The sequence below is a fragment of the Megalops cyprinoides genome, chromosome 7 (assembly GCF_013368585.1).
Source record: "Megalops cyprinoides isolate fMegCyp1 chromosome 7, fMegCyp1.pri, whole genome shotgun sequence".
In the NCBI taxonomy this organism is placed as follows: Eukaryota; Metazoa; Chordata; class Actinopteri; order Elopiformes; family Megalopidae; genus Megalops; species Megalops cyprinoides.
This window is the reverse complement of record NC_050589.1, coordinates 33896864-34016722: the sequence shown is the minus strand read 5'-3', so window position 1 is coordinate 34016722 and position 119859 is coordinate 33896864. Positions and strand designations below refer to the sequence as shown.

At 43.6% G+C, this 119859-nt stretch overlaps 4 protein-coding genes across 4 annotated transcripts; 1 reads left to right on the top strand and 3 right to left on the bottom strand.

Moving 5' to 3' along the window:
* Positions 1-5462: 5462 nt before the first annotated feature.
* On the bottom strand, positions 5463-10965 carry rprd1b (regulation of nuclear pre-mRNA domain containing 1B). Its single transcript, XM_036533884.1, has 7 exons — positions 9993-10965; positions 9649-9778; positions 9253-9392; positions 8684-8808; positions 7829-7955; positions 6582-6757; positions 5463-5653 (listed from the first exon to the last, which is right to left on the bottom strand). Exons 1-7 carry the CDS (start codon positions 10141-10143, stop codon positions 5504-5506), a joined length of 999 nt encoding a protein of 332 aa, XP_036389777.1. The 5' UTR covers positions 10144-10965; the 3' UTR covers positions 5463-5503.
* Positions 10966-12256: 1291 nt separating this feature from the next.
* tti1 (TELO2 interacting protein 1) lies at positions 12257-20352 on the top strand. Its single transcript, XM_036533412.1, has 7 exons — positions 12257-14557; positions 15053-15214; positions 15670-15818; positions 16349-16489; positions 16788-16992; positions 18605-18692; positions 20118-20352. Exons 1-7 carry the CDS (start codon positions 12274-12276, stop codon positions 20299-20301), a joined length of 3213 nt encoding a protein of 1070 aa, XP_036389305.1. The 5' UTR covers positions 12257-12273; the 3' UTR covers positions 20302-20352.
* Positions 20353-24994: 4642 nt separating this feature from the next.
* On the bottom strand, positions 24995-60367 carry LOC118781122 (V-set and transmembrane domain-containing protein 2-like protein). The gene is made up of 4 exons (XM_036534016.1): positions 60067-60367; positions 30680-30849; positions 29055-29099; positions 24995-25350 (listed from the first exon to the last, which is right to left on the bottom strand). The coding sequence occupies exons 1-4, from the start codon at positions 60182-60184 to the stop codon at positions 25015-25017; spliced, it is 669 nt and encodes a 222-aa protein (XP_036389909.1). The 5' UTR covers positions 60185-60367; the 3' UTR covers positions 24995-25014.
* Positions 60368-69045: 8678 nt separating this feature from the next.
* On the bottom strand, positions 69046-114331 carry ctnnbl1 (catenin, beta like 1). Its single transcript, XM_036533733.1, has 16 exons — positions 114204-114331; positions 112949-113131; positions 112088-112194; positions 111578-111717; positions 110907-111004; positions 106552-106645; positions 104604-104695; positions 103646-103718; positions 102729-102787; positions 99985-100133; positions 94601-94782; positions 84225-84322; positions 82879-82959; positions 76241-76378; positions 75138-75210; positions 69046-69385 (listed from the first exon to the last, which is right to left on the bottom strand). The coding sequence occupies exons 1-16, from the start codon at positions 114231-114233 to the stop codon at positions 69297-69299; spliced, it is 1686 nt and encodes a 561-aa protein (XP_036389626.1). The 5' UTR covers positions 114234-114331; the 3' UTR covers positions 69046-69296.
* Positions 114332-119859: the final 5528 nt, after the last annotated feature.

Sequence of the window (119859 nt, the reverse complement as noted above, 5' to 3'; positions counted from 1 at the left end):
TGGCAGGGTGTTCAGTGAATGCTGAGGTGGGTTATGTACAGCTATGGAGACCAATCAAATGAGAAATGGCAGGAGCAGTCAAACCAGGAACCTGAAGAAACAGACAGACAGAGGCAGGGGCAGGGACAGAACAAACATCGGAGCACACCCGTCAATACAATACTTACATGGAATGTAACAAGGTTAAGTCCTGAGTGAAAATGACACTGCAAATCTGTAAAACATGAATCTTAAAACCATTTATAAAAAGAGAGGAGAAAAAACACACACTTGTACACAATGTGTATGAGGTGCTGATAGTGGCAAGTGATAAATTTAAGGCAATTGAATTGGAAGTTGCACACTTTCTGAACAAAAAATTGGAAAAACCTTACTGGATGAGTAGACCTTCATTTTATTTGAAAAGAGACCAATAAAGCTGCAAACAATGCGTTTTGCATTGGGATAGTTAGACTCCATTAGGTCCTAATATTATTGATGTAGTTATTATTTGCCTCTTAGGAGCAAGGCAGCTGAAGTCACTCCATAATACATCCTGACAGTTATGTCAGTTGTACAATCTCTTGTGCGATCAGTACAAGTCATTATGACTCAGTGCAAACTTTCTACCCCTACTCTCACCGACACTACACAGCCCCAGGCTTCTGTTTTCTGTGCAGCCTGTAGGACAACAGCTGTGCCTGTGTCATCTTCTTTATCTGTGTTTGATAACAGAGATGGTCAGTCTTCCTCATGCAGAATCGAGCAAATTCACTTGTTTTCCTTCTTATTTCTGTGATGCTTGTCTGAGAGGTTAAGCTGTATCAGATAGCTGTATCTTTAAAAATGACTGAAAAGAACTGACCTGGAGTGATTCCACCAGTGTGACCTTACTCCTCAAAGGGTTAAAAAATAACTGAAACTAAAGTCTGCATTTAAATGTTTCAGTCAGTCAATGTTTCAGTCAATGGACTCCAGCAAAATAGTTTCTATTGTCTGAATTATGTATATATATATATATATATATATATATATATATATATATATATATATATATATATATATATATATATATATATATATATATTGGCCATTAATATACTCTTCTTAATATTATACTGATTTTGTTCCAAATGAAAGATCTCTCATCAAAAATTTCTGAATCTTTCATGCCCTTGAGTTGATCCTCAACCGCAAATCCTGTTTTTACCAATTTACCAGCACCTTCTTCAAGCTCAGAGACAATTACTTTAGTCCATTTTAGGCTGTCCATGTTTTCTATTCAGTCTAAGCCTTACTTTTCATTGTATTGCAGCCATGCTTAAGTGCTTACCAAGTGTTTAAAAATAGTGGCCACACTTCAGATCTCTCAAAACCTGCTTCACTCCAGCAAGCTGTTGATGCAGTCCAGGCTACAGCCCCTTAGTCTGAAGCATATGAGGTACAAATGCACTGTTATTTTCAATGGGATGCAACAAAACAATGATAAACCCCCTTTGCTTCTAACCTACTGTATGATGTGGACACTGGGTGACATTCAATCGATTTTCATTTGAATGTCAGCTTGGTTATTGCTTATGTTGGATTTTTGAACACCACTGCAACATAAAAAGAAATGACTTGTCATAAGCTACACTTGACAAGGGCGGCACACTTTAATCCAGAATATGAAAGCCCATTGATGATCTATGTAGATAAAGTGTGACAGATGTGACAAGCACTGACAGTGTTTTTGAGTGGGCAGTGAGTGTTTTTGGTGGGCAGGATGGAAAAACTTGCAGTGGGAGAGAAGGTCACCTTAAATTCTGGTCACCTTAAATTCTGCACCCAAAATAATTGTGTTGTGCGTACTTACCACATTTACCCAATATATTGGTCTTTTTTGACTAAATGATCAAAATGATACATTCTGTTGAAGCGGTAAAAATGGTCACTCTTTCCCCAAAACTATTGTTCATTGTTAGGGTCAAACTCCTCAGTGTGAAATTATACCCTTAATTTTGACTGGCTTTCTCCATTTGTGCTATTTTCACAGCATGGAGTGAACTAGCCAGAAGCCATTGCTTCATTGCAGCTTCTGTAAAGTCATATTTTCCATTTTGAAAGTCATTTCCACAAGAAATTGTACTGTTCTCCAAGAGAGAAAAGGGCATCTTTATACTCTTACAACACTTTATACTGCCATACTGTTTTGCGACATAAAGCATCAGGCATGACATGGCATGACTTCATGTTTTTTTTTTCAGGATACTGATGCATGTTTTGCAAATTTATAACTGGACCAAACTGAACTCTCATACGAATATATCTTTGAAGGTGACACAGTGTTTAAGGATATTCCAACATCTTCCTGGCCTTTTCACTACCTTCGATCTGTTCTTTTTTCCATATATTACTAAATGTCTTAACCATATCGTTTAAAAGAGGGGGAGAGATCTTCAAATGAAGGAGCATTGTTATGTAAGCTGGTCTTGGCAAGAGCTGATCAGAACATACATGAAGAGAGTTCAATTCCCAGTATAAAGTCTCTCAAAGTTTACAGTGTCTTACGCCAGTGAATTTCTTCTGGGGGACCACATCAGATCATCATCAAAATGCCATGGTAAATCACCACCCTGAGCTAAATTCCAACTCAGAAGTAAATGCAAAATGGTTTGAGAGAAGTGGATGTGCATTTTTGAAAATTCAGTACGTAGATGATGTTTAACCATTATAACCTGCCTATATGGGTGTCCCAAATCAGCATTTAAAAACATTTTATCATGGGGTAATCCTCACAAACAACAGCTGGTGAAATCTGACACTCAAAAAATAACTAGACAAGGGGAGAAAGAGGGAACCACACCAAGTACTGGTCATTTTATGATATGATGAGAATGACATGCGAACAACTGCCTTTCATTCTCTCTGCCCTCCCCAAATGCTTAAAAGGCATTCTGGGGTGTCAAATACCCACTGGATCTCAGCAAGGCCACAGCTTTGACACTGGGATGATTCATTGGATGCTATCCCCAGGTATGTCTGTGCCCCAAAAAAAGCCCCCCCAGTTATTCCTGCACACATAATAACTAGCTACCAATTTGGCAAATTATGGTCTTAAAAACAAGAATGCTGCACACGTTACAGCCCACTGTGTACAGCATTGCTGAAGGTGGGACATTACAGTGAGATGAGGTGGATTATTCCACTGGCAATGTGATTTGTAATATTACAGTTCATTTCTGAACTAATCAACACTGACCTCATAGTCAAAGATGTATCAGCCAATAAGTCGTGCAGCCAGGTCAGAGCTGATGTTCTTTCAGTACTACGTGAATTTATTGAATTGAAAAGCATACCAAATGCAATCCCAAACAGACTATTCAGATGCTTGACTGGCATGGCTTTTCAACCTCTAGGTTGTACAGGGTAGTGCTTCGATCCACGGAGGGAAAGACTTGGTGAAATGCATTATATTCAAGTAAAACTATGTAAACTCGTTTGAGACTATCTGTTTAATGTCTTAACTGTGACATAAACTCTAAACTCCCTTCTTTGGCACACAGGCAAAAGTTGAATGATGCTCACTGTGAGATGCTGACTAGTGTGCTTTCTTTCATAGAACATTAAAGCACTTCAGACAACTGCTGTGACTACAAAATAAAATGTAAACTCAGCAAAAAGGAAAGCCAGCAAATGATTTCAGATTTCAAACTCAGATTTCTCATGAGACTGCACTGTTTAAACAGGTTTTGAACTTGCCATTTGTCAAAATATTGTCAACCAATTTTTGCCATGGTCACTAAATAGGTTCAGGTTAATTACCCTCCCCAAGAATGCCACTGCAGTGGCCCACTGAAGACTCAAACTTTTTAGTTATCTGTGTAGTGTGCCTGGTTTTGTGCTACATCGTGCTACAACAATGAACTACAAAAACAAAAATTAAAAAGTATATTTCTTAGAGGCACTGACAGGAAAACATTTATATTTTGTAGTCTGTAGTCCCTGAATGAAGATGTTTTAATTACATAAGAAACAAGCTATAAATGCATGGAATAGGTTGAAAGTCAATGAACTTAAGGTAGAGATCCTGGTCAAACCACTGAAACTCCCATTTAAATATCCAAAAAGACAAAGAGAGAGAGAGAAGAAAAAAGTGAGAGATAATCTTTAGAAAAACAATGTGCCCCGTTCAAACAGACAGTGGTGCACTGTACACTCCCACCTGAACAATCAGAACAAGGAGAGGACTCCTGCTTTTCACCTGACAGCCAGTTACTTGATTTGACCCATGGCAGGCAGATATTTTTTATTAAAACTATATGTCATCTTTTTTTCTCCATTTCCAATAAAAAGTCACTTCAACCAAAGCAAACAGCTTTGCTTATACAGAATACTCCAAGGTAACAGGGCTTTTACAGTTTCCAAGAAATCCCAGAATATCAGCAATGTTCAATGCAGAATGGTTCTTCCTTTTTGCTCTGGCTTTATGCAAAGCTGATCTTTGTTCAACACTGCCTGTGGTGAGAGATGAAAACACGCAACTTTTTTCTGCAAACCTCAAAAGCTTAGCTTAAAGGTTGCCGGGTGAGAGGAGAAAGAGCTTTGTTAAGATAATCTTGACTTGGGGACATGTGACCCGCTATCAGAGCTCTGTGTGTGGGTGAGCGTAAGTACAACAGCGTGCCAGAATCAGTCATGACTCACATTTATCCCACCCTCCCACCCCTGACCCCTAAAAACACAGCAAATCTAATAATGCCTTCAAAATCAGTCTCTGGTGGTGGTGGTGTTTTTTTTTTTTTTTTTTAGTTTCCAGAGGAAGTACAGAAGGATATGTCTGAGTCGGATATCAACCTTGGGACATTGCCATATCGGTCAGGCATGTGGATTTCCCCTCTCCAGGAGCAAAGCAAAAGACATAAAACCATGACATGAAGACACAAGATATGATTTGAAGCTCCTATCAGTTATTGATCCTAACTTTCAGGGGTATTTTAAAGCCTACATAAATGACCACCTCAAACCTTTTTATTAAAACTAAGTGGCTGACAGAAAGGGCTGCTGGGATAATTTCTCTTTATCTTGAGCCACTACAGACACCCTAGACAAAAAAAGAGCACACCAGATGTTGAAATCATTCACAAACGTTGCACTTAAAGCTGCAGCATAAGTGCATCAATTGCAATCCTAGTCTGCCTACTGTAACAAATCAATGTCACCTTTTCAGGTCTTAGCTTATGCGCAGTAACAGTCATTGTAAGCAACCCATCAGGCCCCACTGAGAGTGTGCTATGCAGACAGATGTGACTCAGAGGATGTCTTCACTGTGAGCAAGACTCTTCTGTGAAAGGGTACCTGCTGGTGTCCTTAGTTAAAAAAAAGATAAAAAGGATAAAATTGCCCTTGTGGTAGAAAGGTAGACACAGTTCAGTGGTTCCGGAGGGGCCAGAGCGGGAGCCAGGGAGGGGAGGCGGGCCATGGCTGGAGCAAGGGGGTGCGGGGGGAGGGGGGGGGGGGGGTGGCTTGCGCAGCCACAGAGGTCTCAGTCAGTGGAGAAGAGGTCCCCAGCAGAGGGGAGGGGGGCCAAACCCCCCGTGACGTTGGGCAGCAGGGACAGGTCCGGCAGGCTCTGGATGTGGGACTTGAGCTCCTTGCGGACCTGTGTCACCCGGGCCAGCTTCTGCTTGTACTCCTGCGAGACAAAAACAAATCCCGTCTAAATCACATTTAAAATCCCTAGGCTTTTCTGTCACTTTAAAAGGACAATTCCAAGACAAGTGTAAAAAAAAAAAAAATCAATGAAATTTGGCAACCTTGAAGATGGAATTAAGGAGGATGGAATTTTGAGAAATTACTTTCATCTATGCATATACTCCTGCTGATGCTCTTGGTAGTGAATGCCTGTCAATTACTTTTTTGTGATGAGCTAACTGTACTAGCCAACAAACTAGCCAATTTTTTAGCATTATCGGTATACTAAAATTACACTTGTTAGAGCCATGCATTCCCTGCTACTAGATTTTGTAACAAGCAATTACGATCCACGCCAAATCCAGGTCAGAGATCAATTAACAGCTCAACCTAAATAACTGAGCACACCTGGAATAAAAACCAGCATACTAGAAATGTCCATGGGGCACCATTTGTAAGTTTAGTGTGCACCTCCATTGTGCACCTCTCATCAGTCCAGCAATTTACACAGCAATATAGGGGATTCCTTGCAAACTACCATTGATATGTTTATCTAATTGATTATTGCCTAAAGAAAGCCAGTGATGTTTTAATGAGTGATGCTGCATGGATTCACTGATCTTCACATCATCAGGATGGAAGGCCTTTCAGGTCACAACAGGGAACACATCCATTTTTTCCTTCAGTGTTTTTGTACCTACAGCAATGAAACTGTGTGTGTTTGTGTTTTATGTGACACACCTCCAAGCGAAAACAGATGTATAGGAAGACACATCTGCCCTCCTTTTGTTATTTAGCATGGAACATAGCGATCGATGACAGAAAATATGTTATATGTAAGAGGAAAGAGGATATATGCTTGAGCTACGGTGCCTGATTTGAAAGGGCACAGAAATGGGTGGTGCCTGCAGCAGGATGAAAGCGCTTGCCTCCAGTTTCTTCTCCCTCTCTGAAAGCGCCTCCTTCTGGCTGTGGATGTACTCTGTCAGCATGCGGGCGAGGTGCCTCCTGTCCTCCAGCTCAGCGGCCAGGCGGCCATTATACTCGGCCAGCAGCAGGCAGGCCTCGTCCACCGTCTTCGAGAGCTTGTCTGCAGCCTCCTTGTCTATGGTACAGACAGAGAAGTCCAAGGGTACAAGGTTAATGCCCCCACATCCGCTCAAAGCACAAGGTTACAACTTAGCGCTACATTCATAATGGCGCTAGAAGGTACAGGGCTCCAGACTGCGACCATTTAGTTGCATTTTGAGACCATTTTTGGAGACAGTGCGACTAAATTTTATAACTAGGCGCACCAGTGCGACTTGAAAATATGCCCGCATATGCGACCATTTTTTGAGAGTGCGCGAGTTAAAATTTCACGTGCTCGTATTCATGCGAATGATGATCATTAGGCTGTTTTGGTGCCCCTCCGGCATGGGTACTGCGTTAGCCATTGTGGTTGAAAGTACTACTTTTTCTTCTTCACTGGCTCAGTTGGTCTCTCCCTGCCTGTATACGCGTACTGATGATGAAACGCGCGAACAATCCATTTAGCTGTTACCGTCTTCCAAAGATGAAGCGGTCTATAGGTGATTATTTTAACCCTTTCGCACGCAACTTATTTTATGAAGCGCGTGTTACGTTACATGGTTCTTTTCATTAGCATTATTAAACTTCTCACAACGGGGGAAACAATGTTCAGATTTAAAATATTTTGCAAATATCAAGTCTTGAGTCACTGTCAATCTTTACATCAATGCAAAACTAGGGTATGCAAATTAAGACAACTATTCATCAGCATGCAAGGTCACTGATTAATACCATGCTGTACCAAAAAAAAAAGGGACGACCAAATCATGTGCTGGTGCGACCAACTAAGAAAGTTGGTAGCACCAGTGCTACCAGTGGAAAGGTTAGTCTGGAACCCTGAGGTAGACAGACAACCTGCCCCTCTATCCCCAGTGAGGTCACATTTTATCACTTACTTGCTTGGCAGACACAAGCCTCTAGTGCAACTTTAATATCTTACAGGGTGCATATGATTTATTTGTTAAGATACATGTTTACTGAAAGGACATCCAGTTCATTATTCTTGTTAAGGTATCACAGCATCTCCTTAGCCAGGATTCAAGTCTATAACTTTCCTGGTTTACATCCCCTGGCCTAACAATTCCCCAGCACCCCCCGGCCTCACCTGTGATTTTCTCCAGCAGGGACACGTCCTGCACTTCCTGTGGCAGTGAGGCAATCTTCTGACGGACCGCAGCGTCTCCTGAGGCCGCGTTCTCCAGGTCCTGGAGAGCTTTGACCAGCTCCTCTGTCTGCATGAGAGCAAGAGAGAGAGAAGTATGTTTGGGGTCTATTATGCAAGCATCAGGCAGATGGTGGTCAAAATGCTAAATAAATAAATGTAAATGTAAATGTAAATGTTATGTCCACCACACTCGTTACCTTGTCCTGCCTGGATTCTAGTAAACATTCACTTTATACTTGAAGAACTAATGTTACACACTTGTCTCCCTTTCAGCAGGCTACCTACAGATGCCTATATCTAACCAGGTGAGGCCAAATTTTAGTGTCTTATTGCACTGTTTCTGGCTGCAGTGAACATCAAAACAAAAGGGTGGTCCCCCCTTATCCGCGGTTTCAGTTACCCGCGGTCAACCGCGGTCCGAAAATATTGAAATGGAAAATATTAAAATGGAAAATAAATTTCCAGAAATAAATAATTCATAAGTTTTAAATTGCGCGCCATTCTGAGTAGTGTGATGAAATCTCGCGCCATCCCGCCCGGGGACGTGAATCATCCCTTTGTCCAGCGTATCCTCGCTGTATATGCTACCCGCCCATTAGTCACTCATGTATAGGAAAAAAACATAGTATATACAGGGTTCGGGGGTGTTGGAACATATCCCTCGCGGATAAGGGGGGACTACTGTATATACTGTGGACATTGCAATGGTTACATTATGCTGCAATCTAGTGGTGAAAGAATGAAAGTACACCCTGCTGTGAGCTTATGGGAGAGGTGGAGTAAACCTGGACATACCAGCTGTGGACCCGTGGAGTCAGTTTCCCGTGGGGAAAAGTGCCCCCTGTAGTCATCATCATCCTCCTCTTCTTCCTCTTCCTCCTGGACCTTCTGGTATGAACGCTTGATGCCTTTCCTCTCCTCTGCAAATGAAATGCAGGCTTCATAAAAATGCTTCACATACAGATAGTCTAGAGTGGAACAGTAGGTTGTGACAGAGTAGTAGTGCACACTTCTCCCACACAGCCTACCTCTACTCAAGTCCTCATTCCAAAAACCTCTGATTATAATTCAGACCATACAATAGCAATTGACAACACTAAACTGAGTGGTGTACTACACATAAACATAAATGAATGTTCATTTTCAATAAAATCAAGGAAACATCATTCAACAAACATAACATTATCATTCAAAATTCATTAAAACCTTAAATAGATCCATTGACATAGGATGTTGACTGTGCAAGATAACCAACCGGATGAGTTTAGAAGCCACGCAACCAATGCATTCCATATGACTGGCATGGCTGTGAGTATCTCTTGCCAGTTGTTTTTGCACCCCTTAACTGGCCACCTCCTGCTTACCTGAGCGTTTGTGTCTGGGACTGTTGGAATCCTCAATGGCAAGTTTGAGCTGCTGGATGAAGTCAGGCCGGTACAGGTTTCGCTCATGCCAGATGTTGAGTAGCCTCTCCATGTGTTTCTTTGACCCATCATCCACCTCTCTATATGAGAAGGCAAAAGGCTAGGTTAATACCCACACATCCACTCTCTAAGTCCAAAACTCTCTAATGCTGTAGACCGTACCAAGAGGGGCACAAATAATTTGTTTGTTAACAATGGTGTTTCCATTGGAAAGGAGAAACTGGAGTGTTACACTGGCATCTGAAAATAATGACTACTTTACATGCATGTGACTGAAACAAAATGTGTATGCGCCCTGAAACCCGGCACAAATCTCAACAAGGCTACATCAAGTACCTTGCCACATGGGAGCAAGCGTCAACAAGGACAGCCTCAAAATCCCGGGTGAACTCGGGCCCCTTCTTCTTGCTGTTTTGAATCACGTCATTGGCAAGATACAGGAATGTCAACTTCCTGCTGCTTTTTGCTGAAAGAGACACGGCAACACGTGACTCAATTTTAATTACCATTTTACAGGCGCTGACGTACACTGACAGTATCATAAACAAACAACTTGAGGCAGAGAGAACAACATTTCTGGGAGTCTGTCTGTATTAACATGAACTGCAAAACCAATACAACAGCATAAATACAGCACAATTTAAACATGGTTAAATGATTTTCGGTTCCATTTTACATACCTTTCTTCAGTTCTCTATGCCAAACACGCACAATGAGCGATGAATGCTTGCGGTGATGAATAATCCATAGTGACAAAGTCTGCACACTCTGCTGAGAGTTGCTAAGTTCTGCCAATTTCTTCTCCAGCGCAGATTCAGAAAAAGACGACATACTGGCCCTTAGACACACTCTTTTCTTTTCTGCGTTGCCAGTACCACACTAGTATGACATCAGCAGTATGATGCAGCAAGTGTAGCGTAAGCTATCTTGCTAGAAAGGTAATCACAAGTCTGTCACTGGTGAGCAGCGAGCAAGATTGCAGTGGGTCCAGTTTATCACACTAATAGAGCAAGCATCTATGATCCAAGAAGGCTTGTCCTAACTCGAAGTGACTGAGCGTCTGCTGCACTACCATTCAACTAACCAAAGTCAGGAAACACAAAAAGTTGTTTGTTAGGTGTAATATCGCATTAGCTTCACATTAAAGCTAACTAGCTAGGAAGTCAAGCTGCTCGCTCCGTATGGAATCGGCTAACGTGAGATATACCAAGCTAACCAAATGCACAATATTGGCTAGATCACTAGTATACTAAGCAATTTATTTCATGTGCATTTACTTTACCCAACGAACTCGTCAGATAATTTTATATAAAGCTACTTACAAAACGCAGACCAGACACCTAGCTAACTTCTTTTGAAAGTAGTCAGCAAGCTAGCTCTGCAAGATTTTAGCTAGCTAGCTACTTGCATGAAGACTCAAAACTCGCAGTTCTTTAAATGAAGTCCCATGTGCTCCTGGCCGTTATCGTTGAAAATCTATTTATTTTGCCTTGTTTGCGATGCCGTTATAAATAGTGAAAAATGATGATGCCAATTTAGTCAGCTACAATTTCAATCCTCAAACTACCTCGGTAGTTAGTTACATGCTACCTAGCTAATGTTAGCCAACGATACCAAATGAAACGCTAAATACAACAGATCTGTTGCCAACAAGATGGCCGGTGACCTTTTGCTTGGAGTTCAAAGGGCAACAAACACAACACATGTGATTACCCACAGTGCAGCAGCAAGGCACTGGCTTGCTTTTGTTGAGTGAACTCGAGTCTGTTAAGATTATAGTTACTGCATCTTGCATGCTTTTCAATATTGGCGGAGAGATGATTAATTACAACTTAATTTGCTAACCGAGTAACGAGCTAAAGTTAGCTATCTAGTCTAGCTGTAGAGCTTGTTGATGTTTTAACGTATTGCTAGCTTAGTAATACAGTACGCCATCCGTAGACGGAGGTGACTGACCATAGAAGCTGCAAGTTGATAAATGCCAGACAATCCGCCGGGAAACGAAGAAATACTTAAATGCATAAAATGGTCTTTCTTTACCTACTATCGTTGATATTAAAAGTGCGATCAGCACATGTCGCCGAAAGTGACGTCATTAGTTAGCGACGGCCGCAGTTTTGTCCATGCTGTGTTGTTACCCTCTCAACTTCGGCATGCCATAAAAACGTAGGTAAGTTGGGTAGTCCGCTACCTGGTTTTTATCTGGATAATGAGGTTTCATTAATGCATGCAATAGACACATTTTAATATATGTTAACTGTTTTCAGTGAGCAAGCTGACATATACCAACGGCCGTCGTAGATAGCGAGCTATCGAAATCATAGCGATTATAAAATGTCACTTAGTAGCTAGTAACGTTAGTTTAATAACTTGTTACTTTAGCTAAAACGATAGTTACTTATAGTTACAGTAACTGAATTAGTTGGAGGCCAAACGATAGGCAGTTAGCGTTGCTTAGCGTAGGTGGTTACTTGACTCGATTTTTATACCCTACGGAGGCCAAAGTGCTCACCAAAGCGGAGGTTCTCTAGCTGGTTATCAGAATATAATAAAACATCCAATTCGCTGTTGGTTTGCGAGCTAGCTGCTCTGCTTGTACAAGCTTATTTGCATGTGCTTTTAAATGGCCAAAATAGAAGTTGTGTAATGAAGGGTGCTAGTCACTTGTGAGTAGCCCGGTGGATGGCTAGGCGGATTCGGGGCATCCACCCCTTAAGGCTGTTATTAGCTGTTATTTCAATTAAAACTTTGTATCAACATACTTGAGATCCTAATGTTCACACCCAAAATAGTGCAACTGTTATACAGTCTGTTTCAACTAAATTAAAATACAGGGTTGGGTATTTGAAATCCTACATCTTGCAGTCCTTGATTAGCTTATAGTAACCTGAAACGTAGCACCGTTGTAATTACGAGTGATTTTGCCCACAGTGCAACACCAGTGGTCTGCTCTGCCAGAGGATGGAGCAGATCAGTGACCCCAAAGTGGCTTTCGCCCTCCTGCGTCCGGCCTGCGTGCTGCTGACCAAGGAGCAGACGGTGGCGAACGTGGAGCAGCTTAGCGCGCAGCTGCGGTGCGTGGACGACTGCGCCCTGCAGCAGCTGCAGGAGTACATCATCTTCCCGCTGCGCTTCGTGCTCAGGACGCCCGGGCCCAAGAGGGAGAACCTGATCCAGGCGGCACTGGAGGGCATCGGGTACGTCCTGGCCCGCACCTGCGTGCGGAGCTGGGACGTCCTGCGGGAGCTGTTCTCCGAGCTGTGCCTCTGCCTCTGCTTGCCGGGCGACCCTGGGAAGCCCGCGCCCAGGTCGGACGAGCTGAAGGTCTCGGCCCTGCGGGGCCTGGACACCCTGCTGCACGCAGCCTACGGGGACATCCTGTTCCAGCTGTACGCGCCCGCCATGCTGCCCGGCCTGGGCGCCGCCGTCTCCCTGCTGCTGGCCCTGGGGGAGCAGGAGGGGTCCAGGGAGGTGCGGACGGCCGCGCTGAAGTGCCTCCAGGCCCTGCTCCTGCGCTGCGACTGCCCCGAGGATCACGTGACCGCCAGCCGGGACGAGGTGCGGCTCCTGGGCGGCACCTTCGCGTCTTTCCTGCCCGGGATCACCCTCGCCCTGTCGCGGGTGGCCGCTGCCGACGTCAGGCAGGGCCACGCCGTGACGGTGAGGGCCATAAGGGTGTGGTACCAGACCGTGGGCCTGGTCATGGCCGACGAGCAGCTGTCGGACCCGGAGGTCGGGGAGGAGCCCACAGGGGAGGAGCTGGGGAGGGTGGGGGAGCTGGTGGTGCGGAGGAGCCCGGCCTGGGCCAAGGACACCTCCGGGAAGCTGGGGGTCCTCCTGCGGAAGATCGTATCCTGCGCTTCGGCTCACCAGCACTGGAAGGTGAGGCTGGAGGTGGCGAGCCTGGCCGACCACCTCCTCTCCACCTGCTGCAAGTCCCTCGGGGACTGCCTTGGCCCCCTGCTGGAGGCCCTGGTCGCCATGGTGAGCGACGAGAGCCCCGCCGTCCGGGACAGGTGCGAGGCGGCCCTGGAGAGCGCGGCCCGGAGGAACCGGGACGATGGCGGCCACGCCTTCGAGGACGTCCTCTCGGAGAACCTGCACTCCCTCGCCACGTCCCTGCCCCGCCTCATGAGGACGTCGGATGACCGGCATAAGCTGTCCGTCCTCTGCGCCTTCTCGGGGTACCTCAGGATACTGGGCCCGGGGGTGACGGCAGTGCTGAGTTCGGCCGCTCACCTGCAACGCATCTCCAAGGCACTGATGCAGGTGCTGGAGCTGGACGTGACCGATGTGCGCATCGTCGAAGAGAGGGGCTCCTCGAACCCGGTGGGAGACGGGACGGGTCCTCAGGAGACGCGTACCCAGAAGAAGCACTTCCTCTACTTCACAGACGAAAAGATCTTCTCCGCCCTTCAGCAGATCTGCAGGCTCCTGGGATACTATGGAGACCTCTATCTCCTGGTGGACCATTTCATGGATCTCTACAGGGAGTCTTCGGTTTATAGGAAGCAAGCGGCCTTGGTGCTTAATGAGATCGTCACAGGGGCAGCCGGGCTGGGCGTGACGGTCACCCAGGAGCGTAGCCCAAGGAGTCAAGACGATCTGAATGCAGCTGCAACGTCGATCATTGAGGAATACATCAGCCATAGCAACTGGCACTTGACGACCGTTTGTGAGCAATCCGAAAAGGTGGAGGAGGGACATTTCAGCAGGTCTAGGGTGCTATCTATCACCAACAGAGCGGAAAGAGACTGTTTGCAGCTCCCCACAGAGGCAAAAGGCTCCACCATCCACCAGCTGAACAGCAACATCTGGCAGCTCTGCATCCAGCTGGAGGGGATAGGAGCCATGGCCCTGGCCCTGGGGGCGGACTTCCAGCTGCTCCTGATGACGGCGCTCTACCCCGTGCTGGAGAAGGCCGGAGACGAGACGCTGCTGGTCAGCCAGGCGGCCCTCTCCGCCATGTGGGACTTCTGCCGGGCCTGCGGCTACGGCGCGCTCAGGGAGCTCATCGCCTGCAACTCGGACTACCTGCTTAACGACGTGTCGCTCAACCTGCGGAGGCTGGCCCTGCACCCACACGCGCCCCGCGTCCTCGCCGTCATGTTCTGCCACTCGGACGCCGGCTTGCTGCCGCTGGTGCACGACGTCGTCCAGGACGTGCTGGCGGCCCTGGACCAGAGCTACGACGAGCGGGCGCCCGTGTTCTGCGCCGTGCTCCACTCACTCATGAACGCCATCGGTGAGCTCTGAAGCCTCTCTCCATTCACCGGGCATTGCCTCGTGGGTCTTATGTGAACATTGTCCTTCTGTCAAAAAAAAAAAAACTGAAGACGCATGGCCCTTTGTCCTTATATATTGCTCTAAGAGTACTGTTAGAAAACACACTGACAGAAACTTTTGCTGCTTTGCACCTCTTTAATAGTGCACTAGAGCACTTACTGCACAATGTCCAAATATTCAATAAGCATTTTCTACATATCTACAGCTGAGGCCTGTTTGGGGAGATTGCCTTTAAGGATAATCGTGCAGGTTTTTTCTTCTGCATTGATTTTAAGAAAATTAACAGTTCTAGAACCATAATTATTGTACATTGAGCTCTCAATTCAGAAGGCTGCATTGAATTTTAAAAGGGCTAAAGCTGTGGCTGTGGTTCAGCAATGCCAATGAGTTTTAATATGTGACAGAGGAGACTGCTTCTGATGGTGAAAGTGTCTGTGGGTTTGTTATACTGCAGTGAGGTGGTTCCCTGGGGAGCCCCCAGGATCAGCTGGGGCCAAAAGGGTGGGGTCCAACCATGAGGATCCACTGGATGTGAGGCAGTTTCTCCTGGATTACCGCAGGCAGAAGGAGCTGGCAGAGGGCATTATAGGGGATGAACAGGATGAAGACGAAACAGGTTGGAGCTGTTTTACTTTACTTTCAGTATACACCCTTTCACCATCTGATGGCAGTTTGGTGTGTTGGTAAGGAGAGGGATCTGCATGAGTAATGTAACTAAATATAACTAAATAATGATGTCAGCTTTGTGGGGACGCTGGGATGTGCTACAGCATGTGTTATATATATTTAGTTTATCCTTGCATACTTTCGTAAGGTATAAGTGTGATTTCTAAAGAATAAAGGTGATTTATTTGCAGGCCATACTGGGAGACTGTGTGGCATAGTCACATTTTTCAAATGCCATGTGGAGGACCTATTCCATCGTTGAGCTATGATACTTCACCTGCATTTTTCTAGGAGTCATCCAGCGGTGTGAATGCCCACAGAGGACAGATTCACACGTGGCCTGAGCAAAGGCATCTGCAGAGCAAAGGAGTTTAATTACTGTTCACCGCTGTTTTCCAAACCTAGACGCCCCGCCGCCAGCCCCCGAGAGCGACGTGGACGTGACCAGCCCTGACGTGAAGGCCGAGCTCCCCTCACACATCGTCATATCCAAGGAGGTGATGGAGAGATGCATCCACCTGCTGGCCCACCCCAGCGTGCGGCTCAGGCTCAAGGTAACGCAGCGCTCTCACAGTGTGTGCAGAAAGGAGGCGGAGTGATCTGCTTCCGCAGCTCTCTGTGATGCCACACCAGCTGGTCATTTCTTATAGGTGCCTGAACAAGTGAATCTTATGCCACTGGAGAAATGCGTAAACTTTGCTTTCACCATTAGAGTAATGCCTAAACTTAACTCCTTTGTTTTAATTTGGATGGTCTCACTTTGTTCTTACAATCAACATCCGAAACATATTGGAGAAATACGCATTATGGGAAATTTGTCCTTTTGTCTTGTCTGTTTGGAATATGAATTTGAAGGTTTGTTAACCTTTCCTCATTTTGTCCATATTCTTGGTATAAGTGTAAGGTCCTAAAAATTGCTGTGTAATCTTAAACCAATACAATACTCAGAACCTGTCTCTGCCATCCTGGACAGACCTGAGAAATATTTCTGCTTCTGAGCTCAGATATTAGGCACCATGTCATTAGCGGTTGTCCTGTACTGTAAGGATCAGGGACTGGTGTAAAGGTGGTCCCTGTGTTGCAGGTTCTGGACGTGCTGGAGCTGTGCGTGCTGGTCCTGCGGGCTCAGGAGAACGAGCTGCTGCCGATGGCGCACCGCTGCTGGCCCGCCCTCCTGCAGCGGCTCACCAACGATGACCCGCTGGTGGTGCTGCGGGCCTTTAGGGTACGCCCGCCCTCTCACCCCCATTCCCGTGCGAAAAGGACACACGTCAATGGGAGAGGCCTTAATAAGTCTGGGATTGTATTATTCAGTTGTGGCAGAGGGTGACTCTCAATCACACACAGTAAAGGACCCTTTGTATCATGTGATGAATCCTTTAGGCACATCATTTGTTGTATTTATTGTGTTATGTTTGATTGCATTTCCCGTCCATTTTTACAGCTGGATAGTTCTGTATTTTACATGTCTCTATTTTAATTGCTGAGCTTTGTTATGGATGTCGGCCTCTGTGTTCCTGAAGGTGCTGTGCACTCTGGGAGAAACCTGTGGGGACTTCCTCAGGAGGAGGGTGTCCAAGGACGTGCTGCCGAAGCTCGCCAGCTCCTTGCTGAAGCAGGCCCCGATCAGTGCCAAGGCTGGGCCCATCTACACCCACACCCTGGCCTATAAGCTGCAGCTGGCTGTGCTGGAGGGCCTGGGAGCCCTGTGTCTTCGGCTGGACCTGGGTAGGCCTCAGCTTTCAGAGCTGGTCATCAAGGGTGGCTTTAACAACACACAATTTCAACTGTGTCAAAGCATGACTGCACCCCCACATCATCAGATTTCCAGTATTGGTTCCCCCTGATGATTTTCTTCACTGCACTACACACGCAGTAGCTACTGAAAATCTCATCAGTTTGGCTGGGAATTGGGAGCATTCTTAATCGGACAGAACTGCATGCACCAGACATTATTGCCTTGAAAGGACAATGCTTAATGAACACGAGGAGTCGGGCTCACAAGTATGGATTGAATTTCTTTTTGATCTCCATATATTTACATTTCTGAGTCATTGGGTAAATGGTTTCTATATGCAAATCAAAAAAAATGTTAAGTAATTCTCCTGTCAAAAAGGGCCTTGTCTAGGCTGTCCCCTATGCACATTTGCCCTCTCTTCTTTTGTATGTTAATTTGTCTCAGTAACCTTTAATTCACGGTAAGAGATTCAACATTCAACCCCAGCATACCTGTCTTGATTATAAATAGATTTTGGCATTATTAATCGCCAGAGTGTTGTGTAGAATGTGGACACTAGATGTCAGTATTGAGACATAAACGGCTCTGAATGTTAAAAGCCTCTCGTCAGACTGCATCAAGCAGTGTTTGTGCATTCAAATTCACATCCCTGCTTTCTCCCCGAATAGACACATCACTGTTGTGTTTGTCAAGGGTGATCAAGTCACCAAGCAGGGACCATTATAAAGCCCATTTTTCACACGCAGGTACATTTAGAGCAGCAGAGTGTGTGCAGCGTGCTTTTCGGCGCGAGGAGGTGAAGGCATTAGCCGCGGCCGCTGTGCACGACCCCATTGGGAAGCAACAGAAGAGGCTTAAGTTAAGAAAAACGCTGTGGCTTTTAAAGGGGCGCAGTTCTAATACAGCCAGCTTCTAACTGGTTCTGATGTAATTTTAGCACCTGCCTCCTGATGTGCCCATTACAAATAGCACTGCAAATCAGTCTATCATAAGTCAGTCAATTATAATCAGTCTCGCAATGGACTTCCTCTACTAAAAGCTGGGTGGGGTCTTTCTCTCCTTGTTTCATTGGGTCTTTTCTAGGGTCTTCAGAGATACACAAGGACACAAGTAGCCCCTTTACCTTTGAAGGACATGCCGAGATATTCCGATTTTTTTGGAAATAAACTGAAGCACTTTAACCGTGCCAGGTTAAATTTCAAGGCATGTACCAGATTGTTTTTAAATGCAGGGGCTTATGGCAGAATGAGGTTTGAATTGGGCTCCCATCTAGGACTGAGGAAATACTTATCTCTCTCTCTCTCTCTCTCTGCATGAAAACAGAATTGGGAAGGAGCTGCCATGCAATTTCCCCAGCCTTTAGCAATTTGAATCTCTTTCCCTGGGTCAGTCTCGGGCCATTCCATCACCTAAACATTAGGGAGGATGTGGGCCACACATCCCGCCCCCTTCGTGCTAACATGTAGGCCCCTTTCTATTTGAATGGGTTGTGCCTTGGATCCAATCTTTGATCAGTGTGCTTGTGCCTGAACTGGGCATTGGCTCCCCCTGCCCCCTCTCTTCAGTCCTGACCTTTTGCTCTCTTTCTTGCTCTGTCCACAGCTGACACTGATCTTGAGTCAGTATCTGAGGCCTGCCTGCCCTACCTGAGCTGCAGACAACCATACAAACTGCAAGAGGCCTGTCTCTGGTATGTATGGGTGTTTCAACATATAGCTCTTTTTAAACGAACCAAACTCAGTCCTCTTAAAGTGGACCAAAAACTGGACCAACAGAAAAGGGACTCAGTTCTTTTTGCATTCACATTGTGAGTTCATTTGAAAGAGGACTCAGTTCTCTTTCTGGTCCACTTCAGCTCTGATGGGGCCTCAGTCCTCTTGCTGTTCACACTATAGTTCCTCTGGAGCTCTCATACCTTTACTGCTTTGCATTATGGGTAGCTTTCACTTGGAACAAGATGGCTGTTGCTATACTTGTGTTATCCACATTCCTGTGGTGTTTTGGTTAAATTGTCGTCTTGCTAGCGGCCGTGGTTCCGTCTAGGGCTGGGCAATTAATCTAATTTTATTTTCAATTACCATTTTGGCTTCCAACGATTATGAAAACAAGATAATTGAGATAAAACGGTTATTGTGCCGCATTATTTATTGAAATGTGTGCGTGTTTCGTATGTAACTTAACATGCCCGCTACATAGCATAAAATTATGTGACATGGTTCGTTATGTTTTCATTAGCGTTATTAAGCTTCACATAGTTTTCAGTTAGCATCTGCTATGCATCATACTTTTTAACGTTAAATCGCTGTTTCCTCAAAGCTAAAATTAGCTAGAAATTTTCCAATCTAGTGTTCTTATTGCACCTGTTTTAGCATACACGCTAAATGGCAAATCACACCGGTGTGACCGTATGCGCGAAAGAGTTAAAGTTCAAGAAAATCCACTGTTAAAAACACAAGTTGGATAAATATATGATTTTTCCAAAGTCAATGAGTAATCGTGTTGAATAATTGTGATCTCAATATTGACTAAAATAATCTTTGATTGTGATTTTTGCCATAATCGCGCAGCCCTAGTTCCGTCTATTTGTTTTTACGAGCGTCCCAGTGCAATAGCATGTGATCTGTCTACGGCAAGCCTAGAGGGCTAAAGTACAATGGCAAAAGGCGACGCGAACCTGGAGCACTTTGTTTTCACAATGCACAGGTTAAGCAAACCGCAACACGGACTTGAAGCGAACCGAACTGAGACCACCCCCTGAGGTGGTCTCAGTTTGGTTTGTTTCAGAGGGGTCTGAGTTCATTTGGAGTGTTCACATATGCGAAAAAATGCTGACTAATCGCTCTGAGTTCATTTTGAGGGCTGAAAGAGACCAAGTGTGAAAACACCCTATGTCTCCACCCTAGGTTGGTCTATTCTTCTCTTTGTCATTTGCCACACATCCCATTTTTGGGGGATTTCCGCTCCCCTGAGCAATTCTTGCCTTACCATTGTGTGCCATATGATGGCTTAGAGAGACCAGATTTAACCTGGTGAACTTAGATGTGCATTTAGCATCCCTTCTTTCTGCTATGTTCACTGGGACAACCCTGTCTTTATTTCCTTCTCTGTGTTGCAGTGTTTTCCAGTATATGACTCAGATGGACCCTGACGCCATGTGGTTTACCCTGAATGAACTATACTGCCCGTGCTCGTACGAGCCCCCACACCCAGACCTGAGTACCGTGCACCTGGCGGGAATGGGTCGAAGCAGGAATGAGTACACAGACAATATTCTCAAGCTCCTGGAGGAGATCCGCTGACAGGAAGGTGGCCAATAACCATGGGAACCGTCAATAAGGTGGCTGGGGGGGGGGCAGGCCAGGTCTGCAAGGTCAGGAGTACTCAGCTTATGCGTTGAAAGAACAGACCAAATGATCGGTTCAGGCTTATGACCAACATGTGTTGGCCTACCTTTCAGCATGAGGTGTACACAGACTAAACCCTTTCAAGCAGATGTCCCATTCTACACCTATGGCTGGGATAAGGCTCCACTTAATGAAAGCATAGGAGGACCCCTAACAGAACAGACTGAAGTATAAAATAGATTTTTCATTTAACGACAGATGATTTCAAATGGCCAGCACTTCAGTTCATACTAGGGGGACCTGCTAGGTCGACATCTAGGAGACATCTACTGGCCTCAATGGATGGATTTAAAAACTTTGGTTTGAAAAGGCAACTAAACTGCTAAGAAGGAAGACTGCTAAGAATAACTGCATGACCATTCAGTTTAAGGTGCACAGAGTGGTCTAAAACCATAACCATTGTTATTTGCTGAACAGACATCCTTACCCAGGGAGAATCACATATGTTACAGTCGGCTGATTAACTCTGCACGCAGTTAGATGTTTACTGAAGCAGTTCAGGTTATATACCTGACACCAGGATTTGAACCTGCAACCACAAGTGAGTGCAAGTTAGAAATTTCACATTCAGCAATTGCTGTGTTTTGCAGGTTCAGGCAGAGGTGAATTTTTGTTTAAACAGTGGGTATGGCTTGGATCACAGTAGTCATTCTGAACTGTTTGTTTTAGGGTATAGGAGGGCACATCATCATATTACTGTGCAGTGACTTACGCATGATTGGTAAAACTACTCATGGCAAAGTGATGTTCAGTATAAACACTTAAACTAATACATTTGTTTCCTAACCATTAACGTATTTTTTGGTGCCGTAAGTCATATTGTCTGATTGTTTGCCTATGTTGTGTACAAACTTGAAGTCTTTTGTTTCGCTGATGATTGAATTGCTGTAGTGCATCTGTGCAAACTGGGAAGTCATGTGATTCTTAGAGGTTTATTCACCAGTCCAGGATGTTCACATTGTATTAACAAAAAAAAAAACGAATGTTTGAATGAACAGCTGGGTAAACAGGGTAAGTTCTTATCCACTCTGACTCAAATCCTTCCCTTGATATAAAGTCTTATTGCAATGAATAAATCACAATTAAATTATGCATTAAGATGAAATGAAAATCAGCAAACGAGAGCGATTAAACACATTACATTGTGGGTAGTCATGTATTTGATCGCCAGCCTCAGGATGCTAGAAGAAAATAGGCAAGAGAAATGCATGCCCTTAGAAATGATCAAATCTGTTTTTTAGATTCATTCTCAGATGGGTTGAATCATTACTCGGCTAAGCAAATCATTTGGCCTGTCTGACCTCCAGTCTAATTTTTTATTCAATTGTGGAGATTTCTTGAGCACACTGACCCTCCGGTCCTTTGAAGGATGACCTCCAATTGAAATGGCATATTCTCAATTTAGAAACCAAATATACCTCTTCAGATCTAATCAGGATGGTTGCAGAACATTTCTATAGCAATGTCCTTTTCGGCAGAAGACATTCTGCAAAATTAAAGCTGTCTTGCTAACTTGAGATGTGGTCTAAATCCTTAAAAGCAAAAACTGAACACAGTTGTGTATGTTTTAAATGGTTTCTTATATGCTATTTTGTATGAAATGATGGTTCAAGAGCTTTCCTGTGCAGTTTTGAACAATCTTTTTGTTGGGTCTACAAGAAGAAACCCTACATCCGTTACGGGTCCCTTGCTCATTCTCACTCGTTTTATTTGAGTGGCTTTTGCAGTAAAGTCATTGCACTTGCAGGGGCACTGTGGTGTTAGAAGGCTATCGACATAGTCGCAGCCAGTGCGCTCAATGTTTGGTTTGCGTCTGCCTGAGGCTATGGGAGCTTGTCAGTTCAAAAAGGTCAGAAGCGCTTGCTGCCACGGTAATGAATGCATGTGTCCGGGTAGACAGGAATAAGGTTGCCACACGCATTTCGCGCTAGCACGCTGCGCGTTATCGCATCCATACTTTATTTATCCCGCTGCCAGGTCTGACAGCGGCACCATTACTCATCCGACATGGAGTCCTCAGCAGCCGGCGCGGCGGGCTAATGCGATTTCCTCCCGAACCGCACTCGATAAGCACGCTCTTTATTATGTTAAATTTAGAGTAATTTGACAAAACAGTTGTTTGGCAGATTAAACACCACTTAACACCCAGACCCCAAAAAAATAAATAAAATGAAGACAAAGAGCGTGTCGACTTGTTGAGGCTCCGAGAACAGGAGGGATATAGCGACCCATTTGAATGTGTGACCATGCAATTACCGTGACGACACCGGCACCGTGTAGAAATGACTACGTCTGACAAGGCTGTTTACACCATTCGTCCCTTTTAAGGATTCGGTTTGGAAGGTGTTCATTCTTGGGTTCCCATAAAATGAGTTTATAATATCCATACATAGGTTTTTACGTTAAACACAAAGATACAAAGACAAAGAGTCGCGCAATCGCACAACTGTAAGTCGCTGTGTAGCATCAGGCCCAGAAGGCTATTAAAACACAGCTTTTACATTACTGGTAACTCTTTATTATGTGGTGGTGTGTTCACCTTTATTTTCTCAAAGTGTTAAATGTCACTACTCATATATATTGCATCGATATAAATATATATGTAGGTATATACATGTATAGCTGAAAAACATGATAAAGCTTACATTAAGGTCCCATTACATCAGTGTGACAGAGTGCTACGGTTGAGTATGCATTCTGACTGCCATACCAGTGAGCCAGGTTCTTTGGCATTGCGATCAAAGCTGCAGTTTGGTACCCCATAGACCTGGGTTCAAGGCCGGGTGGGGTGACTGCTCACGCCGCTTCACTACATGTGGTGTTAGCAGTGTTCGCAGTGAGATGGTTTGCCGTGAGGCTATTGGAGGCGTGCCTAGTGTGTGAGCAGTATGAGGGACCCCCAGGTTAGGTTGACCCTGGTGTGAGGGACCCCAGAAATGGGTGAAGCACCAGTGAGTGGGGCACCCTGGGATGGGAGAAGTATGGTGGGGGAATGCGCAAGGGACCCCTTGGTGTGTGAAGTGCATGTGCGCGCTTCCAGAAGGGGAGGGCAGTGTGACAGAGTGCTGTCACTACAGTTGAGTATGTGCTCTGACTACCATACCAACAAGCCTGGCTCTTTGGCATTGCAGTCAAGCTGCAGGTTTGGCACCCCGGGTTCAAGGCCAGGTGGGGTGGTTGCTCTCGCCCCTTCACTACAATCAGTATCAGTAAAACATTATTCACATTTATCAATCCTAGCATTAATTGTTTTGCAGTACTTGTTATTGGCATTAATTGTTGTGCAGTGCCTGTGACACTGCTACGTCTTATAAATGATTCATCTGAAAAATCTTGCAGAATGACTGTTAAATCTATAAACTGTTAAATCTATAAACCATGTTTTGCAGTGGCTGAGCTAAAATCGTTTGTAAGGGGTGAGTGATGTTTATTTGAGGTCAGGTATTGCAATAAATGTTGATAATGTTTTAATAATCAATGGTTTATTCATGGTCACTATTCACCTTATTCACTATTCAAGGTCATATTCACCTTAATGCAAAGGATAGCAGAGGAAAAATGTCCACAAATGCAAGACTAATTGGTAACCCAATAAGATTAATATTGTAATTACAGAAATGAATAATTCCCTCATTTTTGCCTTTACAAACAATTAGAGGTGGTGTTGGGAGTTTGCCATAGATACCAGGACCATGAAAACAACTAAAATTAGTCTGTCTTCGTGTACAATTCATTTAATGTGATAAAAGCATACATGTAGGGTGAGACCAACATCCTAGAAGTTTAAAAATGTACAGCTTTTTTTTTTTAAACGTTGATCTTTTACAAAACATCAAAGCAAAATTTATGAACAGAAACAAATCCTTCGAACATACCTTACACAAAGCTTAATAAATGTTCTGTCCATAAGAAAGCATAAAACATTAATATACAGTTGCTTTTTTAATCACATACATTTTTCAGGGTCCAGGACCAATGAAAAAAAGTGGCACTTCAAAGCACAACTTCTCCACAGATATTGGACAGCCTTTTTTTAGAGTACTGTACAGAATACATTACCTTCTCCCTTCCCATTGGCGTCACAGTCAAGAACATACACACAGAAGAGGCTAACTTCCTTCAGAGCTGTGAGGAATACCGAGGGACTCATTCCATCCTGTGCACCTTCTACAAACCATACAGATTTTCAAATAAGATGGAATACGAGACAACTCAAAGTTAATGAACAAAACAAAAAATAAAGTATTCACTTTGGCCTGTCTCTCCAAGAATAAATTTCATTCTAATAAACGTATTTAACATGCAAACCTGGTTTTTCTCCTTATTTTATACAATTTTATACACAGGGCGGTAACTCTCTTGTAGTGATGGAAAAGTTAGGCTTCATGTGCCCCATAATGGGTGGAGCTACCACGTGTTGCCAATCACTGACTTGTCTAAACCAATCAAAATACTTTGTCTTCAACAGAATAACATTATGGTTGGTTCATGTAAGAGAATCACTGATACCACTGATGGGTTCACCCATTCTGTGGTTTACAAAGCCTAACTCTTCTGCTATTACCCTCTAGGTTTGTGGGGAGGGGGGGGGTGTTCTGGGTGGGGGATCTACAGCACACAGCTGTCAGTGCAGTCAGTAGGTGTGTCAGTGGACCGTTTCTTCAGTTCCCTCCCCCCTTTGTGGTGGCTGTGCGCTTGGGAGTGCCTGGAGTGTTCCATCTGGCGGTCGCCCGGCTGGGTGCCCTGGGCGTGGGAGGCGGGGCCTGGGTGGTGGAGGGCGGAGTTTTGCTCTGGCTCCACCCGCAAGAAGGCGTGGACCCTGTGGTGCCGGGCCTTGCTGTCGCTGAAGTCGATGACACGACACTCGTAGGTGCCCTCGTCCGAAGGCTTCACATTGGACAGCCGCAGCTTGTGAGAGATGTTACTTCCAGCCACCTTCACCACCTGCGATCAAAGATAAGCCATAGATCATAAACCAGGGATAAAGAGCATTTAATACACCATAGATGAGTCTAGAGCTATACTCTATTGGAACAGATACTAGATGACCATATAGTATATGATTCACTTGTCATCAGTTTTGCATCTGAGTGGAATGTAACAGTTATCCAAATAAACAAGCATTTGATGGTTTAGTTTCACTCTGCTGCTAAAATTAGGTGTTTTAATAATTTATGGGCCAGTAATATTTCTTTCAACTAAAATAAAAGTGATGTACACTAACTAGCTCTATTCACATTCTATGCAGGACACTTGTATGCAGCAGGACACTAATCTCGGTACAGTAATGAATAAAATGCAACAATCTGTTCCTAATTCTTATTGAGGAGCTGTGCCATTGTCTGCTCTGTCCCATCTACCCTGCCACATTTGAGGGGGGGCGGGGGGGCGCAACCAGGGAGAGGCTTATAGGCTTATTCCTAGCAGGATGACTCAGACAGTACATGGAGGAAATGCTGTTCTGGGCTGGAAATAGAGACTGCTTTGATCAGCCTCAAGTTAAAACAGTGTGTGTGCAGGCTCTTGGAAAACAGTACGAAGTAGAGAACCTCAGTCCATGGCCTCTCCACTTCTGTTCCTCAACCCGTCCCTTCCTCCCTCCCCCAAAACGCATGCACCTTCTGCTCTCAGACATGAGTTTGGCATTTTTCATTTGCTTTGAGAGTAAAGAGGGCCCTTGAAAAAGGAACAACGCGGCGAGGCCTTCAGATTTCAGCCTTCAGCGCAGCTGGCCTATCTGTAACGTGATGGCAGCTCCCACTGAAATGAGGCACTGGCCCTGAAGCCGGTAGTGCTGCTTTTGTGCCGCGGAGGCTGCGAACGACCCCATCACAAAGACCTGGTCAATAGAGCTGTCCACACGAGAACTTGACTGAGGCAACAGACCGGCTGAAGTGCAGTCAAGTCACTGTTCTCTCACGGTCAACAAATCTTCTGGTTCATCATGTGGAAACACGGGGCCTTCACAGTCTCCCCACAGGAAGACATCTGTCATTAAGTGCTGCAGACTGCAGAAAACCAAATGTGCCACCTCCCTTTACAGATATCGCAGACACATTTCACCATGACAAAGTCGCAAGAACAAAGGTGGCCTTTTGGCCTCCCTGTTCGAATCTGTGAGAGAGAAGAGTGTATATGTGAACACTTTCACATAATTTTCTGTGCTCACATTGAAAAACTCATTTACATTTGCAAATTGAGGCCTGACCACTGCGCTAGAAGAGAGGAGATAGGCATAGGTGTGAAAGCAAAACTAATTAGGATGTGGCTAGTCCATATCTCTTGCGGCTTCTACCAGGATGGCCAGAACAGACCACTTCCTGCTAATGGGTGTCACCCACAAAAGAGTGCTTTCTCGGTCAAGTCAGAATTTGTTCACTTCCTTGTAGCGGACCAACACAGCGAGACACTGCTAAGGACATGACCTGGTTTGGTCAAGAAACCCAAGAAACCCTCTTCTTCATATCTTGGCTGAGGACCAGATCCAGAGACAATTGAGAGGCCACATAATTAATCATCTGTGTTTTCAGTTATTTCCAAGCAACTGTGTGCTCATGGCAGCAAGAACACAAAAGCAACGCCAAGGTCAGATTAAAAGACGGATGATGAGGTCAAATGACCTTATTCTAATGTTTCTTTCTGTGTCACAACGACTTTTAAAAACATGTCGTACTTTTGTCACCATAATGGTGACAAAAGGGTGGCTTCAGTCCCTTGTCCTTAAGGGACTGCCGGTGACCTCTCAGCTGGACCGACCGTGCATTCCTCAGAGCCCGCTTGAGCCGGAATGAACGTGAAAGCAGCTTTAGGGAGACTCAGCTCAAGATTTGGCAGGCTGCTGCCTCGGCATAAGCCAGGAAGTGCAGACTGTTTATTTTCATCTGAAACAGCATAAACAGAGTAACCACATGGGGACGTCACACTTGCAATGTGCCAGCGTGTAAATGCCAGTCCCTTAATCACTCTCCACCCACGCAGGTGTACTGGTACAGCGCCCGCTGCAGCTGGGTCTCCCATCGCTGTACAGCTCCAGCGTACAGACCGAATGTAACGGGCATGTGGCCAAACCTAGCCCCGAAACAAATAACCGTGCTGAATTCCACTAATAAACGCTTTGCCTCACTTTGTCTTCCCTCATAATATAGATCGCCGGTTGACAGGCACCTTGGTGTCATTCTGTGAGTGAATAAAGCCTTATTGATGTGTGTGGTTGCATGTGTCAAACATTCCTGCTTATTCCTTGACTGAGACTTGGTGTGTGCTCGATGCACCTAACTAAATTTCTCCCCGTCCCCTGACTTGGTTTTCAAACGCTCGCTCCAACATTTTTCCAGATTCAGCTTCCAATTTGACTGAAATGCTAAGTGGCGATTCTTCAAGAGTAAGGTTGGGTCAGGAGCTTAGTGTGGACGCTGTTGAGATCAATGAGAGTTGCTGGACGCAACAGGGTATGCCATTTTCTATGTATTTTCTCCACCTTCAACATGAGGTGCACCGCATTGTGATAGTATCTCCTGCAGTCAACATAAGAGGCACACCATTATATCACCCCCTGCAGGTGGGAGGCTTTTGTGGGCACTTCTGTGATAAATCTGTGTCCAGTTCTCATGCCATAATGATGGGGAAAAGGAGCTGCATTGGATTGATCTGTCCCCTAAGCTCAAACTCCTACACAAACAGGATGCCCAAACAGTTAGGCCAAAGGCTCCACAACAAGACAATGGGGAGAGGGATACCTGACTGGCTTGTAGCCTCATGGTGTCACCAGCCCATCCTACAGCCTCCCTTTCTGAGTGACGGCCACCGTGACTCCCCTTCAACAGACAACGCCGGCTGCTAATAACGTAGCAGCTGGCAGAGGGGAATGAATAAGGGCTGTAGTGGCCCTCCATCTTCCGCAGGGAGAGCAGCAATGCTCCATGCATGCTTAAAGAGAGCTGCTTTAACGAGGGTTTCGCTGCTAACAAATCATCACCTGTAGCCTGCCTGCTGGCAAACAAAATGCTACAAAACACCCAACGAGCTACAGTGCTACTGGTGCTGCTGACAGCTGCTTCATGCTAGAGCCAGGAAGAATGCCTTTCATAATTTATAGTGTACTTAGTGCAATCACACAATTGAGTGCCAAGTAAGGGTGATTTAAGCCTGTCAAATTATGGGTATGTTGCCTCATTCACTGATTTGTGATTTCATCATGGTGGATTTCAGGATTCAGGAAGGGGTAAGGTCAGTAAAATTCATTTGGACATCCAAACAGAACACTGAGCACTATGCTGTGAGGGTAGACCTTAAATTGGATTGGGACTTCAATTGGATAATTGGTGGCATGTGTGCACTGGGCAGTATGACAAGTGTGCTCTTCGATCTATAGCTAAAACAGCATTTGCACATTTCATTAAGAGTAGGGCAATGCTGTAATGTTTTGTGGACTCTGGATTTATGCTAGGATCTAGGACAAGAATAGCTGTATAAGCAATGCTGGTCCCTCTCAATCTGCACTGTACATTAAGCTACATGCCTTAAACATGGGGTCAAATTGGTTCTTAAGAATTCCCCAGTCTTGGGCAAAGAAAGGGACTCTAAAACAGACAGCTATTGATGGGATAGAATTAGTCTCTTCCAGTATGTAAGAAAGTAAAGACACTCACACTTATTTTGGTAGCATCCTTTGATATCTCCTCCTGGGGCACAACCTGTATCAAAGAAGAGATTTTGGTCAAAAAACGGGAAAAGTTAAAGACATCAGTGACACACTACCAAGAAGTGATAAAAGAATGGGATGTCTAGAGCGTAAATCTTGAACACAAACAGAGAAAGCTTCACGTTTCATGGTTTTTCCCACACCAACTTCACTACGGTTCGCATCAAGACCTTAGTGCTAGTCTACCAGGCACTCAAGCGTTTCTTCTTGAGTCCAGCTTCAGACCTTTCAGCCCTGCATGAACTCGTGTGCACGTCAGAATGGCGTTGACGTTGTGCTTGAACATGCTTGTTAAATATTTGATGTATTGTTGAATGCTGAAGACTGAGCTATTTTTCAGCTTGATACTCAATCACTGTGTGGATGGTTGTTCTGTACCTCTTTATGCCTGCTGTTCTTGATGCCTTTGATGTATCTTACCATGATGGCCTACTAAGCTACTCTGGAGAAGAGCATCTGCTAAATAAATAACTACACCAGAATAAAAGTTTTCTGCCGTTAGTGTTTTCCAAAGAAACATGATGAGAATGGGCCATTAATGTATAAGTGCTTCCCCTTGTGGAAGACATTTGCAAGAACCAAAGAGGTTAATGGATATCACCCTAGTGAAATTAATGCAGTTTAATGCAGCTGCTGCTCTTTGTGATGGGCCAGCAGACAGATACCAGCCACATCCCCTTTGGGTCACAACAGTCATGTTTCAAGCTGGTTATTTCCAGAGAGGAGTGGAAAATCATCGAGGGAGACAGCACTTCTAGGGCTAGGTATGAATTATGCAGGAGGGGAAGTGAGCGGAAGTCTCTTTGCATCTTTTCCCTCCTCCAATTAAATCTTCTGACGGCACAGCAGGGGGTCGGAAACATTCCACCTCGCAGAAAAAAAAGAAAATGCTCTGGTTTTTCCAGCAGCGAGATTTTTAATCTACCTTTTTTCAATGCCTTCTGGCGCCAAGGGACCAGTGCTATTTCTGCCACCATGATGAATGCGCGGAGAGCTACCTGCTGTATACCTCACTCAATTTATACCTGTGTGTTTCCCCCTACTCACTCCCTCTGTCTGTTTCATGCTTTCAGTTTCTTCTTCTGTTGCATTCTGGGGGCTAACAACTAGAAGCATTTAGCAGATAAACACTGGCCTGGCCCACTAATGATGTTGATCCTTTACTACCTTTGACAGCAATGCGCTGCTCTCTTTGAACATATCGCAAACGAAGCCCAGAGATTCTATTTGTAATTTGTCTTGGACAAGCAGGATGCTGTAACGGAGCTTTGAACTTGTGATGGCTGTTAAATCGAACTGCCTCCCGTTGTTGGAGCCAGTGTTTTTTTCTTGCCCTGATTCGTCACTGTAATTCCTCAGGAAAAAGGGAGAGCAAGTCGGACCGGGGAGGAGGGGGACTGGCGCAGGATCCTGCTAAATGAGCCCCGAGAGTCATCTGCGACAGCACTGTTGCACAAACACCTGCAGAGCACTCAGAGCAGGCTTCTCTTTAGGCTGAGAGTCACCTCAGCTTCCTTCAGTCACGTGACCTTGCCCTGCCCCACCATCTTCACACACAAGATTCCACCTCACCTGATTGGTCATCCAAGCCTGTTTGTCTGTCCAGTCTTTATGGTTCCTGCTGTACCACCACTGGATTTCCAGGGAGTAGGAAGGGGACCCCGCCCCGCGGAAAGAGCAGGCCATCTCCACATCCTGCCCGCTCTGTGCCGTGATGTCATGGGGGACCTCCGTGAAGAGAGCTGCGAGGAGAGCAGGAGAGGGTACAGGGGTTAAATGCAGGAAAAACAGGCACTCTCTGCACTCCAGGGTCATGCTACCAGACAGGTAGGTCCTCAACCTTGCAGAAATGCTTTGTCCACCTGTGCAGTTTAATGTGTAGCTTCAGAGCTTCTGTACTTATAGGAGAATGAATTCACCTCTCAGGTGAACTGAAATTCTTGCATTGGCAAGTCTGTGACTGCCTATGAAAACAACACTATGGTAGGATGTGTGGATATATATATAATGATATGGATATGTGATTATATGATGAAAATTGCATAAATCACAATGGTATACATCTATATTTTGTTCATCTTTTTAATTGCATATCCTTTTCATTACAATATAATTCATGTTAATGGATTACGTGATACATTTTACATTTTGACCTGTAAAGGTAACAGTACAAAACAAACAATGTTGTACATTGCTTCCTCCTCTTCCTACTATACACCAGACCACTGGGGGTGTACACATTGACCCTGATTGCATCACCATCAGTTGCCTGAATTTGGCTGAGGTCCAGCTGGGGAGTTAGAGCCACCTCGCAGCAAAAGATTGCAAGCATTTTGTAGTAACTGTAGTAAACAACGTCTCAGAAAACAGACTGTGACCAGAGACTCCCTTTAACACCCAATGTTCCATCAGGCAGAACTCAACACCCCAACTCCTCATATCCTCAAGAATTGAACCAGCAAACAGAAGTCCTTTAGCGAACCACTACATACGAAGCCTCCCTGATGATTAACAGTCTCTGACCATGTTTCTGGAATCTATCTCATAAATAAGCAGCACATTTACCATAAATGACAGATAGTATTATAGATTGATATCCTAAGATGCACTGGCAAATGAAATTTTTGAACACAGCGTTCAATTTGGCAGCTTCTATAACTTTAACAGAAGAGAAGAAAATGCTTTTGCGAGTGGGTTTGGGCAGTTCCTCCTTGTTGCCATGGTAACATATATTCTGATTGATAGGGAAATTTATAATGTGTAAATTATTATTATTGGACTCCACAAGGGCCATGATTCAATTCACAGGCATGCATCATTCAGCAGAATGGTTTCATTTTCTCATCTGTTTATCCTGAGAGTTGTGTTCGCATACCATACAGAAGGAAGTAAATGCAGCCTTCATTTAAATATGAACATTAGTTGTCAGGTTTATCTGTAAGCTTCCTGACAGGCCATAAAGTGTACGCAAACACATCATCAACACAGAAGCAAGCAGATTGAGACAACGTGTACTCGCATTCCTTGAAAATATCTTTGAAATTGCATGAGCGTGTTCCGCAAATCCGCGCCTCAAATGTGAATCAGAAGAGTGGGTAACACTCAGCAGTACGTGACAAACTCCATTAAAAACAGGAGCCGCCTTTGAGAGAGATGACTAACATGTAGGAGGAATATTATTAAAGCTCAGGTTTCCTACATCAATTTGCACAGGAAACCTCTGCATGAATACAATACTATCTCCATTGGTATGTTGATTAGGAGTCCCATCAAGTACTTGGGGGAGAAGGTGAGAGGGGGAGGCCAAAGGAGACATGAGAAGCTACCAATGAAAATGTTAGGGGACAAATTGGATCCCGCTGATTTCTCTCCATTCATCTCTTAAGTGGTGGAGGTTGGAATGGAGGTCTCCCGATGCCATCGCAGATAAAAAAAATCAATAGAACAGACAAAATTACTGAGCACGCACACACGTACATACACGTGTGCTTGCGTGCACACGCACATGCCCACATATGTAGAATGCTAATGGATTAAATACATTATGATCATCTAATATGAAGTAGTGCCATCTGTGCTGTACCAAAGGCACATGCTACCTAGAAAATTACCCGAGACCACCATCAACTGCCTGCAGAAACAGATACATCACACAATGACAAAAAAACAGCAAACAAAGGAATAACTACTATATAGTATTGCTGAAAACACCATCTGCATTGGGCCTCACCAGTTGTGACAGTGAGCATATCCAGCTGTAGAGCAAACAGAGCTCTGACTCCAGTTCCGCTGGCTCCGCTCCAGTCACAACATGGACCCTAATCCCGCAAAGTATAGTAAATAGTAAACTAGCCCGCGCAAATGAAGACATCGACTCCTCTGATCCCCCTGCACGTGCAGCCATTAGCTGTACCCAAATCCTCTTTACTGCTCCCTCAAACAGATTTTTAATTTGCTGCTAATCCCCTTTATGAAGAAGCAACCACAGAGGGAGCTACTGCACACCCCCGTGGGTGCTCTCTCAGGGCCGCCGCAAAGTATTGTGGGAAACTCCCACTGCCCAGGGCAGTGACATGATAGAGGGGTTGTGACAGTTTTTTGTTGTTGCTGTTATTTTTGTTTTTATTTTAGCAGCTGGCAAATGAAAATTCAACACTCTTTGTTAATTAGTCACGTACTACGCTGCTGATTCTTTTAAAAGACCTTACAAAAGTATCGATGAACCCAGTTAATATCAAATTGCATTATCTCTCAGCTGTCTTTTTTGGGTACTGTTTTCAGTGTTCAACAGACTCTTTTAATGTCACAAGGAAACCACCTTGGCCAGTTATACTCTGGTGTTAGAGAATACAACTGGGTTGTTGGGAAAAATATTCAGCATTAGTAGTTGTCCACTTCTACAGTACTTAAATGGTAGTCATTTAGTAATTTATTATTAATACAGTAGCACTTGCCTCAGTATAAAGCCCATAGCAGTGCTGCTAAATATTTTTTTGTTGTTGTTTTTGTTGTGGTAAATAATTGTTCCTTGTATATATGTGCTCATATCAAATGCATGTTTAGGTTGTCCCTGAGATCTCATCAGATCATATAGTATCACATGATTCTTGATGTGTAGAAGTGGCTTTGTTCTAACATCAGTTCTACAGAACATATCTCGTTCAGATCTTTGAATGCCGAAATTAGACAATGAGACAGCAAAATCTAATCTGTAAACTGCAGACATCAGAAAGACACTGAATATATGGGATCTGGCCACATACAGAAACTGTCTTACTCTATGATCTTCTTGTTTCAGGTTTCTATTGACACATTGTTCTCTTCAAATTGTTGAATGGCAGCATTTAAGTTGGCCTTTCCTTCCAAATGGCATGCAATGCTAACGTTCACTGCTGAATTATGGCTTTGTTTTCCCGCACTTTCAGTGTGCGCAACAAAGGAATTCCAAATTAATTACAGAAGGTAAAATCCATACACATTTTCTTGGATGCATTCCAAATAATTTCCATGCACATAATTAAAATTAAGGCTTCATTTGTGATGAATTAATGAACAATTAAGAGCAAGGGCTACTTCACGGAATTAAAAATTTTAAAAATGCCTTTAGGGGGCAGGAGAAATGATGCATCTGAGGTGGGTGACAAAGTGCTTACTGGATTCTAGTTTGAACCAGATATTCATTCATGGTGACAGAAATGATTTGTGCTTGTTTCTAAAAACAGTAGTGATATTTTCCTTGAGCAATTAGGCTTTCTCATAATAGAAAAGTTCTCCTTTGCCCTACAACAACTGCCCTTAGTCAAATTCAGCGTCGGCTAAGAAGCAATTAACTGCAGGGCTACCAGAACCGAACACTGTCATTACCACCATGAAAGAGTTTTTATTAATCTATGATACTTGAAAGTCATATACTGTCAGCTTATTAATAACCCCCATTTTTCAAAATAAACCTCTCCCACCATGCCAAAGAACAGGGTATTTCACAGCCATAACATACTTTCTTTTTCATGTCCAACTTTTTCCTCCCCTTTTTATTTCATGGTCTTCTTTGTCTTAATTGCCATTGTAAATCTATGGTCCAGCTGGTCTAACTCCTCCCACGTCCACGGAATACAAAATGTACTCTGCAAGACAGCAGTAAGCCCCAAGCCATATCTTGTCATGAATTGATCGCATCCCATTGTATTTTTCATTTGCAAGAGGTGCAACACATTTTGTATTGATTTGACATTACATGGTGGTAACCGGCAATGAAGAGCATAACTCTGCCAAGGGTAATATTTCATTGTAACTCAGCCTAATGTGTTTAAATTAAACTCTTTTGTTTTCATGGATTAAAATGTGAATTAGCTCTTCCTTTGCTGGTTCTTTCACAATGGTACACAAGCTTGCACAGTATGGCACTTTCAAAAATATCCATTCTGACTGACAGCCCCTCACAACACAAGTGGTCGCATTTGGAAAGTGGAGTGCTAGACAAGACCGAAGCAGCGCTGACTGGAAGCACGCATTTTTTGCTCCACAGTTCCCCTTTAGAAGACTGTGGAAACCCTTGGGTCTGCATATACATGTGAGTAATACTAATACAAAAACCAAGTGTGTAATTATTAGTGCTGCATCTGCATATCATAATTGGGGTCCTGAAGATGAAGGAGCCTGGGGCCATCGTTATCTTCCTGACAATTAGAAAAGACGATCAGATCGCACACAGCACTTTGCAAATTGCAGAGACTGAATTCAGAAACAGGGAATTTAAACAAAGGCACGCCATAACCCGCTTCTCACCGAGCAAAGGACGGCTAAAACGAGACCGCATTGTAGCGCACAATGCACGCCTGTCCTTATTCAGTTTTATTACTGTTGTACAAATGAGATTAAAATCTCAGAAAGGCCCACATTAAGGCCACTTTTACATGCCACGGTGCTCTGGGGTTCACTCATTTACAACACCAGGGGTGTGAAACAGCTCAAGAGGATACCATAATTAGATTCCGCACACACACACACACACACACAGAGAAACAAAATAATTCTGAGACTGCGGGACACAAATGATGCACAGCGGCTTCTCTCGGGCCTTTGAAATGTGAAGAGCGCAAATCGAATGGTGATCAAAGCAATGCGGCCGCCCTCAGGAGCATCCCCAGACCCCGCTGGTGCGATTTTTAGGCTGGAAGAAGGAGAGGCAGAAAAGTGTAAATGATATTCCATCTCTGCGCCAGATCAGGGGCGCGGCGAGCATGGTGCACGCGGAGCACACGTTTGCCTTGCAGTCCCCCACGGGGCTCATCCTGTTCTCAACCTTGCAGGGGTCCTGTGTGGGGGGGAGTGGGGGCACACAAAAACTGACTCTGCCCGTAGTCCCTCCCAGCACTCGACTCAGCCTCCCCCTGAAATGGACCCCTCTCCTTCTCCCCCTTTCTGTCTGACTGCACAGTGCGGACTTAAGGTGGGGGGAGGGGGGTGATAAATTGCCCATCTCACTCAACCCTCAGACAGCCAGGCATGGGCTAGAGGGATCTGAATGGGAATGCCATCTTATCCGAGTGCCACAAAGATTTGACTCTGCGTGTTCTTAGCATTAACAATCTCCTGTATTTCAGTGCAGCATCGTTCTTTTTTATAATCATAATAATAACTGCAGTAGGTCCCAGTGCTAAAAATGGAACCCTTGCTTAGGAACACAGAGCAGCCCTGTGATTAACATGCAGCAGTATGCCAAAATTGTGTCTCAGTGCCCCCTTAGAGAAGCTATTTTTTTACCATCCTCACCCATTTCCCCCATTCTCTACATAACAATTGAAAGGACAATAGACAATGTGGTTGAGATTACAGAGAAACAGACAGAGTCAAGGTTGGACCACTGTAAAATATTGCGTATTATTCAGAAAAATACTATATACAATTTTTTTTTCCAAAGTGCTTTTATGTTAGCATTTCTCAGCTAACTGTTCTTGTTTCTCCGCCAGATAAAAAAAAAAACTTGCAAGATTTATGGAGTTTGAACTGATTGAAGAGAACACATATATTGTAGCTTGGCTTCTCTAAAACTTGGTGAAAAGGACTCGCTCCAACATTTTCCAAGTTTCTCAAAGCATTTCCATAATATTGTATATTTATTAATTCCATATACAGTGGGGTCCAAAAGTCTGAGACCACTAGTCAAAATGCTTCTATTTTGTTTTGAATGTAATACTAATTTTTTCGTTACAAATGATAATATCAGCGTAGCAATTTGAGTGAAAAGTTAAATCTTTGAAAAATGTACGTGAATTTCAGAATATTTTAGTATTTGGTATGTCCCCCTTTTGCTTTAATGACAGCATGCACTCGAGCTGGCATGGATTCCACAACTTTGTGCAAAGCCTGATGACCCATGTTATCCCAGTATGATTTGACAATGTTCCAAAGAGCTTCTGGTGATGTCACAGAATACTTGGCTTTCTCAGTCTTCTAATGCCCCCATAAATGTTCAATGGGGTTGAGGTCAGGTGACTGTGGAGGAAAGTCCATGACAGTCAGGACTCCTTGGTCTTCTTTGGTCTTCAAATAGTTCTTACAAAGCTTTGAGGTGTGTTTGGCGCCATCATCCTGCTGCAGTATGAATCCTTCTCCACAAAGATGCAAACCAGAGGGTGTAGCATGTCTCTGAAGAATGGAGTGGTGCTTCTCCTTGATCAGGGTATAGTCAATTCGGTGCAGGTGTCCAACTCCAGAGTAGGCAAAACACCCCCAGACTTGGATATTCCCACCGCCATGTTTCACTGTCGGTTTGATACACTGCAGTATCATTCTCTGTCCTGTTCGTCTCCTTACATACACCCTTCTGTTACTGCCATAAATCTCAAATTTGGATTCATCAGTAAATAGGACTTTTTCCAGTCATCCACTGTGCAATGCTGGTATTTCTTAGCCCACCCCAAGCGTTTGGCCTTGTTTCCCCTTCTGAGAAGTAGTCTAGAAACTGCTACTCGTCCTCTGAGACCAGTACAAGACTCTATTACAGTACTTTTGCTGATTGAAGTCTCGAGATCTTTATTTAGCAAATTCTGTATCTGTGATGAAGTTGCTTTTCTATTTCTCAGGGAACTAAGCTTGATGTATTGATCTTCTGATGGTGTGGTCACTTTTGGCCTGCCTGATCATGCTTTGGATACGACTGATGCAGTTTCTGCAAAGCCTTTCAGAGTTCCATGCGCTGCCCCCTTAGAAACCTTTAGTCTAGCCATGATTTGACACTGAGAAAGCCCCTCTTTGCTTAGAATAATAATTTGACTTCTGACACTTTTCACTTAGTTCTGATGCCATTTTTCTCACTATCACAATACTAGTTAGTAAGCAATGATCTGCTGGAAACTTGAGGCACAGCCATATTTATAACAGGTGAACACTGGCTGCAAGCTGAGTTACTTGAACGAGCCTCTGATGAGTAGATCAAATCCACTTGAGTGTCATCTGAATGCATGCTTCAATGGAAAGGATACAGCTCAAGGAAATCTGACCTTTTGTACAAAGGAGTTAAATTGGTCAATGCCCCAAATTTGCTTAAATTTGATTGCTGACCTAGAAATAGTGCAGAATCTTAAATATTTCTTCTTCATGTTACATGACATATCTTCTTGTGTTTTTAAATGTTTCTGAATCCTCAAACTTTTTGATTATTTCCAGGTTTATGTGAAAATATAAATTTTCAATGTGGTCTCAGACTTTTGGACCTCACTGTATATGCTACATATTAATTTAGTTTGATATAACCATGACCAACAGACACTCGAAACACTCAAACAATGAAGTGCTATGAAAAGTTGCAAACACTCACGTATCTTGAAACTTATTGGATAAGAAACCCGTCACTCACTTTAAATGTTTGTATTAGTGAATTGGGGATAGATGCACATGAATGGTACTGTACTGTACAGTGTGGCCTTACTTTTGGTTGTTGAGGAAATCCAGAAGTAACTGAGACCAGTGTGAGACTTTGATTTCATGACTACAATGGTATGAAAGAAGGAGTAAAGCTTAGGACAGGCAGATAAAGGAAATTAGCACAATAAGTTAAGATGTGGTGTAAGAACGTAATCCCACCAGTAGGACAGCTGGTATTAGAGATGTCAAAGTGATAATTCCACTCACCTGTTTCCAACTGTCCAGCTTTAAAAATGGCAAAATCGGTCAAAGCAATCGCATGGTAGCTGTTGTGCTTATAGACCATCACTCGGCTGCTAGAGGCACGGGCTGATGTAGCCTGTGCCAGGGGGAGCCATGCCAATCAGGGAGAACGGAGAGCCAAACACACTTGCAGGGGGAGAGAGAGAGCCATGCATCGACACACGCGATTACCTGAAAAACAAAGGCCTAGCGCAATTAGGCCCAGCTGGTAGGGAACGGCCCTGCTGACAAGGGAATCAGGCCAGTTTCAGAGCTGTCTAGTTTCTCAAAAACCCCACACCATCCTCAGCCTGATGGTGCTGTGAATTGATTTAAGCCATGCTAGCTCAGCTGCCCCCCACCACCCCCCACCAATTCAGCCTCCTCTGTGAAAGTACTTTTGGCACAGACACCCAGGGATGATGCTGTTGAGCTCAAAAGTGGAGGACATCCCGCATACAGTGGGCAGATGTTAAGCGTGTCTTTCTTTATCGTTCCCCTCGGAAAGGCGCGTCAGAGAAAGCCTTCAGTGCAGCGAAAATGAAATTGGACACCTTGAGGACGGCTGTCTTGGTGCGCCTTTGATGTCGGGGATTGCCCTGGTGAGATACAGGCGAACACAAACAACAAGGTACTCCAGTTGTGAGCCCCTGCTGGGAAGTGGAGAGGCTTCATAGATAATTAAGTCACGTGCGTCCACAATATGGCAAATGTGCAAACGCAAATTCAAACCCTCTGCTGGAGCTCAAAGGAACTGGAGAGTCTACGGGGAGAACAAGGGTTGAAACGCAAGGAGAGTGAACATTTGTTTGGTGTCCAGTTCACAGAAAAAGCTAATTTAATCCAATGGCAAAAGCAAACCCCTCATCAATCATAGACTTAATATTTGCAGGCAAAGCAGGATCAAAGATTTACAGAAATTTCTCATGGTTTCCTATTCTGTCACCTACTGTTATTTTGATACTAAAATTTAAGGTTAAACATCTGTGACATTGTGACAGGAAAAAAATCAATAAAAATCAAATCATAAAAAAGTAATCAATATATGATTAAGGCAACATTTTGCATATCTTGCCAATAAACTAAAAGGCCAAGTGGTGCAAAAAAATCTACAGTGGCTACTTACTTAACAAGCGAAGTGAATTATGGTTATTGCCTGAGACTAAGACAATAATCAGTTGTGTTCCGGGTGCTGCATTTTGGGAGGATAGACACCAGGCAGGGGATGATGTATGGGGTTTTGCACCTTGTTACCATGTTACTATGGCTCCTATCTGTGACTTATCTGCCGATAAGAATCACGCTGGTGTCTGCAGCTTCATAGGTGTCAGAATTAATGGGGTGCAGGGGCATCTCTGATAAACAAGAGCAGTGGCAAATAAACAGCTGATTTCAATAGATCTTGAGGTGTACTTTCTGAAATGACACAGGCGCTTTCCAGAAAGAGGCCAGGGAAGCAGGAAATAAGAGATTTGTGCAGGGGGGAGGAGAGATCTGGGAGGACAAAAAAATCATAGAAGGAGGATTGAGAGAGGTGAGGAGAGGAGGACATGAAAGGAAATGGAGATCAAGGCAAGACATGGCGACGAAAGCGAAGAAAGGGAGAGGGAAAGGGAGAGGTAAAAGAGGAAAAGATGAAAAGGGAGGGATGGCAAAAGAGCGGTAAAACGAAAAGGAAAAAAAAAGAGGCAAAAAGAACATCGACTTGAAAGATTCGAAGACAAAAAAGGATCTCGATCACTGCCAGGCCCAGAGGCTCCTCATTTGGTTATAAGGAAAATGACTTTTTAAGAGAGAGGAGGGGAAAAAAAAGAAAGACAAAAATGATCACACGCTGGGTCCTCTAGGTCGGCTGTGGGCTTGAATTTATGAGATATAGATTTAATTCAAATGGTCTGCGCTCATGACAGCAAAGTGAGACCACTGCGCCAAAGCCATCTTTCAACCCATCTAAACCCGCAGAAGAAATGACTGGGATGGAGAATGAACTTTGAAAGTTACTACATAAGTGACTGCCTGGCTGACAGACAAGAAAATGCTTAACCCCGGAGTCTCTTTTCCTCCATTGACCTTAGCATACGCATTTCCCATGGGCCTCTATCATCGAAGGGTGATATGGCTCCACTGAATGCAATAACGGGCTCTTTTGCATGAGAATGCAGGAAATAAAAAGAAATATATACAATAAATGTACCCGAGGTTTCTCTTTAAGAAAGCACCTATCAACTATGCAAGACCAACCTATTTGGTTTTAGCTTAGAATTGCATGCATACTCATGCACTTTCAATGAGTGAACATTTATAGTCTAGAAGCATTTATCTGTTTAGATTGTGTTCCTTCTGATGGCATAACTAGATGTCAACCTGTGGAGTTTTCAGATCACAATTGCAGAACAAAGGCAAAAAACCTTGAAATATTAAATTTTAGCCAGAAACATGAAATGTAGTCAGCCTGAAAAAAAGGATCAAGACTTCTTAACTGACACTTTTCTTATAGATGTCAATGGACTGTTGCAAATGCATTCATACAATGAACATATGAACACAGCCAGTATGGTAAGACATGTTTTTGCATTCACTGAAGAATCGATGCATTCGACTCTGACTGGTTTTCACAGAGGGTCAGAGGTCAACTCATTAGACACATTGATTGCATCCTATACCAGTGAACCTATAGCTACAGTTAACCTGAAGGATTTCTTTTCACACAAAATGGACACTTTGTACTTGTTAGGGATGGCATTATTTCTTTGTGTTCTCATCTATCCCACAAAAACATTTGGTGGGGGCTATTTTGAAGCTGAGAACACGAAGTACTCATTCCTCCAACCCCATTTTCAAGGTGCAGCTTTAAGTGCTGAAACTTCAAATAGCATTTTCACATACCCTTTTAGCATGGGCAAAATGAACTAAGAAACACATCCTCGTATTTAACTATCTATTCATCTGCTGCCTAATTAGCACAGGATATGCAAAATTATACCTTTGACTGCACAAGGACTTTAAAAGTGTAATTGTAAAACAATCCACTGAAAACACAACGACATATAATTAGCCTTCACCATTATCAACGCTGATAATTAGCGCTCTTTGTGCTATGTTGGCTTGATTTGGCACACAATTCATTTTAATGGGCATCGAGCCTCACGGTGCACTGTCAGACCAGAGATCATTTCCTGTTTCATGCAGAAAGATTTGTAAAACAATCATCATCCTCAAAGACCATTTATTTGATAATTACAGGTTAAGAGACAGTTTTCATTAAACGGAAGGTTCATATGGTAAAATGGAGCAGTAACAGCGATTTTAATTAACTGCATTTATATAGTGCCTTTCAGGGATCTCAAAGCGCTTAAACAGTGACTAGAAGAAACAGCGATGGAAGCGGTAACTTGCCTCAGTCACCACCAATGTGCACTTAAGTGATAGAACATGGGCAGGCAACATTATGTGAAGAGTATTAATAAACATAAAACAAATAAAACAAATTTGCACTGACGGCAATAGCTGGAATCCTATGAAGTGATTATTTCATGAGGGTGAATATGATAGGATAACAGTGATCAATGTGTGACTGTGTGACCACTCTTCACATGAAGGGTCTTTTTAAATTTTTCTTAACTGATGGGTGAGTAGTATGGTTTCTTTCATTCCCTTGATGGTGTTGGCTGGGATCTGCGATGAACATGCTGTTGGTTCCTGGAGATTACACATCATTTTCTTTGCAGACACTCCTATCCAAGGTGAGACATGTAATTTGCGTGTAACCCCTCAACATAGCTGGAAGTCCAATCACTTCAGGTCACATGACAAAGATGTCTCTCTTAGGACCGACAAGCACCTGGTTCTAAGTCCAGTTCTTTAACCACTGCATTTCACTACCACTCGAGTTTACAACTTAAGTGAATAAGAGGCAGTTAGAATTTAAGCTACTGAAAAAGAAAGATGGAGGCCCAGAAGCCTTAACTGTGAAAGTAGACTCTGATCGTGAATACTTCATTAGATTAAAGGTGTCACAAAGCCCTAGGTTAACATGAGACAAGGTCTCTCTACAGAAATTACACAGGACATTTATTCATACAATGAAACAAGTGATTTGTAATAAAGACATCTATAACACTGGTCTATGGTAGCATTCAGTTAATATAACAGGCAATAAAACTACTAAATGGTTTTAATACCGTTGTAGATCACCTTTGACGGTTTAAAAGGCCTTGTAAAATTTCCAAGTGCAGAGCACCCATTCTTCTGCACTCAGTGAGTATCTGAGCTCTAGAAAGCAATTGTTCTTTCTCTGTAGAACAATGTAATGAATAATCTACTCCTGGAAATGGTATTTTATAATTATGATATACATGTTATTATATTCTAAGGGAAAAAAGAGTGTTTAACTCCCACAAAACTGGGCAAGCTTCATTTACCACTGCTACATTTACCAAAAAAGAAAGGGTAAAAGGGTACATTCTAATATGCCACTATCTTCGTTTTAATGGTAACCATGGCACTGAGTATAAGTGTTGCTGTCATGTCCCAATTTCTTTCCTTAACAGTTGGACAGTTACCTGGCACCTCATTGACTTTTTGAATGTTCACCCTCCGTCTTGCTCCTTTGTAATAAACAGTAAGAAAAGTTCTGGCATTAGTCTCCTATGAGAGATCCCCACTGCGGCCCCTGTCATCTAATTATTCTATTACTGGAGGATGATTTCTCTCCTTCTCCTTCCAGCCAGGAGAAGAGAGCCTGACTAGCTTGATGGACAGCTGACAAAAAAACTTTAGTTATTCATTGGAAGTGTCTGCATCTCCTCGCATGGCTCCATTTATTTCTTCATGTAATTCTTCTGGAACTTTGAACATCTTACAGCCATGATGCCAGGGCAGCAACTGTGTTAGCCTGGGAGTTGGCTGCTGATCTGGTGAAATGTATTGAGTGCTATTTCACTCGGTGAGTAACTACTTTCCTGCAAGTAGTGCCCACTGCCTCTGGAAGGGTGCAGTGCAGGGGGGTGGCAAAGGTGGGCAGGGCAACTGTGAGAACTGTGTGCCCACTGGGATGGGTGAGTGTATTTTACCATGGTGACAGAAAAGAGACTAGCTGTGAGCAGCATCTTGAATGTTTTCGTTTCCTTTGCAATTGGAACAGCATGTCTTCCATCAGAACCCACGCATGCAAGCTTGTGAACCATCATGCTCTTAGATTAAATAAATAAACAATCACTGCTAAATGAAAACTGCTAAAAGCCTGACAGAGCTAAAACTAAATAGAAGCAATGAAAATAAAAGGACAATAAAACTGATTTTCTTTTGTGCTGAAACTTGGCTTCACTACACGCTGAAGGACAAGCGTCCAAAAACAGTGACCCCCACAGCTGCCACATCCTGATCAACATGCTCACAAATTCTCTCATCTCGAGACGTGAGCTCTCAGTGAGAATCAAAAACAGGTTGAAAAAAAGACAGTCAATAACAGCTGCCTGATGCAGGTGGATGTGAATTCCTGGTGTTTCATCCCCAGATTGCCACAAGTCGATGGCAATTAAAATTACTCCCGAAATGGTCAATGTGACTGCTGCAAAGCAAAACACCCGCCCCCAGAGAAACATAATCAATACGCATGGCCATGCAGGTGAGACAGGACATAGCCACTTTTTAGTGCTTGGCACAGCAAAAGATACTACCTTAAACTGAAGACACCTACTGTTACCTCTCCCTGTGGGATGTAATCTTCAACAGCACACACTGAGTAAACCTGTTGTACTGACCGAAGTAAACAACCAATGAAAACAAAATGAGGATCCTCCATTTTTACCTCACCATTTTTACCCTCCCCTCAGGCTGCGCTGAGATAGGAATACAGTAACTGCACCTGTTCAGGAGGTATCTGTGCTTGACATCTACTCTGCTTGTAGACATGGAGAGAAGCTGAGGCTCTGGGTGCAGAGACCCAAAGGATTCTGGGGGATGAAGGCAGGCGAGGACAGCGGGCTGAAGTGGGAGAGTGTCAATCGCCTCCACCTTCCCGCGTCTCACACGAGCTCCCGCTGGGTCCCGCCAGCACTGCAGAGCACACGAGCGCCCCACTACTCTCCTCCCACATGCAGTAGCGTTCAGATGGTCTCTGCTTAAAAAATGTCTTCTATTCATCCCGACTTTGACGAACAGTCACTCCTGGCTGTTCGTCTTTCTTGCCCTTTTACGATGAGCGGAGCTGGAGCAGGGAAAGCTGGTCTGGGTTGGATTAAGATTGCAGGTTTTCTCCTTTGGGGGGATGCAACAAGGGACAAGCCGAGACATCCTACCTGCGTTCTGCCTCTGTCTCGTCGCATTAAGCCATGTAACCTGAACTCCAAGGAATTAGTCTCCAGACACGGTCACGGAAGATCAATTCTTATCGCTCAATGCCTCAATAGGAACCAACTGTAAATCGATTAAAACACTAATACGCACAGCCTGTCTGATTGCTGCAGTATTGCAGTATCTCGCAATCAACAGCTGAAGCTGTCCGTTAATCTGTAACACACCACTGTATTCTAGGTGGAAAAAGAAATCAGGTTTTGTTTCTTGAATGTAAACATAAAGAGAAATTCCGCAATATGTACTTATGCTATACAGGTCCTGTACAGCAGTGTGCTGTAGTGTTAAGGAGCAGAGCCTGAAACCCAAAGGTGGCTGGTTTGATTCCCAGACAGGGGTAGTTCACCTGAATTGCTTCAGTAAAAATCCAACTGTAAATGGATGACATATTATAGGATATATATAGTGTAAGATATGGTGTAGGATATGTAAGTTCCTCTGTAAGTCTCTCTGGATAAGGGCATCTGCTAAGCAATTGTAATAATGTATTGTGTAGCACTTCATCACATAAAAAGATACTGACTTATGGACAGTTCACAATTGACTCACACTTCACTCTTGGCAAACTTCCCCCCATATTTGGCTCTCCTGCTTTGGTGTGTTTCAGACTCGCGCATCAAATAGGAAGGAAAATATGTTCCTTTGACAGCTTGGTAATGGAGAAGGGCCATGGTGACTTTGGCGTGCCATATAAAAAAGAATAACAGCGATGAAAAGTGTCACATTTAATCAGTCGCGGCATATCAGGAGTCTGCAGGACTGTCTCGGAGTTGACCTTGTCGATTATCACTGGAGCCAAATTGCCGTCACCAAGACTGCAAGAGTGTTGGGGCGGGCGGGTGTGGGGGTGGGATGCAGGGTGCTAAAATCATGCACAAAGCCCGTGCTCTGTCACATCCAGAGTCGGTGATTACAACCACTGTGCCAAATCTAATATTCAACAGAAACACATTCGATGTTAAATTCATGAACATGGAACTCTGGAGGTAAGATGGCTCAGTCCTCGTAACAAAAAATACTTCTACCCGGGGTTGCAGAATTCAGTACAAGCACGTAATCTGAACATTTCTAGGAAAATCCTTACTTTTGCAAGATGTGTTCTTGTAGGTCTCTGAAATCTCTGAGGCGTCTCCAGGTGGCCTATTGTAAATCTTTCCTGTAGCCTCACACACAGAAACCGTGCTGGCTCTGAATCATTTACCTCAGATGGCTGCACAAATGATCATATGCCACAGTCCCAGGGCATAATTCGCTCGGCACTCGCACGGCCAATGGTCACCTTCACCCCATCATCCTCACTAAGTCTATAAGGTGGCACCTCCCTTTCAGCTTAGCTTAGTCTCATCGATCGGAGAGCCATCTGATTCCTTTTGGGCCCGACAGTTCAGGGGAGACAGACTCGGACCTGTCCTTTGAACGAGAACCGGCGCTGACATCGGGGCAGGCGCCAGTGGAACCACTCTGCAAGGCATGTTATAAATAAACTGTAGCCCCTCTGGGTGCCGCAGCGTTAGCATGCGCGGCGCAGGCCTGGTGCTCACAAAAATAAAAGGTTACCACCTCTGCCTTCAGTCACAAAAGAGCGCAATCAACGCGGCAAGTGACCAAATCAGCCTCTCATCTGCCGCGCTCAGAATTAAAGGCTGAAACAAATGAAGATAAAAGGCCATCATCCTGCAACAACATTTATTTCTCTCTCTGTCTCTCTGTATATATATATATATATATATATATATATATATTCTGTATATATATATATATATATATATATATATATATATATATATATATATATATATATATATATATATGTATATATACATGTATATATATATATTTAGAGAAAGAGAGAGAGAGAGAGAGAGAGAGAGATGGACAGGCAGACAGAAAGATATAGGTTTCTCACTATGATGTAACTTCCTAATAGGACACTGAGAGCACAGGTTAAGGATCTTGCTCAAGGATATACCAGCAGTGGCATTCAGCCCTGCCACCCTGCAGTTATAAGCCCCAGTCTCTTCCCTTTTTCCTTGCCACTGCTCCATGCTGCTGCTTCAGCTGTGAAAAGATGCAGACTCTACCCTGAAGCACATACAGGAATGCGGCTTAATGATCAGGTTCAGGTTCAGACCACATTTCAGCACTCTATCCAAAATCAGTCTGAAACAAGTAAAGAGAGGGAGTCAGAAGGCAAAAAAAAAGCTGGCTGCTGGTGCAGGACAACATCTGCGGCAACAGCTAATGCGGGAGGGAGGCCTGGCAGACAGCAAATCAATGGAAGGAACTGCGAACGCGGGACGTGGAGTCAATTAATTGTAAATGGGCAGCATGCTTTCTGGAGCTGACGCGCTCAATGACGGTTAACCCTTCAATAAAGCTGATCCGCTGAGCCAGCCCGTGTGCTCCGGCTCCGTGCGATATCTGAAGGCTGGTTGGCTCCAGTCAGACAGCACCTCTCCCGCCTCGCCTCGGGCCAGCGCTCATTACAGATCCTAAAAACAGCCAGACTACAGAGGAGTGTCAGAGTCTGGCGTCGGAGTGACGTACCAGGGCCAGTGAGGGGCTCTCAAAACACCAGGTAGGGAGGGTAGCAAGGAGGAAAAGATGTACTAAATATCACAGCATCCAATCTTGTTTTTAATTCCAGAATTTGCTAGTTAATTTTATTCTTGTCTGTCAGGACACACACACATTATATAGTTTAAAAGAATCTCAAATCTGTGTATGTCCTCATTGCAGGGTATACAATACATACTGACAGACCTGTTAAGCAGTTCCCTACCCATTTCAAAGCCCTTGGGCACAGGCCAATCTATCTATATGAAAAAAGCATGTTACAGTAAGATTACATATAATGAGATCATATAACTATAAGATTCTACAAGATAAAAAACCACAGCATTAAGTATAATTTGATGACAGCAAACCACGTCTCCTCTTGTAGAACTCAGGGCATACACGCATAACAAAGCCAAATTAAAACACTGATATCCTCCCATTCACTTCATATTGCTAATAGATACAGCCTTAGGATATGCCACAGAGTCCCAGCACATATCAGAGGACAGCAGAGAGACATTAGAGGAAAGCAGAGAGACAAAACGGGCATCAGTTTACAGCCGACACTTTCTGCAATGAAATAAAGGCCGACTATTGACCATACCACAGCAATGCCTGAAACAATGGCTTTCTGTGGCACTGCTGTAAAAATCCTGAAAGACCTAACCTCCATGTTCCTGGGTCACCTGGGCCGGTTGGTGCGGAGGTGCAAAGCGTCGAGGAATTGCCGCATGTTGGTTTTTGGGAGCGTGGCGGGTACGTGGCGTTCCTGAACCTTTGCTGCAGGCGACGGGCTGATAGAGACAGCTCCGCGCCTTTGCCGCCCGCTCACAACAGAGACCTCATTAAGAGGGAAAGCGGCAAGAAAACGACAGAATGAAATCAGCAAATGAGCAAATAAATAAATAAAGGGTGGTATCCGGAGAGTGCCTGCCCCCCCCCCCCCCTCCTCTCAGCGAGTCCGGCTCGAAATGAGATGGATAAATACCACCGCCGGGTGCTCTGCACGGCCGCCGAATCAGCAGCACGAGCAGGGCACCGGTGCAGCGGCATAATTAGCACGGTTCGGAATGCTATTATTAAAATGTATGTCACCCCCTGGAGCCGGGACCCAGATCAGGAGATGTGGACTAAGTAGGAGGAAAAAACACGTGCAAATTCACGCCGTCACTCCCTGCGGACATCTGCGGCATGACCTGTCTCATAGCAGGAAGTTTGTTTCTGGTCACTTTTGGCTCTGCCTTGTTCCCATCATGCTGTAAGGTTTCCACTGTCCTATGGCACACCCTATTAGCAAGGTGAGGATGCACCGCAATGATGGTAAATGCTGAAATGACTGGGAGCCAAACACTCTAAGCATTTTAAAATGGTTTGAAATGTCAAGAGTCATTTCAAAAGGCATTGCGATGGGTATTGCATCCGAATGCAATAAAGTGATGTTTTGGCAGATAAGAGGCCTGAGATTTTAGGCTAATTATATTCTCTCCTTTTCACTCTAAGGGGTAATATATTCGTTAAAATGGATAAATAAACTGGAATTTGGAATAAGCTCAAAATTTCTCTTTCAGCCACAATTGCAAAAATAAGTAAGAATCAAGATGGAGCATTTTGCTTATGGCTCTTCACTGCAGTACAGTTCTGCTCTGTCTTTGTGAATTTATCCCTGCCTTTCATGTTATGCGTATTCAAGATTTCATCAGATGTGCCAATCCAACACAATTGGTCACACCACAGTACACAACACACCCCCCCGCACAACACTACACATTACAACACCAGACAATCAAACAAGGTGCAAGGAGCTTCTCAACATTATGCAACGCAACCCACTTCAGAGCACAAAACAACAGAGGAAGAGATTACACAACACAGCTCATTACAAGACCAAACCACAAGGCAAAACAGCACAACACAGCCCACACACTTTGGATGAGGACACCGCAGAGGACTTCAGTAAATCCCGAGGAAGAAGCTGACAGGCCACCAGGGACAGGCTCTCCTACAGTGCTGATGAACGTTACTGATTATGGCTGCCCTGACACAAAGGAGCACATCAGGTGTTAATCAGCTCAGACTAAAATTGATTAAACACTCAACTATTGTCTGTTAAAAATGGCTCTTCTCTCCATGGGACAAAAAATTATAAAGCATTCATTTTAAACTTTTCAAGTTTAAAATGTCAACACATCAATCAATCAGTAAGGCACCTCAGACTTTATCGTCTTTTCTACTGGTAAGAAGGTCCAGGGCAGGCCACGCACCTGCCTGCATAGCCTCTGACAGCGTTATCCAGACTCCATCCCTCATATGCATTTTTCATGTGACAGACAACATAAAAAATTGATCTGCTTGATTATTGTTGTCACAATGGTCACGGCACTAATCAGGGGTTTTGAGCTGATCTTGGGCCAAAAAATTTGCTCATTTCTCACCTCAGAGCTGTCAAAAAGAGGTAAGACTTTTCATTCAGTTTCAGGGGTGCTGTGTATCACTTATGCTGAAAATAGCAACACCAACCTTTACCATATCATCTTCTCAGAAAAATACATATGTAGGAAAGGAATTTCATTGTCTCCTTTCCAAAATAATGTGCACCCCAGAGTTACAGGATAACATGTGTCGTCTATGGTTGTCATAACAACCACAGGACACTGAAGGAAATTTAAAATGGGGTTTTGAAAATTGAGAAGAAAGGAGCGGCCATGTGCCGGGCCTCTCCCTTTCAATACTGAGATGGCGAGGGGAAAAATAGCTTAAGGCCTTGAATTTGGATCACACCCTGGAAGGTCCTCCCTGCGCCATTAAAAAAAAAAATAAACCCAGAGTTCTGGCTAGGCTGTGAGAGAGGAGGAACAACAGTCAGAGAAAGGACAACTCTCAGGGAGTCAAGGAACAGAAGGAAATGGCAGAAAAATGGACAGAGCCTATAACCAAGTTTAAGAAACTGTTATGCTTTTTTGTTTTAGCTGGGTATGTAAATGCCAGAAAGCACCTCACCACAATGTTTTTATTTCCATTTCACAGGTTAACCAGGCAGTTACCCTGGACTATCCATGCCTTAAGAAGAACTCATATATAGATCTCATTTTCTCTCCATCTGTGCTCACAGAGGTGACTTCTGCCTTAATCTTCCCACACAGTATGTTCTGACAGATGAGGAACAGTCACAATTTTTACCATCCTGCTTTTTTTCCAGCCTTCAGGACAACGTACCAATTGAAACATTACACCCATTTGTTTCTATGTCTTGACAAATAGACAGCTCTCACTGTGCAGAGTGGGATGTAAACAATACATACAAGACCTTCAATGGAAGTCATGGAATTTGCTGATAGATGCGGGAGAGAGTGAATTACTATGACAAGGATGCAAATATTGTAATTTATTGTGAAATCTGACATGTGTTGTTATTTACATTTCAGGCAGCATTTGTGCCTGCATTTGTGCCAGCTGTAAACCATACATTGTAACATTGTATCTGCTTGACTTCAAATATTGATTGTTGAAAAAAGCATCTGTGAGCAGCTTTAAATTCCATTCATTCCATTTCTATTTGTCTGCATTAGTTAAATGAAGGCAAGTTTGTTATAACAGATTATGATTTTAGGCCAGAATCATTTTTTGCCAAATTTCCCCCTTGCCCTCTGTACAAGGCCCTGTCTTCAGACGTTGAAGCAATGCAATTTCAATTAACAAAAGAAAGGTGTGTTCACACAGGCGAGGGCTCCGATATATTGTTCTGTATTGTCAGCGCCAATTCAATTTAATTCTCAGAGTGCCTGCAGGAAACTGTTACAAGCTGAACTGACCCCCTATTCTTAGTACATTTCCTGTCTATTCTTGCAAATATCCTCAAGAGGTGCTTCAGATAAATCCTGCTCCTTCTTAATTACATTAGGAAAAAAGGAAAAAAAGAGATCACTTATTATTGACTTATAATCAGGCAATTAACTACAGTTTAATTACATGGGCTAAGTAATTACCGTGTTACTACAAGATGGTAATATCTAAGTGCTGTGCAAGCCCAACCTTTACACAACTTGTGTAATTAAGCATTGTGATCAATTCAGGGTGAGAGTTAGAAGATGGCTGTGGTTATGTTTGAGCTAACACTGAGAAGAGGGTTATGGATAGGCATACAGCCATGATCATTCTCTTAATCTGTGTAATTAATTGAACTGCAAATACAAATGAGTTACTTTGCATCAGGATTTAGATGCACCATACATGCACAGCAGTTGCCAAGTAGAAATGTTATGATATGGCTAAAACTGCATGCAATGCATTCCAAAACCCCATATCTTCTGCATAGCTGTATATAGTGATATTGTTATTGACAGTAAGCACAAGTAACACAGAAAAAACAGGTGTCATCCTACAGACTCAGAAAGAACCTAGAGCAATGAGTGAAAATGAAAAGCGTCAGATTCCCAATGCCTTCAGCGTGAGTCGAAGTGCTTTTACAGTCACAGAGGAGAAAGAGGGAAGAGGAGTCTGGAATCACCTTAGGGAATAGAACTCGACTTCAGGCTTTATTCAGAACGGCGCCTAAAATAATGAAAGGAGAATCACGCGCTGCAAAACCTCGGGCGGCGGGTGGCTTCGAGACCCCGTCCCTGCCTCCCTCTGCGGCGCGCTGCTCCGCTCCGGCTTCGCACTCGCGGCTGCATGCTCACATGTCCACCCGCACCCGCCGAGCAACGGACCGGGGGGCCGAGCGGCTGCAGCACTGAACCTCACACACACGCTGGAGGACAGGTATAACCACGGCCTTCCCGGTTCTAAAAATGCAGACACCAGCACCCTTATTTCCACAAGGGGCCGAGCCGTCGCTACCTGGCATGAGCTACTGCATCAGCTATGTGTACATACTGGATGATTCTGCTTAAAAAATATTATACTTTAATTTTACTAGCATTGCAGAGAGCGTAGTCATTACTATTCGGAAAAATTAACATTATTCCATAGATGTCTGTATTCACATTTATTCACAGCTAAGTTCATTTGCATATGCTCCTCAGGCATTGGATTACCCTGACAGTACTTTTCCTTTAGTGTTTCATGAGGTCCTGGCATTTTTGACCATTCTCCCAGACAGAACGGCTCTAGGTCATTCAGATCTTCTGGCTTTTCTTTGCGAACTGCTTTTTTAAGTTTGATTCACAAATATTGAATTAATATGAGGTCTGGAGATGTCAGAACATTTATTTTGTGCTTAGAGTCATGACATTTAATCATATCTCTTCTTGACAGAGGGAGTCAGGTTTTTTGGCCAAAATATCCTGATATATACCAAGTCCATGTCAGTTCCTACAAGGACTTCAGGATCTATAGGTACAAAATAACTCCAGAACATAACTGACTTCCATAGCTGTCTCTCAGCTGTGAAGGTTGATGACCAAGATGTGCAGCCTTTGAAGAGTTCTCTGACCTTTACAATGATACATCCAATTGAATTTCTTCTGTTACCTCCTTTCACAGACCAGGCAAAAAGTAAGTCTTCCAAAACTTCCAAAAAGCAAAGAATTTCTGTGGATCTTTCTTGTTGGATTTATGTAAAAGACTACTTAAGGGTGTGACTAAATGTAACCCTTATATTTCGAGAGTAAAATCCATTATTTTCGAACAATATGAATTTTCACTCTGCAATGCTATTGAGACTTCTTTCTTGTGAGCAGAAGAAATGAGCCAATATGCAGATTCTTCCTGATAGCTTGTTTTTTTATTCCTGTTTGATCAGGGGTGTGGATAAATTCTCAGAGCACTGTACACATATATATTTATAGAAACAGGGCACATGTTGGAAAGTGTCACCGTTCCTATCTCCTCATCTTGAGTCGACCCCCCTCCCCTCCTCCTCCTCCTCCTCCTCCCTTGTACACTGACATGATAACTAAATCTCATTCTTCTCACTGCATTGACACCCACTGGGACTGTTTGGAGAAGCAAATCTCCAGTAAACAACGTATCACCGAGACATCTCGACTAAAGCCGACTGCCAACAGACGCACCCCGCAAAGCACGCTATGGCATCTGTTGCTGTAAACGTGTCTAACGGGAGATAAGCTTGGGCAGACTCGGCCCTGCTCACCACACGTGTTCGGAGGGAGCCATCGGCAGCCGCTCTTGTGCTCAAGGCTACAGAGAAAGCGGGCGATTCCACGTCGGAGCGGTACCCACCATGCCGACATAATCGGCAACAGAAGGAGAGGTTTTTCACATCGTTCATTATGTACTCGCCTCTCCTCTGAAGTGACTGAAGGATTCATTTGGCCAAAAGACGACAACCAAATCCACAGTGTAGACTTATTTCCTCTGAAGTGCCTAAACTCAAAACGGCCAGAAGACCGATTAAAAAAAAAAGCCCTCTTGCGTGACTGGCCTGCTGGCTGGTGCTGGCTGACCCAACAGTTTGAAATGTGCCTCTTTTGAAGTGGTAAGCACTTTGGAGAGACAGTGGAAGAGAACCTCGGCCTAGATGTGCACAGACCGGGGAGCAGTTTGATCGAAGCCCATTGGCTAAATTAATGTGCTTGAGCCGTCCATCCCCAGAGAAGTTTGCCTCGGTGCAGTTCCCTTCCTCAGTATCCGTACATCTATGCCATAAGTCTTCTTCTGCTCACAGAAAGCTGTCACAGCCCGCTACTGAGAATGGGTGAGCATCCAGGCTGTTGGCTCCTCTCTCACAGTGTGAGGCATAGTTAATGAAAGCTCGCCTCAGACTGTCGAGGTTGATTCTCTTTATGAGGAGTCAGGCAAGGGATGTGAGAAAACTGTGCTTTTGGTTTGTTTCTATGGTATTTAACCACAATATGGTACCATAACAGTCAGGGGTTGTTAATGACAGGGGTTTGATCTGCAGAAACTCCTTTATTCTTCCTTTACAGCACAAATAGTGTATCAGAATGTTGCAGGTTCAATTGCCATAAGGTCAGTACTTCCCAAACCCAATCAGTAAGTAAAGTATATACAGCTATTTAAATGGATGAACTGTAACCAACAAAAAGGAAATAACAAGTTGAGCACATATTTTAGAGATCTGTTTGCCCATTTTCCTCAGACTGAGGAAGACTGCAGCAAGAGACTGCAGTTTTCTGCACACCTTCGACTTCTGCACTGGGACAAACAAGACATGCACAAACTGGAGTGATGCAGAATGAAATGTTGGAGAAACATGGTCCCACATCATATTTAGAGATGTAAATGCTGGAGGAAACACCTTGAGACCCGGTTCACATACATCTATGTTGTATATTCATTTTGCTATCAGTTATATAATGCTACAGTATCACACTGTATTATATCATTATAAATATTTTCATTTTGTATCTTGTCATTTTTATTCTTTATCTTCTTCTTTATTCCTCTTTATTTCTTATGATCAGAGCATCATCTGTGCAAAACCACTGTAGTTAAAATGCAGCCACCCATGTGTGCTTGACTCTGATACCCAGTGAACTCCCAGGTCTGTCCCCGTTGTTCCCCCCCTGTGGGCCTGCCAGCCCCCGGAGACCAGATGCTGTGAGTTGCGGGCAGGCCAGAGGTGGGTGCGGCGACCAGGTGTTGCGGGTATGACCTTCCCTGCGCACCCGCTGGTGCGGTTCCAGCCTGCTGCCCAAGACCAGACCTCGGTGCCAGCACGACAAGGAGGGGGGACACCGGCGGACAGCCCTCGCGCGAGGAGGTAGGCACAGATGGGTGCATGCCAAATCTTATGGCGCGGGTGGAGGTGACCACCCCTGCAATGCTGGCTTCCACACCTGTTCTATATGAGGGCAACTGAACACTAGTGCCCAGGGCCTCACAACATGGTGTGGGAGCCAGCCCAACGAGGCACTCCCCCAAGGTTGGCTTCAACATCACAGGACGAGACCTCGACCGAAAGGAGAGGGAACAGCGCTCCCTGGCCAAAAGCAAGTGCACCCAAAGACAGATGTGGCCTGCAAAATATTTCTGCCTTCCTGCAGATAATTACATTATTATTCATTTTCTGAGCAGATGCCCTTTGCAGGGTGACCTACGCAGCTTACAATTTGCACGTTAACCATTTGTATGGCTGGATATTTCACCCAGCCAATTCCAGATAGTAGCATCATCACCTACGATGTGAAGCTGCATCCTTTTGGACACAAGTCCAGTTTTATAACCAATGCTTCACATAGTCATGTTCAATTAACGAGAAAACAAGGCACCATGTCAGGATTTCACCAAGCTCCTCATTAATGCAGTCTTCTCCTTACTCTCCTCACTCCTTTGTCATAACAGGACCTACAAAGACTTCATAAGAAAAAAACTTACAGCCTTAAAGACCATTTAAATTCACTTTTTCTTCCTCCCTGGACTCTATCTGCATTATCAGTCCAGTTTGTTTTCACTGTATTAATTTGGATAGAAGAGGAAGCAAAATTTAGTTTGATGAGGTGGTCTTTGTTGCCTAATATCCAAACGAGACAGGCCTCTCTCATGGGTATTTTATAAATAAAAATTTCCTTTTGGAAAACTGCAAGCCCTGAAAATGCTACAAGAGCTCACCCCTGTCCTACAGTGTGTTTTGGTAAAGTATTTTGAAATATGCCCTTCAGAAAGCTCATAAAAGACTTTCATTACTTGTGTCCTTTGTGACAAAAAAACCTTTCCCTTTGTCAAATCAAGAATGATTGTATTGATTATAGTCCTGCACGAGAGGACTGACCAATTTTCCCCCTCACTTCTGCACTGTGGAGACTACTAATTGGCCCATGCACCTCAATAATGCTACACAAACTGATTAGACCAATCGAACCTGTGACAGCATCAGTAACAAACATCATGTGATAGATTTACAAACAGTCCATGCTTTGACTGAACAGAATTACCACAGACTAATCCATTTCAGGATAAACTACTGACTACTGCCAATCAGTACAACTGACTAATGATTGGCTGATGACTTCTCTTACATCTTTAGCTGGATGAGGCAGTACACGGTCAGGTTGACAGCACTGCTCTAGCAGAATGCTTACATTATATAATATTTGTGGTAAACTAAACACATGTAAAACACTCCTGTCATTTTAATTTAATTTAAATTAATTTAATTTAATGTAATTTAATCCATCACAGACTGTCAAGGTGACACAATTTTAAGTGCAATCTTGATTTTTTTCCCACGAAAATATTCAACAGTAGCTTTACATTTCAAGCATTCTACCAGCACGTGAGCCTGTTTCGAAGGGCAGTATGAGATAAATGGGCTTGCTAGGCATTAATCCTAACACATCAACATACCTCGACAGTTTGAACATAAAAATCATAACAATGTACAAGCTGTACTCATGACTGTATGCTTCAGACAGTATACATATATACTGGTCATTGTCCTCTGTTCTGACATACAGGTGTGTTCCCTTTAACATCATCTCCTCAGTCCTCCTCCTCACTTACCTTTACTTTCTGCTGATGACTTTACCTCCCTGCTCACCATGAAAGTGACTAATCTTCACAATAACTTCAATGATTCTCCACAACCCCCACAACTTTTCCTGAATCTGCCACTGAGTCATGCCTCTTCCTGCCCTCACTGCTGCTCTTCTTGACTCTTGGGTCAGAGCCTTGAATATATCACTTGTCTTCTGGACTCTGTGTCCATTGTTCTTCTCCAAGCCATTTTCCCTGGACTCGTCCCCTTTATGTCCTCTGTCAATAATACATCCCTTATTTCACATATTCTTCTCCGCCTACCTTTAAAGTGTATTGGATTATGCCCTCTAAAACATAATCTTGATCATTCAAGACACAAAACAACGGTCTCTGTACTTTCCATCAGGCTACACCACACACATCTGCATTTCTTTTCCACATTACTCTTCTCTGTCCCTTCCTCTCAGGTCTGGATTTCTCTTCTTTCATTAAACAGATACTTCTTCTCTATCTATGGCAGACTCTCTACGCCTTCTTAATACTTCCTGTTCTCTTTCTGCTGCTTTTGATACGGTTGATCACTTCATTATTTTTTTCTCATGTAAGTGAGATTGTTCTAGTCTTACATGACTGATTGCTCTTATTAAGTTGCCAGCAGAGGTCCTTGGCCTGCTTATTACCTTACTGCTGCTGGAGTACCCCAAGGCTCTGTTTAGGGTCTGATTGGGCTTTCTCTGTGTATCCCATGTCTAGGTCCTATAACTGCTTCTTCACATTTCTCAAATAGCTTTTTTTGTAGATGATGCAGATTTTTCTCATTCCCCTCAGGTTTCCTCTTATTTTTAGTGTCTTTCTCAAAGATCATTGTAGGTCTACTGTAATCCTTCCATATTTCACCTCTTATTTCTCCATAATCCTTCATCCCGTTTTCATTCACTTCTTTTTGTTTTCATTTCTCAGAGTCTCAGGAGTCTAATGCTCTCAACCACTCTCTTCTGCTAAACAAAACACTTGGGAAACACCCTCAGTTCCTATCTGTATCTTGCACAATCATTTTTGTAAACTTTTCCTCTCTTCTCTCACTTTACAAGTGTGAATGAGCTGAATTTCCTCTGCACTGTAGTTTTGATTCTGCCATAATTTTTATGCCCCAGGTAATTTGATCACGTATCTTTCTCAATGCTATGTTTTTTCCTCACTCAGATATTGTCCCTTAACTTCTTTTAGTCTGACCATTATATCTCTCCCCTTTTTATTACACATTTACTGTGTGTAATATGTGCAGGGTTTATTCAAATGTATTTCCTTTGTAAAACATTTATTTGATATTCTTTTTAGTGTGATTACATCATACACTGCAAGCCACCTGACAAAAGGATGTGTTAAATGAGATGATGATGATGATGATGATGATGATGATGATGATGGTGATGATGGTGATTACGATTGAGATGGTAATGGTGACAATGACGATGATGATTACGACAACGATGATGATGATGACGACAACGACAAATAGTTATTAGTATTACTCCAAAGAAAGAATTGTGCCAAATATTGCTGGGCTTCCATATACATTCTTTTTGAGGGAAATGAGCAAATTCTCTGTTAAAATCCATTTTAGATGTATTGACTGGCTGTGAAAAACACCACCAGCATTTGGAGCACACTATAAATTAAAAAGAGCATAGGACATGGCTACTGCCACAGGCATATATGTGCATATGGGTGTGTGTGTGTGTGTGTGTGTGTGTATTTGTAGGGACTGTATTGCATTTCTATCCAACTGGAAGTCAGTGATGCAGATGCAGGCTATTAATGGAATAAGTGCTATCTATATACAATATATTTATGTATTCCTGACTGCAAAGATTAGGAATGCATAAATGCCTACCCTTTCAGTCCTACCAAATTTGCATTTTGCATGCATATCATCATGGGTAATGTCCTATTAGGTCATTTCGTGCTCTGGGAACAGCTTTCTTCAAAAGGTATGCTGATTCTACCTTTGACTCTCACTTCAACCTACAGGGATGTGGGCTGATTTGTGAAGGCGTTTCTATGTTTATTGAATATGTCCATCCCAATTTTGTTTTTATTTAGGGCAGTCTATTCCGAGGCAAGAACAGACTGTCAATAAAAATTCGCGTGATTGCATACATATATTTGTATTAGCATGTTAAGAGCAGGTGTATTATTGGAAACACTTTGAAACACAGTTTTCCGGTCGTTTTATGGTTCACAGCTTTGAGGGGACCTGTTCACATTAACAAAGAGAAATAGTTTTAATTTGTTAGTGAAAGCGAAATATCAAGCCCTCCGCTAAAATCGCCGAGCCGCACACCGTCATACCAATCACCCCCAAATACAGGAAGCATTCAATGTTTCAATTCGGTGACCGATTTTATGGTCTCTAATCAATGGATATGACAATACAGTAACAGACATTTCAAACTTGAGAGACTAACTACAACGATCGAAAAGATAAGCATAAAACAGTGACGTTATAATGATCCGACGCGATCTCCAACCTGATAGCGCCAAAATGCAGTTTATTTAGCGCGAAGAAATTAGAAATTAGCTATCTAATTTTATTACATTTTGTAAGAAAGTAAAAAATGTCCACCATATGTAGCAACATAACCACACTGAAAATAAGACTACAGTAGAAGCAGTCTAAAGACAATATCGCTTTACTGATATCTGACACATTTCGACTGAAATGAGGAAAATGGCAATATTCAGACTGGATTTCGATATATAAAGACTTGAGCCATTGTTGTTCCCTGCGCTGTCAAATCGTTACCCGCGGAACAATGCAACGACAAAATTCAACACCTTGGCAACATCAAAAATAAAAGAGCCCCCGCCCTATCTCTATCTTCGTTCTTATCAATCAAAATCTGGATGGGACCCACGGCCAAGGTCCCTGTGCTCAATTACTTGTATCGTTCTTTTACATGGGAATAACAGCCAGCGTTCGGTTGTACTAAACGTACCGTTTCCAGAGATATGGTTCTCTACCTCGGCGTGTCCACCTTGTCTGGAAGAGGCACTAAGTTGGATGTAGAGTCCCGTGTAATGTAAAATCCCTATTATCACTCCAAAAGCTCCCATCGCTTTTGTTTGAGATTCCAGTATTCTTTGCCACTCTTTCACATTAGGCGGAAAGAAATCTTGAAAACCCAGTTCACGTCCTAGGGGACTATCCTCCCGGCTTCAAAATTGCTCCCTATGCAGGTCAATGATACGAGCTGCCTCAGTTGGTCTGTGTACTGCAGCCGCTTGTTACTGCCTATCGTCGCCTTCCCGAGCTTCAGCCTGCTTGCATCTGAGGGCCTGCCAACTGCGGCGGAAGGAGATCTCTTCCGAAAAGGGAAAGGGGAGTACCCAGGCTGGCAATAGGGAATATCAATTAGGCGGAGGGATCTGAGCCAGTGATTTATTCATTAAACTTTTACAAGGCTCTAATTCTTAAAGCTATAGGGGCATATCAAACAACCGACCTACAGGAATAACTGATAGATAATCCTTAAAGGCTTTGGGAAATCAAGTAAAGTATACGGTATCGATTCAGCGCATATAGCAGATGTGTAAAAACCATCAATTACGTTAACCCAACAGCACCCAAGTTCATAACTAAGACGACATTAAACAGAATTATATTGCAATACATAAAAGCAATAGTCAACGTTATTACAACGTTTATCTGGGTGAGATTGGTGCTTCAAGAATGCTGCAATACCTATTTGTAATAGCCTATTTTACAAATTTTAGTTGAGCTCTTTTTAGAACCTTATTTAACAGATATACTGCTATGAAACGTGTCTTTTATTTTATTAAATTGTATTGAATTGTGACCGGATGGAGCCGGAACACAATAGCTTAGAAATGCACAGCAATGGTTTGAAACTTGTGGGAAAAAAAGAAAAAGAAAAAGTTACTGTATGACAGCCGGTGACTGTGTCTGACACATAATGGAAAACAAATTTTGATGTCAGGCCTTTTTGAATGTATGAACGTGTCTTACCCGTTGTTATCTATCGTTCTGCAATTGCATTTGTGGATCCGGAAGATTTATCCGCGGTAGCAGAGGTGAACACATCACCGCGCTGAACAGAAGACTCATTGAGGATTCCGAAGGAAGAAGAAATGTTCTAACCGCGCCTGGCAGCTAGCTATTAGCCATGCCAAAGCGCGCACGGCAACATCATGCATAGTTAATGTTTACAGTTCAAACAGACGGCTGTGATGGGATCACAGGGAGATATGATTAAGGAAAAAGGCAAGGATGGAGCGACACATTCCTTTCTTCCTCACAAAAGAATAAACACCTAATACATCAGGCGTTGCTTTATTATCCAGTAATTATTTTACAGTATAATACTAAAAATCATTTAAAAACAAAAGGAACTATCGCTTTGAAAACAAGACTTTGTGGATGCAAAATAGATTGAAGGGCGTACTGAAGACTGTTGGCGTTGTTTCAGCACCACGAGTGTGGATAGCTCCCAGTGAACAGCCGCACTCGTGATGTTTAACGCTGCCTGAATGCAGTGCTAATGCAACCGAAAGAGACTTGTCAGAGCGTTACTGTAACATGATATCACCACGATTAGTTTCCCAGTTTGCATTACGATACTATCCGAACACAGCACTGTTGTACTGATAATTGTTGTATTGCCTCCAACTGCTTTCTGATTCCATACTGGTCGAATAGTGGATAAAATCAGTACGTGAGTGCCGTGAGAATAGAAACCTGATGTACATTATCAAAGAAGGTGATAGATCACTAAATGTTGAACCAACAACGAAAGGAGTAGGTAATAGTGACATTAAAATTGGTTTCAAGTCATTGGTAAGGATTCACTAAATGTTTCGATACCACTGATAAGCTGATTATACTTAAGGTGACCATACGCCCTCTTTTTCCCGGACACGTCCTTGTTTTGGGACCTAAAACATGCGTCTCTAAACGAGGACGTGTCCGGGAAAAAGAGGACGTATGGTCACCCTAGTTATACTGGTTGTACACGTACCGCATTAGTAAGAGGGACAGACGTCTTCAGCCGATAAATAAACAAACATTACGTTAATTCTCAAACCATGGGAGCACAAGTCTTTCAAGGCCACCATTACACGTGCAACTTTATTTCAAAGTACCTTCGAAATACCGAAATATGCATATATGGTGCTATCATTATTTATATTCTGGTGGCTAAAACATCCTTGAGTGAAATATTAAACTGTCCAAGTTGCTTTGTGGAGCAATGAGGTTGGCAGCCAAACAGATATCAGCCGAGAAAGTGTCTTGATTATTACGAGGCACTTAAATAACGGTGCTATAAAATTTTACTGCAGAATTAAGGTTTTCAGAGACATTTTGTTTCCGAAAGGTCACATCTTCAATGGAATTAATCAAGGGAAAGTATTGACTGAATTCTGAATGTTTCCCTTCTCTCATTCTGGAATGCGGTTCTACAATCTGCTAAAAAGTTGCTATTGTGTAAATGTAATTTCATTTTGAAAAGGGATATAACAGGAGATATTCAGTTGGAGAGGTAAGGAGCGCGTACCAAACATCCTATTAATAAAGGACTGTACTTGGCGCATGCATTACTCAAAATGGGGTCAATGTAAGGAGTGCAAGGCGCAAATCATTTCTTCAAAGAAATCAATCATAGGGATAACAATGAGAATGCCAACCGACTCCTCATTAATTCTGATCAGCCAATTTTGCTATTTGACACTGCACCACTTTCTCTTTAACTCATTTAATGTTATCTCGCGTATTTCCATAGTTAATCTTAACTATCAACATCGCTATGTCGCTTTCTACAGCAGGGAAATAGTTCACAAATGATTAATTCAACGCACGGAGTTAAGTTTTGTCACGATTCAAACCATCAGAGTGTAATGAAAGAGAGAAAGAAAAAAAAACTTCATACTGTGTTCGATTCAATCATTTGGAAAGACAATTATTCCGCAACCTCTCAGCTGTGAAATTGCTGTACAACCACTGTTAACATGCTGGTGTCATAATCAGTGATTACAGTTTCGTGCGGCACGTACCCGACGAAACAGTGCCAATGAAGTCTGCAAGCGGGGCTTCTTGTTATTAGCGTTATGAGAGCAGAGAACAGGGATTTCATAGAGCAGATGTTCGGCTGCACGTGAATTGCCTCCTCCTGACTGCTAAAGCGCCAAGCCAACCGATGAGTATGACTGCCACTCGGATACATCGCGCTCTTGACATGCATCACTATGGAGATGATGTCCTTGAATCTCCATATTCACCCGGCCGGCAGCTATTTCTCATTTGCATGTTAAGTTTTTTGACATTGGCGGCTAAGCATCAACAACACAGCATAGAGCGTATTTCATCCAAATACGGACTTCTGAAACAGATGGATGAAAAGTATGCAACCCACCCCCCTTTTATTCAAATTGCAGTCAAGTTTGTTACCTAAATAATTCATCTCCATCCTGTTCTGCTATTCATTATGCCACTGACAATCCACCGGATGACTAGATCCTGAGCGTGACTTCATCCCCACAAGGATCTCGGAAAACCTTGACCTATTGCACGGGCTGCAACTGAAATATGAAAACTCAATAACAATAAGCAGTCAACATCTGCACGGTGCAAAGTAGCAACGGAAGCCCATGGAGAATAACGCTGACTGACACTACAAAGCATGCACTGACGCTGGCGCACTGTCTACTACCCACTATGCATTGCAACAACCTAGCAATATCAAGGTTTCCCTGGTGAAAAGAACAGAATCTTTCTACAATTGGGTACAAGCGTGGGGAAATTCAAAGATGCCTCAGCCCTATCAAGTCTGACTTCTATACCTTTATTCCCACATGCAGACAGACCGTACAGCTCAGCCTTCATTCTGTCTTGTCACCAAGCTCAATGAAACTGCCCAAACAACTTGCAAAAAGTCCAGCACAGGAAAAAAAATAACCAAGGAAGAATCATGCTACAGCTAACTTCAAAAGCTAAAAATACAGTGTTAATGATTTGGGACACATCTGTATCCCAGAGAACAAATCACACAGATTAAATCTCTACCCTGTCCTAACACAGCCGTTGGCTCAAACAAACATCTTTATCGTCAAAAATGTTATTGTGAAATTGATACCATCACTGGCTAGGCCTTGCTGGCAACATCTGGGTCCATTTTGGTGTGGGTTTGTTGAACTCAGTACCTGGAGGGCAGTGGTAAGGTTCAGGCTCAGAACAACCTATTTCGCCCAAGGGAATTATAAATTACATCATAAATTTATGCTCGTGCCCTACACTCAAAATTACTGCACTGCTTTTTTGGAAAAGCACAGGTGTACATGAATACAGCTCATTAACTAATCAGAGAGGGAATTGTTTGGAACAAAAACAACTCCACAGCACAGCCCTGAAGGAATTGAGTTTGGTACTGCTGTATCAGAGAATCTGTAAAGTAGGTTGCAATCCAGCATCCCGCTGTGATAACAATAGCTAAATTGTGACAATATTTGGCACTTGCTGAATGTCTTCCCCAGAATAAATAGTTGAGAAGTGCTTAAAATCCCTTGCTGTGGTGAATGTTTATTTTGGAACAATTTGATAGCTAGTTTCTATATTTTCTATAATTTCTATAGTTTCAATTCCAGTTTCCAGTTGTAGATATAAATATATGATTGCTATATATGATATATGTGAAATCACATATATCAATCACATATGCAAATATGTGATTGCTTTGTTGAAGACATTGCATGTGAACACCAAAGCTTTTGCCTGGTAAAATATTAAGAATAAAAATTAGTTGATGACTTTATCCTATACGGACTGGCAACCATAATTCTGGTAGTAGGGGTTTTTGTGCATATTTATTTGGTTGTTTCAAGTTAATCTGCAAACAAAATAAAGCCTACTGTGTTTTCTGAGGCCTGCATTAGGTATACTAGAAAATACACTGTCATATCTGGAACAGCCCTTGTGACTGTCAAACTTGAGTTTTTGCATTAAAGAAACCAGGTTATGCTGTAGCAGAGACATTTTTCCCCCAAGAGCTCGCATACTCCAACTTAATTAGATGAACAGTTTTGCAGGCCACCATTAATGGCTATGAGCAAACAATAAGATATTATGGGTTTTATTAAACATTTTCTGACACTCATTGCTGGGAACTCAACCACAGAACTCTACTCCTTAGAAAACCGAGTTTGTCAGTGGAACGACTGCAGGAATCCAGAGTACAAGATTTAGAAAAAATGACATGACTCCTCTTATTATACAGACAGGGGGAATCGCACCGAAGCTAGAAGTGCGCCGCTAACAGTATTGTCATTTGTCCTTGTGAATTTGTCGAGGCAGCAGCTAATTCTCCGCTGCCCCAGGAGAACAGAGTTTTCCTTCACTGCGCATTTCTTACAATCTCGCCACAACAGAAGACATTAGTGTGGGAGCTGAACCCTCCGACTCATTTGCTTTGTATCAGCACTTAATTAACGGTCATTAAAAGTGTAGGAGCCATTCCTCCGCCTGACGAGATCCAGCTGGAGAGGCCGTGCGGCCTGTGCCAGGTCTGCAGAAACGAGGCACGGCTCGCTGGCAGTCAGCACCGTGGCCCGCTGCTTGAATAAGGACTTTCATCTTTGTCTTCTGCCCTAGTGCATCAATGTCAGAGAACAATGACTGAATAGAGCAAGGCGTTCGCTTTGAATGTAGGTTAAACCCTACAGCCCAAGTTCAAAACTGGCTGTGGCGTTTGACAATGACCGTGGACAGCGGTGGAATACACTGGCTTCATTCTGCCATAGACAGGGCTATGTGGGTAAGGCAGGGCTTCTTCATCCCCCCACTCTAGGGGGTTCGCCAGGCATGTGAAAGTTGCAGGGATGAAATATGAGGAGTAACCCCTATCCTCCAATGAGTGTCCACTCCACTGTGGTGCGCTGTGTGACTTATAGTGCGAAAAACAGCTGTTGGCTGCTGGCGAGTGTGTCGAAGGAATGCATTTGTCTCGCCTCGGCACTCCTGTAGAGAGGTTGAGAGGTTGTGTCAGTGAGATAAGCCTTATGTTTAATTGCCGATTCCAAAACATGGCTGCATAAAGGGAGGGAAAAAAACATTCCAAAAAAAGGAACAGACACTGCTAAGGGCCTGCGACTACTCTGCTGGGCTTTTGGCTCCCTAGTGATAAAAGGAGGTAATGCTATTACATAGCTGGGGCCAATCAGTAAGGAAGGCACTGTCATATCAAGGGCTGCTTTCTGCAGTGGTAATCAAAAAGAGCAGAACACCACCTGCCTACCCCATGGAGACAGGAGTAAAATGACTGCGGGGAAGTTTTCTTCTTTGGCCGAGGCCATCTGGACTATCTGTAAACCATCGCACACCTCGTCTCTCCTGCAGGAGCTCAGTATAAAGAGAAACAAAATGTGTCTTTGACCCATCATGTACAGAGACCCCCCCCCTCCCTGTGCCCGCTTTCCCATGGCCTCTGAGCCTACCCGCACCCTGTGGAGTCCGAAAAGTTAAACTGAGGCTGATGTGTGGAGACGTTTGCCCCCAAGGCAGGATGGGAAACCTGCCCGGCTACTGGCCTCCGAGTGCCAGGTGGCCTGGACAGACAGCTCAGGGTGAACCCGGTGCTGAGCTCAGTAAGGCAGACACTGCCTGCCAGGGCTTTAATATTGAGAAGCAAACCTGGGAGAAGCCTTCACAGCAAGCCAGTGCTTCAAGCCACTGATTTTGGATGAATTACATTTGAATTAAATTTGCCCTACGTCTGTTAAGAGGGAGGTGATTCTGATGTAGCACAAAGTAATGCTAACACCATTGTCTCAGTTGAAGCGTGCACAGCAAACAGATTCCTGTTACAAGAGAGCCAGGCAGCACATTCTCTGATGTTTCCATGTGAATTGTCAGCCATTGAGATGTAAGACAATGCATGATCCAGTTCAAAATCTGTGTACTGAGCATATGACAGATTGTCACTAAGACATGAAATTAAAGAAATTATAGCTGATCATTTACCACTGTGCCAGGCAAGATACAATTAACTGCAGCTGAATTTCACAACCCAAAAAATTCACCTGGAGTTGTTTTTATCACTAGATACATAGAAATCCCTGCTCTAGATTTCCAAGGGAATCCTTTCTCTGTAATCTTTATCGGCCTGATTCAGACTCGAGATACATGTAAATAAACTCCCTTAGGTGACTCCCAGAAGAGTTGCCTACCTCTGTTATCACTATGTGAATTCAGACATGGACTGCTCAAGTTCTAACATGGGAGCTGCACGTCTGGGGCGGAGTCTTCCTAAAATGAGGGCACTCTGCTTGAAATGAGGGTGTGGTTTATTATTTGCCAAGTTAAGTGCATTCTGACTTGCTACCTAAATGTATTTTCTCTCCACAACCCTTATGCACATTGAATGGTGGAATGAACAGTGTGTCATGGTGGCGATCATGTGCAAAATGTAATTATACAGGCTACGCAGGGTAAAAGTTAAACATAGAAAATGGAGCTTCCATTTCACAAATATTGAACTTTGCATATGAACTCACCCCATTTTATAACTTCACAACTGTCAATGACATGTTGAATGATATAATGAACGTTTACTTTGACCCGGGCCTCGCTAAGACGTTTGACAGGCAGGACATATCTAGCCTTTTGGGCCGGACAAGAGGGTGATTTATGAAATATGATTTATGTCAGCTGTTATCCAAAGATGTGGAATTTGTGTAAATCTGCACTGTAATGGGTTGTGTGGGATGTCCCTCAGTGCTCTTGGTCCAGGCCATGTGGTCATCCCACCTAGTGCTAAGGCATGTTTTGGCATCTCACAACCAAACGCCCTCGTCCCTAAAAGTGATGGCAAGGTTTTTAGTAGCTAACCAATAAACCGTCTACTGGTTCAGCAACACTTTGCTGCTGATGTGTCAGTTCACACCAGTTTCTGCTACAACACACATAGATGTTTCCACAAAATACTTCCAAGTTTACAATCAACCTTTTCACATAAAGAAAACAATATGGTGAAACAATTCATATTTCTGCAATGTATATACAAACTTCCATATTATTTACTGCATTTACTGTGTGAGTTATCGACCAGATAACTAATGGGAAGGAACATTTTTCGTGGGAAATGGGAGGGAAAGTTGTTGTGTTTTTACTTTCTAAAATACAAATATTTGATACTGACTTTAGCTTGTACCACTTTGTGCAGAAGTACTGAAAAGCTCACCTTGGCTCCAGAACTGCCTCATTTTCTCAGAGGTATCTGCTCGGCTGTTTTATTAACAAGGCTGTGTGTGTCTTGCGGCTTACTTACAAAATGAGGAGAGACAGCTGTAGTGCAGCTCCATGAGAAATGCTAAAAGGCACCATAGTCTTTGAAAGGAGGTGAGGTCTTCCAGGCCAATAATTCACAGCATGCAACTTTGAACTTCCCATTTTAGAGATACACTGATGCACAAGATAATTCTGAATCCTTAAGACTGAAAAACATGTAAGCAAGGTGTGCAAAAAAAAAAAAAGCTCAGTGCTGAGTCAGAATCGGCCCCTGTGTTAACATTAGGTATATTGGGCATCTCAGTTTCTCAACATATTTTCCAGCCCACAAAATGCATGTGCAATCATATTCTATCACATTTTAAATAATTTGCTGAGGCCTTAGGTACATGAATCATGGTACATGACTAACCTGCACAAGACTGTTTATTGTATATCTGTGAAAATTCTTGTCTCTCAATGTCACTGTGTTATGTCTAACTGTTGTATTGTTACCGTGGGCCTGAGAGAAACACAATTTCAATCCTCTGTATGTCCTGTGCATATTGGAGAATTGACAATAAAGTTGACTTTGACTCACAAGTGACAACATAACCATATGAAGCTTTACATTTAATTAATAAATTTACTTGCTTGATGTTTCTACCATCATTAACAAACATTTATTTTAAAAAAGGCTGCTTACACCAAGGAAACCAAAATAACTGCAGAAGTATACTGCAAGAAAAGTCCTAAAAACAAAAAGCACAAAAAGGTCTTTTTTTTTTTTTTTTTTACACCAACCGCCAACCCCTAGTTTCTTTTTTTAACCACCTCCAGTTCCTGAGGCGTTCAATAAGTTCATGTGCCTCCCCTCTCTCAGGGCTCCTGGTGTGGGGGGGGGGCGCTGCCAAAACTTGTCCCAGAATCCCCAGCTGTCCACCTTGTCGGGGGCTAGAAGTTCTCGAGCAGCTCCATGATCCTCTTCTGCTCACTTTCTCTGAACTCCTCGCTCTTTCCGTCACCAAGGTTTTCCATGTACTCTGCAAGAGAGGAACAACCCAGGGTGTGAAGCTGAGTGGTCTGGTAACTCCTGCTTAACGACGGACTTTAGTCAACCATTTCTGGGGGGGCTGCCACTTTACAAATCCACAAATCAAAGGATTAGTGAATACACCACAAGCCCCTTTCTGACCTGTAATCATGCGTCTTGCGCCACACGTCTCATTCTGGGTTAACAGTTTGTGCCTGGGTAAATTATCACCCAGCTTTGCTGTGAGACTTTGCAAGGATTGAGTAAGGTATTAAAAGGGATGCTGTCTGTACACTAAAACTGATGGACCATTGGTTGTACAATATTTCTTCACAATGAATCACTCTGTACCCTACAAGTGTAATACCTAATAGCCACACTAAATTTGTAGATTTTACTTCTGCAAACCTACAGGAATTTGTCCAGGATTTTGGAACAAGACCATATTCACACTGATCAATTACATACATTGGGATTACAAAAAAAACTTTTTAATGAACAGAAAAGAACAAAGTCGTAAAAAACAATTTTTTTTGGTGTAATCAATACCCATGTGGGAGAGCGTTAAGAACCCTGCATATATTAAACCACTTTTCAGTTATATTATTCATTTCTCTGCCCGCAGGACTGAATGCAAATCTCTCTGCAGTGAGTCATTATTTACACAGAAAGAACTTTATAATACATAGTTGGGGAAAAGGGCAGTGTGGGGGGGGGGGGGGGGGTGGGGAGGGGGAGGAGGGAGAAAGCGAGAGCCACTTCCTTGGCTACCAAGACCGAGCTGTTCAATTATTCAACCTCCGCAGCCACAGAACAACATTAGTAATCATAGCAGAGAGGCTGCAAAATCGACGAGATCTGACTGTTCTGAACGTGCCTGCCTGCTCCACGTGTGCTCTCCCGCGGGTCTGGCGCACTCCTTGCGGTACCGCAGCATGAAGCGTCCTCTGAGCTGTGTCTCGCAGAAACGCGACTTAGCGTTCCTGAGGAAGGTATTCCTGAGGAACGTAGCAGCCCTGCATTGAGCTTCCCGCCACTGTGTATTCAGATTCCTCGGCTGTGGGGAACCCTCCTGCCTGCTCGACATGGCTGGGTTGGAGGGGATTAGTTCCGTGGGCCTTCCTCTGAAGGTGGCGTGTGCTAGCGTGTCAACGGCGCCGGCATTAACGGTCAAAGCGGCTCATTTGTGAGTCAAATGGATGGGCACGTCGCAGCTATGCACAGGTAACAATCACCCCGGGATTATACCCTAAACCGATAAAGGATGACGGGGGGGGGGAAGAAAGAGAGAAAAGGAGTAGAAAGGACAGGCCTGCGGAAGCTGGGAACCTTGGAGGGAATTTGTTTGCATAGGCCTGGATAATCCCCGCGAGCGGCCCTGTCGCACGTTCAGCTGTGTGAAACGTCACTCAAAGCCCGCCAGCGCTTGCCTGGGGTCACCGTCTCTAAGTCGCAGGGATGCCACATGCCAAACAACCTCATTGGCAGTACCTCCCAAGACAAATAATGCAGGAACCAAGAGGCCGCCTGAACTGTAAGATGGTGGATGTTCATCTAAAAGTAGACTAAAGCAGGCGCTTAGTACAGAGGAGCATAAAGAAGCTATGCGTGCTTGGTGAAGTTCAAGTACACTGAAAGTGCAAGGGCCTATGATAGATTGGAAAGTGCATGATGGTGGCAGTGTTGTCGGGTGACCAGGGGAACAGACTTTTGACTACACAGCTGTGCAAGTTGGCCTTAACCAGTGCCATCACTAAGCAAATAGCAGAATGATGCTGGCACAATGTTCTGCTCCACCACCTGGCTAGGAGGATTCTGGATGTGCGTGTTACCATTTTGTACACAGCAAAGCAAACAAATCAAAGCACGGATAAAACTAAATGAACCAGGGAAATTCATACTCTTAGGTAGTGACAGCAATATGTACATGAACAGTGACAGCTCAGTTAACTCAAAAATGACCACTGAAATGTAGCCTAAACATATCCATACACACCAGCAGCACAAATAACATGCTGATTTCACGCATCATGACACCATGGTTTATCTCCCCTGACATGAAATACATCCGGCATCACTGGCTAGCCACAGGCTAGGGTCCAATGCAATATATCTGTATCCTCCTAGTACGACTGCACTCTCACACAGCGCTTGAGCGTTATTGCATTTTGCGAGATCTCTCCGTGATTCAGGCGCCGAGGACAGACATTAGGGCTAAGCGTGATCTTCGGCGATCCACAACGCGCCTGCTGTCATCTGCCTCGCCGAAAAGTGGCTTGAAATGGAAATAAATAAATAAATGAAACCTAGCCTGCGTTTGCCGGTTCACCGGCCGCGGCTTCCCTCTCTGTCGAAGAATCTGGCACTTCATTTCCCCTGCCGTCTCGGTTGCCGCGCGCGGGGTTAATGAACCCCCAGAGCTCAGCATGGGTGTCACAAGACGAAGCCCTCGCGAGCAAATCGGTTCCGACACTTTGACTGTCCTCCCCGCGCGCGTGCGGCCTGGCTACCCATAAACCACAGATAATGCAGTAACAGAGTGCCAAGCCTGCTTTAGTTAGGTGTGCCACATGACTTTGGGGGAGGTCGTTGAGGTCTGTCTGCACAAACTCCTCACTGAAATGTTTTTCATGAGTGCTGGTGTCTTTAAGTCATCACAATCCTGCTGTATAGGAGATCTTTTTTTAACAGGGTTTATAATTCTCCATTCACTGTAATGAAAAGCTCTTGTTGGTGTTGAAGCTGGCTTGAGTAAGAAATCCTAGGAGGGGGTCGAACGCCAGGCTTATGCCACTCAACAGTGCCTGAAAGCTCTACGTAACATGAAATCGAATACAACGTTCATCCAGAGTTCTCCTTTAATGCCATATTCATATATTTTTTTCCACTAATAATCAAGGACATCCATGTGGGTGCTAACTGTTCTCTTCAGGCAGGAATGCAATGCCAGTCTTGATGATTCATATTGCAGTTTGGGATTAAAGATTTACAGGGTGCTTATAAAGAGCCTCATCACACCTGCATTTGGAGACTTGGGTGAAAGGAAGTTATGGCACATCATGCACCACTGCCACATATGTGCTGGACTAACAGCTGCCGAGTGCATGACCAATTGCTACTGTAAGGGATGTTAGAGCTCATCCTACTGTTCACTGCACTAAGACCAACTGACAAGGAGTCAGACTCCATTTAGCAGGCATAATTTGCCCACTAGATTAAAATGCCTGCACCAGAACTAGCTACTCCCTCCGCTCCATTAGGCCTGGGACAGGCAGAAACCGATGGAATCGCAGGGAAGGAGGGAGTGGTTCACAATGTAGTTCTCTGAGGAATGCACTCCGTTTTTCAGTGGGTACACCGGGGGTAAGAAAGGGGATAAAATGCGCTGCTCGATTCCCTCACAAGGCTTAACAACTCCACCCGCTAAGTTACGCCTACGTTTCCATCCTGGCGGAACGGGCGAGAAGCGCCTGTGCCGGGCTGCTGGTGGCGAGCCATGCGCGGCGGGGGGCGGCGTTCGACGGGAGCCGTGTGAGCTCGTTAGAGCCCGCGAGGGCGCGGCGGAGATCTCGCCTCGGCACGTCGCCGGCGGCAGCACGCGGGCGGGGCGCGGCCACCGCCGCAGCTGGTGCCGGCTGGCGCAAACAGCTTTTTAATTTGCCGCCGATTTCTATTAATGTCCTCCTCTGTTGTGCTGGAGCTCCCGCACCCAGCTGCTCCGGGCCGCGCCGCACAGGCAGACGGGTATCCGCCATCTGCTGGGAGAGGCTGGACAGGAGCGAGTCTGCGCCCTCCCAGGCCGCTAATCCTGAACTGTAACGCTCCCTAAATGCTGCCTGCGCATTTCGCTGCCAGCCCATCTCAGCAGGGTGACATTCGCTGCATTACTGCTGAGATTACATACTATGGATTTCATAAACTTATCCTGAGAGGCATATGAATCCACATTTTCTTTTTAATTTACTCTCTCTCTCTGGCTCCAAGGTCAAGGGTTGGTCAATTATTAACTGAATAGGGGGAAAAAGGGATCATTAAAGCAATCCAAATGGTATGTTACGCAAATATGCAAATGTTTCCATAGAGCTTTTACTGCCTTCATGTCAAAGGACTTGTTTATATATATAAACATATATATATATATATATATATATATATATATATATATGGCTGCTCTCAAAAACAAGTACAGACTGTCACTTTAAGAAGAGACATCAATCTGTATCTGTCAGAAAGTATATCTGACCTTTTCTGACGACCTTTTGTGGCGTGTGAAAGACAGCTTTACCCGACACCCTTTCGAGAGCGAAGCGTACTTCAATTCGTCCAGTCAGTCAGATTCCCTGGGTTTCATTTTCAAATGCTGCTCATCCTTTTTACAGAGACCTGAACGCAAATGCCAAGCTCTACTTGCCTAAACAGAGAAAATGATAACATTAAGACTGGGTATTTCGGAGAAAGACAGAGGGTGACGGGGACTGCATTTCTCAAAAAACGAATTTGACTGCCTGACGACGAGCAGAAGCGCGCCGCAGACAGGAGCCTCCGACGGGCCACGCATTAGGCAGGACAGCGGAGGGAGAGGGAAGAATAATCCTGCCCGGTATTCGCTCTGTCACCTGATGAAGACGTTGTCAAGGCTGAAGGATGAAGGAGTGCGATTCAGAGCGTCGCCGAATTAGGCGTTTCTCTCCTGAAGGATGGGACTGACAGCGTACAGTCGGCACGCCACTTGCTTCCACAATGGGAGCGATCCGCTACATTGTTCCCGCCGTTGCGAGTGACAAATCGCTCTATTTGCATTGCGCCGCGCCGCTGCCCTCAGCTGCGAGGGAAGGAGTTCGCGCCTCCTGGAGGAAAAAAGGAAAAAGGAAGAACGAACCCCGGCCGCCTCTATTCATCGGAAACGATAAAAATTGAAATAATAGTACGGGAAAAAAATAGGACGGGGGGGTGGGGGTGCGAGAAGGAGGATGGAAAAAAAAAAACAAAAACGGGTGCTGCTTGTCAGCCAAAAAAACCCAAGCAATGGCCCTGCTGGCTGTGCTTCAGTCTTTCGGCAGATGGGCTTTTATTACACTGTTTCATGTTCAACAGTGCCAGCTTCGCAGAATGGGCTGGCAGAGACTCCCTCTCCCACCATTCCCCTGTGCTAGAGTGTGCTTTCTGAAAAACAAGTGCCTGGGTGAGATGCCAAGCTGTAAAACATTATCACAGAACAGGAGTGGGAGGGTGGGTATGGCCCAGCTTTGCAAAAGCCACTACCAGGACAATAAAAAAAAAGAACACTTGTGCCAGCTTCTAAGTTGCAATATAAGAGGCGTGAATACTCTGTTTGAACGGATTCAAAACAGGGTTTCTTAAATCCCTTGGTATAATTTGCGGGTTGCAATGAGATCTTTATTTCTGCTTGCAGGGGATGATCGTTTTAAAAGGATCAAGCTGACTGAGGGGATTTTAAATTATCCCCACGTTTTAAGGCAAGCCCCGTGAGCTAGACCCAACTTTGAGTTCTCTCCTGTTTCTAAAGTGTTTGTTTTTTTTTTTTTCTTTCACACTTAAAGTCCATTCTCTACCCACCTGTACCGTGAAAAGACACAAAGCCACACACGTTTTTGCTGTCGGGTTTGTGGTCCTCGCTAGTATTTTGTCTTCCTGAACAAGCCCCCTTTCTCCAGAGACAGAATCTTCCGCTTTGCGCGGACCGAGCCGAGCGCCTTTCCAGTAAGCAGAGTGTCCGTGTCAACGCTGGCCGGGGGACTCACCTCTCATAATGTGACGGACCACTTTGACCGAGCCGCCGCGCAGGTTCAGGATCTGATGCACCCGCTGCTGTAGCTGCAGGAGAGAGACAGAGGCAGTCTGACATGTGGCTTGAGCACCGCCCCCTTTGACACTTTAGGACTTTGCATTACACACTTGTGCACCTTATTATGGAGGTTCCACCACAGAGCCCACATATAATATGTATAAAAAAGCAAATAAATAAAAAAACTGACAAAAAGAAAAACCATCTAAAGGGCGTCAGACATCAAACGGCTGATGAGCTTTTGCATCTTCTGGCTTGCGCGAGCAGCCCGCTTCAAACCGACATCCACCAGCGAGCCCATCATTACTGTCATCCATCAACACACGAGCGCGAGCGCTGCCACTCAAGCGGGATTAAAGGAGGACCGCGCCGCGGAAAAACCGGGGGAGTGTCATTTCATTTTAAGCATTAGTTCCCGACAGTCCCGAAAGAGGCAGAGAACCTGTAGGCTTAATTTTGTATGTAAAGCCACTCCCGCGCGCGGCGTTGAGAGTCGCATTTTAATAATCGCGGTTTAAGGCGATCCCCCTCGGAGACACGAGGCCGTCTCAGAGCAAAAGGCGGGCCTGCCAGTTCATCACGTAGAGCGCAGCGTATGCGCCGTCCGCCTTTGCTCCCACCGATAGGGGCCTCCTGCGTTCCTCTCCTTTCAACAGCATGCTTCAGTCAGCGCGCACTGCAATCAGTGTGCATCATGGGGGAAAAACACAAAGCAAAGGTAATCCTGTTCCTCGCACTAGGGATCATATCAATAAACTAAGATTTAAAAAACAAAAATCTTAATCTACTCTTGGAGGAGGGAACACCCTGAAGTGTGAGAGAGACTGTAGTTTTATTTAAATCAACCCCCCCCCCCCACCCCCATTCATTTTGTAAGAAGTGTTCCACGTCACTACAGTGTGTTCATCACTACAGCTTGGGTGCGGGGGTGTGACACACCAGGATGGAAACCGGCCTCTTGTGCCCCTTGACCCATAGCGCCAACCCCTCCTCTGCCCCCATCCCACCTCTCCCAGGACCCCTCGTCCTCATTTTTGCGTGGCTGGCCCTTATAATTACCTGAGGAATACCCGCGTTGCTAATCTCCACCATGATGTAGCACACCAGCTGTAGCACAAACAGCCCGGCGTCCAGGCGACGCAAATAAAATTCGTCTTCCATGGCGTCGTCGATAATCTCGCCCCGACGCACCATGTCCTGAGAGAACGAGAGAGAGAGAGAGAAAGAAAATGATTACAAAAACACACCGACAGGCAACACAGGGAAAGCACACAGAGCGGTTAATGCTGTTCGGTTTGAGTTCAAGTAGTTGGCCCTGTGCAAATCCAATCTTTTAACTGATCAATCTGCAAATCTATCGGTTAGTGGATGGAGCGCAGAGCGCTGGGACTGTCATTTCTGCCTGCAGGCAAGCCTCATTGGCTATCAATCTTAACATCTGGGCCCATCTACCTTTATTGTGCTGCTGTCAATGTGTGTACCAACCTGTCATTAATCATCGTTATTCGAAGAAATGCATAACCTGACAGGGTGAAACGTGTGGTTATTATGCCTAACATTCAAGCTAAGAGGTCTATATTCAGTTTCTCTTTCTAAACAGACATACACATATTGGCCTATTACATCACCTGAAATATTTCTCAGAATATGCCTGTGACCAATCAACACTGAAATATTAATACTAGAGGTATTCATAAGATCATAAGCCCAAAAATATTAATAAGAGAGATGATTTTTCTCCAAGTTAGTGAACCTACACCACAAATAACAACAGCGTTAACATTCATTGAGAAGAACAGCTCAGAACTGATCAGATTCTTCCAGATGTCACCCTTGTCATCCTGACGCACTGAAATACCTGAGAGTCCCTCATTCTGGGGCTCAGCGTGAGCCAGGAAGGGGCAATGGTGCCATGTCAGTACCAAGCAACAGCATCGGCTAGCCTGCTGCCAGCTGGACAGTGCCCTCTCCACACGCCACAGACCCAGAAGGGAGCATGACAGTTGGCATTTTCTGCGAAACATAATTGCCCTGATTGACGTGGCACGTTTCCCTTCGTTGTGGGGGGGCTTTTCTGGTACACATGTTGCCAGGTACATCAGGAGATGGGTTCTGCCAAATGCATATATGAATAGGTACACACAACCAGAGCCTACATAGAAATAAACTATTCTCAGGTAGTAGTAATGCTATTACCGGCCATATATGATGCAAACATACTATACTGCAGGAGTACTCTTATAGCTACTGGACATAATTACAGCACAGTATAGGAATGATAGTACTGAATATTTGATAAAACTATATTGTATTACAGGAAGTGTTTTTACTACAGGTGCAAATACACTACGTTGACAACATTGTTGCTAGCACTATCTGATACAAAAAATTATTCCACAGTAAGTGTTAACATTCTCTATATCTGATACAACAATTTAATAATACCAGAATAGCACTATTGCCAACTACCATATGTATGATATAAACAGTCTATGCTGCTACTACGAAAGTAGTATGTACTACTAAAAACTTTTAATGAAAAGGAGAACTGGCTTGCAAATGAGATTAAAAAAAAATTAAAAAACAGTGAGGTCCGTTAAAAAGAAAAAGAGAAATCCATTTCCTTCTCTTGAGAACACAGATAGGTGCACAAGAGAACTAAAAGAGACCTAAAAAAAAAAACCCCACCATAATTCTTACCGGCTACAAGAAAAAATGAGTACGTACTGTAGGCTTAAAAACTTCTCTAGCACAGCAAGGCAGGACCATTACCCAAGAGGGTTGGATAAATCTTTCTTTTTTTGCCTCAGAGGGAAAGAGGGATGGAACAAGCTTCAAGAGGGAAAAATCCAATCTGTTTTCAGAGCACGGCTTCTTTCATTAGCCACTGTATCTGACCAGCTAAATGGGTAAAAAACTGGGTCCATACTCTTAATTGGATAAAACCGCAGGGACCAGAGAACCGCAAACGTACCAGATACTCTATCCTCATTAACGTGAAAAGAGGGCTGGGGAAACAAACATTTTCAAAGGAAGCGTAATGCAGAGCAGGGTCGATTAAAGGCTCACGGCTCGGCGATCTGCGGCACCGGGGAGAGGAGCAGGCACCGATTTTACGTCTCTCTCCGCTCTCTGATCCCAAAAGCCACGCCAACGCTAAAACGACGAAGACAAAAATAGCATGTGCTCTCCCCTCGGTGGGGGTCGCACAGACGCTGCATCTGGGTTCATCTATCAGCACTTTCCTTGTGCTTATCGCACTGCATTTGCGCGCCTCGACACATCTGTTTACTTGTGTGCTTCCTGTATTTCCTGGAAAAAAAACAAAAATACAAAAGACAGTTGGAAGTTTAATCCTCTCCAGCTGAGGTAAAATTTCTGAGAAAGATGGAGGTGTGGTTATTAACCAATGTGAGGAGGCAAAAAATCTTAGAGTGGTATTGCTGATCCCGGAGACGCACGTCAATGCCAATTATGATCCGAGACATATTACCCAATCCAATCCAACTGAACATAATGCTTCATATTCAACTTGTCCCGTCAAAAAGGAGGCCCTGGAGCCAATTATCCAACTGAAACGTTCGGAAACATTTTGAATCTAGTAAACGGCTCTTATCTGAATGGGTTCAACATCAGACAACCAAATGAGCCAACATTGACAAAAGACGTCATTACTGCCAGCAGTCACATCAACCATCTCCCTCCATATTACAGCAAAAATCCATACATAAAACACCCCCCCCCACCCCCAGCATGCGATCAGAAGGACTGAGACACGGGGATGAGCCTCAGCAAGGTGAGTCGCTCAGGCCTGATCCTTACACCTCTCCCATCAATCCTTCAGCATACAGAGGAAAATCCCCAAGTACACAGGGACTGGAATAATGGAGGTCTGAGCAGGTCTGAGCAGCAAGCCCACACTGTTATTAGTGCTGGGGCCAGGTTTAAAAAAAGAATGTCCAGCAGGAGAAAAGGCAGGATAACAGGGACTGCTACAGTCACTCGCATCTGAATGGGGGAGGTGAGAGCATCTGATTATCGTAAAAAATAATAATAATAAAAAAAAAAAAAAAACAAACGAAAGTCGCTGCCTTACGAGCAGATTTAGACAAACGTCTGTTGTGGATGACGGCGACCTAGATGGGTAAACAATCCAGCAGATTTCCTAGAGCGAAGAGAGCATCGCTCTGCAGACTGGCTCACCTCAGCGCAAATGGTAATGAGGGCCTCCGAAAGGCCCGTGCTCTCTGCTTAAATAAGAGCTGCGTTACAACAACGTGAAGGTTTTCATATTCTAAAATATAATTTACACCTCATCTGTACCATTAAACCTCCCACGAGAGTTACGGATTGCTCCTGCTCACGGTTTGCATTCAGAGAGTGCCAGCGCCTGTAAAAGTGCCATGCCTATGACAACATTATTAGGGGGTTACAGATGTTGGGACTGTTGGCGGCAGTTACTCTGTAGCGGCGGCGGCGGTCCCTCGGACCCCGTGACCGGACAGGGCCGCATCGGTAATTGCTCGCCTTGGGTGCTAATAAATTCCCACTGTCTCGGCGCTCCCTCCTTCCAGACGCTGTCACTGCGACAGTACTAAGTCCGGGGGTGAGAGACATCGCCGGCTTTCTGCACTTTGTACATGTGATGGCGGGCGGCCTCGGGCTCACAGATATCAGACAGTTTACGGTCATTTATATGAATAACTAAGGCCTTTTCTCCAGTCTAATCATGTCACACGCTGTCCTTAATTTTGAGTACGCTTGCAATGCTTCTGAACATTAAACCTTTATACAGCAATTTGTTTGTTTGCCTTATCGGTTTAACACTGCCTTATCACACTTGTGTCTGGCTATTGCACTGATGCAGCCCTGCTCTTTAAGGGTTAAGGGCACCTGCCAAAGAAAGCCATTCACAGAGTAGCGAATTTAACATGGTAACATTGCAGCTGAATTGGCTATATAATCTCCTCTGTCTCCTCAACCGTCAGCGGTGGTGACTATTCTGGTTATGCTGTGCACCAGCTAAGGGGGCGCTACACATTGGTGCTGGTTAAGGTGACCCACACTCCCCTCTGTACTGTAATGAGCTTTAAGATGCATGGAAGGCAGTATATACCAGTAAATGTGGTCCATTCTGCCAAAATAGATTCTCCCTTTTTAACCTACATTAGATTACTGCTTTTATGCAAGGCAAAAACACTTTCTGACTCACATTTAAAAACCATGAGCGAGTCTTGATATGGCATGAATCCAGACATGACATGAAAAACTACCCTCACAAAACCAGAACAAAAGCAAATCACAGAAACGTGTTAAATGCTATAATTACCTGCGCATAGCAATGCACAATTCATATTCATACTGATTATAGGTATATTTCATCGTTATTCAATTTTCCACTCAGACAGACTGCATCTCAGATTTCACCCATTATTTATTTCCTATTTTTATTTTGCTATAATTGCATTTGTTCAAACTGAGTCGCTGAAGACATTTACTATTTCAGGCGCAAGTACTGAACAAACATTCCCAGAACAATGGTTCAAAAACAGAACGTGCTAATTGAAATTTCATGTCTTGCAGTACAAGGGAAAGGGTGTTAAAAAATAAGCTCATGTGACTTGGGGGGGTGGGGGGAGGTTGGTGAAGGGGCCACATCCTAAAGTTAACCTAGTTTCTTGTGTCATGCTAAATTCTCTTGTTTTTGGCTGTGCACATGCTGACTATTAGCACTCTAATTTCAAATGTTGAAAAATGCATTCCCTCTTCCCTGCATTCATTACCTCTTTATTTTGACCAGTTTTTTTTTCCTTAAACTGTCAACAGAGTGTGAGCTTTGTCGAGAATTACACAAAAGAACATTGGTTAGGAAATGCAAAGCAACACAAGGCTTTGTTTGCAGAAATAAAATAACATAATGGATAAAAAAGTCATCATATACTAACTGCTGTAGAGCTTCATCTAAGTAACCTTTTGACAAAAATAGGGGTCTTTCTTTAGGCAAACACCTGCGGTAGGGGCCAGGTAATCTGACATATACCAATAAAGAAATCCAATGCCTAATTTACTACTTACTGCTGCACATGTGGTATAAAGGGTTAAGAGAAGATGTAAAAAGTAAAACTGGAATCACTACTAGTCACTGAATTTGGACCTGGGTAGACAGAGATTACCGAGCAGCACTTTATTCCATGGCTTTGTCCTTTATTGTCTTCTTCCACTCCCTGCATTGACCGCAGAGTCAACTTTCAATAAGACGACTGGCTTGGCAACCTAGCTTTTCAATCGCAACCTGGTGGGATTCTTTCAGAAATTAATCTCCCATCGGATATGAATCTTTTCAGCCGCTTCTACTCCCGAACTCTATTACCGTGGCGACCCTTATCTCCGTCCTTCCATCTGCCTGACTATGCACTATCTGCTAACCTACATTCAGGGCTTAAGACATCCTCTGTGGCCAAGGGGCAACAATAGGCACTTGTATCCCTGCCTGCTGGCCGGGAAACAATTTAATTATGTGATCATTCTCTCTCTCTTTCTCTCTCTCTCTCTCTCTCTCTCTCTCTCTCTCTCTCTCTCTCTCTCTCTTTGGGGGTCCTTCTGGTCCAATGCGACAACCATCCAGCGACAAGTGTGGGACAACAGACAGCTGTGAGGGGCTGATCCAACAATCTGACAGAAAGAACCGCGGGGCTCCGTGCCCCGACGTAACTCTGGGAGTAATGAAATCGTTGTCACGTTTTCGACACGTTTTCGACACGTTTTCCCCCATCCCCAGACAAAGGAGCATTCCTCACGTGGGCTGTAATAACCTCACACGAGTGCACCCCGCCTGAGGCGCACCCCTTGATCCTGAGGCTGGGATAATGACTTGGCTGGTGACCGGCTGAACCCCTCTTCCCCATTACGTGAGTGGCTCTCTGGGTCTGAGGATGGAGGGGAGGGTCAGCCCTTGATCAGCGGCGGTGAGAGACGCCAGCGGCCTCTCTGGCCCGGCGCTGTCATTAACAAAAAAACAAAACAAAAAAAAAAAAAAGGTGCCTCTCATCTTTTATAATGAGCGCCGCTCCCGAGTGCGCTCGACGCCTGCCGGTTTCCATGCAAACACTGACGACGGCGTTCCTTTAAAACTGCATGGACCTAATTAACCAGCCCTGAGAGGCACCTTCTCCCCAAGGCTACAACCAAGCGCTGCATTCACCTTACCGCAACAAACCAAGCACCCCCCAGCCCTTCCTGGGCCGCGGCCACTTCTTATATTAAAGAATGTGGTCCTGAAAGGAAAAGACCTGGCATTCAAGATCATTACAGTTCACTCCGGATCACTCAAAACAGTTTCTGCACCACAGGGTTGTATTGCTCGTTATCCTTGATGGCTAACAATCAAAATCACAACTGTAACAGTAACCCTTAATTAAGTCATGTAGTTATTTGATTTCAAGGGGCGCTGAAGCCGCGGTTGAAACGCGGACCGCGTCTTTAGCGCAGAGGGAGCGGCGTGGACTTGGCAAAGGTGCGCTGCTCCAAACTCCGAGAGATGAGGCTGTGAGATTAGCCTCCCTTGTAGGACCCTAATTATCTTGTCACTCAGATCTGCCCTCGTCAGAGAGATATTGACAGTCAAGGTTAGAGTACAGTCTGTCCTAAAGGAGGAGGGGTGGAGGGGTGGCGGCGGGGGGGTTTGGCAGGTCTCTTACATGCTTCTCCCCTTCGATCCTCTTGTCAGCCAACTGCACTGCCTCGAGGTACTTAAAATGCAGCTCCATCAGTCTGTCGACCTGTGAGGAAGACCGAGAAGACATCAGTCACACACGCGCGTGTACACACACACACACACACGCACGTGCACGCACGAACACACCTGGAGGCAAATTTACAAAACCTACAACTGCCACAGGAACAGCAAAGGGAACTAATCTTGCTATATTAAAATGAAGCAGCTGTTTAAGACAAGCACAGGACTGAGCACAGGTGGAACAATCCCTTCCAGTTGGGACACAACAGTCTTTTCCCGGCTCTACAATGAAGCTATTAGCGATGGAAGAGAAATGTTACTTTTTTACACCCTACAGCTGACTTGCAAACAGTTATAATGTTCCACGACCCTTTTCCTAGGACTGAAATCACGCCTGGGTGAAGACACGTTCGGCAACAGCTAAAGGCCCCGACATGCGCAGTGGGAGCAGGCTTTGCCCCTGGTAGATTATATTACAAACTGTCGCTTGAAATTACCAGCCAGAGGAGGGAAGGGGGCAAGTCTCTGCGAACATCCTTCAGGCGGTGGCGGAATTCCGCCCTGGCGTTGTAAATGAGACTTTCTCGCAGGATCGATAGGAAAGCCATTACTCCTAACCGATCGCAGGCTGATCGATGCGCTCTGCGATTCGCACGCCACCCTGCTGTATAGAGATTTCAACGCGGGGCTCTCCATGGTAACGCGGGTTACCAAAGGCAGTGGGACGGGGCGGGCTGGTGCGGCGCTCCGCCCCGCCCACATTCCCAAAAACCCGGGCATCACGCCAAATGCGCTGTGCCTCGAAGAGGCCGGGACGTGCTGGGAAAAGGTGTCGCCAGTTAGCAAAGAAAATGAGAAACGCGGGAAATTAGTTGCACACTCTTCTTGCCCCACCCTCCTCTGGCGCTGTTTTCTTTAGAAAAGAAATTTTAACCACTACACACAAATCACAAATCACAAATCACAAATCGCTTACCATCCCAGGGTGGAGGAGTGTAACATGAATTACTATGTAATATATGTATTCTGCCAATCAGAGACACATAACTTCAGTTCGAAACATTTACTTCAATATTGCACCCTAAAATATTCATAAGGCATGTTGCAGTGTACCATTTCCACAGGAAACAAAAACAACATACAGGGGATTTAATGGGAAACGTCTACCCTCATCAGCGCATGAGCCTACATTAATTCAAACAAAGGCATCCGGCATGACACGTCTCCTGCTGGTGTAAATGAAAACTTGCAGACTGTGCCACAATGGCAGCGAGGCACGGCCAAAGAGCCTGGGCTGTGAATTCTTACCTTCTCACTGTCGTTTTCTGTGAACTTGTTGAGGAGCCTTGATCTCTGTTGGGCTTTTAGGTTCCTCAGCATCGAGGCTATAATGGAACACACGTGTTCTGCAAAAAAAGAAAAATAGAAAAGAAGGAAAAAGGTGATAAATGCTATTGCTTTAACTCACATGGGTCTGCTTCTAATGTAATGGCATACAGCTTTCTGTCAAAGCTTTTAGAGTCTTGACTCAGAAAGGCTATGTCTTTAGCAGACGCAGTAATGGGAAACTCACTCTACTCACTACCCAGACCTGCAATGGTCTTGCCCTTGTGTTCCCTCTAAGCTTTTAGAGAGCTTTCAGTCTTAACTCAGCAAGGATACAGTACATTTCCCCTAAGAAAGGGTGCACATAGAATGCCAGGTGCACATAGAATGAAATCCACTCACTGAATTGCAGGGGTACTCTTTCGCTGTATACCAGTATATTAAATAAACTCAGAAAGCTAAAAATGAAATGACACTGTCATTGCACATTAAGTACTTGTTTCCAGCATATGATGCTTAGATTCCACAGCTGAATACGAGACAATGAGCGATCATAACCAGACAGGTAAGGTTGACAATCTGCCATTCATTTTCTGAAATAGATAAAAGCATCTCCCTAGGGTTATACTGGATTTTTAGAGGTGGAGTTTTGATTGAGATGTGTGTGTGTGTGTGTGTGTGTGTATTCATGTGCATATATATTTTTAAATGAAATGCCTGAGAGGAACCCTGGAGGGGAAAGCAATGTTCAGAGAAGCCTGCAGCAGAGATCATTTAAGGTACATCATTTCATGTCATTTGCTTTCCTGACATTGAGTTCCTCTAGATTTTTTTCATCGGCAAGATGGGTTAAGAAATAAGGCTGTATTTCAGTAATCCCCAAACGCACGTCATGCAGTATTTCCATCAGGGTTTTCCAAAGGTAATAATCTCCGTGTTCAATTCAATAGACAGACAGACCTTGGTCTTGAGGAAGTGCAACTTTTTTGCAGTATATTCTTACACAGTATTATTTGTTAAATTCGGGCAATGCCAAACTCACAATGATTAAAAATAAAAAAACAACAAATTTATATTCCCTGCATGAGAATGAATGAATTTTCTTGTGTGGTTCCAAACCGCATTCAGATGGATATACACATTGCACAGACTGCATGACCTAGTACTTCACTGAATTGGCACAGTTTCTCTTGATAATCTGAGTGAACACATTTCTTCTATCTTTGGTCAAATACGCACTAAGCTTGGCTGTGATCATGGAATATTCTCCCAGTGACAGATTCATTCGTCTTACAGTTTTTGAGCAGGTAATTCACACAGAAACTATTGCTTGTGCCTGTGGGTACTAGTCTGTTTATCGCTGTGAAATGATACTGCTGGCCGTACAGGGAACATTGCACTTGCATCATTTTTTAATTGAAACAACGTTTTATGCCAAAGAAATAGAGCAGACACACATTCAGTAATGTGAATTATGTGCTGTTTAACAGAAACCTGAATCTGAGGAAACACTATTCAGATGTAATGATGTGATTATTTGCATAAATAGGGATGTGTTGTCAGTCTCTCCTGTTTGGTTCCACCGGACCTTGAGTTCAGTGGTCCTGAACCATCCAGGAAAACAGACCATAATGATAGTCCACAGTATGAATCTGCATTTCAAATTGTTTAGTATTCAAATATCCTATGGTTCTAAAGACTGGACATTGTATATATCAAATCCTGGTCTTTCTCTGTAAATGACAACTCCCCACAAAGAGATCAGCATAAACTCACAAAGAAAAAATAATGAAAATTAATAATGTCTTTTAGTGTGGGTTATTAAGTCTATGAGGGAGAGCCTATTAGACTAAAACTTTTTTGATAATTAACAAGCAGTCAAACATGGATCCCGATAGTGGATTACTAATTTCAAGGACAAAAAGAGTAACTGATAGAGCCTTTCACATTTAGATGTACCTTTATCAGAATGTCATCATTCTGCTGCCATTTCTGGAAACAACCTTAACCGTGACATGGTAGGTAGCCCAAGATGTCACATCATGGTATCGGTGCTGCTGTGGCTGAATATGCCTGATTTTTCACTAAAAATGGTGCTCGCTGTCTTACGGCCGTTTATTCATTCAGTACATGTCCTGATGATTGATATGGGAGGTCCCTAGATATCCAGACCTCTGCTCTAACAGGCACATAGAATAATGCTAATTACACCATTCGACTTCAACAGGTTTTGGCGGTTGCTAGGCAACAAGTGCAAGAGTCAATCCTGTTTTCCCCCCCCCCAAAAATGACAAAAAAGGTACGCAGCCAAGTCCCTCATGTTGCTCTTCAAAAAATGATATTTGATCGTACAGAGAGTGATATAAATTGAAAAACCTGTCACTCGCCTTTGTCTGTGGTACAGAACGTTAAACAGAATGATCACTGCCACTGTGATGCATTGAAGATCCCAGTCTCACAACATGAGTGAGAGCCTAATCTTTAAAATGTGAAAGGCAGATGAAGCACTGAAAATGCAGAATGCGCTTTCCTTGTGACTAATCGTGACAATATCACTGCAACGTGTACCAGGTCTGAGAGGGGATTCGGACTCCACAGGGACCCTCTAATGTAAGAGTGACCCTTTTTTAGTTAGAAAGCGACTGACAGCTTAATTCACGTTATCAGACGTGTGGAACCAAAGCCGTATCCTAGAGTGGCAAGCCCTGGAGCGATTGGCTGAGGTGTTTCAGAGTCTCGGTTAAGCTGGCAGGTATAATTTGATCCTGGGAGGAAGTGCTCTCACTCCAATGAATTGGATGCTTAAAGGGCTGTGGCCCTGTTGGTGTTTGCAATGAGTGATTGATTTGTTTGTGCAGGTGAATGATATACCGTATTTTCGCTCCTATAATGTTTCTCTTCTTGTATAAGTTCTCATAACAGACCCTGTTTAACACTGCACACTAGTGGTAATGTTAAATCTGAGATTGTATTCAACAAACTGAAAATGTATTCAATGTTCTCCAAAAAGCAATATTAATTGTAATAAATACCAAGAATAGAATACAGATTTGACAGAAATTCAGTTTTCCATCCACTAATTCAGACAATTTGTTTTGACCAACACCGAGGGAAAACATTATATATATATATATATATATATATATATATATATATATATATATATATATATATATATATATATATATATATAGTTATACATGACATATGTAATAACTGTACAATATCCTTGTATCCTATTCACAGGTAGAGGAGGAAGAATTGTTTGTGTAGAGAAATAAGAACTAATCGAAGAAGAGAAAGAAGAATCGTCAATAGGGGAGCAGCACTAAACAACAATGCATTTCTGCTATCTGGAGACAAAAAGAGTGTTGAAGGGAAAATGGCAGCAATGCAGAAGTTTTTGAAAGGACAAGTGAACAATGTCAGATAAATGGGCTCATACAGTTGCCAACTTTGGTCAGATGGCTGGAGTGAGATTTTTAATTTGACTGTACCTTGCACACGCATGCACACACTTTTTGTGGATACTCCCACAAGTTAGTTTTCATTCTGAGCCAGTTGGCTTGTCAGGTGGTTCACTAGAAAGCATTGTAAGTTGGTACATAGCAAAGTGCCAACTCTCAGGCCATCTACATCATTACCTTGCTACCCAGCTATAGCTAATTAGCTAGTTTTTTTGGCTAGTTATCTCACTAGAAAAAGTCACGAGCTAGTTATGAAGTCACACTATAGCCAGTTTACACTATAGCCAGCTAAAGCTCTAGCCAGCAAATTCTGTTTTCAGCCAGTTATCTTGTTTTGCTAGTCCAGTCGTACTTTACACAAAAGATCCGTGAAGAGATCTGGAGTGAGACTCTGGAAGGAAGTGTGAAATTGAAGCGTGAAAGTGATTTCACAATAAGAACAAAAGTAGCTTAAAATACTATAGTCACAGTGCATGAATGTGGGGGGGGGGGTTGAGTTATGAGGAATTAATATTAGGCATCAAAAGGCCTGCACGCAGTTTGCGGCACGGTTGGGTTTTCACACCGAAAGCAAGCTGTTCCAATTTGTCACCTCTGGAATTGAAAATGTACTGTAATGAGAGAAAATACACAACAGTTATTCTCTAAAGTATAGTTGTTGCTGTCCTGCCATTTTTAATGAGATACACCTTTATATTCATGATATAATCTCATTAGCAAATCCAAGCTGCTTGCTAAAAATAGTGGACAGTACTGTAGGCAGCTGCTCTTTTAAGTAAAGCTGCAACAGTGAAGCATTTTCTAGTTTCTCATGTTAGTTTTTTCCCCCATCAGCAATATTCCCTCCTTTGTTTCTTTCAGAGTTCAATCCAAACAGTGAGAAAACTTCACAACTCTTCAAAACTTAAATCAATACACCTGGGGAAAGTGAGCGGTATAAAAGTGAAGATTGATTTCAATTGATGTAGAAATGCTCATTCAACACAGAAAACATATTTGTGATGGACGGCGAAAATTCATACGGCCCAGTAAGACAACACTAATCCTTTGAAGGATGTAGCAGCCGGCATTTGAGGAGCCTTTAAAGTTTTTCAACACAGAGGAAAACCAAAGTAAACAAAGCTAAAACGAAACAACAGCTGTTTATCTAGGTCTTGTAAACCATAAGCACGGCAACAAAAATAAGTCTGTGCTGTCTTTAAATGCAGCACTTGAGTTTTGTTAAGATGACAAGCTGCTCAACAGGACTGGCTATGAGAAAGTTACTTGGAACATGGCAACCGGATCTCAATGGAAACTTCAAACACAATGCGCACATGTAATTCCAAATACGTCTTAGTTAAACAGCTAACACTCTGACGATAGTATATTTATTTGTAGTTGATCTACGTTATGCACAAGAAATGGCAAGATTTCACCAGACTTTCATAAAAATGCAGCTTAACTGTGTCACCTGTTCAGACGTTAACATCATAATAGACCGGTGATACTAGTCCCCCTGCAACTGCATTTTCCTCACGGTAAATAAACGGGGCGGCTGACGGACACACTAAGCTGCTTCCGCGCGGTAAGTAAGCGGGAAGGGGCCCGATGCATCAAAGGGGCCGAGCAGGAGAGCAGTCTCAGCACTCCGCCTCCCACGCCGGTGTCATCGCTACGCTATCTGTGGGATGAATTAGAACTTCATTAGACTCTGAATAAATACTGTCTTTGATGAGGGATCGGGGCGGTGAGCTCTATCTCCGCTGCGAGGAGCGCGTAGCGGCGGTGCGCAGATAAGTGCATTATCTGTTGGCCTCGCCCGGGGCCGTGGCTCCGTCATACAGACAGGGGGGGGAGAGAGGCTGGCAAAAAGCGCTAACTGATGCGGTCGCCGCACGGCCTCACTCCGGCGTAATAATGGGAAAGCCATTAGCGAAAAGGGAGGGGGCTGGGACGCGTGCATCGTGACAACCTGACCTTCAGAAGCAATGATTTCCACAACTGTGCTAAAAGCTTTTAGGGCCTTGAATTAACAGAGCATTTCCAACCATACTGTATTTTAAAGGGCATTTTTTGTGATCATTGTACTATATGTCTTATGTCAGCTGAGTGTGGGTGGGTGTGTGTGTGCGCATGTGTGTGTGTGTGGGTGGGTGTGTGTGTGTGTGTGTGTGTGTGTGTGTGTGTGTGTGTGTGTGTGTGTGTGTGTGTGTGTGTGTGTGTGTGTGTGAGAGAGAGAGAGAGAGAGAGAGAGAGAGAGAGAGAGAGAGAGAGAGAGCGAGAGAGATTTCTTTCCATAATCAACACCTCAGCCAGTTGGCATTAGTTGATTTCACATGTTAATTTGGTATTAAAAGGGTTAATTTAAGATTTTACCATTCACTCTCTAAAAACAGTACAAAATACACTATTTTTGTACAATATGTTCTTTTAAAATGGCACAGCTGCGCACATTGCTTTCTCTTACACATTCTCTTACATCTTTGCTTTCTCTTACACATTTCCACATAGTGAAACAGTCATGGTTCACAGCTATTTAAGTCCACCTGGTTTGAATATTTATCAATAGAATGATTCTGCAAACGTTTTTCAACATAATTTTTTTCCCCTACTTTTTCAAACCTCAACACAAAACAAATCATTATGAGCTGAATTACCCAGTATTAGCTCTCTGTCAAGCATTTGCTAACAAGTCATTAGTCTGGCAAAACAGTTGACGATTCCTTTAAATAATGATTAATAGGAATTCATTTGCTCAAGAGTATACCGCTTTAACATGGAGAGGTCCAGCAGAGATGACCTACCCAAAGGCCTACAAGAACAAAATCGGGAGTAAATCACTCCCTTGCATCTGGATTAGGTATTATTCCAGCCTCAGAAAGGATTGATCGCCCAAAATCAGAAGTGTTGCATGTAAGCCTACAATGGGCACAATGAAAACGAAAGAAAATTCTCCCGCGTGAAACCGAAGGGAGTGAAAATAATTAAGGAGCTGTTCGGCGTGCAGCGGAACAGGTGACGCTCAGCTTGAAGAATTGCCCAATGAGACCTAGGTGCGACAAGGGATTACAGAGCTCATTATTTCCCCGTGAAGGGATATTAAACAGAAGAACCAACAGTTAAAAAAAAAAAAGAAAAAAAAACACCTGTCTCAAACGGCTCTTTGTTCAGCGTCCTGGCAGTAACCACTCAGGGGGGTCTCGTCGCGGGGAAGCCAGCGGGCACATTTTGACGCAGCTACAGCCAGTGTTTGACAAACTCTAATTACATTCCGCCCCGCTTCGCCCGTAATGGGAGGGAATGCAGATGAGGTGAGGGTGTGTGTGTGTGTGTGTGTGTGTGTGTGTGTGTGTGTGTGTGTGTGTGTGTGTGTGTGTGTGTGTGTGTGTGTGTGTGTGTGTGTGTGTGTGTGTGTGTGCGCATCTGTGCAGAAACGCGGCGGGGAGCCTGGCGCTGCCCGCTCCTGATCCGCCGCTAACGCGCGCCCTGTCAGCGGCGACAACTGACAGCTGTAAACATTCTCCTCGTCACGGCTCCCTGCCACCGAGAGGGGCTAATTAGAAATGTTAATGGGGGGACAAACGGCCGAGTCCCCGGGAAAAAGGCAGTGACAACGCAGAGCGTTCTGCTGGCATAATGACTGGAATAATGGCGGCATTAGCCGGACTGGGTGCGAATGTTTGGGTTTAAAAATACATGCAAATGAGCCAAGTAATGCACACTGCTCCATTATCACATTGCTACTGTCGTTTTTTTCTTATTAGTCAGACCTTTTTGTAGGGGTTAGGCAGTATCTGCATAGTGTGGGGACTGCATTCAGATAACTCTGTGAAAATGAACAGGGTCAAGTCAGCTTGGGTGTGGTGAGGGGAGGTGAAGATAACGGAGCATTAAAAAAAACTGCAGAAAAAAGTAGCACACCTCTCAAGGTGCTTGTCCGAGGTTCCTCCGGAGCTGGGCATCATTAAAGTCCGCATGCAAATTATATTCAGGGCCGGAAAGCAATTATCTGTCAGCAAGAGGTGAGGTGCGGCGTGGCAGGTCCTGACAGCTCTTCTTGTGCGAAGAAATCGAACTTGTGCCACCGTGCCCCAAGGAGAGCAATCAACACCCGCCCCGAGACGCCCCGCCGGGCTGCGGCGCGCTGTCAGACAGACCATCGGCTCCTCGCTCCCAGAATAACCCCTGTGCTGCTCAGACATTATTGCAAGGCTGGGTTTTGCAGCCTTTTGACCACTCCGTCACCCTTCACACCCCTCCCTCCCAGAAACACTACGCAGGCACTCGTGGTATCCCAAGGAAATTCCTCCAGTGGGCAGACCTGATTGTTAGCCTCAAAATCAAAAAGGTTCTGAGTCACTATGACATGCACTATGACAACACTGCTCAGGAGCCATGGACCTGTGCAGCATTTTTGGCCAAAGTAGCCCTCCAAACAGACTTTTTAGACCATTCCACACCTTATAGTAGCAGGTTAGTGTACCGTCCACAGACAGTTGCAACTGAGTACAGTAACACACATTCTGCTAATAAAACCAGGAATGGCAGAACACTGCTATGTTCTTCCATTTATAAAACGGATTCCACTATCCCACTAACAAGTTGGGCACTGTAACTTCTACATATACTCTAACAATTCAGAGTTCCATTCAGCAGTTTCCTCAAATTTCTCTACATAAAACTCAAAATTCCTCTTCCTGGTCTGGTCACTCCCACATACCAGTTGTTTGAGACCATAAAATCGACAATACCGAATTCTACACTTCCCATTACTATTTGTCCCTTAACCGTGGAAACAGTCTAGATTTTGATTCAGCCTGCAATTACTGTACGGTTGAAAGTCGTTGCAACAACGTCTGAATCATGTCTGGTAATGTAAACAAATGCAGAAATTTATCAGTACAAGCACATGTCCCTCAGCACACAATTCAGCCATCCAATCACAGAAGAAATTACTGCTTATATGAAACAAGCCTTGGCAGATAAATTAAATACTCATTATTCTACTACCATATGCAGTTCAGCTATTAAACATGAAGAAGGAATGGGAAAACGGTTCTCCACTCATTTGTGTAGGGTTTTGACCAGTGTAAGAGTCCTTGCTTTCTGTGGAATGTCCCATCAACATCTGCTCACTGTAAATGCAGCTGATACTTTCAAACAGCAACTAAATTATGTATGACAATGTCACACAGACATAGGTTCTTATGACCACCTTCGGTGACAATCGATAGATTTAAATTTCAAAGGCCTATCTATTACCTGCTTATCACACATCCTGAGCTTTGCAGCACTGGAGAGAAATGCAAATCAAAACCTCATGGGACAACAGCATGGAAGAAGGAAAAGTTACACACCAGATTTAAAAGCGTGTAAGTGTTTCTTTTCTTAATCTAGTAATTAAGCTTAAATCTGCAATCAAATGTAAAAAGATGTGAGAGGATTATGGTAGAATTAGCTAAGCTTTGACATATCTGTTGAATTCAAACAGAAAACCTTCAAAAGCACACAGAAGGAATGTGCTTGTGCATTGTGGCTTTTTCTCAAAGAGTTTTCTTTTTGGGTGACACTGAAAAGCACAATGGATTTTAGTGAGAAACCCAGGTGAAAAACACACAGAAACTCAGAGGCACTGAGCAAAGGCAACCAGGTACCTGCTTTCCACAGAAACACAGCCCATAGGACCAGGGCAGTTCTATTCACTCTACGCCGGTGAAGGTTGCCTCATTTTGTGTTCCGTTTTCGGGGGGGAGACGAGACACGTTCAACGAAAGCCATCTCAACTGAATCATTATGTATGCAAATAGCATCCAACTATCCCCACTCATTAGGTTGCCGGTGTTTCTGAGGGGGGATTTTCAGGGGATAAAACTCACTGTTCATGATAGCACGAGAGTGGTTTGTTTCCTAATTACTTGGAGTCTCATTTGTAGCTGCTGATAATTAATTAATCTGTACGAGAGCATTGTGTTCTCTTGAGCACCACTTTTGCCTCCATTGTGAGCCGCCCCTTTTTTAAAAGTCAAATCGCCTGGAATGAAAGCGGGGGATTAACAGTCGTGGATTTCGCCGCTATCAGTTTTATCGTGCCGCAAATCAAATGCCTTAGAGTAATCAGAATTCGACGGCAGAGACTTGGTATTGTTTCTAAAACAAAGGGTACACCACTACTGAGGGGAGGGAGCCACGAGCTGGCCCCCTGATATACGTGTGCGTGTATGTGTGTGTTAAATCTCTGTTAAAAGCCACATCCGCATGCACCGCCAGCCATCTGTTGCTGTGCGACTTGAAAGGCCCGGGAAGCCAGGGGAGCACCACTTCAGGACCCTTATCTACCAGGCCTTTTCTGCTCTTTCTTTCCCAGGTCTGAGGTTAATTAATTTCGCTCCACGGGCCAGAGAAGAGACAACAGAAGCCAATCTGTTCACCTTGGGTGGGCAGGAGCATATGAAAATAATTAGGCGGGGGGAGAGGCGTCCCGCCGGATTTACTCCGCCGGGGTGGAAATCTCCGGCGACCGCTGTCGTCTCCGCGTCTTTGTTTCGGGAAATCTCAGCACAAATGAGCAGACTACAGCTACCTATGCGAAAACAAAACTGACGACTGCCCTGGAAAATGCTGACTGCGTTGCCTTCATTGGGCGAGGAAGACCCCCTATATGAGACCTTTGGAAATGCTAGAGAAGCACATCAAAGACGCCTTTTGTGACATGCCTGTTTTATGAATTTAATTAAAAAAAAAAAAAACACTGTAAAACAGACTACTTTAAGCATACAGGGTGGGAGAGACACTTATCAATTTCAAAACAACAACTGGGTGTACAGTTAAGATTCTGGTTTGCACACGTGAGGGGAGGTGGCCAGAATTATCAAACTGTTGACTCAGCAAACTCTGCAAAGTGGCACCTACCTTCGTGCTCCTTGTCCGATACCCCCACCTTTCTCATTTTCTTGGGTGTCTTCATGAACAGAGGGAAGATGGTCCTCAGGCCCAGGATGTCCACGAACTTGTGGCAGTTGTCTGAGCCCTCTGGGCCAATCATGCCGTGGTCCAGGACCTTCAGGGCGCTCGTGCGGGACATCTTCTTCTCCCTGTAGGGCAGCAGACAGGTCACTGTCACAGAATGCATCTCTCAGTCAGCCAATCAGCTCTAACCATCAACCAATCAACTCTAACAATCAAATCAAATCTTGTGATCGATCTTTATTTTGTATAAAGCCTCAAAAATCAGATCATCATACAATGCTTAACAGCTGGAATTTTCTAGACGGATTGCAAAGAAAAGAAACCACCATTTAAAGCAAAGGGGGAAAATGAATTCTCTTGACCTATTTAAAGGTGATCGAGTTAAACTCCTTGAAAATAGAGGTCAGCAGACTGCAGACCCTTGGGTAGACCCCTGGCAGAACAGTAATGAATGGGTCCCCAACACTCAGAAGGGCATTACAGGACTTCACACAAGCAGCAAAATACATTAAATATCTAGGTATGGTTCTGCCTTTATTCCTTATTTCTCTAAGAATGACATATTACACAGAGAAACTTTATGTAATGCAAACAATTCATTTTAATTCCATTGTGAAGCTGAACAAACTCATTATCTGATAAGATGATGGCACTTGACAAACAGAATGATAAATGCTGGACACAGCCATGCGAACACACTTTCCCCCCCCGTAGGTGCCCTTGAAGCGAAAACCAGCCTTTCCTGACCAAATGACAAAAAAGTCTCAATTTCTCTACAATCTGCCTCTGACCTTTAAATGCTTGGAGCAGCCATGGCTTAAATTAATTTGGTCTCTCATTACATAAAACCGAAAAACCTCATACAGCCTATCGGGGCATCTGACAGAGAGGTCAGCGCAACAGAGGGCCTCCACCGCTTATGGCAGTTACAGTACTGCCAACCCTGTGATCCAAAAAAAAAAAAAAAAAGGATGTTGGTGTGTAAAAGTAATCAGCTCTTTTTGTTTGATGTACTGCCACATTTCTGGAAAATAATACAGACAGCTTGAAAGATGATTACAAAGCTCGACACAATCACACATTAACAATGAGCTCACCCAGAAAACTTGGGCTTTTAGAGAAAAACATTTACAAACTCCAGACTCCCCCGCCTGAAAGACTGGCATGTTAATGAATGCTATTAATAGGCATGAGCCGGCAGAGCAATCAGGCTGCACACCGGATCAGTGCTCTGCTAATGCAAAGGTGAGACCTGCTGATGTTCAGCAGCAAAGCACAGCTGTAAAATCTTTCAATCTACACAGTCACAAAAAGGAGCTGTAACAATGCTGTACAAAAAAACTACTATTGGTAATTTCCCAGTCCAGTCAATTAGCAATTAGCTTGGTGGTCCATGATTGATGTTACTAGCATGGATATCGTTTGCATGGGAATATAGTCGTGTGCAAAAACTGAGTCTTACTCATATGATCTAATAAAGTATATCTCTGACTGTTTGTAAGAATATGAATGATTCACAAGAGACTGATTCTGCAGGCTGTCTGGATCCAAACTAACATTTTGGTTTTTGAGGCCCAGTCACTTTACACATTACCAGAAATCATGTTTTTAATGTAAGCACCATGTATTTGTTCTGAAGAGTGTTACTACTGTTCCTCTGGTATTTACCACCTCCTTCTTAGACACAACCAATTATGATGAAGCTTCATTAGCCTTCCAACTTTTGCTTCAGGTCAAGATGCAGAGGTGGTTTCTTTTCAAATTTTGAGTACACAGTTTTCCTAAACAGTTTTTACTAAATAGCTACACTCATGTAAAGCAGTTCCACATTACTAAACATGACAGTCAGCAGAATGAATGCACTGTTAGGTGACATTATATTTATGAATATTTATATCTAATGTTACTATGATTATGTCAAGGCTTTGCAGTTCCCCTTAGAGTTTGTCATAAAGTTATAACATGAAGTTATAGCCATATACAATGATTCCACTGGAACACAAAAAGAAATCATGGGAAGTAAAATGTCAGATATGGAGCAGATGAGGCAATGCCTCCTGCTTCTTTGGTGAGCCCTTGTTGGGGGCCAAAGCCTATGCCCCCAAGCAAAAAATGTTTGTCCTGAGGGCATCTCAAGATAACGGCTCAGGGTTTGGTTTTTTATGACGATGTAAGAGCCGCACAGAGGAATCGACCACAAATGACTTCCAGACACTTGAGGGCGGCACTGCCATTTAAATCCCTCTCTGTGCCTATATTTGACAAATGTCACACTGTTGGAGACAGAAGAGAAGATGAGGCGATTCTCTGCTGTTCACAAGCTACTCATCTCTTGTATGCCCCTTGCGTGTTCAATCCTATTCATTCACATTGACTCAAAAAACAATTCAGCCTCACAAGCAAAACAAAAATTCATATACAGCATTTCACTGTTAAATGACCATGCATTCTTTGGCTGCAAGATACTGTAGGATAAGACACACACAATCTAAAATCACTCCGTTTCTAAAGCTAATGGGCAGCAGTATGTATAAAAATGTGTTTTGTTCATGTCTTTTTTGCCATTCAATGCTGAGGAGGAGCGAAGAAAAAAAAAAAAAAAAAACACACACGCCTGATAAAAAGAAATGAGAAAATAAAAGAAGACAATAAACTCAGATGCGGGGGCCATTGTGATGAAATGTGTCTTTAGAGTGCATGCTATCTTGGTTTTCCATATAGCCGCCTGACAGTTGGGAAATGTAGCTGTCGGTCACGGTGACATGTTTTCGTCCCGCTGATGAAAAATTACATGCTTTAACGCCGCTGCCGGAAAAATATTTCAGATGTAGCGCGAATAGAACAAGTGCTGTGGTGTCTGATGTGAAACAATATTGCTCCTGTAACCTGCCTGCAGTAACCCCCGCCAGGAAATCTAGGCTGTGGGGACAAGAAGTCACCTGCATGTCAAGTCAAAGCATCCGCTGTCAACCACAAAGTCAATGTCTAGACTATGGACACAGTGCTACCAACGCCAGTCTTTTTACCTGACAATAACACGAGAGAAACACCGCGAGAAAAATAAATAAAAAATTGAGAACATTTTAAAATCAAATCCATTAATATGCAAGGCCTACAATTTGCTCGGGATTGAGAGACAGGTCACACAGCAACTACCCCAGAAAAATCCTCTCCGGCAGGCGGTCATTCAGGCATATGACTGAGGCAGCATTTTGCATTCCTATAATTGGGTATTGATTTTAAGATCACACTGTCGGCAAGTGCGATTACCAGGATGTTAAGACAGAGATCTGGTATAATGAGAAGGTGTTTGATTGTGAAGTCAGTTTTCACACTTCACTTTAAGGTTGACCGGCTGTGTTCAGGTGATCGACCGGTCTGGCAGTTCCCCCAAAAATCCCGCCGATTTGGGGGAAAATCGAGTCTCTTCCTTGAAAGGAGAGCTGATCTGCCATTTCCAGAGAAGTGGCTGGAAGTGCAGTCCCTATGCAAGCTCCTTTCTGTCCCAGATTTCTCGCTGGGTGCACTTTGCAAACATCAGTCCGGCCTAGTTACAGCTAGGTGGTCAAAGTGCATTCTGCGTAAATACCATATAATACCTGTCAATGCTCTGCCACTGAATTTCACAATGAAACTGGCTTACAAAATGACCTTTCTCATACAATGTATTCCTTTAATGAGCAGAGTTAGCCTAGCCGCTGACAATCCTGAAATGAGCAACGCATTGTTACCCTGACAAACCCAACAGCCTCAACCAAAGAATGCAATTAACCCGTCTGCTTAAGTGTGGTTGTCTCATCACTTACGACATTTCTAAATAATTACCGCAGAAGTGAGTGTGTTTTGCAGGCAGGTAATCTGTGCGATATTAAGTGCTACTTCTACTGAAATGTAAGGCTTAAGTTACACAAATTTATGTAAACACTAAAGCTATCTGTTGCTGTTGTTATTACAGTGTGACAAGCTCATGCAACAGCACACATTTCCCATTCCAAATGGAAACTGGCGGGTGTGCAGCATTTGAGAACGTCCTTACTGACTGTCGCTTCTTTTTGAGTACATAATGACACACTGCAAAGTGATCTGTACTCAGTCACACTTTCAGGGAGAAAAATTAATAACCAATTATGCTATATTACACAATGTCATTTAAAGCAGGGCTCTCTAATGAATATTCATAAACACAGTATTTTTCTTTTTAGACAAACATATTCAATAACGTTCCAAGTAATCGATTTGTTACCACCTAGTCGAATATGTGAATAACCAAATATGCAGACCTACCCCAACTAGAAAGAGAGCGAACACAAATGTGATGTAGTAAGAAGAAAAGGCATCAAGTACAAAACTAAGCTAGAAGTAGTTTATCACAGTATAAAGCTCTGCTTTTTGTCATTCAACTCATGCTTGTACCAGTCCAGGCTTAAATTTTCTGTAAATGATGGGAAATTGCCAGTTAACAGAATCACTATCCTTGGGGCCTGCAAAATGTTACCTTCAGATCATAAAACGATTACATATCCTACACGTTAAGTGCAACTGACTTTCCCTGAAATGGAATATTTACAAAAGTATGTTTTGCAAAACCCTTGGACTCAGATATAGAATGATATGAGTAACACAACTGCAAAGTCCTCCAGTTTTAAGTCCTATGAATCAAAGAATCCCTGTACATGCCAACACAGCCTCCAAGAGCTGTTTCTTATAAAACAGAGAAAGTAGGAATGGTATCTGAGCATTTGGTTAACCAATTATTGCCTTTTAACTTAACAAAACATAACATATAACATTTTATTATTTCAGCCTGCTCAAGACAAAATCCAAGGATCAGTCCCTGGAAACACTTACCAAGTTTCTCCATTATGATTGACAGTAAGTAGGAGGTTTGGGCTCTGAAGTGGTGTTGTCAGAGGTTTTAGCCCTGATAAAGCAGGAGCTACTAGAAGGGGTACAGTACGGTCTTCTGTAGAATCATGCACCAGTGCCAATCAGCAGGTAAACCAACAGAATGGGGTAACCAAACACTTATTATCATTTGAAGATGGTTAACCAAGAATATAACTGTAATTTACATATTTCATAATTAAATCTTGGAATAAAAATTTCTATAAATACTTAAATGTACAAATGTCGGGTCTCCCTAACAAGGTTGATTTATGAATGATTGGCATGTCCAACCAGTCCATTATTGGGTATTATCATCTCATAGACTAACACCTGGAGCTTTTTACATGAATAAGACTGCCACTTCAAGTTGCCCAGCCAATTTGGTGTTGTGTGGGAGGCACCTATTTGTCCTCCAGCCCCCAAAAGCAGCCCATGCCTACCTGAGCATGAGATTCATGAGCTGGAGCCCCTCCCCCTTCAAGAAGCGATCCCGATTGGCTCCCAGCATCAGGCAGGAACACAGAGAATCAAACAGGTTCTCCATCATCTCCTGCTCTTCTGCTGTGGCGGGGTTGTGTCGCTTGAACACCTACAGTGAGCCGCAAAGATCAAAATTAACTACTGTTTGACCAGACAACTTCAAAAAAGAAAAAGTGACAAAAATCTATAATGTAAACAATACTGCATGTAATACTGCATGATTTGCATGCAGACACAAACACACATATGCGCAAGTAACCAATTTTAATTATGACTGTCCATGCTTCTGCCAAATGTTACAAAATAATAGCTCTAAATGAGTTTGGCCATGAAAAGATCCCATGAATTATACTTCTCCCTGAACACCACTTCATTGTGATATTTCATAAAGGTGACTGGAGCAAGGAATATAAAACTAAAAGAGGAATCTACTACCAAAAACTGGGTAAATTATGGTAAAGTAGCTTGAGGCAAAAAGAATAAAACAAGAAAATAAAGGCCTTTAAAATGCTAGATTTTGAAATGCATATTAATTCTGCAGAATGATATTACTGCTACATCTAGCATCTAGGTCTTCCTTGCTAAAATCAATTCTAATGAAGCCTCATTAGCTGCTGATTTTGCTTTCGGACAAGATTGAGTGGTTTATATTCAAATCTGAATTACATAGCTCTAAGCTCTACTGGAGAAATACATTGCAATATCTTTCTGTTCCACTGAAGTGGTTCTCAGAAATATGTGGGACTCTTTTGCAAAAACTACCATTTTCATGGTAGCACTTAACAGCTACAGCTGTGAGGACACCATTTGCTTTCAGTAGAATCCTGCCCTTTGTTTCCATGTAATGAGCCACAAGCTTGCAGTTTTAGTACTTTCAATTCAACACTGCAAAGTTATCTCATTTTTACTACATCGCTAGCCTCAGCCACGAAGTTAAGTGAAACCAGCTGCTCTGTGGCTACCAAAGCAGTTTTCCTACGGCGGCTTTCCTACGTAAGACTAACAGGAATGATGCGAGCTTGAAACTTCAATGATCAAAGACATGGGGAACTTCTCAAGGCTTGCTGAGATAAAATGGAGAGTTCAACAAAAACACAAGACAACAGACCCTTCAAAGGTGCAGAGCAAAACCATGGAAACAGCATGACAGAAGAAACTCATCTATAAACACTTTGAAAAGCTTTTAGGGGTTTCCAGCCTGCTCTTGCGCCTGCTGTTGAGAGGGGGCACACGCTGAGAGATTGTTTAAATGCAGTATTCTTGATTTCATTGAAATACACTTTACTTAATTCAGTTCCTAAGAATGAAAAAAATTCTAGTCATTGTTATGGAACGTGCTGATTTACACTGTACCAAAAACAGATGAAATTTTACGTTATGCCTTTTAACTGTTCTTCAGAGAATTGTCTTCCTTTTTGTCTACCTTACAGGAACTGTGATATTTTAATTTAAATCTTACTGGATGACCTAAACCTATGCAGAGTAACTGAGCTTACCCGCATTAGTGTACCCCAAACTGGACCTAATTGGACTTAATCTGAACCCATCAGTTCAAAGGCATGTTGTAATTGCTTTTGCTACAATTTTAATCATTTTTGCTGTAATATTAATTTTGCGACTCATGGTATCTATTTATATCAGCTGATAATTGGTTTCTTTGCAACTACTTTTGTAGTACTGAATTTTTACACGTCTTCAATGTTACAGGATTTGAAAATATAAAAAGATATGACACTAGCAACACAAGTCCCTTAAAACGGTGCTAAACACGATTCCCCCCCCCCCCCCCCCCAAACTCATTTCCATTCAAACATTACACAGCTCACAATCAAATTCAAGAACAAGCCCCTTCAAAAATGGCATTTGCTCACAAATGTTAGCTTAACATTCTGAAGACTTGCAGAAGCCTCTATAAGCCTTATGCTGCTATAATACAGGCCACATAAGCTCAACAAGCAAGCGAGCCCTGCTAAGACGACGAAAATCAGTTGAGGTGAGATTATTTGAACTAATGAGCTATTTAAAGCTGCCATCAGTATTGTTTGTGACTTAAAATCCTTTTTACGTATTATGAATACAAGAATACAAATACAGAAACAAATCAACAAAAACAGGTAGAATGAGGAGAAAAGAAATTAAACCACCAAACAAATTTGATAAGCAATCCAGATATATATACACGTTTAAAAAAAAAAAAAAAACCCATCAAATGAGTGCATGTGCGACTATTGTGAGAACTGTGGACCACCCTGAGTAGCTCAGACGGGTATTCAGAGCATCATGGAGCGTCCTCCCTTGTCAGTGAAAGCCTGTGGAGCGACTGGGATGAAACACTGCGACCTCTGCATAATGAGCGCTCCCCCATCGACAGCGCTGGGCGACAGGGCCGAGCACGCTCTCCAAAGCCCCCGTGCTCCTTATCGCAGCTTTCCACACCACCGATCCCAGTTCAGCTGAAGGATTGCGTGCCACGCTACTGATCCCAGCACAGCTTTGAGTTTTCATGGTGTAACATCAACCTTGCCATAGCAGTGAGCTTTTATACCCCTCTACAGACCCCAGCAGAGCTATGATATGTTTTATATACATTACAGACTGAGAGATATATAGATAGAGCGAGGGTGTGTGTGAGTGAGAGAGAGAGAGAGAGAGAGAGAGAGAGAAAGCACAAAGACAGCATAGGAGAAAATGTCCAGTTCCTTACAGAGAGCTGCTGCAGTAACACATCAATGCCATCCAGTTCCCCCAAGAGCTCCCTGGTGCCTGCGAGGAGAGAGGGAGAGAAGGAGAGAGAGAGAAAGTGAGGGCAGCTATTGGAATAGGGAGTGTAAACATTGACAAACCCTGAGAAAAAGAGGAGGGATCGATGGAAGCGTGAGAAGGGTGTTGCACGGCAACCGGGCTCCCTCGGGGTGGGGAGTGGAGGACTGTGACAGGGAAAAAAGTTAGATATATTTGTATGTATATATACAAATATACATGCACACACCCATATAGATATGCACACACACACATGTGTATATAGATATACACTGTATATGTATCTTTTGTCTGTCTGTCCATGTATATTAAACACAACCCCAACCAGACAAGTGTCAATGTTGCTACCTGCGTTAACGTGTCTAGAAAACAAAAAAAAAATAAACAAAATAAAACACAGTAACAGGAGTCGCTCCCCTTATACGAACTACTGGCTCAGAAGCGAGCAGCGGCAGATATAAGCACGAATTCGCGCTTCGATCGCGCCCGTCGGCCCGGAAGTCGCTCCCTCTGTGGCCACAATTGCGGGGTGAAAAATGAACTGCGGCCGTCGCCCCGGCAATATTTATACTTCAAGGGCGTGCTTAATGGGTCGCTATTGAAATGTGTGGCATGCGAAATGCATTAGCTTTGCCAATTAGGGGCCGGTGGTGGCTGGGGAGAAGGGGATGCTTAACAGGCTGGCAAGCGGCACCATCTATACAGCAGTCACCTTGGGCGGCTCTCGCTCGGCGAGGACGGCCCGCTACACAACGCCGCCGCCACTGCCGCTGGCGCGGGCTACCCGCAATGCACGTACGATTTCGAGCAGACATATTTATTTTTTCATGACGTAATAAAATGAGACTCGTGTTTGCTTACCGTCATTGTTTTGCAGCAGGATGGCCAGGATTTCACTGCAGTAGAGCTTGTTGGCATCGAATGGCATTTTCGCCTGTGTTAGGAAATAAAGAACAAAACTGGATTAACAGGTAATGAATTCAAGACTTCTGTTTTTATGTTGGAGTTATACTTAATGACATCTCAGTAGAGCTAAAACAATGATGACACACAGTCTGCTACTGTTCCTGTTATTCATATCAACCTCACCTTTTACCAGTAGAACTCACATGATAAATTATTTATAAAATTGTCATAGTATGATCATCTCATTTATTTTTTCAGGATTACCCCCAACTATGTGCCGAAAAGGTAAGGATAAATGTTTGTTACACTAACAGTTTGTCAATTGGCTACGTAAATTGAGACTGGAAGAAAAAAGACCAAAACACCTAACAAGAATCTTTGCAGGTCCACAGATGGTCCCAAGCACACTCCACTTAAAATCTGTCATTTTCCATGGCTTTTCAGAGACTTTCAATTATCATTAGAACTGTTGCAATATTCCAAATACTGCAACACTGGGTCTGAAGATGGAACTGCCGTGGCAACTCCTTTTTGAGGCACATCATTTTCAAAATAAATATTTTATGCAAGCAAACACTTGCGAATGCTCTCTGCAGCAGATACAAGCCAGTAATGACTTTTGGCAGTGGGCATACTATACAAGCCAACAGCCAAGCCAATTTGTTATCAGCACACAGACATTGCTTGACTCGATAGCATATCACATCCGGCTAGCAAGTCAGCAAACAGACTTCGAGACATATTTCGGCATCTGAAAAATAAAACTGACCAGCTTTATTTTTTCAGATTCAGTCTATGTTTTATGGCTGTTGAAGTAATGGGCAGGTAGGGTATTCGACCTTTTACCACAACTCTCAAGCTGGGAAGAGCTTTCAAGGATTTCAAAGGACAGTGGTTACCATGGAAGTCTCACCTTGATTCTCTTCAGCAGCCACTGCATTAGGCCCTGCTGGGCGGCCTCAGTGCACAGGTCAGGTCGAAACTCTGCCATGTTCTCGATGATGGCTGCGAAGGGGGGGAGAAGGCAATGACTCACACAATCCTTGCATAAACTGCTAATGGAGACCGTGAGGTTGGGGTGGGGTGGGGCGAAACAGCTACGTAGTTAAAGATAACAATCTCCAAGACTTGTGGAGGATGAGGGTAAAGGGCCATCTCAATGAGAACGCTCAGAGGGCGCTTTTCATTCGATGTCAACCAACGGACGCATAAATCTGTCAAGGGGACCCTCGGAGCCTCCATGCAGGGGAATCGCACGGGGTCAGGAGGGAGAGGAGGTGAAAAGGGAGGCAATACTGCCGCCATTAAATACAGTTTCATAAAACCCTGAGAGAGGCCTGTCTCACCCGGCGGAAAAGGCAGTAAAGTGGGACAAAAGAAACGAAGCCGGCACCTTTATAACCTCTCGGAAGCACACGTCCGCAGCAGAGCCGAAAGCACAGAAATGTCCTCTGTGCCACTTCTAAGGTGACAAGTACCCGCCCTGTCCATGTGCCAGTCTTAGGACCCGCATTGCGGGGCCGTAAAAAGGGGTAGCGTACACGCTCTTACAGCCCAGGGGAAGGGGTGGTCACATTCTGTACTCCGTAAGAGCTCGAATAAAAAGAAGAACAAAGTGAAAGGGAAAAAAAAAGAAGGAGAGAGAAAGAAGGCGGCATGAAAGAGAGCTTCTGATGGCACGATGCAGGAAGCTCAGGTGTCAGGTTTCCGTGGATTAACATTACAAAGCTGTCCCAGACACTTGATATCTCCATCAGACAGCAGACAAGAGGGAGAGGCCCAGAGGAGATAGGATTGCCAGCTGCCAGGCTGAGGAGGCCTTTATCGCCGATTATAGTCGAGCAGACACACTCCTGGAGGACGTGGGCTTTCAGAGCAGGCAGAATGGTCCGGATGCACGAAGACACAAGAGCCGTTCTGGGAAGGGCTGTCACCGTGGACACCATCACTACAATATCTGAGCGAATTAAAATTCGGTAACGCGGAGAAATATTAAAATGAATAAACGACAACGTAGCCGACGAGCAAGAAATTTTCTCAGTGGTTTCATAGACACACGAGTAGTTGGCAGGGAGCATACAGCCCCTGCTCAGATGTACCATCTCTGTAAAACTTCAGAGCACGTTTCTGAATTTACATTTTTTAGACATGAAATTTTGAAACGAGGTGTGACAAAAAACTCTGCCTCAACTAAACTTCAGTCCTGAGTGGTCGCAACCAAGCATGACTCATTCTAGACAACGATGAGTTGGGTGTCTAGTGTTCAGCTTTTATAATCACTACACTAATGTGCAGATACTACCCATAATAATTCATTTGTCTGAGGAACACTGTGTGAAAATGTGGGAGAAACCTTTGCCTTGCTTTGCTTTTTTCTGTAAGGAGAAACATACATAAACCAACAAATTTTCACAAAAGATTACCTTCCTTGTAGGAGATCTCCATCGAGATGTAAACATGGGCCAAATGCACATCAGTATTCTGCGAAGAGCTCGATCGAGCCTAATTAATAAAGTCAATTAACAATTGATAAACTCCGTGTACATCGGGTCCCTAGGAGCAAGTAAGAGAACACTGAGGCCCAGATTCAACCGTACTGCAATGCGGCCTGTCTGAATAAGTTTGAATAAGCAATTTATCCAAGTGTGATATGGGAAATGAACAGCAGCTATGCCAGCTGAAGGTCCTTCCTCAAACAATGCGCTCTGTGCTCAGAATATGGGCCTGCTGCAGGGGAACTACAGAGCTGTCGCTGCCCGACACAAGGAGGGCTGCTGGGAGCAAGCGGATACAGTGGGTCGCGGTGCTGGGGGGGGGGGGGCGTATAGATGCGTGTGGCCGCGGCGCTGTTAGGCTCTCACCCAGCGTGTTGTAGACGCCGTCTGCCTCCTCCTTCACCTGCTCGTCCAGCCGCTCCATGTTCTGCACCAGCAGGGCCACCACTTGTCCTTCCAGCTACGGGGAAAACAGAGAGGACACTGCGCGTCACGGCTCTGTGCTTAATCTACCACCGCCCCCCCGGTGTGCACCCACAAAGGAATGCTGGGAGATTTGCAAGCATATGCCATATGCTGCTGAGACTAACCGAAACTCCATCTCCTACTGATGCCGAAGAGAGAAATCTCAGGGAGCATACTCCCAAATGAAAACGATATACTGTATATTGTAATATATTAAATATGTTGTTGAGAATATATTGCAAGTACATTTCAAATTCATTAATGCACAGCAGCAGTATATTACAATATACCAAAACAGCAATGTTACCCATTTGTCAATATATTATTTTTTTGTGTGTGCTCCTCAACCCAAACCTTGTTGAGGGAGAGTGCCAGCATTTGCCCTGCTTCCTCCATTGCTGCAAAGGAGTGCCTGCTTACATTTTCTGAGAGACCCATTCCTTGAACTTGAAATGACAGTAAAGATGTTTATTATGCTGCAGCGACTGCTCATTGCATTTGCTATTAGGATGAGAACTTATTGCTCAGAGCCAGACTTACTTCATAGCTTTGTGCTGCCAGTCATCACCATAATGAGTGAAAAACACAGAGGCCAGGTTACGGACTTCAACTGCCATATATCTGGATTTACCATCTATATTCCATTGATCATTTATGTGCATGGCGAAAGCTGTTTTATAGGCAGTTATCGCCCCGGCAGTTGAAGCAGACAACAGCGGTGCCAGAAACACTTGCTGGCGGGCCATGTGCGTGCTAGTTTTCGTCCCGCCGATTCAAACGCCACATTTGATCCGGTCAGTCACACACAGCACATTGACGCCCGTCTGTTTCCCAAAAGACACTGGGGTACAATGCTCTGTGCATGCAGGACACGAGTAGAAACTTCACCTGTGATGTATTGCTAGCGTGACACAGCCTGGACAATGGCTGTTAAAATTGTGGGCAGTGCCACATATTGATTACAGGTGCCTTAAAACTTCACTGACCGCTCAGCGCAGGAATGGCTCTGACTGCCTGCCATCACAGCATGCAGTGCTCTTCAAATGCTTTCGGCATTCCTCAGATCACTGCCTGAGTCATTATGTAATTAAGAGCAGAGGTTGGAGGGCTAAAAAAACGGGGTGTACACGGGCCACACGGAATTGACTGCGACACGCCTGACTTAAAGTCATTAACAATTTTTCGCCTCCAACAGCCAAGCTGAGGTACAGACCAGCCCGTGCTCAAACGCCCGCTGCATGAAATAAGTTGAAGAAATTAACGCCCTGACATCTGTATGTGTTCGGCAGTGAACGCATTATTACAACAGACACATTTCCAATCTTAGTTTCTTCAACACGTTTTTTTGGTCACACTCTCTATTACCACTTCACATGGTTTTCATGTAGCACATAAAGACCTATATCTTCATGAGCATGACACTGCTACTTTACGAAGCATTTTAACTTTAGCTTTAACAGAGCTGGCACAAAGTGATATACAGTAGCTGGAACATATCATGTACCAGATGAAACGATGCACTTGGTAAAATGCAGCAGGGATTGTCGGGACCAAGATAAGATTATGCTGAAAAATTGACCACAGCGAATGCAACACAGCACAGAATGTCAGTTTCCTGGTACATCACTCAGGGTTTTTGCCCTAATGAACAAGCTTTAGTGCTCTACTCATGTGTGAGCATGACCACTCACAACCACACCCCATTTCCCAGACCTTTGGCACTGCGTGTGATATTGCACCCCCCCCCAAAAAAGTGAGCCAAGTCATGAAACACCTTATTGCCTGTTTACTTCTCAACTTAACTTTCCTGCTGCAAATATGTACATACTTGGTGGAAGATTGCTAGAACATGTCACAGATGCCCTTGGTTATGTTTTAAAACATGCTTAAAATATTGTTTCCTTTTTAAGGTACGTGAGGCTTGGGTCATCAGGTATTCAAGAGAAACTGCAGCAGGATTTGCTCTTCTGAGGTAAAAGGAGGACATCAGAATTACAAAGCACTTCTGCTTATCAGCCTGTAATAACACAGGACTGATAATCGAAAAGCTAAAGTTTGACTGACTCTACATCATAAGAGCATATTTTACAGGACTAATTTCCCACTCCTCTTAGGGAGCACTTTGTTGAGGATCAGGCAGGTCCTGTTACATCACAGATCAAATTATGGAGGGAAATGTCATTTGAAGCTTCACTCATATTCTGCAGGGCGAACTCTGATTTGGCACGGGAAAAGTGCTCGTTGGGAAAAACTACAGCCGCCTCTTATTGGAAACTGTGACCTTGGCTTTTAGCTGCTAGGGCCAGGTAATTCAACGCAAAGCAAGGAGGAGCTGCTTCATCCTTATGCACGTAGACATGTTCACTGCTGTCATTTCAGTTCTTGTAGCTTTAAGCTTCCCGTCTGAAGCCTTTCAGCTCGATATCAGCTTGAATGCCCAATTATAAACTTAAAGTCTTAACAAAAAGAAAAAAAACAAATAAAAAAAGAAATCAACAAAAATAAAGGCCTAACAACAAGGTAGAGGACAAAAAGCACACAAGGGTTCTGGAATATAAAGAAATATGTGGGGGAGATGGTGTTGACGGCACCGCAGCTGTTGACTGGAGATGGTGTCCAGCTCGCCCAAATTAAACCGTTGGCACCGGTGAAAAAGAAAAGAGTCACCGGACACCTGTGCCAAACAAAGAGCGGAGGCTCCAACGGGCTCAGTCAGGTCGCGGACAGGCCAAAAAGCAAGCACATGCTGGAGCAAGCAAACTCATTCTGTCGCCACATTAACCAGGTGTTCCGTTCACCCTCCACACAGCTACACACTGGGGTCAATTCAATTTCACACTGGAAATGAACTGATATTTATTCACTGTCTGAAAATCAAAGAATGGATTTATTCATTTAAATTCATTTATTAATTATCAATTAATAATTAGACAATTCATTAAATATTTGATGAAAGTATTATTGACAAATCCTCACAGAAAATGATTTTCACCTCATCAGCTGAACCTGAGTTGATTCCCTGAACTGAACTGAAATGGAATCGAACTTTAATATCTAACAGAATGGAATCTGGCAAGATGTTTAATCTGGCTTGCTTCAGATTATGTTCAGTGCTAGAGGTGGATGATGTGCAAAGAACTACAAGATGCAAGTCATCGTTAATACGGGTGCCTGCTGCACAAATAAACATGACTAACCTACTTGGAGACGGCACCTGACACGCACGATTGAAAAGCGGAAAAGGCCCCGAGCCTTGCAGCAATTAAAATTCAAGCCCAGAGAAGGGCTGCGCCACGGAGCGTGGCACCGCATGTAATGCGGGGCCCAAGGCGGCCGGATTTAAGATGAGGAGACACACTTCTGCCACACCGCGAATGCGTTGCAATTCGAAATCAGGATTTCAGACCACGCGGAGAGGCATCAGTCGGACAGCGCCGCTCCGATCTGAATACTAACCATTCTTGTCTTTAATGCGTTGGGAGCAGATAAGATTGATTGTCTTCGCCGGAACAGCTTGCAACACTCTGTTTATGAATGTGATTTATATGATAATGGTACATATTTTTGGATGGGTCTGGGGTATCTCTAGGCGCCCGGGTGTTGCGGGAATTAATTAAGAGTGGAAAGGAAGGAAATGTCTGGCTCTTTCATTCTCTTGACAAGAGAAATCAAAAGTTAATTACCCTCTAACGCGAAGTTGCTGATGGATCAATTGCAAAAGTGACCGATGGCCATCTAAAACGCCTTCTGTGGAAATTTAGCATAACAATATAACACAACAACAAAGGACAGAATGCTTAATCCCTCTTTGAGAGCTTGTGTGCCTCCAAAAGCAGCACACCCCACATATCATTCCCAACTGTCCTCACGCCATATACTGGCCATCCTACTGAAAATGCACTGCCAATTTAAAACAGGTTTTAAAGGTTTTAATATTTAAAACCACATCATTACACAGTCAAAACCCAGGGAAAGCATCTGCTTGGCACATATCAGCCTTTTAAGGGCCTGGCTTGACATGTGCTTGGTACAGCTGACCAAGAACTGTCCCAGGGGTACGTTTTCACTCACTTACTGATGTTTGAGTTCAAGCTCTGATTACATATGTGTGTTAATTCATAATAATAAAGTAACACGCTTGTACGCGGCAAACAGGGCTGCTTCGGGTTCATTTTGGCACGCAGATGGAGAGGGCTCCCCCCTGATAATTGATCCGGGGCAGTCTGAGGTGCGTGTTAGCCGACGCCAGAACTCACCAGGGCGTCGATGAGAACTTCTGCGCCTTCCTCGCTCTCGTGAAGCGTGTCAATATCTGTCAGCTCCTGCAGCAGGTCCACCACTGCGATGGCGATATGTGAGAGCGGCTAAGGATGCTAACAGCTACACGCAGTATCAATGGACAAGCACAGCCTCCTCATCAGCTAAAAAAAAAGAAGCAGGCTGCAAACATCTGCCTATTAGACAAAGCCCCACACATTTGTAGTAAACGAGTCTCAATATCCGTAGTCTGCAATAATTATGCCTAAATTCACACACTTAAAATCACTGTGCTTTGCATATTATCAGGTTGGCTGACACAGGTGTTTCACAGGTCATACACTGTATGCCATCCATCATGTATAGCTGGATTCACTAATAGGTGACACCTATTTAAAGACACGGCTGTATCTTTGCATCTTTATATGCACCTTTATATACCCAATCTAACCAGCTCAGTTTTCGGAGGCACCATCTTTCAGCTATTGCCTGTCTGAACAAGTATTTGACAGATACCAGCAAAACCAGGCGAGTTACTGTCCTATTCACATGACTTCAATGAAACAAGTGAGAGTGGGGGCAAAGCAAAAGGCAGCCAACATTACAGCCCTCTATGGCTAAGGCAGCCTATCCTTGATCGACCTACAGGGGTCCTCAAGAAAAAGGATATCTGTGTTCTCGTGGCTGAGCAACCCCAGCAGCGAGTGGACGGCATTCAGCTCCACCAGCAGGTGATAGAGGTCGGGCATTGTGGCGATTACGTGCATCTCCTGTATGATGTCGTTCAGGTCCAGCTCCGTCTCCATGAACCTTGACAGATATAGAGTTTTGTTGAGAGAGGGGAAAAAAAAACAGACGACAAGAAAAAACTGCCACCTGCTGGTCCACCAACATCAAATTCTGGGTTTTCTGAGGACGTCTACCATCCAAGTACAATCCCGCTGAGCTTTAGCTCTCAGGCACAAGACAGCTTCAGGATATTATGGCTACTGGCACACCAGGTGTGCTGAAAGATATCAAGGTATTTTTCTAGTGCGGTATGTTACACGAATTCTGCAACAGCTTTCACAGAAATTCTGCAATTCTGCAAAAAATAAAATCTGCAGTATTAGGTTGTTCATCCAATTTTTTGGCCTAGTCAATGACAGGGCAGGGCGAATTTCAAGTCTCATTAACTCACTTCTCTGGATTGTCTGGGAACTTAATCCTCAGCTCCTGGTTCTTGTACGACCTTTTCTCGAAGGTCAGAATCATTTTCTTCACAGAGCTCTCATCCAGCGGTTCAGCCTGTGTAATTAACAAAAGCACAGTGCCCTTTGTGGAAGTGGTAGCTGTCACTTTAACAGAACACACAGACCGAACTGTCTCTCTGGCTATTAACACAATATATCAACGAGACCGTTGTCACACGATGAAAACAAGCGGTGATTCTTCGAATCCTCCATTTTCAGTGCGCGATGAGTGACTCTGTTTCCACTGACACAGAAACACAGCAGAACTGACACTGGGTCACATTTCAAGAACAGAACAACTAAAACACAGCTGATGCCTGTTACATCTCTCGAAGATAACTGTGATGAGAAATGTAAATGTAAAGTGTGTTACAAGAATCCAAACTGTCATAGATTACCCCCTGTAAGATTAAGCTCTGGGGTCTACCTGCATCTTCTAAAAGTGAATGAAACAACCATATGCTCTAATGGCGCTATGATAGCAGCAATGTGAAAGCCATGATCATATACCTCTATAAATAATGGCTGCAGAGAACATTACAGCTCAGGATAAAGGGGTAACACTGCAAACTCCAATTACCTGAATGCTCCAGTGTGTATGGATGATTATACAGTAACAAAGGGCACAAAGTAACAATAACACAGAAGGGGAATGGGAGCAAGGCTGCAAAGTGCTGCCAAAAATATGCAAAACACAAAACATTCATTTATACTCTTGATTACCCCATGCCTGAATATCTACCTGTAGTTTCCTATGATCAGATGAGCATTCTGTTTTGCACCGATAATGGGGGCTTTGTTTTACCCACCTCTTGGTCTTCGTCATGGTCCATAAGCTTATCCAGAACCTTTTTCTTGTCCGCGCCGGTGTCCTCACTGTCCTCATCACCCTCCTGGTGTCGGACATGCTCACGGCCAGATGAAGGCTTCTGCTTGGCCCTCGGGTCCTCATCCCCTTCCTCTTCTCGAGGTCGTTTGGCCCCTCTGTCCGGCTGGCACAGGTAAGGCAAGTCACTCGATTCAGAAGTTACAACAGTATCAAGCTTACTGTTGTATCAAAGAGATTCTACAACAAGACGAGATATAAGGCTCCACTGTTTCTGTCCTCTGTGCGTCCTTGTCTTGTTCTGAATAGGAGCAGATGGTTCCAGTGCTATGTCTTGTTATGCTACTAGTCGTTGCTCTGTTTTAGACCATGCTCATAGAGAGTCAGAACACTTAGTATCAACAACTGTAGAAACAACCTAGTGTTACATTGTGGAATACAGGGAGATGACTATCTGGTCAACATATAGAATATCTGTGGCAATATCTCACAGTTGCCCCAATAAGGTACATGTCGTATTTAAAAAAAATTTAAAAGTAAATATTTACATAGGATAGTCTGAAGACGTCATTTTGCCACAGCAGAGTGCATTCCTGTGACGAAAACACACTTGCACTTACTTATACTTACTGTATAACGCCGTAAATACTCTGTTTGCAAACAGCGAACGACAACAAAACTATCAGCAACATTATACAGGTCACTTTCGATACTACCCAAATCAAGACGCCTTACGTAACAGTCCATTTCATACCACCTTTGTGGTATGAAACCTAACAAGAAATGATTAGGCATACAATTCATAAACAGAGAACCAGGCCATACTGAACTTACAAAATACGATTCATTTTGCCAGCCGATTAGCTAGCTATTAGCTACAAATCATCAGCAGGACAGCTGGCTATCGCTAGCTGCAACTATTCATTGCGTTCCGTTGCAGTTCCAAGGGGGAACCGTCTCGCTTGAAATGCAAGGTTAGCTAGCCACTTAGCTACATTTCTTGATAAAGCTAAAAAATAAAATAAGGCGTGCGATAAGGGGTGAATCGTTTGGTGGGGAAGAGACATTAGCCAGCTAGTCGTCACGGTTTATCGTCCGTGTTTCTGTTAGCAACTGCAGCCCTGTGCCTACAGGCCTCGTTATCTTACAGTTAGCTACCTAGGGTCTAGAGCAGAATACCAGAGAATGAGACCTAATCTGAGATTTTGTAAAACACGTAGTAAAACGTTGCTGATTACCTGATATCTCAAAAGCTCCCCAACATCCATGACAACCGAAGCGCTAATGTATAAACAGCCAGCTATTCGAACTTTAAAATTACTAACTAACCGGCTCCCGCCTACAAATTGAATCGACAATTAGCCACACTGCTGCCGTAAAGCGTAACGTTGTCGTAATTTACTCAGCTCGAAAAAGCGGTTTGTGCTCTCGTTGTTGGATTCGACATTACTGTTCCTTGATGATGTTGTAGGGATTTGTTCAATCAATGAACATCTGTGGTCGAGTTTTTATTGTAGTCTGAAATGAATCTGTGCTTCACCACACCAGCACGGTATTTTTTCTTTTTCTTTTTTTTTTTTGCAAGTGTCATTCTCCAAGCTGTCACAAATTCTCAAACACTAATACCTGTTAATGTCGTCAGTCAGCTGAACTAATCATCTTGAGTGATTTAACAGAACAGCTAATTTCAAGTCTTTTTTACTCTAAGTAAATATTGTCACTGCTCCACACTGCTCCCAAAAATGTATTTCAGTGTGGTGCTTTTATATATCTCAGGTGAAATTGATTTAAACCCATTTAAGTACTGTATGTCCATTGTCAATGTGCTGATTGATTTCCCTACCCAGAATACAGGTTGTAAGTTACCAAATATGATTAGAAGCAATAAGAGTAATTTTGAATTGAGTGATGGGAGCAAAAGCTTTGTTTGTTTTTCATGTTTTCCCCTATTTTATACAGTTCCCCTAAGCCTCTGAGCAGGAATCTGGAGGGTTCCATTCAAATCTTTAGAGCAGTGCTTCCAACCAAACTGTTTGGCTGTTGACCAGCTAAGGACTTATGTCAGCATGTGATTCAAATAAAAAAGAATAGAAATAAGTGTATTTTGTGAAATAGTATATCTTGTGAACATTATGGCCAATACATACACCAAAGTATACTGATGATGACAGAACTTCAAAAAATTAGCACTGTGTGCAATGTATGCATATACTAATATGAACAGTTATAGCTCAGGTAAACGCACAACCCAAGAATGACTCTTCACAGTCAAAGGAAAATGTTTTCCCTGTCTGTGTACAGTAAATGCCACTGTAACAGTGGAACAGTTGTTATAGCTGCACTGTGGTATGTGCTATAGAAAAATGAGAGAAATAGCACATCCTCTCGTGAGCTAAGATGCAGCCGGAAATGCCACAGTGCCATTAATAAGTAAGATGAATCAGAGCTGAGTTTCACAAAGAACATATACACACATCTTGCCATATGTGGGTCTGAGGTTTTCTGTATGCTGGCTTTGCTATACCGCCAGCCTCAGGTGATTTTGAGCTTGCGGTGCAGAAATTCTCCGCTACAAAATATGATCCAGTCACCCATTCTAAAATAACCTTCCCTCTCTTCTCAGAGACATTCCGCATGAAGAAGCCACATCTGTGATCGATGGCTCTGTTGACACAGGTCTTATTAACTCTAATGTTTGCCTTCTGTCAGCTAAAATGGAAGAACGTTGCATTTTCTGCCTCACACGCTTACACTTTTTTATTTTGTGTTATTTTACTTTGCAAGCCAGCATCTGCGAGAGGTTAATGTTTGTGTGTTTTGTTTTGGAGGTAAAGAAAGATAAGTCTGTTTGAAATTATTGCAAAATGAGACTTAGCACAGCATACAAAACTACATGATACAATGCAGTTTTAACAGGAGGAGGTATGCAGATTTCATGTTTGCCAAATAAGGGTATATACATCTTTTTAAATATATATTTAAGCTATGTTTCTATAATATACATATAAATGAAATGAATAGCATCAAATCTGGTGCACTGACTCTGTCAAAGTCGAGGGAATGAAGATAAAATTGAGTGAACCACTTTTCCCCCATAATTCCTTTTCCCTCCAAAGTATTGGGTTAAATTGCTCATCCTTAGCTGGGCAGCTCCACTCTCAGATGATGGATCTCTTATTGAAAGCTTGAACCAAGGTGCACAAAATCAGACCTGGGGCTTGGGGCCTTGTGCAAGGTCATCTCTCAAAATATCTACAGATGGATTACAGACAGGGAGCAAAGTCATATGAAAACCATTATAGTTTTTCCCCTCCCTCTCTCCTCTCTCCTCTGGTGGACTAGATCAGCGTTTCCCAACCCTGCTCCTGAAGGCACACCGTCCTGCATATCTTCTATCTATCCCTGCTCTACCTACCTGACTGAACTCATCAGTGGCACTTTTGATTAGCTGAGCACACCTGATTTAGTCAAGCAGGAAGGATACATAGAAGATATGCAGGACAGTGTGCCTCCAGGAGCAGGGTTGGGAAACACGGGACTAGATGACCATGTAGGATTCACACCAAGCAAGCATGGAGGAGGAGGACCATAGTAGTGCAGTGTTATAGCACCAGTTATGAGTATAGCGATAGTGAAAATTCCAGTCTTTAGTCAGACCTTTTTTTAACTGATGATAGTTGTGTCAAGGTGTTTCCAAAGGGCATCTACTCCCATCCAGCTCTATATTCCCTCCGCTCTTCTCAGCTTACAGTTCCTCCCCACATTTCTTCACTTTTTGCTGATGATGTTGTCTCATTTCCAGCACCACACGTTTCATCACGCTTTTCATTCATGTCACCTTCAACTGTCAGCTTCAACTGGCTCCTGCTTTCCCGCACCCACCTTCAAACCTTTAGGTGTCTCATGGAAGAATGGGAAATAATATAAGATTTGCCCTTTAAGTAATTAACATCAGTCAGTGTTTCTGTGAATAAGGCGTCTCAGTTTCCTTGGAAGCAATCTTGTTTAGTGGTGTTGTTGTGGAACAGAACACGTTATGCTGCATCTCCTTGGAAATGATCTTTTTGGCGTACGGATTTAATTTGTTTTGGGACGCACTGGGTTCGTTCATTGTGAGATATTCATCACTGTCAAGTCAGAAGGTGGGTTTTCTGTCATCTGCACTGATAAAATACTGTTTTTCAAAGAATTTAATTCAGTGCCTTCATAATAAATTGTTGCTTGACAAAACACAGTGTCTCAGGATGTCCCATGAGAGCACATCTAATTACTGCTGTGTGACAACAGTGAGTCTGTTTCCACATTAACTAGGACAATTATCGTCCAGTTACTAAAGCAGAACAGCAACACTATTTTTTGTACCACTAACAAGGTTCCAAAACATAAACAGGAGATATGAAACTGAACCAGGGAAAAATATTGGGTAATCAGACCTCGGATATTCAAAGAGAGTATTCTTGTTCGTATTAATTAAGGTAGGCTAAGGTACCCTGTGTGAGTGGCACACACAACTGGATATTTCATGGTGAAAAGTCACTCATTATAAAAGGAGAGGGAAATCAAAAGATGGATCTTGCAAAACAAACCAAAATATGGTGAATCAATTGCTGCTATAAGCCAAATCATTCATTATATATGAATGAATATTCATATATTTATTTTGCCATTTTGAATATGAAGCCACCAAGCCATACAGTAGGAGGAGGTGGTGGAGATAAACAATTACTCTGTTGTTTCATAGTTGCAGGTAATTGTGAATGTGCAAGTAGCTATGGAAAATGCCATGTTACCGTGTCACATATCCATAGGTGTCTGATAAAACATCCCCCGTAAAGTTTTTTTTTTTTCTTCCAGAAAAATCAAGGCTTGTCAGAGGAACATAGAGTCCCCTTTAAAGCAATATCATTCTGAAAGGATGAGCTTTAGTATTCTGTCTAGGGTGTATCTCCTTGGGGAGACCAGTAGATCTGTGACCATGGTGTACAGCAGACATGCACAGATAAGAGGGCGGGAGCAATCGTCCACAAACACAAACACACACACACACACAGGCACAGCCTCTCCATGAACTCAATCAATAATTAACAGGTGAAACACATAATGAGCTCCCGTGCATTATAACAGGAATGCACTGGGCGGATCCGCTCAGCACTGATGTGCTCTTCTCCACTGCAGCACTTCCTACACCCCTGCTGTCTAAATAATTAGAAACCGGTGCCTCCTCTCTCAGCACATGCTGTCTGAGGAAAAAAAAATCTGTCGAGAGAGTCTCACGCACGCTGCTGGAGGTGGCGTTTCTCATAACCTTGGCAAACATAAAAGGGTAAATTAAATTACGGCTCGGCAAATGTTATTTTTATTTGGCCGCGCCGCGGTCGGAGCAGTGAGCTGGGTAGCTGAGCTGAGAAAAGAGAGACGGAACCAACTTTCCCGTCATTCGAGAGCCAACTCAATTACTTCTTTGTCCCAGAGACTCAAGGACTTTGCTGCTATCCCTTGATTCAATAGCACAGCAACCTCAATCGCTCGACTAGATGTTAAAAAATGAAATTGAGAACTTCATACTGTAGCTTCACAATCTGAGGAAAGAACAAAAAATCCTCTATTACCTGACAGACTCAGCAACTTTGAAATAAGACGCCCCTTAAAGTTTTGTCATTAAACGAATGGCACTACGTAGAGCATGTTCAGCATGATCTTGCGATTTCCGTAGTGCATTAATATCAATTATGCATGTGATACTCTGTAAAGGATTTCTAATGATTATGTGTTTGTTTTCAACAGTCCACAAGTTAGTGAATAACAAACAGGAAGCCCATATGTAAATTAAGATCGTCACGCTTTACGGTTTACAGCTTTCTTTCCAGCAGAGGTCACTGTAGACTCAAATCCATTTTGGTGATGTAAGTACACCTTACAGGTGCCTCGTTTATCACTAATTAGGTATGGAATAATGATACAGCGAAGTAATCAAAGAGGTAGATCATATTAGCTGTTAGATAATAGTCATAAATTCAACCAGGACTGAACTGTGAATATTACCTGTGAAATATCAATCCAATGAGCTGTGAATGTGGCTGTAACTATATCCACATACCAGAGGTATGTTTAAGAGACCGATTTTTTTCCCCCTCACAAATGGTTGCACTAGAAACAGCTCTGCTAAATGGATGTGTCAAGTGTTGAAGCCTTGCTGATGGGCAGCGAAGTCCAGGCTTAAAGAACGCTAGCAAAGGTTCTCTGACAATGCAATGACTGTCACCAGCAGCCACAGCAAAGATGGACCCTACATCTCTACAGATTTATTTATTTTTAATTAGCATTCAGCAGATGCTCTTATCCAGAGCAGTTTACGTAAGCTATGGTTTTTACAATGTTATCCATTTATACAGCTGGATATTTACTGAGGCGATTGTGGAGTACCTTGCCCAAGGGTATAGCAGCAGTGTCCCAGTGGGGAATCAAACTGGGAACCTGCTCCTTAACCACTATGCTACACTGCCGCCCTACAAGCACCCCTCTATACGCCCACCAAAGCACACATGCTTCAACAGCAAAATGGTAATCATGTGACAGAGTTATGCTCTGAATGCTTATTGCACAAATTGCTGTTTTAACTTGAAATTAGTGCAATACAGTTGGACCACAGATATCACTGATCTAAATTTGAATAGGTTTAGGGGATGAATTTGTTGAAAGAAAAAATGTCAATGTCAAAAAATATTTATATTCAAAATATATAATATTTCACATATCATGAGCGATTTCATTTCAAGAAACAATATTATTATCACGGTAAACACCATTGATAAAACCACAGATTTTGCATCCCTTCATAAATGTCTTAATGTAGTGTGACTAAACAGCAACAGCTGGGTGGGCTGTGATTATTTT

Excerpts from the sequence above, each read along its gene's own strand:
- rprd1b (XM_036533884.1), bottom strand. The coding sequence starts at position 10,143 with ATGTCGTCTTTTTCTGAATCTGCGCTGGAGAAGAAATTGGCAGAACTT. Across the intron at positions 9,779-9,992 it reads GCATAGAGAACTGAAGAAAG|CAAAAAGCAGCAGGAAGTTG; the intron begins GTATGTAAAATG and ends TGTCTCTTTCAG. Across the intron at positions 5,654-6,581 it reads AGAGGGAGAAGAAACTGGAG|GAGTACAAGCAGAAGCTGGC; the intron begins GCAAGCGCTTTC and ends TTTGTCTCGCAG.
- tti1 (XM_036533412.1), top strand. The coding sequence starts at position 12,274 with ATGGAGCAGATCAGTGACCCCAAAGTGGCTTTCGCCCTCCTGCGTCCG. Across the intron at positions 15,819-16,348 it reads GCGTGCGGCTCAGGCTCAAG|GTTCTGGACGTGCTGGAGCT; the intron begins GTAACGCAGCGC and ends CCTGTGTTGCAG. Across the intron at positions 18,693-20,117 it reads CTGCAAGAGGCCTGTCTCTG|TGTTTTCCAGTATATGACTC; the intron begins GTATGTATGGGT and ends TCTGTGTTGCAG.
- LOC118781122 (XM_036534016.1), bottom strand. The coding sequence starts at position 60,184 with ATGGGAGCTTTTGGAGTGATAATAGGGATTTTACATTACACGGGACTC. Across the intron at positions 29,100-30,679 it reads AGGCTTGGATGACCAATCAG|GTTGTGCCCCAGGAGGAGAT; the intron begins GTGAGGTGGAAT and ends TCTTTGATACAG. Across the intron at positions 25,351-29,054 it reads AGGATGCTACCAAAATAAGT|GTGGTGAAGGTGGCTGGAAG; the intron begins GTGAGTGTCTTT and ends CTTTGATCGCAG.
- ctnnbl1 (XM_036533733.1), bottom strand. The coding sequence starts at position 114,233 with ATGGATGTTGGGGAGCTTTTGAGATATCAG. Across the intron at positions 106,646-110,906 it reads AAGTTCTCATCGACGCCCTG|CTGGAAGGACAAGTGGTGGC; the intron begins GTGAGTTCTGGC and ends TTTTCCCCGTAG. Across the intron at positions 76,379-82,878 it reads GGATCGAAGGGGAGAAGCAT|GACATGGTGCGTCGGGGCGA; the intron begins GTAAGAGACCTG and ends TCGTTCTCTCAG.